The sequence below is a fragment of the Cydia strobilella genome, chromosome 1 (genome assembly GCF_947568885.1).
Source record: "Cydia strobilella chromosome 1, ilCydStro3.1, whole genome shotgun sequence".
Classification (NCBI taxonomy): domain Eukaryota; kingdom Metazoa; phylum Arthropoda; class Insecta; order Lepidoptera; family Tortricidae; genus Cydia; species Cydia strobilella.
Window position 1 is genome coordinate 32150805 of NC_086041.1, and position 144028 is coordinate 32294832.

Sequence of the window (144028 nt, forward strand, 5' to 3'; positions counted from 1 at the left end):
AAATTCACTGCCATCTATCAACATACTTTAAAACTAAAAATGAAGATTTATAAAAATACGTTGAAATGTATTTAAATATGCATGTTTTTTTTATTTGCATTAATTATTTTTATATGATTTTGACCCATGTTCTTTCACTGATATGCGTTAAAATTATAAATAACAAAAGAAACCGTCAGCGCCCTCTATACGAGAGTAGGCCAAAACTAGTGGCGCCATCTGATCGAGAATCAAATTTTCGTGATTTTCGAGGTACGTTTTTTCCTTAGACCGTATCCATCTATTACGGAGTTATATCTATCTTTGATCATAGGTAGGAGGCGATGGCGAAATACCGAAATTTATAAGAGTGAAAGAGAAAAAATCCTATGCTGCCCAAATTTTATATGAATATTCTTTCTCTTACTCCCGGTCGCTCGGTGGCGCGTCTATAACTACTTGTATATACTATGTCTATGGATTGGTCGAGTAGATTTGTAGCCCACCATAAACCATAACTAAATTTACGGTGGGGAATAAAAAAAAGTGAGACTGTGACAAGGGCAAACAATAACAGCGCTTTCTCTGCTAGTCCTACTGAAAGATACATAAGACTATCCCGTTCGGTTATTTCCCCCCACCCCTCATGCCCGATCCAGTTATACTAGATTCATGAGTGCACCGCTGCTACTTAAATGTGGTGTAGTGTAATGTAGGTAAAGTAACTGCTGTAATTAAGGGTCAAATTCAAATTTCTTTTGCTCTCGTTATACGCGGCTCGACTCGATGTTGTTAGAATCGTCCATAATGATGCATGGATTAGAATCCGGCCTCGCCCATGCCGTACGGCGGCTCGCCCTTCGTGATGAAGAAGTAGTTGCCCGGAACGCTGTAACACGTAGGTAACATTAAGATTACTTAGCTGATTTGTCACTCTATTTTTTTTAAATTAAGTACAGCCACATTCATGTGTATTACATATGTTGCATTACAAATAATTACAATAGTGTCAAAGTACTTCATCTGATACAATACGACAATTATGGAGTACATTAGCGTTGACTAAGTATAATACTCTGGGAACGAAATCTTAAACTATACATAAAAAAAAATATTTTTTTTAAAACAACTAACGTTTATTGACCGAAGCGTTAGCGAAAGTCTCCGTTTTAACTCGGGCAAAATGCTTTCACCGTATGTCCGGATGTTCTCAAAGAAACTTCTTTTGTCAAAGCGTCGAAAACGTTACGGCACGTTACACTGGGGGGTCAAAAATCTTCGTAAATTGCGTTACGTAATATTTGAACTCCCCTCACATGAACATCTAAAAAATAAGCGCTTTATATACTTTTTTTTATGATAGTGATAACAAAATCATGAAACTTTGCATGTAACATTCTATCAGGCGTTTCAATACGTTTATTGAAACGCCTAACGTTTATTGATTACGCATACTTTGCGGACGGAAAGTCGAAACAGCATTCTGAAGGTGATTGCTAACAGATTTAGCTGCCCCATAATGTGGCACTGGATGGAGCAGGTTAGGTCTACTAAGTGACCTAGGTGTATATAAAAAAAAAAGTAATTAAAAATAATTAGTGTAGGTAACTAACATAGCTTTTAAGTTAATGTAACTAACCATATATGGACTTGTGGGTCTGAAATAAAGATATATTTAATTTAATTTAATTTATAAGTGGTAAGGAGCGTATTTTTTACATGTTCATGTGCTGATGGTCTTTCCACCGCGATACAACCGGCTGACTTTTTTTATTTTATTTAATATAGCATCTAAACTATCATCTGACAAAGTGTCACCACCTTCGAATTACTTACATTGCCTTCCCGTAGGCGTCCAGATCTAGCGTAGAGGCGTTTCTCTGGTTTGTGGAATAATAGTTCCACTCTCTATAGTTCCTCGCACGACTGCCGATGATTGTGCCGGGCCTTGCCACCGCCTCCGCAAATAACTGCCAGCTGCGGTTGTGGCTGCATAAGTCTGCACAAAATGTTCTCTTTTGTTGACGTCTCTGCTCGTCAGTACTTCACAGAATACAGTATACTAACACTACCCTGTGTACTTATTCAGCAAATAGCGACATTCACCCACGCCAACACGAACAAATTTACTGTGAAACAGGTTAATCTAAATCATCATCTGCGTAGTAACAAGAACGCGGGCTGCCTCGCATCTGTGCCACATAAGTTAGCGAAAAGTGGACGATCAGCCTATGTACTTGGCCCACGTATATACAACCACCTATCTAAAAGTATCAGGGATGCACCTTCCTTCCATAATTTTAAAAGTAGATTAAAACACTGGTTACTAAAATCACCATTTTATGACATAGATGAATATTTTTCCAGTGAAATTATTGATGTACCTAAATAAAATTAACTATAAGAATAAAAATGTACTTATAATTGTAACATTGTGACATACAAATTGAATGTGTAATATACTCATAGGTATATGTATACTGTATTTATTGATACTATACGAATTTCAAATCTTATACAACCCTGACCTGTAACCTAATGTTATTAATAAATTTTCATTTTTCATGTTTCATTTTTTTTTCATATGACCATGCGGCAAGGGCAAGAGCAATGGAAAAATGGAAGGGAGGCCTTTGTTTAACAGGACACAAAAATAGGCTAATAAAAACGCAACCAAACACTTTAATAATTAAAAAAACCGACCAAGTGCGAGTCGGACTCGCCCACCGAGGGTCCGTACTTTTTAGTATTTGTTGTTCATCATCTGTGAAAATTTCACCTGTCTAGCTATCACGGTTCATGTGTTACAGCCTGCTGACAGAGAGACGAACAGCGGAGTAATAGGGTCCCGTTTTTACCCTTTGGGTACGGAACCCTAAAAAGGAGATATGGAGTTTTATTCAACTTCACATAGATAACAACTGGTTTTTCATGGTGAGCTATACCACAATAACCTTACATATTTTTCAATGATATCCGGCATGGCACGGTGGTCGTATCCCCGTTCCCCACAGTTACTAAAATACAAGCATGAGTTTCAAGTTTAAAGACGTTTATGTTGTTAGAATCGTCCATAATGATGCATGGATTAGAATCCGGCCTCGCCCATTTACCTTCAAGTGAGAATCTCTGTCCCGTCTTCTCAGGGCAGCCGGGCTGACGCACAGTCCCGGGCCGGTAATTCGGCCAGAAGTCTACCGTTCCCAAGGCACGCCGGTATCCATACTTGTGAGGGTCGGAGTGCACCGCAACAACCACTGCTGCTGAGCCGGGGTTTAGCCGCCCCGCTTCAGGTTTGCCCTTGAACCCCACACCTGCAGGGTCCAAGGCTGTTATCCTGTACAATAACAACAATAGATAGGTAGTGGCTAAAAGACAAAATTGTCCCGGCCTCTGTAAAAATAAAAATTGGTACGAATGCAGGATGATTGGATAGTATTTAGAGAGTCGTTGCCGGTAATGCCGGCCAGGCCCAGCACGTGCGCCCCAGCTATAGCAGTTACCACGGCAACAGCACTCCCTGCTGGCGCAGCGCGTTGCCGGCCAGGCCGAGCACGCGTACGCGCCTTTCGAGTGCCCCACCAGCTGCGTGCGCTCCGGCCCTAACCCTGTTACCAAGTCAGTAGCAGATAACAGTTACCAAGGCAGTAGCATCCCTTCCTGGCGTAGCGCGTTGCCAGCCAGGCCCAACACGTGCGCGCCCAGCGAGTGCCCCACCAGCTGCGTGCGCTCCAGCTTCAGACCCGCTACTGACAGCCGTGCCAGTGTGTCCGCGAGACGTCGGCCCAACTGAAAAAGAACACTTTTATTTTGGAAGGGGGCAATATTTTTATTCAGAATATCTCATCAAGGTCAGTGTTCAAACGTGGCCAGGGTTTGAAACTGCCTTGTTCAAAATGTATGAAATCTATACATGTTGCGAAAAAAGCATAAAATCATAGGTGTGTGTGTGTGCCATTAATCCTTAATGACTCAGTGTAGGTATTTTGGTAACATCTGCTTCTTCAATCAGATTAATATGGCCTAAATAGATATGTAACTAAATAGTAAAAAAAAAAAAATAGTTATAAAAAATTATGAAGGCGATGAACAGCAGGCAGTCCCCTTGCAACAGAAACAGTCAGCAATGACCAAACCAACCCCCCTCTACCAGCTACTAGCCTCTGTCAGTTCAAAAGTAGTAACAATTAATTTTGCTGTCTCCACACTGAAGGAACCACTAACTTACCTTTCGAGTACTCGAATAAGAGTCAGAGAAGTTCGGTGACATGGCGGCCGCCATTCCCAAAGCACCATATTGCTTTCTCCACTCCACAGGAATAACTTAACACTCAGCCCATTTGAGGTTAGAATCGGCTGATTCTCGGCGCTAATTCAGAAACGCTACATTGCTGTCCGTCTGGACATGGGGGTGGACCCATGGAACCACTAGCCTGGAAATACTTTCCGAGCATTAGGTGCAGCCTATTTCAAGTAGGAGTCGGCAAGGTTCAGCACCACGGCGGCTGCCAGCCCCTGCCAGTTCAGTAACGAAACATTGCTGTCCCCACACCTATGAACCACTACCCTACCTTCCGAGCATTAGGCGTAGCCCATTTGAGATAGGAGTCGGCGAGGTTCGGCGCCACGGCGGCTGCCAGCCCCTGCCAGTTCAGTAACGATACAGTGCTGTCCCCACACCTATGAACCACTACCCTACCTTCCGAGCATTAGGCGCAGCCCATTTGAGATAGGAGTCGGCGAGGTTCGGCGCCATGGCGGCTGCCAGCCCCTGCCAGTTCAGTAACGATACATTGCTGTCCCCACACCTATGAACCACTACCCTACCTTCCGAGCATTAGGCGCAGCCCATTTGAGATAGGAGTCGGCGAGGTTCGGCGCCATGGCGGCTGCCAGCCCCTGCCAGTTCAGTAACGATACATTGCTGTCCCCACACCTATAAACCACTACCCTATCTTCCGAGCATTAGGCGCAGCCCATTTGAGATAGGCGTCGGCGAGGTTCGGCGCCACGGCGGCTGCCAGCCCCTGCCAGTTCAGTAACGATACATTGCTGTCCCCACACCTATGAACCACTACCCTACCTTCCGAGCATTAGGCGCAGCCCATTTGAGATAGGAGTCGGCGAGGTTCGGCGCCACGGCGGCTGCCAGCCCCTGCCAGTTCAGTAGAGCTACATTGCTGTCTTTGCGCTCCAGGAACGCTTCCATTAGCGCTGTCACCGCCGGACCCGTTGGCTTCCCTACACACACAACACATTCTGTAGTTTGTACCTATACATACTCATACAAACATACGTCAACCTGTCTTTCTTTTCCTTCATCATCTTCATCAGAATCAATCATCATGTGCGTTTGAAAATTGCAAAATATAAAAACTTTTATAAAAAAAAGAAAAACCGACTTCAAAAAGGATGAAATAAAATATTATCCTTTTTAGGGTTCCGTGTTTAAGTATATGCGTTACCAACTGATATGTTTGAAGTCGGTGCCAAGCCAAATTTTAAACCATATATTCATAGTAATTTTGCAGTGCAATTCGATAAAGATACATAGATATAGAAGTGTCCTCCGTGGGCGATTTCGTTGCGAACTCGAACGCCTTGGGCCGGCCGCGCCGTGCCGCGTCGCTTCGCTTCGCATTCGCGAGTGTTCGCCTATGTAAGACGCAGCGTACACGACGACAATAAACGAACTTTCTGTATACCTCAGAACAGAACACACGGTTGAACCTTCTTGGCGCAGTTTGTACCATGCTTGTCGGCACGTTAGTGTAAACTAATACGTTTTGTCGTCGTATTTTTTTAAAGAGCATTTCTTACTCATTCTTGAACAGTCATAGCAAGCAAGTGTGGGATTGGGACTGAGTTATTTTCTGTCGCTTATCCAGAGGACTACATTTCAAAATATAAAACAATTCAAGGAACCTTCATGCAAAATTTCAGCTAAAGTGGTTCAGTAGTTTAGCCATGAAAAGGTAACAAAGAGGCAGACATAATTGCTTTCACGTTTATAATATTTGTACAGTTGTAATGGGATTTATAGACATAAAGCTGATTATTTTTGACTGGTATTGTTACTACTTGGAGTACATGGCTTGGCACCGACTTCAAACATATCAGTTGGTAACGCATATACTTAAACACGGAACCCTAAAAAGGATAATATTTTATTTCATCCTTTTTGAAGTCGGTTTTTCTTTTTTTTATAAAAGTTTTTATTTTTCCATTTTTAGTTTTAAGACATTGTTAAGAGCGTGACGCATGAATAAAAAACATAATTATGTTTAACTGTAAATTCGTAAACTTTATTAAATAATCAGAATTTTCCTCGAGTCAGTCTGGGAAATCATTCCTGTCACTAAATCCATTCTCCGCCCCGCCACTGACCCAATCCCTCGAACCCCCCGATAACTCAACCTCAAAGCACATCAACCCCTGATCACTGAAACCCTCGACCCTAAACCACCATTCCCCGACCCCTAACCCCAGACCCCTTAACTCCTAACCCTAACCCCCAATCCCTTAACTCCCAACCCCTCAGTCCCCGACCCATCAACTCACCTCCCCTCAACCCCCAACCTCAAACCCCCCAAACACTAATACCCTCTACCTTCACCTCTCAGTCTCTTTGGTTGTTTCCAACACTACCTACATCAAAAATCATAATACACATACGAGGGAAGTTATCAGTAGCCTTACCACGAGTTTGATATTGATATATTCGCTATCGTTTGCGTAACTTACTGTTTATGCATCTCGCTCGTACTGGCATATTAGTGTACAAAGTAAGTTATGAAGAATATTTAGTGTCAAACTCCTGGTTAGGCTACAGTTGCACTACATCAAATTGGTGGTTTTGGGGAGGAAATGCTTGAGTTACTTTAGAAAACACCGAAATTACCATACACGTGCCTTTAAAAATTGAGGAGTTCCCTCAATTCCTCACGGATTCCATCATCAGATCAAAACCAAAAATATTACGAAAACACCTTGGAGAGGTAACTTCTTTCAAACAGAAAAAGAATGACTCAAATCGGATCATGGGTGCCGGAGTAATCGCTGAAATCATTATCATCAAAACAATCATCATCATCAGCTCCACTTCATCAAATTGGTGGTTTTCGAAAAAAAATGCTCAAGTTGCTTAAGAAAACGACCAAATCACCATACATGTGCCTTTAAAAATTGAGGAGTTCCCTCAATTCCTCATGGATCCCATCATCAGAACACCACCAGATTAATGTGGGACCACCTTGGAGGTAGTTCCTCTTAAACAAAAAAAGAATTTTTCAAGTCGGACCACGGGTCTCGGAGTAATCGATGAACATCCTACATTAAAAAAATCATCATCACTATCTTCAAAACAATCATCATCATCAGGTCCACTTCATCAAATTGGTCGTTTTCGAGAGAAAATGCTCAAGTCGCTTATGAAACCACCCAAATCACCATACATGTGCCTTTAAATATTGAGGAGTTCCCTCATTCCTCAGGGATCCCATCATCAGATCAGAACCAGATTAATATGGGACCAACTTGGAAGTAGCTCCTTTCGAACAAAAAAAGAATTACGCAAATCGGACCACGGGTCTCGGAATAATCGGTGAACATACATAAAAAAAAAAAAATAGCCACAACCGAATACAGAACCTCCTCCTTCTATGAAATTGAAGTCGGTTAAAAAGCAATTGTGGAGGTGGAAATATGACTAACGCACAATGTCATGTTAGATAATTCGGACATTCGGACGGTATAAATAGCATGCATAGCCTGTAAATAAAATTTAAATGTAATTTAGTAATAAGCTAGATATAAGACAATTTGTGTGCCCTGACAGGGTGTCATGGAAGCTTCCTGTATAACTTTAATAACATCTCATGTACATGACGTTTACAAATAAACATCTTATCTTATCTTATCTAAATAAAAACCATAAGTTATAAGTGTTATAATAGGCTCTGTGTAAGGTAGGTAATTATTTTGGAAGTTACTTACGTTTACTACTGGTAAGTCATATTCAAGATCCTCGACACATTTTTACCTTACTGCTACAAGATAAGGTTTAGGTACTTAACCAATTTTTAAATGTGTTTGCTGTTGGTACACAGACCACTTAAACATGTTAACAAGGCATATAATGCGGAGAATATACAATACCTATTTACCTACCTATTATATAATCCTTGTGTGCTGTGTGCACATAAGGATATCTAAAATTGGCTGACATATATACCTACTACCTACTCCCGGCAACGGTAGCAATGGCAGCATATATAGATTCATTATCAAATATTGTCTCTAGACTCCGACCACGCTGAGTGTGTCCAAGTCAGTAGTCAGTAGACTTGGACGGACGTGAAAATGCATTATAGATACATATCTCATAGGAGCGCAATACTTTACGTAGCACTTGGCATCAAAACTTAACATGGTTGCACTTTATGTAGACCTGGCCTGTCGTACATACCAAATCGGTTCGGTATAAATAAAGTACACACCCTTGAAGCCATGAACGAAGATTACATTGGTGCGCGAGGCATTATGCCAAGGTGTCGACAGTATGCGCTCCGCCGTCTCCAGCTGCAGCTCCACGTAGTGCTCCAAGGTGCTGCGAAAAACACGATAGTAATGAATAAAATAAAGACTCCTCTTTAATACCTACCCCTTTTACAAGCCCAATAATCAAGACTAACCACCGTGCCAACCATATGGGGACCTTGCACGTCAACGCGGGACAACGCGAGGAAGAAGAAGAATTAGGAAAAGTGATTTCTTCGCGTTGTCCCGACTTTTTTTTGCCATGGCCCATGGGAGCCTTGGGTACGCTTGACAACTAATCCCGAGAATTGGCGTAATAAGCACTAGTTTTTACGAAAGCGACTGCCATCTGACCTTCCAACCCACAGAGGGTAAACTAGGCCTTATTGGGATTAGTCCGGTTTCCTCACGATGTTTTCCTTCACCGAAAAGCGACAAGTACTTAAATATCAAATGATATTTCGTACATATGTTCCGAAAAACTCATTGGTACGAGCCGGGGTGTGAACCCGCAACCTCCGGAAAGTCGCACGCTCTTACCGCTACGCCACCAGCGTTTTTTCACTTTTCCTACTGTAGGTAGGTAAAAACGACTTGATGATGATGATTGATGATGCTGGAAAGCGGTACATGTACATTCGTTGCGGCGTTACCTACAGTGCATGGCTACAGTAGGTATTTTTAAATAAATAAAGCGCTCTAAAAAAAAGCGTCGGTCAAAAATCGGGTCATTAGCGCTGTTCGCGCATTTCGGGGTGCCCATTAGGCTGTGGAGCTGCATAACATCAGGCAAGCGTGTTTGCCACCGTCGTGGTAAAAAAAATCTACTAACCTGTAATAAAATCTAAGTTTCGGGATGAGATCTTCCTGAACTGCAAAAAAAAGGAAATCTTTTTAGCAATAAGTTCAAAAGGTCAAGGTTTGCCGCTCATGGTTTGTGAAATAGTAGTCGCAATTCTTAGTGTTTCATGATCGTACCTATTACATCAGAGTCTAGTAACTCCATATGTCGGACATCTAAAAACTGTTGAACAATTCACTTCGTAGATTGTTTTCGCGTTGTATGCTGTCGCTTACGTTGGTGGTATAAAGAAACGAAATAAATAGGTACACAACATATCGTAACGCAAAACCACGTAGTGTATTATTATTGTTGACATTAAGTTTCATTCTCATGCGGTCGCCCATTCGCAAACGGCGTAAATAACACATTATTACAACACAACGCAAATCAGAGATAGGCAGGGGTTCCCAAACTGTTTACCGCGGCGCCCTGGGGCGCAGTGAGACAATCCTCCTCACCAATGTTACCTATCTATTTCGAATAGCCTAGCTAGGTTGGGGCGCAGCCGCCGAAATCTTAAACTTGCAAGTGTGACGCGAAATGAAAAAGATTGGGAACCCCTGGATAAGGCTTGATAGCTATAATTGATAGCAGTCAAACCGGCAATTATAATTGTAATAAACAAAACGGCGTCCACTTTTGTAACTATGCCAAGGAAAGTTCATAATGTTCATATCAAGGAGTTCGCAGAACTGGCCGCGTGAGTAGTCAGCTGCAGAAGTAGGTAGCGAAACGGGGTTTTCAAAATTATCTTCCCATGCTCTTATTCTCTATTTTGAACAACTCGCCCGCTTAACAACTTCGGCTGCTGACTGTATCACTCTTGCATATTCGAGCGATAGAGGCATATATATTTAATACCTCGACCTTGGTGCGGTGCGGTAGTGTGTTACGGTTTAACACAGGACGCGGTCACGAAAAAGTCGTACACTCCAGGGAGTGAACAAAAATATCACGTCACGATAGTACTTACGTTTTGACCGTTGATGATGTACGTATTTATGTTCTTACTTGCGCACTTACCTCACAAATGCATCATGTGCATTTTGGCAATACCTACGTCGTCGCCAGCGGAGTTTTCAGCCGGCGCGTTCGTATACTTAAGAGACAATCGTGACTCACCGTCCACACCGGCGCCGGCGCCGGCAGCACCCGACCCCAACACCAGCACACACACAAACGCGGCGGCGATCATTTCGAGACTGCCGGATTATTGCGATACATATGATATTTTCCTTGTACTCATTTATACCGGGCCCGATATCAGCACCTTGACACACTGATTTCACAGAAATAATTATTTTGATTTTTGATCAGAAATATATCATTGTCACTTGCATGGCGTGAAAAAACGAGAAAAATATTTTTATTCAGACAGGCTTCGTTTCCATTGTTCAATTGTTAATATTTTAAACATTGTGGGAGTTCGAGGCTCCGCGCGAATATCTGTGCTTCTCTATCACATCACATAGCGAGCGATGCGATATGCGAATTCGCCGCGACACCGTCCCCACTATACATATGCTGCACATGTAACTATCATAAAAGTAGTAGCTGCATAAAAGGGGCATTCTCAAAAAATATGCCTGCGCTCTAATTGCCGCGCCGCCACCCATACAAAATGCATAAAAGGGGTCGTGGCAATGGCAATTGGCAAGACGCAACCGCAGACATATTCTCAGAGAATGACCTAAAAGTAGCAGCTAGTTTGTATGCCAGGATTAGGTCTCGTTACTGCAGCTAATTTTGATGATGATTTAGGTAGTTGCACGTTGCAATAAACCACAATTGACAGACTTATTTATCTATGGCAATCAGCAGTGAAATATGAAATTTCCCATACAATTAAATATAGCGAAGGTTTTAACAGTGAAAGACGGTTTTGTGCAACCAACCCTACACGTCAATGTGTCCAATTTGCCAAATATGCGTACACGCTGCGTAACCGCGCCGAGCACGTCGTGATGACGCTCAGTAGTTCCGCTCGCAAATCGCTAGTGTGATAACGCCCTAAGTAGGAACATGACATACATACCTTTAGCCTTGATACATATTTACAAAAAACTGTATTTGTCCAGGCACATACTACATATAGGTAGGTACGTGTATTTAACCGCGTGGACGCAGTCGTCCTTGCTTTGTGCGTGTAAAATGCAGCGATATTAATGAGATAATTCGTGTTATATTACTTTTCCCATAAAATGAAGATACCTACTGGATTAATATAATATAACGCGTGATAATAGTAATAGAGTTGAAGCATCGTGTGAAAATAATACAAGCGAAATTCACGAACAAACTTCGTTTAAAAAAAACGCTTGTTGGACAGGTTCCAGGAGTTAATAAAACTGCCCCCAGTCATAAATAAATATTGGACAATACCTTCACAAATTGACTAAGCCTCAAAGTAAGCTCAAGAAGATGTGTTATGGATACTCAGACAACGATATATACAACAATATATAAATATTTAATAGAAAAATTAATATTAAAGAAAACACCCATGACTCAGAAACAAATATGAGCTCATCACACAAATAAATTCCCTTTCGATTTCGAAAAGGGATTTCGACCCCAGGGCCATCGACTTCATAGGCAGGGTCACTATACCCATAAGGTCAGACCGGTCATTCATATCTCCAGTCAGGAAAATGGCGACATACCAAGTTTTTTTCAATTAATAAGTGCAAACTTCGTATAAATACTCGCCCGCATGTTTGATGACGGTATCAAAATGTTTCTGGCGACTTTGACTTCAATTATTATCAATGTAAACATAGACCTTGAATTTGTACGTACAGTCACCATCAGATATATCAGAGCGGCCGAGGTGCTCACAAGTATCCGAACACGCCTCTACTGTCAAGGCGTTAGAGTGCGTGAAGATATTTTTCTACTCGTCTAAAGGGCCCTCCACACTCGTGCGCGAATCGAAGCCGCGAACACGAGTGTGGAGTCTAGTTTGCTAATAAGCGAAATCGGCTCCAAACTCGCGTTCGCGGATTCGCGGCGCGTAGTCTGGATGGTTGAATTAAGATTTCGTATACCAAACTGTAATTGGGCACTTTTCATGTATGGGCGTTTTATTATTTCGCGATAAAACTGTAAAATTTTATCTATGTAATTGCCTATTTTGTAAAATATGCCATACGACTAAATAAATGTTTGGGCTCCTAACTCAACTATAATATTCATTTCGAAACGGTTTAGTCAACTATAATGAAATAAAACTATGAAAACGGGTTATATCGCGTATGAAGAAGACAATACAACTATAATGAAATTAACCAATCACAGCTCGCCGCGGTGAAGAGGACGAAACAAAACGATAGCTCAAATTAATTATTTATTTTAGGTTGTATAGTAGAAACAATTGCTTCACAAGTCAGAAACGTGCATGTGACACCCTTAATATAGCAACATCCAAAGACTACGAAAACCGCTTAGCGTTGCTTGTTAGTGTCCATAGGCTACGGTCGCCAAAATCGAGAAAAAACTGTCTTTGGTTTGTTTACCTATATGATTCTACTAAGTTTGTTTAAAGTATTATTTTTGTTGACTCGTAAAAAAAGTAATATACCTATATGTATGTATACAATAAAATAGTGATATAATCAAGCTTTTCAATCTCGTACCCAATAAGGCCACTCAGCAAGCGTCGTGGCCCTAACACGGTACTCGACTGAAAAGCTCTCCATTATATCACGATTGTATAAAATACTAGTTTGAGCAAATGACCGGAAGAGTATTGTTCCGTGATGGGGAGACATAAGCGGTGGTAGCATGGTCACCATGCCTGTCACGTTCATACAAGTGCGTAAGAGACGCATGACACAACAGGCGATAGAACGCGACCATGCTACCGCCACAGGATTTCTAAAATAAGTGGATCTAATAATAGAGCACTACATTTTGCGAATTAGCGTAAAATTGTCCTATAATATTTATTTAATTAGATACTTTACTACTTCCATATGCAGATAACTAGTGGAATTAGTTGAAATAATACTTGAAATCATTTTACAGAAACGATGGTTTTAATCGTGATTTGATCAATCAAACCATTTGTTATAACAATAAAATAGCTGTATTAAGCTTATTTACAAACAAGATATTTCTTATCTCATGCATATTTTGACCATAAAATTAATTTTATTATGTAGGGAATAATCACACAACCGCAACAATAAATATAAATAATGTAAATACTATATAAATAAAACAGAAACCGTCATTGGCTAAGGTTCAGCTTCACCGCTAAGTCACTTTCATTCTCGATTTTTATTTCTTTGCTGAACGCTTTCTTGAGTAACATGTCGATAGCTGCTTCTTCTGAAAAAATAACATCATGTTAATAAATTTCTTCTTTTACACTACAATCAAGGAGAATATATAGGATAGAGGGGTACTGTCATAGTAAATTTTGTAGTCACAGTAAATTTACTGCAATCTATCGACACACGATTAAAACTAAAAATAAAAATATAAAAAAATGTATGAATGATGAATTGATGATATTATATGATTATTATATGATTTGACCCATGTTACTGACTGGTATGTGTGAAAATTGTTAAAAAACAAACGAAACCGTCAACGCCATCTAAACGAGAATAGGCCAAAGGTTGGTATTGGTGGTAGCGCCATCTGTGCGAAAATCACATTTTCTTGATTTTCGAGGCACGTTTTTTCCTAAGACTAATCATCTTATACGGAGTCTTTGCTACAATGTTGCGAAACTCACAGGCCAATCGAAGTTTTACTTATTTGATCTGTTTCCGATATCATACTACTGATCCGTCAGTGTCAAATGTGATTGAATAGGTAACTAAAAACTAAAACGACATATCTAAATTGTGCAAAAAAAACTATTTGTGTGCCATCGAAATCAGGGATGTTGCGGATGCCGATTTTTTAACATCCGCGGATGCGGGTTTTTAAAGGCTCGAGATTAGGCACATAAAAAGCGTCAAATTTTACACTTTAGTAATTTTTATTTAAAAAAAAACGAAACAGTATTTGAAGTCGTTAAAATGCACTTATTAAAAACTAACGACACAAGCTATGTATACTAAGAATCATATTTATGATGATATAGGATATATGATAAGATATAGGATATAATATTGTTTTTCCTTATGTTATTCTCGAACTCCCCATCGGCACACAAACCTCCATAAGGTTTTGCCTACGATGGGTCTTGTAATGATCTAAAAAACTGTAATTTGCTTCCTTATTCAATAAAAAAAAAAAAACAAGAATATAGGTGCCCCACAATCGCATTACTATACTAAAGCCCAAGTAAAACAAACTTTTCACTTTTTGTCGCTGTCCGTCATAGCCGTCATAGGCTAAAGTGATCGTCGACGAATCACAAAAACGAAACGAGATTCCTATTGACTAATGACGAAATTACCTAGCACTTACGCCGCCGCTAAGGCCAGGATTACACTTGTAAGTTTTACTTACGTAAGTAGGGACAAAGCTATTTGCTAGAATGAGATAACGATATTCATATCTCATTCTGTAGTATAGCTGTGTCCCTACTTACGTAAGTAAAACTTACAAGTGTAATCCTGGCCTAAGACGTTCCTTTACCACATCCGCATCCGCATTAAGTTTCGCATTGATATTATGCGGATGCGGATGTTGAAAATAATGCGGAAGTTCCGCGGTTGCAGATGCGGATGCGAATATTCGATCGAAATCTGTTCAATTTTTTTTGCATTATGGAGGAACAAATATTCAAACGTACACATACACACACACACACACAAACACACACGTTCACATTTAAAATATTAACAGGATATTAGTGGACAGGAACGGTAATTGATAAATTGTAATGGTGTTACCGGTGACTTGTATGGCCAGCAGCTGGTGCACGATGTGGCGCGCCGTGACCTTGAACAGGTCCCGGTTGTCGATCTTCTTCTTCTTGTAGTACGGCATCAGCAGCTTTACCACCAGCCCCGCCACGTCCACCTTCTCAGATTTCTTCTCCTCCTTCACTATCTTCTCACTTCTATGTTTTTTCTCCTTATGCCTATCTTTATGTTCCTTATGCTCTTTAGATTTACGCCTTAAACTTAACTTACTTCTATCTTTAGAGTGATGATCACTTTTATGCTTATGTGATGTTTTTGTTATAGTGGGAGAGATCGGCTCTTTAGCTGGCTTCTCCTTTTCTACAGGCTTTTCTATAACTACTGGTTCTGGTGGATTTTCTGAGAACATTTTCAGCGCTTGTAATACTTTGTCGGCTTCTTTGCTGAGCTGGTGAGCTTTGTCTAACTTTGCGTCTTCCTCGCTCACTTCCACTGGATTAGAACTGGCTGCTGATAAATTATGAGACTGCTCGGATGAAGTATTTTCAATACCTTCTTCTGTTTTGTTCTCGTTGTTAGATTCAATTTGATCATCTATAACTAGCTCTTTTTCAGACTCACTCCCTGAATTATTGTCTTCCGCGATGGATATAGGTTCCGGTTTTACTTGTTCTTTTGGAGCAACCGTTTCTGTGGATTTCTGTTCATGGGAATGGTCAGTCTTTTTGTGATGTTTCTTGTCTTCGTGCTTTTTGCTATCCTTTCGTTTTTTATCTTCAGTTTTAACTTTCTTAACTTCTGATTTTTCTTCATCACTTCCAGACGATTCTCCAAACAAATCTTTAAGTTTTCTTTTAGCTTGTTTCGGTGATTTACTAGGTGATTTATTTTCATTAGATTTGTTATGTTTATGCTCCTTATGTTTTCTATCAGACTTGTGTCTTTCAGACTCTTTTTTGTGGTTAGGTGATTTACTAGGTGATTTATTTTCATTAGATTTGTTATGTTTATGCTCTTTATGTTTTCTATCAGACTTGTGTCTTTCAGACTCTTTCTTGTCGTTATCACTCTTTGAATGCTTCGATTCTTTGTTGCTTTTGCTGCTATGCTTATCCTTATTAGGCACACCTTGCAACGTAATATTGATCACGAAAGTCTTCGTTTCAGAATCTTCTTTAGAGTCATTTTTAGAATCATCAGTTGTTTCAGTATTATCTTCAGGTTCGGAGTTAGTTTCTATCTTTAAGGTGGTGTCGTTGTGAATATCTTTTGCGTGTTTAGAGGCAACATCGTTAGTGTCTTCCAGTTTGAGTGTGTCTTCACACGGGCTCTTGTTGTCGTCTATGAAAAGTGCGTCGTCCTCACTTTCATCGGGAGTATTCTCTGGAGATATATGAGAGGCTTTTTTAAAGAAGCTCTGCAACTTTGTTTGCTGAAATGGGTCTCTTTTGAAAGAGTTCGCTTTTCTTTGTGCCTCTTTGTCCGCTTTAGAGAGAACTCTTTCTTCATTTTTCGATTCTACGACGAATAAATAAAATATATTATTATACAAATACAAAAATTTATTGATGTATGTATACCTAGATATAAATTTAACATACCCATTTCTAGTTCGGCTGCTGTGATAAAGCCCATGTTTGTTTTTCCCTGCTTCGATTGTTCAAACTCCTTCACAAACTCTCTGAGAGTATTACGTTTCTTCGGTTCGTAGCTCTTGAGCGCCGGATAGAGACTGTCATCGTGAGATTTTATAGAAGATATCTGAAATAAAAGTAGTGTTGATGATGTATCTAATAACGTAACCATAGGATATTAATTATATAGGATACGATTCGAGGTAGTTTTGTTTCATTTGAAAGAAATGTCATTCGGGTTAGTAAAAGCGTCTCAAACACTGTCTTTATTTAAATATAGACGTTGCGTTTTACTTGAATGTTCGGGTGAACTCGTACTCGGTATGGCGATTTAGACTTAAGAATTTTTTTTAACAATCCCATGAGCCATCTATGATCTGTTCGTAATTTGTTTCTTTTTCACCTAGGATTTGCGAACTCCCCTCAAATCCCTATAGAACTCTGATATGTATATTTAAGTCGTTATTACACACCGTTTTGAGGACAGCGCGGCGGTAAAGGCTGATGACGGTGCTGGCGCAGAATGCTTCATACTCCAAGTCTGCGGCGCACTGCTCGACGTCGGTGCGAGTGAGAGGGTGCACCGGTTCCTCCATCCCTTTCATAACCGCCATGTTGTTGTTTAACGCGTCTTTCACGAGGGACAGGTAGCTCTCGCGGGTTGCCACTGTTAGCCCGTTTACCTGAAATTAAAAACGTGTTTCGTCTCGATATATTTAAACAGACAGAGGATCAAATTAATACTACATTTAAAGTTAAAAATTAATTTCTTGGAGCCTATCAATTTTCCTTCAGGTTCAAAACGATAGAAATTTAACAGTGATAACGTTAAAAAAACTGATATGAAAACACAATCGCTAAACCTAACCTTTACCTAGTTAGTAGAATTTACTAGTTATTTCTGTAAACATACCTTTGTTCCCGTACTTTCCGCGGCCCTGCACTTTGAGTATTTAGCAGCCTGCTCGTCGCCATCTTTGTCCTTCCTTCTATCTTTTTCCGTACTCTTCTTTCTCTTGGCAAACTCTTCGAGTATGAGCGAGCGCGTCTCCTGCGCGACGCGACGGCGGCTCTCAGAGCTGTCCGAGCCGCTGTCGTCGGCGCCGTAAGCATCCGTCTCCCTGTGAACAAATCGTTTTATTTTTATTTTATTGCACAATAAAAATAAATATAGTTTGTCAAAGGACTGTCTCATTTCAAACAAAGACAGAGACAATGATACTATCTTTGTCTTACACTAGTACTAGCACCCAAAAGAAAAGGATGAGTATAGTTTTCTTTATACCTATTTACTGCCAATTTGGTTTAACCAACTATACAAATGGCGGAATTGATTCCTTTATAAATTTTTCGTTTTGAACGCTTTAATAGCCACTAGCGACCCGCCCCGGTATCGCACGGGTTACAGTTACACAAAACATTAACAAATTATACACCTAAACCTTCCTCAAGAATCACTCTAGGGTGACTGCTATAGTTATTGGCCTCTAACAAATCAGAAAGAAACAAGCCAATTGAAGCCTTATTGTTAATAGTGGCCAATTACTATGTAGTGGACCAATTATTTTACATGCAGATACGTCTGCGAGTAATTTTTTCCATTTTTTCCTTTAATATAAAATTTTTACTATGTAGTGGCCATTACTATAGCAGTCACCCTTTGCTTCTGTGTAAGATTGTCCGCAAATATTTTTTTATTTATTTTATTTATTGATAGGCACTGAAAGCGGGCGATCCGGGGAATTTATGTTTGAAGTGTGGGTGGCGAGATACACCAACTGCGACTGTGGAGCACCTGTACAGTCCATTTACCACATTGGGTTAAAAATCTAACTATTAATTTGTAAAGCGACCATGAATTGTAATATGCCATACGACTAAATAAATTGATAGGCGAAAACCGCGTGAAAATCTGTTTCGAGTTTATCGCGAACATACATACTCACAGACAGACGCGGCGGGTAACTTTGTTTTATAAGGCGTAGTGATGACCATATCACTCCGCTGGTGCTCAATAAGCCTTGAGTTATATCATAGAGTAACTTATACTAGAGCGGTACTGTCTTAGTAAATTTTGTAACCCCAGTAAATTCACTGCCATCTGTCGACACACTTTAAAACTAAAAATGAAGATTTATAAAAATACGATAAAATGTATTTAAATATGGATAAATGATTTTTTTTATTTGCATTAATTATTTTTATGATTTTGACCCATGTTCTTTCACTGATATGCGATGAAATTGTTAAATAACAAACGAAACCGTCAACGCCATCTATACGACAGAAGGCCAAAGCTAGTAGCGCCCTCTGAACGAGAATCAAATTTTCTTGATTTTCGAGGCACGTTTTTTCCTTAGACTGTACCCATCTATTACGGAGTTATATCTATCTTTGGTTATATGCTTGTTGATGTGATAACGCAATGTGCCCAATTTCTTCTCTGATTCTTGCATCCTTCTCTAACACGTGTCTCCATAGCACTCACCTCTTCTGCCCGTACCGGCCCTCTCCATACAGCTGCGCGGGGTCCACATTAGACACCAGCCCCCCCTGGAGGCGCGCCGACATGGCCCTCCGCTGATGTTGGTCTAGCGCTCGCCGGACCGCCCTCTCGTCGGCGCAAACGTCGCAGCGGTCCACGCATTTCGGCGCCTCCTCGCCGAAGAAATCCGCGAACGTTTTGTGTCGACATCTGTGGATTAAAAAATACACTTATTACAGAAAGCAATATTACGTGTTCCGTTCTACGTGCGAGATGTTATATGAGAAAGCAAAGAGGAGAGGAGTACTTTTTGTAGCCACAGTAAATTCACTGCCATCTATCGACACACGATTAAAACTAAAAATGATGATGGTTAAAAATACCATAAAATGTATTTATATATGGATAAATGATTTAATTTATTCTTTTTATATGATTTTGACCCATGTTCTTTTACTGATATGCGTTAAAATTGTCAAACAACAATCGAAACCGGCAACGCCATCTAGCCGAGAATAGGCCAAAGGTGGTAAAACGTGGTGGCGCCATCTGCTCGAGAATCAAATTTTCTTGATTTCCGAGGCACGTTTTTTCCTATGTATCCATCTTATACGGAGTCATATAAATCTTTGGAGAAAGCAACGTCAGTTGACCGCCCGATAGATGCCGCTAGCGTCTATGTAGTCGCTCCGCTTCTCACCGTGACGTAGTTTCCTCCCCCACTCCCTGTCAACAAAGCAGCGTTGTGTCGCGTCGGTGGACGTCGAAGGCATTTAAAGCCTGACCAGGAATACATGATCACGCGCCACGTTGCGGAATTTCATTGGAACAAAATTTTTCATACTAAACTGATCTGTGACCACATACTTGAGAATAACAGCGCCCTCTTGCAATGATCATATATTTCTGGTCGAGCTTTAGTGGGCTCTTGGTTGCTCTACTTTGGTTACTTCCATAGTATAATTACTTACGGCCTTATATCGTGGGGAAAGCTGATGATTTATATGTAATATTCATTTTGCAAAAAAAAACTCTGCCATCCGAATACGGGTACGTAAATAAACCTAACCTGATTTGCTCTCAGTAGTTGACCATGATCTCGAAGCTCTTGTAGGCGTTCTTGCAGCGTTGCTTGTGCTCAGGCGTCTTGGCGCGCCCCAGCTCGGTCTTCAGCAAGAAGTCTACGGCGTTTTGCTTGGATCGACAACAGTACACGCGACTGAATTCTACCTTGGTTGATGGTTGCTCTACTTTGCTTACTTACATAGTATAATTGCTTACGGTATTATTTTGTGGGGTAAAGCTGCTGATTGGATGATGCCTGAAATGGATATGTTATCTCCGTCGTCGCTAAATAAAAATGTTTGTTTGACAAAACCCTGCCTACCTGATTTGTTCACAGTATTTGACCATGATCTCGAAGCTCTTGTAGGCGTTCTTGCAGCGTTGCTTTTGCTCGGGCGTCTTGGCGCGTCCCAGCTCCGTTTTAAGCAGGAAGTCCACGGCGTTGCGCTCCGAGCGGCAGTAGTACACGCGGCAGAACGCCGGCTTGCCGTCGCGCCCGGCGCGACCTGATTCCTGTGATGATTTATTGATTTTGGGCGATTTATGTATGTAAACAAACACTTTATGTAGACAGGTGGAAATTAGAATATAAGTAAACAAAATATATGCAAAGGTAAACTTATGCCTGTGTTAAGGGATATCTTCCAGTTACCATTTAAACTTAATTTACTTTTACTTAGGTTTTTTTTTAAGTTTTAGTGGATTTAAATTTAGGTTATAAATTATTTTGTACAGTCGCCATCATATATACCGGAGCGAGCGAGGTGTTTAAAAATATCTGAACACGCACTGTAGCGCCTTGACAATAGAGGCGTGTTCAGATATTTGTGATCACCTTGGCCGCTAGAACTATGTCGGTGTCGACGGTGTCATAACCTGTTTAGATTCATTTAACGAAAAAGATACGCGAATCACAATTTCATTGATTGATTACGTAACAATAGTGTAATGAACAGCCCTTCTTCAACGTACCTGGTAATAGGCCGCGACGTTTTGAGCCAACCCCCAGTGCGCCACAGCTCTCACTGTCGCCTACACATAAATTTAGTTAAATATATCAATAATATATTCATGCAATTTACACAAAACTTTAACATTACCCTCATTTCAAAATTAGACCTACTTGGTAGTAGCGATACAATCGGTCAACCGCGGCGTTATCTTTCTATTTCCGACCTTCCAGTAACACATTTTTTACAATCTTCGGGAAGCTGTTTGTTATGTTAGCATAGGTACTTAAAATAATTAATGGAATCGCCGGTTTTTTACAAAAAAAAATACTGAAGAACAAAATATCAACTCAAAATAAATCACGTATCTAAGTATGCGTTTAATACTGCCACGAGATTTATTAGAGTAGGGACTGATTTGCTACCTTATCGCAAAAACGGCGTAGATTTAAAACAAATCAAGCATTGAAAATTAAGCGACTCCACGCACGCCTTGCGAGGAAATTGCTGCGCGACGATGCCTCGGACAAACGACCCTTCAAAAACCGAACTGATCCCGCAGGAATTCCCCGCAAAACGGCTCGTTCTGTATGGATGGACCATCGACTATCTGTTGAGAACACCTGCATTTCCGCCCTCTATAGATCAATGATTGGCTAGATGCTAGACTGTAGTAGTATGATCTGACCTTATCCACGCCCATGCCGAAGGAGACGGTGGCGCACACGCACGGCACCTCGCCGCGCGACCAGCGCTCCTGCACAGACACGCGCTCCGCGGATTTCATACCTGCAATTAGAGTTTTACACTGAGTCGTGACACTGCGAGCGTAGTATGTTTGGACACGAGTGTGAACGCGACCAGACTAACGAGTGTGAATGCGACCGATGGTAACGTTGAAAGCGAACGCAGCCGACGCGCAAGAATGAGGGTAGGCCGAGCGCGGTCTACACAACTTCGACACCCACCCGTCTTCAGTCACCCGTGAACATGATGCATGTAACTGCGTCGAAATATCGGGAGCACATAAATAATACAAAAGGTAATTACGGTCTATATCCCGGTCAATATAAATCTAGTTCATACCTGCAGTTTCATGACAGGCCCTGATGGACGAAAAACTACTACTGGGAAAAAATCAGCAGGCCTTTTTCATCTTGAGTATATTGACTTCCCACTGAAGAGATATCGAGATTGTAAAGAGAATCGAAATTGAATTCTGAATTAAAAATTTAAGGTCGTTTTTTGGCTAGCAAACTTAAGACCCTTGGGAGTATGGAGGTGTACATACTTTACGAGAAGGACAATAAAATTGTCTCTAAATAAGAACGCCCTTTGCATCCCCATTTGTGGAATTAGTTTGCAAGCTTTTCGGCCAACTGCCAAATGTTTTGTCGGTAAAAATAATATTGTATCAAAATTAGTCATATGAGAAGCTTTCAACAGAAATCACCGACGGCACCACAGCCCTGCATCCACCTGTACGGTGATACGCGAAAGTCGATACGTTATTATTTGTATTCACGAGGTGCATTAATCAAGCACTCCTGTATAAAGGATAGCCGTATCATTTAAGTAACTACTTAGGTAAAATTTGTTTATTTGGCAGCAGGCTGTGTTTCGAGTTTTACGTCAAACAATATAAGCCTGATCAAACAATAGCCGCATTATTTAAACAGCCTCTTTCCAAATAGATACCTAACATGAAATTTTCCATACATACCTCCATGATATGCCAATGATGGTAGACCTCTTTTGTTCAGCATATTTGATATTTCCTCAGTTTGATCGCGAGTTCTACAGTAAACAATAACCGCATTTTTGTCTTTCTGAAATAGAACGAAAATTTTATTAGAAAACTAGCTTTTGCCCGCGACTTCTGTGGTTATTTTTTTTATTTTATTTATTCAGGTAAATACAAAATATACAACTTAATTACAAAAGTACCGTTAAACCAGTAAGGTTTGTCTCGGTACACCATCCACAGTAGATTTGATACAATAATAAAATATAACAACAACATGAGAAAGTTCATAACATGCTCAATTTAAGTAATCTATTATTTAAATTACAACAATTCGACACCGTTGCACTGAGCGCCGTTAGTAATTTGAGTAGCTTATTTTTTTTCCCAGTCTGCTTTTTATCGATTACCCATACAAACTTCCTTTAAGGGGGCGAAAAGGGGGAGGCCCCTTTTCGCCCCCTTAAAGGATGACCTTTGGGATATAAACTACCCTATGTCCTTTCCCGGGACTCAAACTATCTCTATACCAAATTTCAAGTAAATTGGTTCAGTGGTTAAAGTGTGAAGAGGTAACAGACAGACACACTTTCGCATTTATAATGTTAATATGGATTACATAATGGCAACAAAAAAGTAAATTTACAATATCTATGAAACTCACTGGCTTAACATTTTCATCCTCCTTTAAACTCTTCTTTAAAAATTCCGTTAAATGTCCAATTTCATCGTCTATACAATTTTGATAAACAACATCATAAAACAAATTCTTCCTAAAACTAGGTGTCTTGAACTGAGCTACCGGGGTCAGAAGCTTGAGATTTTCCATTATGTCTTTGGTGACTTCCGAACTCGCTGTTGCAGTTAGAGCGACCCATGTAACAGATTTATATTTCTCTCTCAGGTCACCTAACTTTAAATAATCTGGTCGAAAGTCATGACCCCATTGACTGACACAATGAGCTTCATCAACAACTACGTATGAGATCTTCTTATACTTAATGAGATGCTCCATCAATGATTTAAAAGTCTCTGTTGCAGCCTGTTCAGGCGTTATGTAAAGAAATCTTGTGTTGGGCTTCATACTTCTCAAATCATTTAGCACTCTTTCTCTGTCTTTTCCAGTCATTTTAGAGTTAATTGATTCTGCAGTGATTTTGATCTTGGTGAGGTGGTCTATCTGGTCCTTGATCAGGGCCAGCAATGGTGAGAACACAATAGCCACTTTGTTATCTTGCAGCATGGCAGGCAGCTGGAAGCACAGGGACTTGCCCGAGCCCGTGGGCATGGACACATACACATCGTGAACCCCTGTAAGTGTACATTATAAATCTATCAGGTTCTGAGCGAGTTTAATAAAGTCAAAATATATAGGTAGTTTAGGGAAATAATCTTTGTAGTAATATTCCCTGATAAAATATGTAACAGAGTTACAAGTACTACTAGTCTTTATTTTTTTATAATTGTAACTACATAATTAATTGAGATAATTTGCAAGATTTATTACCAATATAATAAAAATTTAAATGATTATGAAAAGTTTGAAATAATATATTGTTGTTTTTGTTTGATATTGGGATAAAGATAACAGAAAAGAAAGTGCGATATTATCATACCTAGATCGCTTCTAATTTGGCAGCACTGATGCCACTGATATAATACGACTATTTTGAAGCGTGATTCTTCTCGTGCAATACAAGACCTTTGTGTTCTTACCAAATATAGCAGCATAAAAATTATTGCGTGTAAGATTTGGTGTTTATTTATAAATCTTTACTGAAGTCGTATACACATTTGTCTGTTTCTAACGCTTACCTCTAGCTACCGCCCTTACAGCACGTTCTTGAAGTTCACTTTTAAACTTTCGGTGTCCAAAATACTGCGACAGTTTCTGTGTTATATTATCCATATCGAAGACTTTCTTTTTGTCGCACAGTCGTAACAGGTATTTCACTTAATTTTAAACACACAACACAGTGAACTGTGTTATCATCATAACACATTATTTATTTAAATATATGCAAGTATTTTCAACAAAAATAACAATTATCAAAACAACCTCAAAATCAATCTGACATTTGCGAAATACCACAGAAATTCCGCCAACCGCTAACTTCTATTCAGACCAGGCTGTCCAACTGCAGAACCAGAAACCCGCTAAAATTTAAACATTGTTAGACATTTGCTTTGGATATTTAAATTTGTAATATTTTTTCGTATCATAAAAATATTCAATTTTTTGCCACAGATTTTTTATTACAATGAGTAAACGTAAAAATCCTTCGGGAACGGACAACTTAAATGGGGACTTCTGCGACTTCTTGATGGAATTAGCAGAATTTGAAAAAAATGTTAGTCGTAACATACACAAGTACAATGCCTACAGGAAAGCAGCAAGTGTTCTAGCATCTCACAGTAAGAGAATAGAATCCGGAGATGAGGCCAAAAAATTAAACGGAATTGGTGAAAAAATTTCAAAGAAAATCGATGAATTTCTACAAACCGGAAAACTGCAGAAGCTTGAAAATATCCATCATGATAAGGAAGCTCAATCCATCAGTTTACTTACGCGAGTTTCAGGAATAGGTCCCGTGAAAGCAGCTGACTTAGTAAAGAGCGGAATTAAAACTATAGAAGATCTTAGAAGTAACCAGAACAAATTAAACCATCATCAACTAATTGGTCTAAAGTAAGTACACACAAAGACATTATACCACGTCCGTGGCAAATTTATTAATCAAACGGTCCGCCTTGTAGCCAAGTTAAATGCGCGTTGCTGACTCTATACAAACCTGTACACTCCTTTTAGAAGAACTTCATACATAATAGTATACCTACCTACTGTAGTCCCTCGAGGAAACAAAAATTATTGAATTGTTTGCAAACAGTTAATTGTGATATTTTCTATAAAAAGGAACCTTATCGTCGATGGCGCTTACGCCATTATTAACGATGCTCCGATATAAATACAATGCTGTGCGGCGTAAGCGCCATCGACAATAAGGTCCCTTTTCATAGAAAATGCCCCGATTTTACTTACACATTCCTTATCAAAAGGTAAAGGTAATGTTAATTTTCAGACATTTTGAAGATTTTGAAAAGAAGTTACCAAGATCGGAAATACAAGAAATTGAAAGAAAATTAAGAGCCAACATTTTGCAACTAGATCCTCAATTCACTGTGACAATTTGTGGCAGTTACAGGTCAGTTTACAATAGGAAATATTACGCGAAACACTGCGTAGGGGGCGCCACTACAACAATCTGAGGGTCTATGACGAAACAAGAAAATCGAAATTTCGTTATCTAACATCTCTTTCACTCTTGCTTATTCGAGCGATAAAGAGGCAGATAGCAAAATTTCGGATTCGCGTTTCCCGGTAGGTCCTCTGTAAACAAACTGCCTTGATGCATGAATGTTATATTTTATTCTCTTTTACTCCTTTTGTAGGTCCATACCTATATCCATACTAATATTATAAATGCGAAAGTCTGTCTGTCTGTCTGTGTGTTACCGCTTCACGCTTAGACCGCTGAACCGATTTAGTTGAAATTTAGCATAGAGATAATTTGAGTTCCGGGGAAGGACTGGAAGGACATAGTATAGTTTTATCCCGAAAATCATTCCTTAAGAGGGTGAAAAGCGGAGTGGAATCATGGTTGAATTGAGACAATTAATGAGTTGCCCGATAATTTGTGTGCATATTATGCTCATATTGAATGATTGCTATAAGACTTTCTCCAGGCGCTAAACTTACTCTAGCTGCTGTTACTGATTCCACGCAGACGAAGTCGCGGGCAAAATCTAGTACTTTTATAAATATTAGGTTGGTTTACGATGATTTCCTTGTTGAAATCTCATTATGGCTATTTGTTGCTACACAGAAACAATGGTCCCCCTGCATAGAAGTTTATATTCGCATATCTGCAGTTGACTAAGAGAATACCTTTATATCTTTCTCTAAATAAACGCAGGCGCGGCAAGCAGGAAAGCGGTGATATAGACGCGCTCGTGACCCACCCTTCTGTGGTAGCAGACAGTAAGAAGAAGCACACTGAGCAACTGCTCAGGAACATAGTGGATGCCTTGAACGGATTGGTTACTGACACTATTTCTATGGGAGACACTAAATTCATGGTATGTGGACTAAACCTTGTAATAGATAACGCGATTATAACACCACGCACGCATGTATAAAGCGACGTCTGGTTCACACACCGGAGCGGCGTGCGAATCCGCATCCGATGTGAAACCGCTTAAATGTAACTTGGAACTAACACAAGACCAAGTTACTATATTGTAACAAAGGATGCGCGGTTTTGCTTGTTACGCTGAAAGCAGAGCATGGGTACCTATAAGAAAGAAAGGATAGTTGTCGCTGTGAAAGAATAGCATTGCGAGAACTAAAACATTTTTCACGAGTAAAGCCAAAAAGTTTACTCTGCTCATTTCCATTCTCTAATGTCATACGGCATACTCATCTGGAGTAAGTTCAACATAGATATGCGAAAAAAAAGTGTATGAGAAGTGTTATAACGAATGTAATGCTAGGGCTTAAGTATTTAGTATGATCTCGTAATGAACATTGCAATAATGAATAAGCTAAAACTGACATCCCGTTTTTACACTAGGGCGTATGTCGACTACCAGAACTACCGGCACGCCGCCTCGACATCAGACTAGTCCCACCCGCGCAGTACCACTGCGCCGTGCTGTACTTCACGGGCAGCGACGTGTTCAACAAGCAGATGCGTGCTCACGCGCTCGAGAAGGGGTTCACGCTCAACGAGTACTCGCTGAGACCGGTCGGAGTCACAGGTAGATACAAACTTTTGTCTCTGTACTGAGTCTGTAGTGCAGGAGAGTAGTGTCGGGTCTACAGGGACCTTTACTTTGGGTTCATCTATTTATTAGGTACGTCACACGAATTTCGAGGTTTTTGACCCCTCCCCCCTCCTTGTCACACTTGGTCACATTTGGCAAACTTCCCCCCTGGTGTGACGTCACATTTTTTCAATGAAATCATCAAAATATTTGTGACAAAAGAAATATTAGTCATTTTGTATGGCTTATTAAATAAATAAGATTTAAAAAAAAAACTAGTAATTTTATAACCCAAAACTGATTAGGAAAGAAAATTAACACATTCACTGCCCCCAACGCACAGGTGCGTTCACCGTCATACAAGTTTGTTCCTAGGCCATATATAATCTGTGGCCACGCCCCCTGGCAGTGAATGCGTTAACCGATTAAAAACGATTATCGTTCTAAAAACTTGTTATTTACCTGTACAGCGAATAAAATAATTTAAATAAGTTAGTGACGTTACAGTTTGTGACTCCCCCCCCCCTTGTCACAACATGTCACATTGTCTTCACCCCCCACCCTACTGTGTGATGTAATTAATTGATGACCCCTTTTGACCCGCTAAAAAGAAGTGTCTCTCGCTTCTCTCTTCGCCAAAGGCAGGCCATACAGTCGTGGCAAGTACGTCGTAAAAGTGCGCCGCTTCTTCTGTGTCTCCTCTAAAAGGCGGCTTTGAAAAGGTGGTATAATAGCAATACAATTTTGTGACACTACATATTTAATAGCGAGGCAACGATCATGTCTGGCTAGTTTTATGACTCAGGCGTGCTAATGGTATTCGTTCGATAATCAAGGATTGTGTGGCCATAATGCAATAACTATTACTGCTCCCCAGGTATGCCCGGTGAACCAGTGCCGGTATCCTCAGAAGAAGACATATTCGAGTACATTGACTACCCTTATAAGAAACCCGAGGATCGCAACATGTAGGCGGTCATCACACCGTCGCCGCATCCGAAAACCGCTTCAGTGTGATAGCCACCCTAGAGGAGTTATTTGTTCGGCAAAGGGACGGTAATAACCCTTTATGGTGGCGCCAAAATAAAAGTTTTGTGTATTGCATATAAAAATATAATATCACAAGGGAAACTAGGACAAGATAACATAATTCAATTAACAAAGTAATTATCTTACAACTAGTTTCGTATTACATTTATTATATAAGGAAGTCATGAGGTCGAATTTAGTTTAATTGACTAAGGTTTTAACTAATTATTGGATTTTTTGATAATTTCAGTCAGTTCAGTGCTTTGTTTACAATTTAATAAAGTCAAGAACAATATTACCAATTAGTATTATTTTAGTTTTATACTTTTATCTGAAAATAATAATCTCTTATATCTGCCAATTAATTTGTCATGTGATTGTTAAATTTTTATTTTTATTTATTTATTTATTTATAAATACGACACTTAAGTTATAATGGAGCAACATGATTCTTGAATACTTACACTAAAACTAAAATTGTATAACATCATAAGTACAGTATGCAAGTAAACTTTGGTAATCACATAACTGTTCTATTATAAATACTTGAATTCATAAGTAAATAATTAACCTAAAAGTACAAATATTCATTCAACATACTCGTAATAATATTATATCACACCATATCTAAGTAATATTTTGCAGACTAGTAATATTTTAGCCTATGCTTGACTTCAAATAGTACTGTTTTCATTTAAATACAAGTTTTTATAATACTTAACGTAAAAGGAATGCCATAATTTGGCCGGTTTTTATTTTTGTATTTTGCCTCTGTGTTTTTACGCGCGCGGCGTCGATTATTTGCATATTGACTTTATTATAACATTTTCGGCGATTAAAGTTAATCTCCGATTTCACTGGTCATGAGCGTGCACCAACTGTGACGTAGGATCCGCCAGTAGTTCAGTAGGCGTGTCAAACTCGAGCAACCTCCCGCTCCCATCACGAGCACTCGAGCACGCCGACCACTCCGTTGACAATCAGGCAAGTAAACCTTGTTTTTGTATTTTGTTTCTGTATTTTTACGCGCGCGTCATAAAAGGCGCGTCATAAAGGAAAAAATCTCAGTATTGAACGTTAATAAGTAATAAGAATAGTAAAACCTTTTTAGTATTCAGTTTATATACAATTTAATTGTTAACACCCTGATACTCTTGCATCTTTTTTTTTTTTTTCATTATTGTTGTTATTGTTTTTGTTCTTGTTTGCACAAATAGCTCTGTTTTACTCTGTAGAAACTTTATTAAACATGTGGTTAAAATATTTTCATTAAGGAAACTGTAAGTCTAGCTTTAAGAAAATTTCCAGTGTTATGTATAACTATAGAAGACTGTTTGTTTCTTAAATAAATAAATAAATAAATAAACTATAGTTCGAAAAGAAATTGTAGAAAATTATTGAGGGCGCCACTTCCTACGTAACTGTCACATTTTTGACGTAAAATACTTAAACATGGCAACAATTTAGTATGGATTTTTTTTCGTTCCTGTTTACTTAATTTCTACTATTTTATGTCGCACTATACCTTCGACTTCGTAATAACATTTGCAACGTTACGGTTAAAGAGATCGATCACTGGTCGTGAGCATGCACCAACGCGTACAACTGCGACGTAGGATCCGCGAGCAACTCGGTTGGCGTGTCAAACTCGAGCAACTTCCCCCCTCCCATGACGAGCACTCTCGAGCACTCGAGCACGCCGAGCACGCGGTGCGCGACGAGGAGCACGGTGGAGCCGCCGAACGCGCTGCGGATCGTGTCGAGGATTAGCCGCTCGGTTTCTTGGTCGAGGTTCGCTGTAGCTTCGTCTATTAGGACGATCTGAAATTAAATTGGAAAGTAGTTATTTTTAAATCCAAAATGGAGTGATGACTAACGCTGGGCAATACCTCACAAGGCAAAGCCTATGTCTAATAGTTAATGTCTTTCAGCTGATGTTTTTTTTTTTTTTTTTTAATTTATTTAGGAAACAAACAGTCACATACAGATAAGTTTAAACTTGCAGATATACAATAAGACCTATAGTTCCATTAATTATAACATACTGATATTGATAACAAGTAGAAACAGGGCTTGTTCGGCACTGCCTATAAATAGGAAGATACACAGAATATGATGTAAAATTATGATTATATTTTTTTATCTTTCGATATAAACAGTCCTCTGCTAGCCAGGTAGGTATTCGAATTTGAATTGCTATCTAACGCGCCAGTATGGTATCTTCAGCCCCACATCTTGCTATATCATGTTATATCTTCGCGTCACGACTATAGAAGTATAAATAACCTTAGCTCTTTGCAGGAGCGCCCTCGCAATGCTCAGTAGTTGTGCTAAATCCTCGCCCGCACGGTGTCCTCGGCATCGCATCGTTCTAGAGCTCGCCATAAGTATTTCCGCATTAATAGTATAGGTTTACAACCAACCTTAGCTCTCTGTAGCAGCGCCCTCGCAAGGCACAGCAACTGTGCCAGGCCCCTCGACAACGGCGCGGCGGGGGCAGCCAAGCCTCCGCGCGCACGCAGCGCGTCCTCGGCGCCGCACCGCTCCAGAGCGCGCCACACCTCAGCGTCCGAGTGCTGCCGGAGCGGGTCCACGTTCTCGCGGACGCTGCCCGTGAAGATGAAGGGTTCTTGCGGGATCATGCCTATCCGGGACCTGAGAGACGAATGGAATATTATGTAATCTCTATTAAATCCCTTCTAGTGATAGGCGATTTTGATATTGTTCATTTCGAATTAAATAAACATAAATTCTCATTCCAAGAGAATCCAAAATGAAATATTCTATGTGGGATAAGCCGGAGCAAGTGTTACGAAAATGGGTACCGCATCTATGTATTTAAACAAGTTCCTTCTATAACACTGATATTCACGCTTTTTGTCTTAAATACCGACTTGGCCTGGCCGTATTTTTGCGCGAAGCGGAAGTGAAAGGACTCTTGTCACTCTTGTGACATACTGATGTACTCTTTACTGCACACTTCAATACAAGAAATAATACAGCTCCTGTACCTGAGCGCGTGCAGCTGCAGCGTGTGCACGGGCACGCCGTCCACCACCACCCTGCCGGCCGCGGTGGGCGCCAGCTGCAGGACGGCGTGCAGCAGCGAGCTCTGCCGGTGCACCACCCTCCCTGTACCTGAGCGCGTGCAGCTGCAGCGTGTGCACAGGCACGCCGTCCACCACCACCCTGCCGGCCGCGGTGGGCGCCAGCTGCAGGACGGCGTGCAGCAGCGAGCTCTGCCGGTGCACCACCCTCCCTGTACCTGAGCGCGTGCAGCTGCAGCGTGTGCACGGGCACGCCGTCCACCACCACCCTGCCGGCCGCGGTGGGCGCCAGCTGCAGGACGGCGTGCAGCAGCGAGCTCTTGCCGGCGCCGGTGCGGCCGACGACGCCGAGCTTCTCGCCCGGGTAGCTGGAGAACGTGACGCCGCGCAACGCCGCGCCGCGACCGTCGCGACTGGAATATCACAAATCACTCAATTACAAGACATATTTCTTCACTTGACGACCCCAGCTGCGGACTGCCCCGCGCCCCCCGCGCCCGCCCCATCAGCGCGCGCGCAACGAGCGACGAGGCGGGCGGCGCGGGCAGTGCACGAAGTACAGCCGCCGCGGACACTCGTGCCTGAGGAAGGATTCCCGACTAATCCGAAACATGTCGCCTAAAGCGACTAAAAATAATAGTGACTGAAACCGTACTGATCTACATATTTTAACATATACACGATGAAATTTAATCGTTGATCAGGAACCAATTTTTCTAATAGATATCAATACCTTCGAACATAGAGTAACTTATACTAGAGCGGTACTGTCATAGTAAATTTTGTAACCCCAGTAAATTCACTGCCATCTGTCGACACACTTTAAAACTAAAAATAAATATTTATAAAAATACGATAAAATGTATTTAAATATGGATAAATGATTTTTTTTATTTGCATTAATTATTTTTATGAATTTGACCCATGTTCTTTCACTGATATGCGTTAAATTGTTAAATAACAAACGAAACCGTCAACGCCATCTATACGACAGTAGGCCAAAGCTAGTGGCGCCCTCTGAACGAGGATAAAATTTTCTTGATTTTCGAGGCACGTTTTTTCCTTAGACTGTATCCATCTATTACGGAGTTATATCTATCTTTGCCTTCGAATGAAGTACCTATCCCACTAGAGTTTACTAGACCTTAGCCGATTTGCTAAAAAGACGCTTATTAATTGAACTTTTTAACTATAAATACGCTTAAACAAATAGAGGCACCCAACCGACTGTGCCAATTAACAGTATGGTAAAGTTTTGTCAAAAAAATACCTAAGTAAAAAATGATTTAAATTGATTACCTACCTGTAATTAAGATGGACATCCTCGAAGCTGACGACGCCCTGCGAGGGCCAACCGTAAGGCGGCGGCTCGCCGTCAGTTTTCTCACTCTCCACCTAAAACAACCGACTATATTGTTAGGTACCGCCTATACGATTGCACTGCAATTCAATTCAATTAAAGAGTCCCTAAAGTACGGCATGCTGAATCTGATGCTCAAGTCCTTACTTTTGACCCGCGTAAAGGAAAGCCAAAGGCCATGTAATATTATCCCGCCCGCGAGGAAGCCGTAGGGCAAACGTAGCCTTCGGGTCGAAAAGTCTACAAATCGCTGATTTAATTGAATAATGTCGCTTTTATACTCCTACAATATTTTTATGGTGTAATTTTCATTCAAGATAAACTTTCAGCTTAATTCTACCTGCGTAATGTACTCGCCGACGCGCTCGACGGCGATCATCTCTCGCTCGGTCTCAGTGAAGGAGTTGAGCACGTTTGCGAGTATGGATGTCATGGACAGCGCGTAGGAGATCGCCAGACCCACGAGACCTAGACGGAAAATTAAAAATAAAGCCAGTCAAGTAGGAATTATAAATTTCAAAAATTTCGTTTAACTTTTTTTTACAACGTTATTGAAAAGACACTCCTAAAACCTGGACAGGGAGCTTTCTTTTCGGCTGTATCTTGATCTAAGTCGCACGAAACATCGCTTTTCGTCACACTAGATTAATTAAATTAGACAGATGCAAGTTAATTCTTGTCGCGTAGGAAGATAATACATGCTTTAGTTCTGGGGGTGCGTAGCGTGCTGTATATAGATCAAACGGTTAAAGTTAGAAGCCCAGCCCCTGCCTCCCCTGACAACTCAATACATCGTCACTAGGTAAGACATACCCGGGTCTAAAGCGTGAGTGGTACGCTGCACAGCAGCCAGCAAAGCAACAGCGGCCATACAGGCGCCACCACAAGCTTGAAGCCTGTTACTAAGAAGGTTAAAGATAAAGACATACCTGGGTCTAAAGCGTGAGTGGCGCGCTGCATAGCAGCCAGCAACGCAGCAGCGGCCACACAGGCGCCAGCACAAGCTTGCAGCCTCAGGCCGAGCCACTGAGCGGCGGCGGCGCCACAGAGCGCGGCGCGCTGCCACGCCTCGACCAGCTCCTCGCCGCGGTCGGCCCAGCGCGGCCCGGTGCTATACCTGCTGTCACGAGGAAGGCTAAAGATAAAGACATACCTGGGTCTAAAGCGTGAGTGGCGCGCTGCATAGCAGCCAGCAACGCAGCAGCGGCCACACAGGCGCCAGCACAAGCTTGCAGCCTCAGGCCGAGCCACTGAGCGGCGGCGGCGCCACAGAGCGCGGCGCGCTGCCACGCCTCGACCAGCTCCTCGCCGCGGTCGGCCCAGCGCGGCCCGGTGCTATACCTGCTGTCACGAGGAAGGCTAAAGATAAAGACATACCTGGGTCTAAAGCGTGAGTGGCGCGCTGCATAGCAGCCAGCAACGCAGCAGCGGCCACACAGGCGCCAGCACAAGCTTGCAGCCTCAGGCCGAGCCACTGAGCGGCGGCGGCGCCACAGAGCGCGGCGCGCTGCCACGCCTCGACCAGCTCCTCGCCGCGGTCGGCCCAGCGCGGCCCGGTGCTATACCTGCTGTCACGAGGAAGGCTAAAGATAAAGACATACCTGGGTCTAAAGCGTGAGTGGCGCGCTGCATAGCAGCCAGCAACGCAGCAGCGGCCACACAGGCGCCAGCACAAGCTTGCAGCCTCAGGCCGAGCCACTGAGCGGCGGCGGCGCCACAGAGCGCGGCGCGCTGCCACGCCTCGACCAGCTCCTCGCCGCGGTCGGCCCAGCGCGGCCCGGTGCTATACCTGCTGTCACGAGGAAGGCTAAAGATAAAGACATACCTGGGTCTAAAGCGTGAGTGGCGCGCTGCATAGCAGCCAGCAACGCAGCAGCGGCCACACAGGCGCCAGCACAAGCTTGCAGCCTCAGGCCGAGCCACTGAGCGGCGGCGGCGCCACAGAGCGCGGCGCGCTGCCACGCCTCGACCAGCTCCTCGCCGCGGTCGGCCCAGCGCGGCCCGGTGCTATACCTGCTGTCACGAGGAAGGCTAAAGATAAAGACATACCTGGGTCTAAAGCGTGAGTGGCGCGCTGCATAGCAGCCAGCAACGCAGCAGCGGCCACACAGGCGCCAGCACAAGCTTGCAGCCTCAGGCCGAGCCACTGAGCGGCGGCGGCGCCACAGAGCGCGGCGCGCTGCCACGCCTCGACCAGCTCCTCGCCGCGGTCGGCCCAGCGCGGCCCGGTGCTATACCTGCTGTCACGAGGAAGGCTAAAGATAAAGACATACCTGGGTCTAAAGCGTGAGTGGCGCGCTGCATAGCAGCCAGCAACGCAGCAGCGGCCACACAGGCGCCAGCACAAGCTTGCAGCCTCAGGCCGAGCCACTGAGCGGCGGCGGCGCCACAGAGCGCGGCGCGCTGCCACGCCTCGACCAGCTCCTCGCCGCGGTCGGCCCAGCGCGGCCCGGTGCTATACCTGCTGTCACGAGGAAGGCTAAAGATAAAGACATACCTGGGTCTAAAGCGTGAGTGGCGCGCTGCATAGCAGCCAGCAACGCAGCAGCGGCCACACAGGCGCCAGCACAAGCTTGCAGCCTCAGGCCGAGCCACTGAGCGGCGGCGGCGCCACAGAGCGCGGCGCGCTGCCACGCCTCGACCAGCTCCTCGCCGCGGTCGGCCCAGCGCGGCCCGGTGCTATACCTGCTGTCACGAGGAAGGCTAAAGATAAAGACATACCTGGGTCTAAAGCGTGAGTGGCGCGCTGCATAGCAGCCAGCAACGCAGCAGCGGCCACACAGGCGCCAGCACAAGCTTGCAGCCTCAGGCCGAGCCACTGAGCGGCGGCGGCGCCACAGAGCGCGGCGCGCTGCCACGCCTCGACCAGCTCCTCGCCGCGGTCGGCCCAGCGCGGCCCGGTGCTATACCTGCTGTCACGAGGAAGGCTAAAGATAAAGACATACCTGGGTCTAAAGCGTGAGTGGCGCGCTGCATAGCAGCCAGCAACGCAGCAGCGGCCACACAGGCGCCAGCACAAGCTTGCAGCCTCAGGCCGAGCCACTGAGCGGCGGCGGCGCCACAGAGCGCGGCGCGCTGCCACGCCTCGACCAGCTCCTCGCCGCGGTCGGCCCAGCGCGGCCCGGTGCTATACCTGCTGTCACGAGGAAGGCTAAAGATAAAGACATACCTGGGTCTAAAGCGTGAGTGGCGCGCTGCATAGCAGCCAGCAACGCAGCAGCGGCCACACAGGCGCCAGCACAAGCTTGCAGCCTCAGGCCGAGCCACTGAGCGGCGGCGGCGCCACAGAGCGCGGCGCGCTGCCACGCCTCGACCAGCTCCTCGCCGCGGTCGGCCCAGCGCGGCCCGGTGCTATACCTGCTGTCACGAGGAAGGCTAAAGATAAAGACATACCTGGGTCTAAAGCGTGAGTGGCGCGCTGCATAGCAGCCAGCAACGCAGCAGCGGCCACACAGGCGCCAGCACAAGCTTGCAGCCTCAGGCCGAGCCACTGAGCGGCGGCGGCGCCACAGAGCGCGGCGCGCTGCCACGCCTCGACCAGCTCCTCGCCGCGGTCGGCCCAGCGCGGCCCGGTGCTATACCTGCTGTCACGAGGAAGGCTAAAGATAAAGACATACCTGGGTCTAAAGCGTGAGTGGCGCGCTGCATAGCAGCCAGCAACGCAGCAGCGGCCACACAGGCGCCAGCACAAGCTTGCAGCCTCAGGCCGAGCCACTGAGCGGCGGCGGCGCCACAGAGCGCGGCGCGCTGCCACGCCTCGACCAGCTCCTCGCCGCGGTCGGCCCAGCGCGGCCCGGTGCTATACCTGCTGTCACGAGGAAGGCTAAAGATAAAGACATACCTGGGTCTAAAGCGTGAGTGGCGCGCTGCATAGCAGCCAGCAACGCAGCAGCGGCCACACAGGCGCCAGCACAAGCTTGCAGCCTCAGGCCGAGCCACTGAGCGGCGGCGGCGCCACAGAGCGCGGCGCGCTGCCACGCCTCGACCAGCTCCTCGCCGCGGTCGGCCCAGCGCGGCCCGGTGCTATACCTGCTGTCACGAGGAAGGCTAAAGATAAAGACATACCTGGGTCTAAAGCGTGAGTGGCGCGCTGCATAGCAGCCAGCAACGCAGCAGCGGCCACACAGGCGCCAGCACAAGCTTGCAGCCTCAGGCCGAGCCACTGAGCGGCGGCGGCGCCACAGAGCGCGGCGCGCTGCCACGCCTCGACCAGCTCCTCGCCGCGGTCGGCCCAGCGCGGCCCGGTGCTATACCTGCTGTCACGAGGAAGGCTAAAGATAAAGACATACCTGGGTCTAAAGCGTGAGTGGCGCGCTGCATAGCAGCCAGCAACGCAGCAGCGGCCACACAGGCGCCAGCACAAGCTTGCAGCCTCAGGCCGAGCCACTGAGCGGCGGCGGCGCCACAGAGCGCGGCGCGCTGCCACGCCTCGACCAGCTCCTCGCCGCGGTCGGCCCAGCGCGGCCCGGTGCTATACCTGCTGTCACGAGGAAGGCTAAAGATAAAGACATACCTGGGTCTAAAGCGTGAGTGGCGCGCTGCATAGCAGCCAGCAACGCAGCAGCGGCCACACAGGCGCCAGCACAAGCTTGCAGCCTCAGGCCGAGCCACTGAGCGGCGGCGGCGCCACAGAGCGCGGCGCGCTGCCACGCCTCGACCAGCTCCTCGCCGCGGTCGGCCCAGCGCGGCCCGGTGCTATACCTGCTGTCACGAGGAAGGCTAAAGATAAAGACATACCTGGGTCTAAAGCGTGAGTGGCGCGCTGCATAGCAGCCAGCAACGCAGCAGCGGCCACACAGGCGCCAGCACAAGCTTGCAGCCTCAGGCCGAGCCACTGAGCGGCGGCGGCGCCACAGAGCGCGGCGCGCTGCCACGCCTCGACCAGCTCCTCGCCGCGGTCGGCCCAGCGCGGCCCGGTGCTATACCTGCTGTCACGAGGAAGGCTAAAGATAAAGACATACCTGGGTCTAAAGCGTGAGTGGCGCGCTGCATAGCAGCCAGCAACGCAGCAGCGGCCACACAGGCGCCAGCACAAGCTTGCAGCCTCAGGCCGAGCCACTGAGCGGCGGCGGCGCCACAGAGCGCGGCGCGCTGCCACGCCTCGACCAGCTCCTCGCCGCGGTCGGCCCAGCGCGGCCCGGTGCTATACCTGCTGTCACGAGGAAGGCTAAAGATAAAGACATACCTGGGTCTAAAGCGTGAGTGGCGCGCTGCATAGCAGCCAGCAACGCAGCAGCGGCCACACAGGCGCCAGCACAAGCTTGCAGCCTCAGGCCGAGCCACTGAGCGGCGGCGGCGCCACAGAGCGCGGCGCGCTGCCACGCCTCGACCAGCTCCTCGCCGCGGTCGGCCCAGCGCGGCCCGGTGCTATACCTGCTGTCACGAGGAAGGCTAAAGATAAAGACATACCTGGGTCTAAAGCGTGAGTGGCGCGCTGCATAGCAGCCAGCAACGCAGCAGCGGCCACACAGGCGCCAGCACAAGCTTGCAGCCTCAGGCCGAGCCACTGAGCGGCGGCGGCGCCACAGAGCGCGGCGCGCTGCCACGCCTCGACCAGCTCCTCGCCGCGGTCGGCCCAGCGCGGCCCGGTGCTATACCTGCTGTCACGAGGAAGGCTAAAGATAAAGACATACCTGGGTCTAAAGCGTGAGTGGCGCGCTGCATAGCAGCCAGCAACGCAGCAGCGGCCACACAGGCGCCAGCACAAGCTTGCAGCCTCAGGCCGAGCCACTGAGCGGCGGCGGCGCCACAGAGCGCGGCGCGCTGCCACGCCTCGACCAGCTCCTCGCCGCGGTCGGCCCAGCGCGGCCCGGTGCTATACCTGCTGTCACGAGGAAGGCTAAAGATAAAGACATACCTGGGTCTAAAGCGTGAGTGGCGCGCTGCATAGCAGCCAGCAACGCAGCAGCGGCCACACAGGCGCCAGCACAAGCTTGCAGCCTCAGGCCGAGCCACTGAGCGGCGGCGGCGCCACAGAGCGCGGCGCGCTGCCACGCCTCGACCAGCTCCTCGCCGCGGTCGGCCCAGCGCGGCCCGGTGCTATACCTGCTGTCACGAGGAAGGCTAAAGATAAAGACATACCTGGGTCTAAAGCGTGAGTGGCGCGCTGCATAGCAGCCAGCAACGCAGCAGCGGCCACACAGGCGCCAGCACAAGCTTGCAGCCTCAGGCCGAGCCACTGAGCGGCGGCGGCGCCACAGAGCGCGGCGCGCTGCCACGCCTCGACCAGCTCCTCGCCGCGGTCGGCCCAGCGCGGCCCGGTGCTATACCTGCTGTCACGAGGAAGGCTAAAGATAAAGACATACCTGGGTCTAAAGCGTGAGTGGCGCGCTGCATAGCAGCCAGCAACGCAGCAGCGGCCACACAGGCGCCAGCACAAGCTTGCAGCCTCAGGCCGAGCCACTGAGCGGCGGCGGCGCCACAGAGCGCGGCGCGCTGCCACGCCTCGACCAGCTCCTCGCCGCGGTCGGCCCAGCGCGGCCCGGTGCTATACCTGCTGTCACGAGGAAGGCTAAAGATAAAGACATACCTGGGTCTAAAGCGTGAGTGGCGCGCTGCATAGCAGCCAGCAACGCAGCAGCGGCCACACAGGCGCCAGCACAAGCTTGCAGCCTCAGGCCGAGCCACTGAGCGGCGGCGGCGCCACAGAGCGCGGCGCGCTGCCACGCCTCGACCAGCTCCTCGCCGCGGTCGGCCCAGCGCGGCCCGGCGCCGAGCGCGCGGATTGTCGATAAACCTGGACGGACCATTTACTTTAGAAGGAAACATCGATAGGTTCAATATCGGAGATCCAGTAGGTATACATGATGGATTTTCTTATTGGGTCAGTGGGGGCAGCTACCAGATCCCGTGCTGCTACGCGAAAACGGTCTTAGAAGACCTTCCCTCGATTTCAAATTAATAAAGATTGGCGTTTATACTTTTTGGAAAAAACATACAGGGTGCGAGAAAAAGGTCATTTTTGACAAACTTTTTTTTTATGCCAATCGATCCCATTACTATCCAGGATCGAAAGCTTGTATGACACCAAAAAAAAATTACGTCTACAAAAGCCACAAATCGAGGAAAAATAGCATGTGAAAAATTAAAAGTTTTCATTTCATTACAAATTGTATCATATGAAAATGAAAATTAAAATGAAAATTTATTAATAACATTAGGTTACAGGTCAGGGTTGTATAAGATTTGAAATTCGTACAGTATCAATAAATACAGTATACATATACCTATGAGTATATTACACAATCAATTTGTATGTCACAATGTTACAATTATAAGTACATTTTATTCTTATAGTTAATTTTATTTAGGTACATCAATAATTTCACTGGAAAAATATTCATCTATGTCATACAATGGGGGCATTTCACGTCAAGCGGGCAGCAAAAAAATTGACAGGTTCTGGATTTTGTTCATAGTTGGATTAATTGGACCTATATGTGAATTAAAAAATTTGGCATCATTACTTTTTTAATATATTGCTTCGTTAAAAATTTATACGCATTTGAAAAAACTACAAAATTTGAGGAACGGATTTTTTAAAAATTATTATTGCAATTCTTTCAGTGGATTTAATTATAACTAAATAGTGATTATTTGAGAATATTAGTTGATTTCTTTGAAAATTTATAAAAAAAGTTTTTTTTATCTTTTTTTCATATAACAAACCGGAAGTTAGTATTAAATATCTTTTTTTTTCCAACTTCGCATTTTTTTATATTTTTTATTTTTACACAATAATGTAGCTTATGGTGTACTTATGTCCTATATTTTTTTTTATAATGGCATCTCGATTGGTTTTAAAGATTCATGAAGTAATTCTAAAGTACTGCGCGACGCTCCGTACTGAGAGGTAGTTCTATGTGGCAGTCTTTAATGGCCAATTACGGGTTTTTTTACTTTTGCGTAACGGAATTAAAGCAATAAACAATATTTCATCGGTTAAGATGTAGAAAAGCTAATGATGTATTATTCAATCGTGCCTTGTAGCGCTATCACTGACCATACCACTGACCATATCTTGGAACTGAAAACAAAACGTTTATGTTTTAACAAAACGCTAGAGGTAACTTAATAACTATAGCTAGGTTTAGGCGGGGTATGTCACATGCTTAAGAGGTCACTTTCGAGTTAGGTCACGTTCTGAGGACGTCACTTTCTGTACGTCACATTCTGAGTTCGTCACATTCTGAGTACGTCACTTTCTGAGGCCCTCGCTTTCTGAGTTCGTCACTTTCTGAGTACGTCACTTTTATAGCAAAGTAATATTTAAGCGTATACCTGCATTAACAATGGATACCAGCAATCATATTAGCTGTACGGCATAAAAACGGCCGTATGCCGTACAGCTGTTATGATTGCTGGTATCCATTGTTCATGCAGGTATACGCTTTAATCTTACTATGCTATAAAAGTGACGTACTCAGAAAGCGAGGGCTTCAGAAAGTGGCGTTCACAGAAAGTGACGTCCTCAGAAAGTGCCGTTCTCAGAAAGTAACGTACTCAGAATGTGACGAGCTCGGAATGTGACAAACTCAGAATGTGACGTACAGAAAGTGACGTCCTCAGAACGTGACCTAACTCGAAAGTGACCTCTTAAGCATGTGACATACCCCGCCTAAACCTAGCTATAGTTATTAAGTTACCTCTAGCGTTTTGTTAAAACATAAACGTTTTGTTTTCAGTTCCAAGATATGGTCAGTGGTATGGTCAGTGATAGCGCTACAAGGCACGATTGAATAATACATCATTAGCTTTTCTACATCTTAACCGATGAAATATTGTTTATTGCTTTAATTCCGTTACGCAAAAGTAAAAAAACCCGTAATTGGCCATTAAAGACTGCCACATAGAACTACCTCTCAGTACGGAGCGTCGCGCAGTACTTTAGAATTACTTCATGAATCTTTAAAACCAATCGAGATGCCATTATAAAAAAAAATATAGGACATAAGTACACCATAAGCTACATTATTGTGTAAAAATAAAAAATATAAAAAAATGCGAAGTTGGAAAAAAAAAGATATTTAATACTAACTTCCGGTTTGTTATATGAAAAAAAGATAAAAAAAACTTTTTTTATAAATTTTCAAAGAAATCAACTAATATTCTCAAATAATCACTATTTAGTTATAATTAAATCCACTGAAAGAATTGCAATAATAATTTTTAAAAAATCCGTTCCTCAAATTTTGTAGTTTTTTCAAATGCGTATAAATTTTTAACGAAGCAATATATTAAAAAAGTAATGATGCCAAATTTTTTAATTCACATATAGGTCCAATTAATCCAACTATGAACAAAATCCAGAACCTGACAATTTTTTTGCTGCCCGCTTGACGTGAAATGCCCCAATGGTGATTTTAGTAACCAGTGCTTTAATCTACTTTTAAAATTATGGAAGGAAGGTGCATCCCTGATACTTTTAGGTAGGTGGTTGTATATACGTGGGCCAAGTACATAGGCTGATCGTCCACTTTTCGCTAACTTATGTGGCACAGATGCGAGGCAGCCCGCGTTCTTGTTACTACGCAGATGACGATTTAGATTAACCTGTTTCACAGTAAATTTGTTCGTGTTGGCGTGGGTGAATGTCGCTATTTGCTGAATAAGTACACAGGGTAGTGTTAGTATACTGTATTCTGTGAAATACTGACGAGCAGAGACGTCATCAGAGACACACGCTATTGCGCGTACGGCTCGTTTCTGTAATGAGAACACTCGACGCCAGTCAGCGGCTCCACCCCACAGCTCGGTGCCGTACGAAATGAGCGAGTGCACAGTTGCAAAATAGCATGGAAAAAGTTTTCCTCGATTTGTGGCTTTTCTAGCAGTAATTAGTAATTAGGCCCATACAAGCTTTTAATCCTGGATAGATAGATAGATAGATAGATAAGATAGATAAAACGTTTATTTGGATGCTGCAAAACACACAATTTTAGTGTAAAGTATAAGTAGGTACATTGCAGTCAGAACAAAACTTAACTACTAAATTAAATTAACAAAAATTTTTTTACTTAAACACGAAATATTAGTTTTTAGTGGTTAGCTGCACGCTGTGTGCATTGCAGCAACAACAAAAGGGTTCCGACTCAGCTATACGCTCCACTCTATTGAGCGGAGCACTGATATTCTGCCGGAACCCAGATCACGTTACAGTTAGGTAAATATGACGGTGATAAGTATACGGTACTGTAAAAAGTGTGTAGTTGAGTGGTGTTAGAAAGTTCTGAAATAAAATACATAAATAAAACAGAAAATAAGCATAAACATAGAAATAAAAATAGTAGTGGCCATAAAATAAGAGTGAGAAAGCGCGAAAGGTTCGGTACAAGATCTCATAGCAATACCGATTAGATCCTGAAATCAGCAACCAAAAAGCCGTATGGTATCCCTGTTTTTTGTTTTTCAAGCAGTATCTTTTTAAACTGGTGTTTAAAAGTTTGCTTATTTTTGAGCCGTCTTACAGGTGGAGGGATATTATTCCAGCATTTGGTCGCGAGATACCGGAAACAACCGGTAAATGCAATCGTTCTATGAGGGTACATTTCTAAGAGACAACGCCGAGTTGACCTAGTGTCATAGGATAGTAATGGAATCGATTGGCATCCAAAAAACAAGCAATCTGGTAGCTGCCCTTACTGACCCAATAAGAAAATCTGTAGTTTTTTAATATCCAGCAGTGCCATCTACAGTGTTTGTTTAAATATGGAACTGTGATGTTCCAAATATGTTTTTGATATGAATCGCTGTCATGTCATTCTGTCACACAATAAATAGTCTTCGGTTAACATGCACGTATTTCAATTATAGGTTATGGGCTTTTTAAATTGATAAATACGGGGGGTTTAGTCAAGTATTAGATTGCTAGTTTATAGTGTATCGTGTGTGATATATTGTGAGTGCGATCTGTGACAGAAATCCGAAGATGTCGTCACCAAACTATGTGGCGAATGTGCCCAAGTTACGTGGCCGAGAGAACTATTGTGAATGGGTTTTCGCGGCAGAGAATTTTCTTATCCTAGACGGCACGCAGAAGTTTATTACGCGTAAGCCAGAAACTACGGGTACAGAAGTTGCCGATGACGAAAAAGCCCGTGCGAAATTGATTTTGACAATCGATCCTTCCTTGTATGTCCATGTAAAAGGCGTCACAACTACGGTTGAATTGTGGACTAAACTCAAAAGCTTATTTGACGACTCCGGTTTCGAGAGAAAAATTACGTTGTTACGAAATTTGATTTCCATAAGACTCGAAAATTCGACTTCGATGTCAGAATACGTAACGAAAATGGTTGCAAATGGTCAAAAATTAAGTGGTACGGGTTTTGCAATAAGTGATGAATGGATCGGCTCGCTATTGTTAGCAGGTTTGCCTGAGAAATATTCCCCGATGATCATGGCAATAGAGCATTCCGGCATTTCTATCACGACAGACGCCATCAAAACAAAGCTTTTAGACATGGAAGAGAAAAATTCAAATTTGACAAGGAATGGGAACGAGACTGAGAATGCGTTCGCGAGTACGTCAAGTTACCAACATAACAAGAAGAATAAAACAAAGATTGTCTGTGGTAAACAGAATGGCGGCGAAATGACAAAAGTCAGAAATGTCAATGTCAAATGTTTTCGATGCAAGGAATTCGGACATTATCGAAACCAGTGCCCAAATATCGAAAAAAATAGTACACGAAAACAGTCGAATGCATTCAGTGCTGTGTTTTTAAGTGCCGATTTCAAGAAAAATGATTATTACATCGATAGCGGCGCTAGTACCCATTTTACGGCGAATGAAAGTTGGGTTATGAATGCATCGTACGAGCCGGCTACTAGCGAGATAGTTGTAGCAAATAAGGCATGTTTGCCAGTGTTGTGCTCCGGAAACGTACAGATTGTGACTGTGACTCCCGACAGTGAATTCGACATAACCGTTGAAGATGTTTTATGTGTACCGAGTTTAACTACGAACCTGTTATCGGTAAGCCAACTGATAAAGAAAGGTAATAAAGTAGACTTCACTAAAACAGGTTGTAAGATTTACAACAGAAGTGGACAGCTTGTTGCTACGGCTGCTTTAACAAACGGCGTTTACAAATTGAATGTGCCAGAAAATACGTCCAACGTTGCTATGGCAGTGTCTGCCGAGACCTGGCATCGTCGTCTCGCACATGTTAATGGCTCATACATGGCGAAAATGAAGGATGCAGTGGAAGGTTTCAGTATTGGCGACAAGATTGACATCAGTAAATGCAAGGTATGTTGTGAAGGCAAACAATGCAGACTGCCATTTCCTAACAATTGCAATAGAAGTGATGATTTACTGAATGTTATTCATATGGATATAGCTGGTCCAATGGAAGTGACATCTCTTGGAGGATCACGTTATTATTTGCTATTTGTGGATGACTATAGTCGTATGGCATTTATATATTTTTTGAAAGAGAAAAGTCAAGCTCTGGATTGTTTCATAGAATTTAAAGCCAAAGTTGAAAATGAACTTGACAAAAAGATCAAGATTATAAGGAGTGATAATGGTCTTGAATTTTGCAGCAAGAAGTTCAGCGAGTTCCTGAAGGTAAATGGGATACTGCATCAACGGACAAACCCTTATTCGCCTGAACAAAACGGGTTGTGCGAACGCCAGAATCGTGTTGTGTGTGAGAAGGCTAGATGCTTATTGTTTGATGCTGAGCTTCCCACAAAATTCTGGGCAGAAGCATGTAGTTGTGCAGTTTACCTAAGGAACAGGACAATCGCTTCGGGATTGAACAACAAAACTCCTTTTGAAATGTGGACAGGGACCAAGCCAGACCTAAGTCACCTAAGAATCTTCGGCAGTACTGTCATGGTCCACATTCCCAAAGAGAAAAGGTTGAAATGGCAGAAAAAGTCTAAGGAAGCTATCCTAATGGGTTACCCAGAAGGGGTCAAAGGATACAGACTATTCGATCCTGAAAAGAAAACTTTTTTCACAGCAAGAGATGTAAAGATTATTGAAAAATCAGAGAAATATTGTCAAATTGAAGTTCAAGAACAGAATATACAGAAAGCTGATATAGGCTGTCAAAGTTCAGTGGGGGATGAGAGTCCAGATACATGCAGAACTTTGACCGATAGTGAGTATGAGAATCCAGATACCACAACTGAGAATGTTTCAGCTCCTGAGAATGTTCCTGCTCCTGAGAGGATCGGACCAATTCTAAGAACAGCTGAACAAAGAAAACCGCCTGAAAGGTATGGCATTTCAAATCTATGTTCAGATGCTAGTAAGATGGATGATGCCAGTGGTCTTTCACTATCAGAGGCTTTGCGCGGACCAGAGAAAGAGCAATGGAGACATGCTATGGCAGAAGAGTTAAAAAGTTTTGAAGAAAACCAGGCCTGGGAGCTTGTCAGCGTTCCAAAAGACTCTAGTGTCGTAAAGTGCAAGTGGGTACTTAAGAAGAAGTACGATAGTGAGGGCAATGTGCGGTTCCGAGCCAGGTTAGTAGCCAAGGGCTATACTCAGAAGTACGGAGTGGACTATGAGGAAACCTTCGCGCCAGTGGTAAGGCATACAACTCTCAGACTTTTATTTGCTTTATCTGTGCAATTAAATTTAGATATTTCTCATTTAGATGTGACTACTGCTTTCCTGAACGGCTATCTTGAGGAGGATATTTATATGGAGAAGCCAGAAGGCTTTCCTTCATCTGAAGGTAAAGGGCAGGTGCTTAAGTTGAAGCGAGCCATATATGGTCTTAAACAATCCTCAAGGGCGTGGTACAGGAGGGTAGATGATTGCTTAACCGAGTATGGTTATACTAGGTCTAAACTTGAACCTTGCTTATATGTGAAAAATGATAATGGTTTGACTGTAGTAGCTCTATATGTTGACGATTTCTTTGTGTTTTCTAATAATGAAGAGGAAACCAAAAGTTTGAAACAGGTACTGTCTTCACATTTTAAATTAAAAGATCTTGGTCAGGTCAAACAGTGTTTAGGTATGAATGTGTGTGTTGATAAAGAAAATAATGTAATAACTTTAGATCAGGAGGATTATGTTGACAAGTTGTTGCATAAGTTCAATATGACAGACTGTAACACTGCTCAAACTCCTATGGAGGAAAGATTGAACTTAGATAAAGGTGAGAGCTGTGATACTGAATTACCTTATCAACAACTCATTGGTAGTCTCATGTATCTAGCGGTTTTGACGCGGCCTGACATTGCGTTTAGTGTAGGGTATCTGAGCCAGTTTAATAACTGTCATGGTAGAGAACACTGGGCTCATGCCAAACGTGTTTTGCGTTATCTCAAGAAAACAAAACACTATTGCCTCAGGTATAGTAGTGAGTCTGATTCAAAGCTTACCGGGTTTGTTGATGCTGACTGGGGCAGTAATGTTCTTGATAGGAGGTCCTATTCAGGATTTTGTTTCACTTTGTCTGGTAGTGTAGTTTCATGGTGCAGTAAGAAACAGAATAGCGTGTCCTTGAGCAGTTGTGAATCAGAATATATTAGTATTTCTGAATGTATTAAAGAAGCTATGTACTTAAGGTCATTGTACCATGAAATTACAAATAAGATGTCATTAATTACAGATTATAGTTGTTAATTAATATTTGTTGATATGAATCGCTGTCATATCATTCTGTCACACAATAAATAGTCTTCGGTTAACATGCACGTATTTCAATTATAAAATCCAACCTGTATAGTGTACTTTACAAGTAGGAAAAACGGTAGAATGCAAGTCGGATATCGCCAATTTTGCTTTGTATTACAGAACTTTTTGTGTAATTCTATACTGTCACTAAGTTTTTGTAAGTTGTCAATGTCCAAATTTCCAATGTGTTGCTAACAAAATAATAGGGTTATAAATCTAAAAACTGACGGGGAAATTGTATACCTTCTAGCGTATCGTTGAAATGTGCGTACACGGGCGATAGAGTAACGCTCTGCAGCCGCTTGAGTTGTCGAGATGTGACGCGGTATAAACGCTGCAAGCTGTAGTAGATGAATGCCACGGGAACCACGCCCGCTAGTAACCAGGGAAGCCCGTATACCGTCACTGCGACCGCCCCTGAGTAGAGAAACATTAAGAAAAAAAAAGCTAGTAGAGTTTACTTTATAATACAAGATCTATTGAAAAAAACAAATGTTAATAAACCGTCGAATTTATTCTGTCGTGAGTAATAATAACATTAAACTAATTATACGGTTTAACTCACATATTTTTGTTCACTTGCGCAACCCAACCCCAACGACCACGCTGCGCAGCCAATATGCTTGAATGATGCTTGAATTGCTTTCCGAAATATGTCGCGCAAGATCGTAAAGACAAAAAATACATGAATTAAACCACAGAATAAATAATAGTAATAGTAGAAGGTTCACTCCCTAACAAAACGCGTTTACTACGCGCAAGGTGGCGCAAGCACGAGCACGCGTCCGTTCCATAGCGGTGCGCGGCAATTACTATGGCTAGACACCAAAATTGGTGTGGGCCGCGTGTACTTGTAGCAACGCGACGAAATCGCGGAGTGAGTTACGCATGGTTAACCAGTAAAATGAGCTTAATTAATGGTAATAAACCGATTTTGACTTACCTACTAAACCGAATACTTGAGCTAAAAATATGTTCATAATAAATGGCAGCGAGTCGTCAACTGTATACGTGTCAGATGAGAAGCGATTGAGAATCCGCCCCGTCGGGGTCACGTCAAAGAATTTTATTTTTGCCTAAAACAACGGGATAAAAATGATAAATGTATTAATTTAAATTTATGCATTCAAAGTATGAGAAAAAGCCTCCATTGTTAATGTATTATGGTGTTATTCATAAACGCGTTACTGGCCTGAATTAGCTATTCATCGTTTATCTTTATCTGTAATTTTGATTTATGTATTTGTAAGAAAGGGATAAAACATAATTTAAATAACTCAGGTCCTAAAGTTTTATGAATAAGGGAGTTATAGTTTTACTCAGTAAAATGGTCTCGTGTCTAAAAACAAACCATCAAGCAATTCGTAAAAATGATCGTAAATTATTATTTACTAGTAGGTTGCTCACCTTTGTCACGACTCTAAGAAGGATCTTATGTATCCTAGCGGCCGCTTGCACGCCGCCGTAAGCGAACAGGAACGCTCGCATCACCGTAAACAACAAATTTAATCCCGCTAGTCCAAAATACACTCCCAAATAGAAGTCATCGTCATAACTCGGCGTCACATTCGCTGGCGCTTGAAGTCCTATAGTTGGCGTAACGTTACGATCCAAGTGGCTGATAAACTGTTGTGACATGTTCATTATCGTGTCAATAACAGTATCTATAGCGTTAAATCCGTGGTCTAAAGTGGTTGTGTTCTCGTGGGCGGTGGTCTCGGTGATGTTGCGCGATTTGTTGCGCACCCAGAAGGTGAGCCACACGAAGGTGAAGTTCTGGGAGAGTTGCATGAGGATGAGGGAGAGAATTATGGCGATGGAGAGGAAGAAACCGACGGAGCGGAGGTACAGGCCTAGCACCCACCAGCCGACTGTGCCTTCCGACATCGCTTCCTAGAATAAACAAATGATATGTAAAAGCCTGCCTTAATCCTTGCCACGGCGCCAATATGTAAATTATTTGTCATATTTTTTTAAAAATTTCCTAAGGAAAATAACTATAATGATTTGCAAAATTAATATATAAAAGCATGCCCCATAACAACTAACCAGATTAAACGCATGCGTTAACGGAATGTATGAAAAATGACAATGCGCTTACGCTTACCGCGTAAAACAATATAGTGTCATTAGATTATCTAAATTTTAAATTTTTCCTACATTCCGTTGATCGCCTGCGTTTGTCGCATAAAACAACCGCGCGCTTTAAAACTAGATACAATAACAATCCTGGTCACGGCACCAAAATGTAAATTATTTGTATGCTTCTATTTTATTTTCAAAGGAATATAACTAATTAGGTCAACTGGAAGAGATCCCTCAAAGGGATAAGTTCGCCTTTGTACTTCTCTTTTCCTAATTGTATGTAATTTTTTTGGCAGTTTAGGCATCGAAGCCACAATTGAAAATTGTGTAAAAATATTTGAAATTTGAAAATATTTGGCTTTTAAATTAATCAAATTAAATATTTTAAAGCATAAACAAAAAAAAATATAAACGTCAGTATTTTCAAAGTAAAACTCATTTATACTTGGTTCGTATGAATTAGTGACATAATAATAAAAAAATCAGAATCCATAACTCCCGCGGTAACAATATAGACCTTTATCCTTTAGTACACCTACATGGCTGCATGAAATAAGATCATTTTCGAGCAAGTGTGATGAAAAGGTATTTATTGGTTGCGTGAGTTGCGTCTTAGTATTAGTAAAGCTCAGGTTCAAAAGATTGGTGCAGCCTTTTTGCGAAAGTTTTTGTGAAAACGACTGTCATCTGAACTTATATTTTAGCGGAGGATAGAAGACTATTGAGAGATTCGGTTTCCTTATGACGCTGCATCAACGATACAAAAACGTACTGCGTTCTAATATCCATAAGCAGAGGCCGGAATATTTGCGCAAACCAAAAGACTGTCGCAATCTTGCCAGAGTTAGAAACATTTTTTTATCGATATCGATAGTTGTGTAATAGAAGAAAAAGACGGTCAACCAAATAAATAAATAAATGTGAGGTTAGTATACAAAGTTTAATAGTATACATAAATGGCTTTATAGTGATAAACGAAACTAGACCCGGGTATGTCCTTAAACTGCGTCCGGACCCGGATATGTCCTTAAACTACGTCCAAAAGAGAGGTATGGGCACTGTGAATGACATCTCGCTTTGTGTGGTAGGGCACAGGACAGCGGATGTCATTCCAGATCTAGAGCAGAGCCCAACTGGGGAAGTACCTCCACCTTACAGAAAACCGCAGCCAAATAACACTAGACCCTACTCATAGTGTTGTGTTCCTGCCGGTAAGTAAGGTTGCCAGAGCTCAACGAGGGAGAGGAGTGTTAGGGTCGGCAACGCGCGTGTAATATCTCCGGTGTTGCAGGCGTCCATAGGCTACGGTAACTGCTTACCATAAGGCGGGCCGTATGCTTGATTGGCACCGACGTGGTATAAAAACAATAAAAAACTGTTTACTCCCAGAGAATAATAATGATTATCTACTCCTATCACTGTCACAAACTAAATATAATGTCATGTATGTACTGACGTAGATTTCGAAGAAGAAATTGCATCTGTTTCTATATAATTTTATAAAAACCTTACGTAAATTTTCTTATTAAATATTTTTTTTATTTAGTGGTCCGTTCTTTTCTTCCATTACCCAACTATCGATATCGATAAAAAAATGTTTCTAACTCTAGCAAGATTGCGAAAGCCTTTTGTTATGCCGCGAAAATTCTGAGCTCTGTCCATCAGGTAATGAATAGAAGTAATAGAACTTACATCCTCGTCTAAGCTGTTTCGACTGACACTGTCTTGATTGTCCGGTGCGGGCGCGACGGTCTTGGGAGGTTCCTCTTCGAACGCGTCCGAGTCGCTAGGGAGGTACTCCTCGATCTCACTTAGCACCGCTTCTGGAGGTCCTGATAAAAAAAAAAACAATAATATCCCGATATCATGTAGTGACATTAAATAACGATAGTGCAGCGCAGATGGCGCCGCTGAGGCCGTGTTCCATAGACAGTACAGATAATAAAAGGTAAAGTGTGATTTAATTTTAAAAGAAATGGAAGCGCAAAGATGCGCAAATTGTCCTACCTTCATTATGGCGAATCGTTAAAAAGATATAGTGCGACATAAAATAGTAGAAATGAAATAAAATGAAACTAAAAAAATTCCATACTAAATTGTTGCCATTTTTAAGCATTTTACGTCAAAAATGTGACAGTTACGTAGGAAGTGGCGCCCTAAATAATTTTCTACAATTTCTTGTCAGATTATACTAAGAAATGCTGGTGTCACCATTGCCGCGCTTATTCGCTGCTGGGCCTGCTGAAGCGAACAACACGAATGCTGGTGTCAGTATTCGTGTTGTTCGCTTCAGCGATCCAGCACGCAGCGCTTCATTATGTTGAGTTACGCGGTTGTCCACGCCGGCGTATATGTCGTCTCGTAGGTCCACTGTAACATTTATACATGGCGACCCTGCCACAATAACGTACTCACCCAACGCTTGTATCCGGCCGTCATGTATAAGCACCGTTCGTGAACAGCGGGCCAGTATGCGCGGCGATGGTGACACCAGTATTCGTGTTGTTCGCTTTAGCAGGCCCAGCACGCAGCGCTGCATGTTGAGTTACGCGGTTGTCCACGCCGGCGTATATGTCGTCTCGCAGGTCCACTGTAACATTTATACAAGGCGACCCTGCCACAATAACGTACTCACCCAACGCTTGTATCCGGCCGTCATGTATAAGCACCGTTCGTGAACAGCGGGCCAGTATGCGCGGCGATGGTGACACCAGTATTCGTGTTGTTCGCTTCAGCAGGCCCAGCACGCAGCGCTGCTGCCCCCCCGGGTATATGTAGTCTCGCAGGTCCACTGTAACATTTATACATGGCGACCCTGCCACAATAACGTACTCACCCAACGCTTGTATTCGGCCGTCATGTATAAGCACCGTTCGTGAACAGCGGGCCAGTATGCGCGGTGATGGTGACACCAGTATTCGTGTTGTTCGTTTCAGCAGGCCCAGCACGCAGCGCTGCATTATGTGTTGAGCGACGCGCGTGTCCACGCCGGAGAATATGTCGTCTAGTAGATACACTGCAACAAACAGAAAGGGATATATTAGAAAAGATTTATGATTATGACGCCGCCTGGTATATGACAATTGAAAGATGTCCTACATTTTTTTCATGATTGACATCACTTTTGATTATTCGCGATATTTACATATAAGAGTAAATTCATTATAGTTCAAATTGTTGTTTTATTTTTTATTACACACCAGAATTCGCATAAATCAAGTAGAAATATTGCACGTAATTATTAACGTTATGATAGGAAATGACCTCAAAGATCCATCTTCACTCTTGGTTTAGAAAAGCCAAATGACGCGCATATAGTTGGTCAAGCAAATCTTGTCAGTAGAAAAAGGCGCGAAATTCAAATTTTCTATGGGACGATATCCTTTCGCGCCAAATTTTTTTAATTTGCCGCCCTTTTCTACTGAAAAGATTTGCTTGACCAGCTATAGTTTCTAGTTACCTTGCTTGTCCTGATAAACTGCTCGTGCTAGAGCGATGCGCGCGCGCTGGCCGCCGCTGAGCGTGCAGCCGCCCTCGCCCACGTGCGCGCCCCAGCCCACCACGTTCAGGTCCTCTGCGAACACACGCCATGTAACATCTACCTATAAACTGTCCTTAAACTACGTCCAAAAGAGAGGTTTCGATCCCCGTTCAGGCTCCTACTTAAGGGGCCCACTGACTATCAGTCTGCCGGACGATATCGGCCTGTTAGTTGTCAGAACTGTCAAGTTTTTGTTCTAACTGACAGGCCGATATCGTCCTACGGACTGATAGTCAGTGGGCCCCTTTAGTCCAACAACAGTTTGGACAGGGGTCGGAATGGGGTTTATAGTATAGATAATGTGGGTAATTAATTTCTAGTTAGTTTAAGTGTTTTTGTTTAGATTTATATGTACGTGTTTGTTTTAGATTTTAATATTTGATAATGTTTCTTGTATGATGACTGTGTGTTTTTTTATTAAATAAATTTTAATTCATTAAAGAGAGGTGTGGGCGCTGTAAATGTCATCTGGCTTTGTGTGGTAAGGCACAGCACAGCGGATGTCATTCCAAATCGAGAGCAGAGCTCGTTCCCACTATGTCGGATGTCGGAACGATTTTTAATCGGGTGTCGTAGCGGCAGAACATTTTATATGAAGCTGTTCACACACGAACGATAACGATTTTGTGTCAGATACGACATAAAATATCGTGTGTTTTGTCAGCCCTCCGTCCGGAAAAAAATCGTGTCGGCGGCGCTGTTCACATGATGTCGGATGTCGAACCGACCCCGCCCGCGCCGCACCCCCTGCGCCTCCCGCGCGTCAAATGAGAACCTCAAATGGCACCAGCTGCGGTCATGGCCGACAGCCGACTAGTGTGAACAGAGGCACCGACACCCGATTAAAAATCGTCCCGACAGCCGACTAGTGTGAACAGAGGCGCCAACACCCGATTAAAAGTCGGCCCGACATCCGACATAGTGGAAACGAGCTCTAACTGGGGAAGTACCTCCACCTTACAGAAAACCGCAGCCAAATATCACTAAACCCTACTCACTTGACGACCGGTCTGGCCTAGTGGGTAGTGACCCTGCCTGTGAAGCCGATGGTCCTGGGTTCGAATCCCGGTAAGGGCATTTATTTGTGTGATGAGCACAGATATTTGTTCCTGAGTCTTGGGTGTTTTCTATGTATTTATGTATTTGTATATTATATATATCGTTGTCTAAGTACCCACAACACAAGCCTTCTTGAGCTTACTGTGGGACTTAGTCAATCTGTGTGAGAATGTCCTATATTTATTTATTTATTTATTTATTTATTTATTTTTATTTATAGTGTTGTGTTCCTGCCGGTGCGAACTGCGAAAGGTTGCCAGAGCTCAACGAGGGAGCTCTGGAGTTGCAGGCGTAAATATTTATGAGTTTTATGACGTTCCATTCCTAAATCTCCATAAGGATCCTTTTGTCATGGAACGCCACATTTGTAATTTACGTGTAAGCAAGACTTAAGATTGTTTTGTAATGTATCTATGTAATAAATATTTATTTACCAACAATTCCTTTTAAATGGTTAAGGTATTATTTCTAATTATAAACTTTATATAATACGCAGTTGTGTACATAAAGTTTAATATGAATATTAAAAAAAGGGTTCCAAACGTTAGAACGAACAAATAGCTTTTATTACTTACCAGTAAGAGCACAAGCTTCAATAACTGTCTGGAATTTAGTCTCATCGTATGGCTTGCCGAATAAAATGTTATCCCGGATTGTTCCCCGTATCAACCACGGTTTCTGAGACACGTAGCCAAAACCTAAAAAGTTACATAACAATTACTATAATTAGCCAAATTAGTCCTTATTTAAAAGAACTTTTTTTTTATCTCAGCACAAACAGTTCCGAAACATATCGTTACCGCTATAATACGATGGTTTGTATAAGTGGCAGCAGGAGAGCTGAAGTGAATGATTACTTATACACACAGCTACATAGAGTACTAATTGCAAAAAAAGTGAATGAACGAAACTTTTTAGACAATCTTGCAGTTGGCTGCTGAACTTGCTTTCGATACAAAAAACACACTAATTTACAATTGCACCACCACGAATACTCACTGTTAAGCGAGGTTTAGACTTGCAAGAACTTGCATGCAATTTTCATTACATTGCGGTATCTGAAACATTTTGAATGCAGTTTACCTTAGTAGTCAGCAATGTAACGTAAATTGCATGCAAGTTCTTGCTAGTCTAAACCTCGCTTTAAGATAAAAGTAGAGGACTCGTGCGAAATCGACTTTTACATACAAACATAGTCCTCATTTTCCTATATAGATAGATATTAACATGATTGAAAATATTTTGACACAATTTCTTGTATACTACCCACAGCTACCCACATGCCCCTACGTTTGATTTTTTTCGAATTTTTAATTATGATAAGTTAGGAGCATTTAAATATTTGTATGAAATCTGTTTTTTACTCCTAATTTTTACAATAGGTAATTAAAAAAAAAAAGTCAAACGTAGGGGCATAGCTATGGTTAATATACATCAAATTGTGTAAAAATATTTTCCATAATGTCAATATCCAGAGAGGAAAATGGGGACTACGTTTGTATGGAGAAGTGGCCGTCCCCTTTCCTCTTAAGGCTCTCTGCGATCTGTATATCCCCACTCTTCCTATACATGTCTCCCATAATGGCATGTAGGAGTGGTCTTTCAACTGCCAACGCTCCCAGTGATGCCTATTAGGTTCTCGCTCGTACTCTAGCGATATATCAAGGATACTCACTGCTAAGACTCTCAGGAATCTGTATATCCCCACTCTTCCTAACCATGTCCCCCATAATGGCGTGTAGGAGGGACGTTTTCCCACTACCAACGCTCCCAGTGATGCCTATTAGCTTCTCGCTCGTACTCTAGCGATATATCAAGGATACTCACTGCTAAGACTCTCAGGGATCTGTATATCCCCACTCTTCCTAACCATGTCCCCCAAAATGGCATGTAGGAGGGACGTTTTCCCACTGCCAACGCTCCCAGTGATGCCTATTAGCTTCTCGCTCGTACTCTAGCGATATATCAAGGATACTCACTGCTAAGACTCTCAGGGATCTGTATATCCCCACTCTTCCTAACCATGTCCCCCAAAATGGCGTGTAGGAGAAACGTTTTCCCACTGCCAACGCTCCCAGTGATGCCTATTAGCTTCTCGCTCGTACTCTAGCGATATATCAAGGATACTCACTGCTAAGACTCTCAGGGATCTGTATATCCCCACTCTTCCTAACCATGTCCCCCAAAATGGCGTGTAGGAGGGACGTTTTCCCACTGCCAACGCTCCCAGTGATGCCTATTAGCTTCTCGCTCGTACTCTAGCGATATATCAAGGATACTCACTGCTAAGACTCTCAGGGATCTGTATATCCCCACTCTTCCTAACCATGTCCCCCATAATGGCGTGTAGGAGGGACGTTTTCCCACTGCCAACGCTCCCAGTGATGCCTATTAGCTTCTCGCTCGTACTCTAGCGATATATCAAGGATACTCACTGCTAAGACTCTCAGGAATCTGTATATCCCCACTCTTCCTAACCATGTCCCCCATAATGGCGTGTAGGAGGGACGTTTTCCCACTGCCAACGCTCCCAGTGATGCCTATTAGCTCCCCTCGCTCGATTTCTAGGGAAATGTCGCGCAGCATGAATGGTTCGCTGTGTTCCACCACTTCGTTTGTCGTATCGCTGGCCTGAAGAAAATAATACAATTATCATCAGTCTTTTATTGGACTCTTTTAATTAAATATCGTTTTTCTACTTCTTTGGGTCTAACTATTCGCTGATTTCAGCTACGAAGATATTTTTAGGGTTCCGTACCCAAAGGACGGGACCCTATTATTAGAATTTGTACGGAACCCTCGGTGGGCGAGTTCGACTCGCACTTGTCCGAATCTTTTGATCATAATGCTGGGCATCTAGGGCAAAAATGAATAAAGTATACACATAAAAATTCGATTGAAACTAAGAAAAAATGAGGTTAGTTTGGTTGTTGTATGTTCCTCTTACACTGTTTCTTCTTTGACTTGTCCTTGCCCCTTCTACCGGGTTGGGGTATCCTACGCTCGGGTGGCTTGGCCCAGGCGAAGGTGGCGTTGTTTATCATGGACATGTTGTCTTCGTTGTTTATGAATTATAAGATTACCTGTATGTTCCCCTTAGACTGTTTCTTCTTTGACTTGCCCTTGCCTCTTCTACTGGGTTGGGGTATCCTACGCTCGGGTGGCTTGGCCCAGGCGAAGGTGGCGTTGTTTATCATGGACATGTTGTCTTCGTTGTTTATGAATTTTAAGATTACCTGTATGTTCCCCTTAGACTGTTTCTTCTTTGACTTGCCCTTGCCTCTTCTACCGGGTTGGGGTATCCTACGCTCGGGTGGCTTGGCCCAGGCGAAGGTGGCGTTGTTTATCATGGACATGTTGTCTTCGTTGTTTATGAATTTTAAGATTACCTGTATGATCCCCTTAGACTGTTTCTTCTTGGACTTGCCCTTGCCTCTTCTACTGGGTTGGGGTATCCTACGCTCGGGTGGCTTGGCCCAGGCGAAGGTGGCGTTGTTTATCATGAACATGTTCTCTTCGTTGCGATTTGTGTTCAGTTTGTCGTAGTAACGCTCCGGGTCCATGTCTGGGAGCTAAAACAGATATTTTAAGTGACATGTATGTACATATTGGGCTAAGGGTGATACTCCATCTGTCCAATATCTTGGTCCAATGTGTATTTTCGTCTCACATTTTGCTTATTGGGCAAATATATTGGACAGATGGATATCACCCTAACCAAACCAGCTAATAAAAAACCGGCCAAGTGCGAGTCGGACTCGCGCACCGAGGGTTCCGTACATTACATAATTTTAACAATGTATTTTTTATGTGAAACGTGAGTGAAAGGTAAATTGCGGTTTACGATTTATGACGTATTAAAAAAAACTACTCACTAGATCTCGTTCAAACCAATTTTCGGTGGAAGTTTGCATGGTAATGTACATCATATATTTTTTTCAGTTTTATCATTCTCTTATTTTAGAAGTTACAGGGGGGGTGACACACATTTTACCACTTTGGAAGTGTCTCTCGCGCAAACTATTCAGTTTAGAAAAAAAATATATTAGAAACCTCAATATCATTTTTGAAGACCTATCCATACGTATGGGTTTGATGGAAAATATTTTTTTGATTTTCAGTTCCAAGTATGGGGAACCCCCAAAATTTATTGTTTTTTTTTCTATTTTTGTGTGAAAATGTTAATGCGGTTCACAGAATACATATACTTACCAAGTTTCAACAGTATAGTTCTTATAGTTTCGGAAAAAAGTGGCTGTGACATACGGACGGACAGACGGACGGACAGACAGACAGACATGACGAATCTATAAGGGTTCCGTTTTTTGCCATTTGGCTACGGAACCCTAAAAAGGCGCTAAATTTAAAAAATCTAATGACGCTCAATCTTTTGCGCTCACTTTTTTCAACTTGCCGCTTTTCGCTTTAACTATAAATATGAAATAATAAACTTTACACACGTCTAAGAGTTTCTGTATCCGCTTGATAGACACCCAGGCCTCAGTAAGCCCGTTCAGCACCCACGGGAACGCGTTCAGCGGCGCGATCAACATGTTGATTAGAGCCACTGTTGTAAACACCTGGAAAATGTTTTAAATTTAGTCCTTATACTTATTAGGACAGGAAACAATCATCATCATCATATTTGTAGCGCGTGCACGCCCAGCGTGAGCGCGCACACTAGCACGGGCGTGGTGGCCCACAGTACTACGCGGAGTGTATCTCGTACTGCGTGTGATACATGTTGTACGTACGGTGGGCGCTAGGAGCGGCTGGCCGCGGAGCGCGTGCACGCACACTAGCACGGGCGTGGTGTCCCACAGTACTACGCGGAGTCTATCTCGTACTGCGTGTGATACATGTTGTACGTACGGTGGGCGCTAGGAGCGGCTGGCCGCGGAGCGCGTGCACGCCCAGCGTGAGCGCGCACACTAGCACGGGCGAGGTGGCCCACAGTACTACGCGGAGTGTATCTCGTACTGCGTGTGATACATGTTGTACGTACGGTGGGCGCTAGGAGCGGCTGGCCGCGGAGCGCGTGCACGCCCAGCGTGAGCGCGCACACTAGCACGGGCGAGGTGGCCCACAGTACTACGCGGAGTGTATCTCGTACTGCGTGTGATACATGTTGTACGTACGGTGGGCGCTAGGAGCGGCTGGCCGCGGAGCGCGTGCACGCCCAGCGTGAGCGCGCACACTAGCACGGGCGTGGTGGCCCACAGTACTACGCGGAGTGTATCTCGTACTGCGTGTGATACATGTTGTACGTACGGTGGGCGCTAGGAGCGGCTGGCCGCGGAGCGCGTGCACGCCCAGCGTGAGCGCGCACACTAGCACGGGCGAGGTGGCCCACAGTACTACGCGGAGTGTATCTCGTACTGCGTGTGATACATGTTGTACGTACGGTGGGCGCTAGGAGCGGCTGGCCGCGGAGCGCGTGCACGCCCAGCGTGAGCGCGCACACTAGCACGGGCGAGGTGGCCCACAGTACTACGCGGAGTGTATCTCGTACTGCGTGTGATACTGTTGTAAATGTCAAAATATGCACAACTCTATAACTCCTAGCGCCATCTGTGCTCAAGTTGTAAGTAACCGATCTTAGTTAATAAAGCAGTCACTTCATATCATTCGAACGAAACTCGTCGTTTTATTTTAGGTTATGTGCTCAGCTACTTATAATTACTATTTTACAAGTTAATAGTCAGAATTATCAGCAAAGTTTTGTGTGATGGACTAAGGGACTTGTGTATTTTACGGTTGGACTAAAAAGTGAAGTAAAACTCATAAAACTGTGCGAAAATAGTAATTGGTGAAAACCGTTATCCAAAATCATGGCTGCTAGCTCAAGTTATTTAGTGAATGTACCGAAACTAAAAGGTCGCGAAAACTATAGTGAGTGGTGTTTTGCAGTCGAGAACTTTCTGGTGCTGGAAGGCATGGAAAAGTGCATTAAAAAACCAGATGAAACAACGTCGGCGTCGGCGGCGACACCGACACAAGACAGCAAAACGAAAGCTAAATTGATTTTGACAATAGATCCGTCTATTTATATTCATATAAAAAGCGTCACGACATCGTATGAGTTATGGACAAAATTGAAGCAACTATTTGATGATTCGGGCTTTACAAGAAAGATTAGCTTGTTGAGGAATCTTATGTCAATTCGACTTGAAAACTGTACATCAATGGCGTCTTATGTGACTCAAATTGTCGAGACGGGTCAAAAATTGTCGGGAACGGGTTTCAACATAAGTGACGAGTGGATCGGTTCTATCATGCTAGCGGGATTGAGTGAAAAATATATGCCGATGATAATGGCGATAGAACATGCCGGCATAGATATCACAACGGACGCCATTAAAGCTAAGTTGATGGACATGGAACCGGAAAATAGTGATGTGACCAACGCACTAGCATGTTTCCGCAGCCAACATAAGAAAAATAACAAGTCTGTGGTTCGCAAGGATGGCGCGACTGCACAGACGTCACCTGTCAATGTCAAGGAGAAACGAAACGTCAAATGTTACAACTGCAAACGGCATGGACATTATCGTAATCAATGCGACAAAGCCGACAAATCTGAACGTGAAAATAAAACAAGTCATGCTTTTAGTGCTGTATTCTATACAGGAGACTTTCAGAAAAGTGATTTCTACGTTGATAGCGGTGCGAGTACTCACATTACTTGCAATGAACATTGGGTGATTGATGCTTGTTATTCAGGCTCTTTTGAAAAAGAAATTATGGTCGCTAACAAGACTAGAGTGCCTGTGATATGTAGCGGAAACATGAATATCACGACTTCAACTAAAGAGTGTGATTACGACATAGTGGTCGAGAATGTACTGTGTGTTCCTAACCTGACTACAAATCTTTTGTCAGTTAGTCAACTGATAAAACAAGGGAATAAGGTGCAGTTTACGGTAAATGGATGTAAAATCTTTAATAAGAAGAGAACATTGATAGCTACAGCAACACTTATAAATGGTGTTTACAAACTGGATACAGTGACCTGTTTTGTGGCTTCTGTAGTGGAATCACCGTCCCTTTGGCACCGCCGTCTTGGACACGTTTGTAGTCATAGCATGAATAAAATGCAGAATGCTGTAGAAGGCATCAGATTGGAAGAGAAGGCAGATATTAGCAAGTCAAATTGTGTTGTGTGCTGCGAGGGAAAGCAGAGTCGGTTGCCTTTTGCTAATGAAGGTAACAGAAGTACAGAGCTGCTGAATGTAGTGCATTGTGACGTTGCAGGCCCCATGGAAAGTCCGTCTCTTGGAGGCTCCAGGTACTTTCTTCTCTTTATCGATGATTACAGCCGCATGACTCATGTGTTTTTCTTAAAGAATAAAAGTGAAGCTCTACAGTGTTTTATGGAATATAAAGCAAAGGTAGAGAATTTCACATCTAAGAAAATAAGGAACCTTCGCAGTGATAATGGTGGAGAATTTTGTAGTTTAGATTTCGATAATTATTTAAAGCAAGCAGGAATAATTCATCAGAAGTCAAATCCATACACGCCCGAACAGAACGGCCTAAGTGAGAGGACAATACGTACGGTCACAGAGAAGGCCAGATGCCTTTTATTTGAAGCAAGTCTCGGCAAAGAGTTTTGGGCAGAAGCCGTTAATTGTGCTGTTTATTTACAGAACCGCATTGTGAAAAATGGACTGAATAATCGTACACCGTATGAGCTGTGGACAGGGAAGAAGCCAAATCTGGCTCACATCAGAGTATTTGGCAGCACAGTCATGAAGCATATACCAAAAGAAAAGAGACTCAAGTGGGACAAGAAATCAGAAAAATGCATACTTATTGGTTATCCTGAGGATGTCAAGGGGTACAGAGTATACAACCCTACAACTAGAAGTATTACAACTAGTCGTGATGTCATCATTATGGAAGATAAGTATACTCACCAAGAAACTCATGTTCCAGTGGAAGATATGCTAGAAGAGTCTGCGCAGAACCCAGGTCCACAATGCCCAGAACCAGTGGAGGACACAGACAAGGTCAGTGAGCTAGAGGACTCATTTGATTCCACAGGTAGCATAAATTTAAATGATGAAACTTATGTGCCCTCAGAAGAGTCGACAGTCTGTGATGAAACCTTAATTACAGAAAATAGAAGGGTTTTTCCAGTGAGAGAAAAGAAAAAACCTGAAATGTATGGTTTTATGTGCATGAACGGCGACCAATCTGATAATGAGCTCACACTGAAAGAAGCACTAGAAGGACCAGAGAAGGAGTTTTGGGAGCAAGCTGTGCAGGACGAGCTACAGAGTTTCCAGGACAACAAAGCGTGGGAAATTGTCGATGCTCCTAGTGGTGGTACAATAGTGAAGTGTAAGTGGGTTCTTAAAAAGAAGTGTGACTCGGACAATAATGTGCGGTATCGGGCAAGGCTTGTGGCTAAAGGGTGTACTCAAAAGTATGGTGTAGATTATGAAGAGACATTTTCTCCAGTAGTTAGACATACTACGTTAAGGCTTTTGTTTGCACTGTCAGTTCAGTTAAACTTAGATGTAATTCATCTTGATGTCAAGACAGCGTTTTTGAACGGAGACCTAGATGAGACCCTATACATGCAGAAACCAGAAGGTTTTGCCTGTACTGATGACAAAAAGGTTCTTAAATTAAATAAAGCTATATATGGTCTCAAACAGGCATCCCGTGCTTGGCATAAAAAAGTGGACAGTTGTATGTTAGCCGATGGTTATAATAAATCTAAAATAGAACCATGTTTATATACTAAAATTGTTGGTAATTATAAAACCATGGTAACATTATATGTAGACGATTTTTTGATCTTTTCAAATGACCCACAAGAATTAAACCATCTAAAAGAAATGTTAAGTAGTAATTTTAAAATTAAAGACTTGGGTCGAGTCAAAGAATGTCTTGGTATGTCAGTTAAATTTGATACAAAAAATAATATTGTTACTCTAAGTCAAGAAAAATATATTGATCAGATATTAAAGAAGTTCAATATGTCAGAATGTAAGACAGCAAATACTCCGATGGAGGCAAATTTGAAGAGTAAGAAGGAAAATGTTATAACCTGTCAAAATCCCTACCAACAGCTTATAGGAAGCTTAATGTATCTAGCGGTCTTAACACGACCTGACATAGCTTATTCTGTGTCATATCTTAGTCAATTTAATAACTGTAATAATGAAGAACAGTGGATTTATGCAAAAAGAGTTCTAAGATATTTAAAGAAAACTAAAAATGTAGGATTAAGATATTGTAAAAATGAGAATGTCAATATTCAGGGCTTTGTAGATTCAGATTGGTGTAGTGATATTAATGATAGAAAATCATACACAGGGTTTTGTTTTACAATGTCCGGATCGGTCATATCTTGGAGCTGTAGTAAACAAAAATGTATATCGCTTTCAAGTACCGAAGCTGAATATGTTAGTATTTCAGAGGCCTGTAAGGAGGCGGTATATTTAAGAAACTTACAATATGAAATCACAAAGAAAATGTATAAAATTACTTTGCATAATGACAATCAAAGTGCACACAAATTGTTAGTTAATCCTGTATTTCATAACAGAACCAAACACATTGATGTAAGATTTCATTATTGTAGAGACCTGATAACAAAAGATATTGTTATAGTTAAGTATTTATGCACAGCTGATATGCCAGCTGATTTACTTACAAAAAGTTTAAGCACTATTAAGCATTACAAATTTATGAATGCCTTGGGCATTGTAAGAGTGTAGCGGCAACCTTTATATTATTTTGCTGTTTATTTAGTTATTGTAAGATATATTTTGAGTGGGGGTGTTGTAAATGTCAAAATATGCACAACTCTATAACTCCTAGCGCCATCTGTGCTCAAGTTGTAAGTAACCGATCTTAGTTAATAAAGCAGTCACTTCATATCATTCGAACGAAACTCGTCGTTTTATTTTAGATACATGTTGTACGTACGGTGGGCGCTAGGAGCGGCTGGCCGCGGAGCGCGTGCACGCCCAGCGTGAGCGCGCACACTAGCACGGGCGAGGTGGCCCACAGTACTACGCGGAGTGTATCTCGTACTGCGTGTGATACATGTTGTACGTACGGTGGGCGCTAGGAGCGGCTGGCCGCGGAGCGCGTGCACGCCCAGCGTGAGCGCGCACACTAGCACGGGCGTGGTGGCCCACAGTACTACGCGGAGTGTATCTCGTACTGCGTGTGATACATGTTGTACGTACGGTGGGCGCTAGGAGCGGCTGGCCGCGGAGCGCGTGCACGCCCAGCGTGAGCGCGCACACTAGCACGGGCGTGGTGTCCCACAGTACTACGCGGAGTGTATCTCGTACTGCGTGTGATACATGTTGTACGTACGGTGGGCGCTAGGAGCGGCTGGCCGCGGAGCGCGTGCACGCCCAGCGTGAGCGCGCACACTAGCACGGGCGAGGTGGCCCACAGTACTACGCGGAGTGTATCTCGTACTGCGTGTGATACATGTTGTACGTACGGTGGGCGCTAGGAGCGGCTGGCCGCGGAGCGCGTGCACGCCCAGCGTGAGCGCGCACACTAGCACGGGCGAGGTGGCCCACAGTACTACGCGGAGTGTATCTCGTACTGCGTGTGATACATGTTGTACGTACGGTGGGCGCTAGGAGCGGCTGGCCGCGGAGCGCGTGCACGCCCAGCGTGAGCGCGCACACTAGCACGGGCGTGGTGGCCCACAGTACTACGCGGAGTGTATCTCGTACTGCGTGTGATACATGTTGTACGTACGGTGGGCGCTAGGAGCGGCTGGCCGCGGAGCGCGTGCACGCCCAGCGTGAGCGCGCACACTAGCACGGGCGAGGTGGCCCACAGTACTACGCGGAGTGTATCTCGTACTGCGTGTGATACATGTTGTACGTACGGTGGGCGCTAGGAGCGGCTGGCCGCGGAGCGCGTGCACGCCCAGCGTGAGCGCGCACACTAGCACGGGCGTGGTGGCCCACAGTACTACGCGGAGTGTATCTCGTACTGCGTGTGATACATGTTGTACGTACGGTGGGCGCTAGGAGCGGCTGGCCGCGGAGCGCGTGCACGCCCAGCGTGAGCGCGCACACTAGCACGGGCGAGGTGGCCCACAGTACTACGCGGAGTGTATCTCGTACTGCGTGTGATACATGTTGTACGTACGGTGGGCGCTAGGAGCGGCTGGCCGCGGAGCGCGTGCACGCCCAGCGTGAGCGCGCACACTAGCACGGGCGAGGTGGCCCACAGTACTACGCGGAGTGTATCTCGTACTGCGTGTGATACATGTTGTACGTACGGTGGGCGCTAGGAGCGGCTGGCCGCGGAGCGCGTGCACGCACACTAGCACGGGCGTGGTGTCCCACAGTACTACGCGGAGTCTATCTCGTACTGCGTGTGATACATGTTGTACGTACGGTGGGCGCTAGGAGCGGCTGGCCGCGGAGCGCGTGCACGCCCAGCGTGAGCGCGCACACTAGCACGGGCGAGGTGGCCCACAGTACTACGCGGAGTGTATCTCGTACTGCGTGTGATACATGTTGTACGTACGGTGGGCGCTAGGAGCGGCTGGCCGCGGAGCGCGTGCACGCCCAGCGTGAGCGCGCACACTAGCACGGGCGTGGTGGCCCACAGTACTACGCAGATCGCGTCCAGATACTTGCGCCAGCGCAGGTACTTCAGCTCCAATGTTCGGGACTCTGTCAACAATAGTATATACAATGATTTTTTTCAAGTGGTACTGGAGAAAACCAAAACTATCTTTACTAATATTATAAAAACGATAGTAACTCTGTCTGTCCGTATGTTACCTCTTCACGCTTAAACCGCTGAACCAATTTAGATAAACTTTGGTATGGAGATAGTTTGAGACCCGGAAAAGGACATAGGATAGTTTGATCCTGGAAATCATCTCTAAGTGAAGTTGAATATGGAAATACTTATGTATTCTACGCCGACAAGGGCGCGGGTTTTTTTTTATCGGCCCTTAATAGTAAAACAACAGTTTAAAAAATACCTGTTACTCTGTTTATGAAGTAGTCCTCCCAAAGACGCACTTTCACGGTTCTAATGCCTCGGAGTAAGTCACTGATCAGAGTAACACGAGAGTCCTTATGTTTCATCAGCTCTTAAAATTGCCCGATTTTGTTGTAGAGAAGGAAATATGCAAGTTAATATTTATAAGTTACCTGTTACTCTGTTTATAAAGTAGTCCTCCCAAACGTGCACTTTCACGGTCCTAATGCCCCGGAGTAAATCACTGATCAGAGTAACACGGGAGTCCTTGTGTTTCATCAGCTCCGTGCTGAGCTGGCCGATCTTGTTGGCGATGAACTTGTTTATGGGGATGAGGAGGACAGAGAAAGCTACACCGGCCAGGAAGGAGATACCCACTTGTTGGTAGAGGAGGAATAGGGTAATGAAGAGCTGGAACAATAATTAATTTACATTAAAATGATTTAACGATTAATACTGGTAAGTGTGGGTGGCCTTTACATTGAAGTTTTATTGTTAAGTACTAATATAGTCTTGTAGACAAAAATATGGACACCTGGTGTCTGAAATAAATATTTTCATTTTCATTTTTTTCATTTTTTGCTCTAGTTTCGGCCGATATCAAATCTCAGGTCGAAACATGATTTTTATGTCGAAACCGAAACTTCAGTTGGACACTACCGAAAATCCAATTTTGGCGCGACTGAAATCGCTTTCGGCAATTTTTTAGCCGAAAGCGAACCTTCGACCGAAACAGGATTTTTATGCCTAAACGTGCCGAAACCAAGACCGAAATTTCGATCGGACACTACAATTACTGCAAATACGATGGCATTAGATATTTTTGAGCGTTTAAGTACGTACAATATTTGAAGTTTTGGTGTGTCAGTTGGCGATCAGTAAAATACAGAAAACTTTTAATCTAAAAACATAATTTCGCTAATTCACATTCACAATTATATCCCTGGACATAAAGTTAGTAATCTCGCCAGCAGAGAACGACTTATTTAGCTCAGTAGACGTCACGCTCAGGGTCTTTCGAAGTATTGGGTGTGATATTTTTTTTACATAGGTACACGCAAAGGCAACCTGTATGAGATGACCCAGGACCGAGAAGCCTGGCGAAATATAACTAGGAGAGCCGATCCCAAATAATGGGAAAAGGACAAGGAGAAGAAGAAGACGACACGCAAAGGCAACGAAAACGTGTAACTTTGTAAGTAAAAAAGTGTTGTTGAAGAAGCGTGAAATATATCTATTAGTGCTTTCGGTTTCACGTCAGCATGAAAACAAAGAAAGATGTTATTCTACAAAATATATCTTAAATACATACCTGCAAGGGAATACTCCACAAAGCATGAAAACTGGGACAAGAATTCACAATTCTATCCGTATCCGTGGACATAAAATTCGTTATCTCTCCAACCGAGAACGACTTATTCAGCTCAGTGGATGTCACGCTCAGGGTCTTGCGAAGTATGGTTGAGACGATGGCGCCGCGCATCTTGAGGCCGATGAGAGACATCAGCCAGTTGAAGTGCACGTTGAATATGGTGGATATTAGGGTGGACGCCATGAGACCTGCTGCATAAATGTAGCTGGAAAAAAAAATAACGGTAGTGATTTATGAGTAATGACTATAGAATTTACCCACAGGGAGTGAAGCTAACGGCCCGGCCACGACATCGCGCGGCGGCGGCAGCGGCGAGCGGCGGCCATAGGTGGGAACGGAAGGTCCGATCGCTGTGTCTCGCTCCAACCTATGGCCGCCGCTCGCCGCTGCCGCCGCCGCGCAATGTCGTGGCCGGGCCGTAAGAGTTCTAAATTAAAAATGGCGCTGAGAAGGCGAGCGACTTTAAAACCGACGGTCGCAGGTACAAACCCCAACTTGTACTAACTAGTGAGTTTCTTAATTGGAACTTATATCTGGGATATCATTAGATAGATACTTAGCAGTCACTTTTAGGTGATGAAAAACATTGTGAGGAACTGATTTCAGTTTCCCTTCTTGGTTAAAAGGCCATGGCAGTCACTCTCATAAAGCCAGTTTCTTGTGCCAGCGCTTTGGGTTAGGAAGTCAAAGCGGCCCTCGGGCATTTATGTTTCAACAACAAAAGCGCAAAAATGCCGAGTTACAAGTCATCTTGGCAGAACAAAATCTTACCCATAATGCTGATCGATACTCTCATCCTCAACGAACGCGACCAGCCTATTGAGTAGCATAGGGCCAGCGAAGCCCGCCATGTCCGACACCAACTTCAACACGCCGATGCTATAGAATTGGTACGCGAAACACGAGTGCAGTGCGCGAAGAAGAGTCACGTTTCGGCGACGGCGCAGCGGTACACGCGAGGTCGGCGTCACCGGCGTTGACGACTGCGGTGCCGACTCGCCCAGCGCGCCGTAGCCTGCCAATTCATGTTCAATGTCAGGTCATGTCTGCATAGACCCGCAAAAAATTTTACTGACTAACCAATTAAAGAATATTTTGTAATTTTTACTTACATAAATGCATCGATAGTTTAGTGAGTCACAATACAGACCGTAAGTAGTTTTACTGAGGTAGGTTCATAAAAATACCTAAACATTTATGTCATACTTCGTATATTCTGCTTTTGTTTACTTCAATGTTATTTAAGGAAAAAGTCTACATTATCTGAAACTGTTGTTGGTGCACTGTCAGTGAACACTTTCTAAAATAGACTAGATACACATTTTAGAACTTTGAAAAGTGCAAAATAAAATACAAGTACTCGATAGAGTGTATCAAATAAATAATAAATAAATATCTATCTATATACCAAAAAAGCCCAAAGTGCCAATGAGTTTAAGAATAAATTAGATAAGCACAAAGCAAATTCTACTCAACACTGACAACTTGGTTTATGACTCTGGATACGGGCATTATCAGTTGTTTAAACTGCCTGCCTGCATTACAAATAATAATAATAATAATAATAATATCCTGGAAGACCTTGATTTGTTTAACAGCTAGTTAAATCTATAGGGATTATTTTAGAATTGAATCGGGAAAAGACTACGATGAGAGTATAAATCCAATTTTTGATATGCTTCGTTTTATATGGTTAAACGTAAATGTTTTCGATGCACATTACTTGCTTGAAGATATTTGTTAGTATTTAGTTTTATATTTTTCTTGTCTCTCACCTGAACTGATAAAAGGTTCATGTGGTATCTCGGCATACTGCTGGTAGTTATCTACATTGCCAATCAGTGCTCTGTCCATTTTAGCCCCAACATAAGCACACCGGTACTTTGCCGGGATGTCAAATAGTTCCTCTGGGTCCTGCAGTTTCTTGTCAAAACCTAGAATTCATTTCCAAATAAGTTTCTAGGAAGTTAAACCAGGATGCTATATTCTTATCACGGTTCATGAGATACAGCCTGGTGACAGATGGACCGGCAGACAGACACAGACGGACGGACAGCGGAGTCTTAGTAATAGGGTCCCGTTTTTACCCTTTGGGTACGGAACCCTAAAAAGTGATCTCTTTCTGAAAATGTATACTTTGTGCATTCAACACAAAGGAATCAACAAATGAGTATGGTGAAGCTAGCCAAATAAATACATATTTTTCTACACAACAAATGTTTTTAGCTGGCTGATTTAATTTATGTAAACCTATAAGTGTAATTAGTGATACTTTTACCTTTCTTTAGCAGTGGATTCACCCATAAAAACAGTAATTGTGATATGCAGCCATTGCCTTGCATAGCTGTGCCTAAGATACCTTCGTCCATATGTGGCATCAATGGTGTATACTCATTCTGTAACATCAAATTATAATTAAAAAAAAAATATATATATATATATTCCACATAATATTATCTTGTTTGTATCCTATGAATACGAGTCAATATACCCCTGATATGCATTTAAAACTGTTTATTTAGGAAAAACATGCATTAAGATTTAACTAACATACATAAAGTTAAAAAACACTTACATGAGCATGTTGTGATCCAACCAGGCAGGCTGAGTAGTAAGTAGGCCTGGATTCACTTGATGGTATTAGAGTAACAAAGTACATTACATGGCAACACAGCGTGGCAACATAGAAGGCAACAGGGCCTCCGAGAATAACACAGCTACGGAGAGATATCACATTGAGCACCACCGTCAGCCCCCAGAGGAACAACTGCACTGACGGCCCGCGGGAACTCGAGCCTAGCCGGTGCTTCAGAGATAACACATATCCAAAATGCACCAGCCAAGACAAGCATGATGCCCCAGCCACAAAATAATCTACAGGCAGCAACACAAAGTCCACTTTCGTAATAAAAATATACAGTTCTACTATCGGGATAAAAACTAAAGTCAGTACAACAAAGCTACGGAGAACTATTGTACGCTCCTGTAACTTCTCTCTTATCACCCAATCCCTCCTGTAGCCGATATAGTACCCCGACACGACAGCAATGATGAAGTACAGAGGTATTTGCAGAAACAACTGCTGGAAGCACAGCCCCATGTCCTTTGACGAGTGATCCCAGGGCTGCAGCCCGGTCGGTCCACACATATCTTCCCATCTCCATGGTGTGTCCCAAAACATTCCAGCCAAGATAAACAGTTTCAACACCAACACACCAAGTCATTACCCAACTATACAATAACTTGTTACAATTTATGCCTAAATATTAGGCTAAGGTTGATCTAATTATGAGTAATATGCATCTGGATTTCTAGTTTCCAGTCGATTAGTGAATCCCCGAATCCCGAATCAATGCAAAATATTTATTTGTTAAGTCAACCCATACACATTGTCAGTCTGACACAATAAAATTATGACAGTTCTGAAATTTATAGTAATATTTAAACGATTATTTTGGTATCTCAAACAAATTTCTCTTAATATCGCGTACGTTCAGCAACAACTAATCGACACTCTTTTCATGCTCTTTTTGTAACACAATAATATTATCAGGTTTATGATATCATGTAACCGTGTTAAAGTACAAATGAAAAATTTATATTACATTAAATATTAATTAATTAACCCGTATTATTTATTAATTATGTTGTTACAAGATCCAGATAGTGATTCAAGGTTTCTGAACATTTTCTGAATTAAAAAAAATTACAAATGTCATTGAGCTGTCAAAACTCTAATCAATTGTCAAAAAAAAACAAGTGAGCAGGGCAAACTCGTAGTGAAATTATTTGAAAAATTTAAATAAATAAATAACATCACAAAATACAACACATCATTGAAATTTGAAGATAGGTCCTGATTTTTCGTTTATCTTTGGTAAAAGAATAATAATTTACTATGTCGGTTAATGGAAACTGTTATGCTGAAGACGATATCGAAGATTTAGATCCTATCACAGATATTATAGATTATTTAGTGAGATGCGCAAAAATTTCTATAAAAACTGCTCACGTTAATGAAACAGAAATACGGACACGCGACAAAATAAAGTTGGCCTGTGATCTCTTCAGAAGAGCGCCGACTGATTTTTTACTACAATTTGGAAAATACTTAGCACCACATCATATAGAATACTTTGATAACTATCGGCCTGACAGTGGTGATAGCAAATATCGGGAATGTATAAAGGAATTAAAACAATATCACTCTGATGACACAAGGCATAAAAGAGTGAGAAACAGAAGGTACAATGCATTGAAGAAGCTGCAAGATGAATCTGATTATTTTAGTGAGAAGCAAATGATGTATAGAAGCCCTCTGCTGTATGATCAACTAGTGGGGCAGTATTTGTCAGAAGCAGAAATAAAGGAGCGGGACGGGGTGGACACTGAAAACCTTACATTTCTAAACTTAATATTGGAAACCGTTGATAGAAATCAAATGAGACAAACAAAAGACCAACAAAGGCTCGAGGAAGATATAGAGTCTATGGATATTAATGGACCAAAAGAAGTGGACTATGATGAAGATAAACCGTTTAAGAAAAAGCAATGGGGTGAGTTTGATGACGGTGAAAAACCTGAGTCTTCTAAGCCCGAAGTGAGAACCCAGAACACAATAAGCGCTCCAGAAAGAAGGCTTCTTAGAGAGGAATTCTTGCAGGAGATGTACTCCAGCTTCTTGGAAGGCAGAGATGATATAGACTACACTACCATAGACAACAACGAGCAATATGATGACCTGAAACAAGTTTCACAAGACGCTGAGGACAAGTACTTTGATTCCGAGCCAAATGACTCGGAGAACCTGGAGGAGCACATGCAACTGGTCACGGAGTATGGAAGGAAAAACTCCACTGACAGTGGCGAAGACCCCTTAGATTTATTTATGGAACATCTTAATAAAAGGCATGTTGAGAGTTGAAACAGATTATTTTACTTTCTCCTCATGTAGTTAAGTGCTTTCCCAATTGTTGTCTCTTCTTCCTCGCTTATAATTTTAACGCATCAGTGAAAGAACATGGGTCAAAATCATATAAAAATAATTAATGCAAATAAAAAAATCATTTATCCATATTTAAATACATTTTAATGTATTTTTATAAATCCTCATTTTTAGTTTTAAAGTATGTCGATAGATGGCAGTGAATTTACAGCGGTTACAAAATTTACTATGACAGTACCGCTCTATCTTATTATAATATAATATTATCCTCTTTGGTAGTGCTAACAATAAAAAATAAAAAGAAGAAAAACAGCTTACTTTGGACATATCTATAGAAATAGTACATACCATATTGAGAAGAATAATAGAAGGTAAAAGAGGTACAGGAAGACCTAGAACAACATGGAGTAACAATATTTGGGATTGGGTCGGTACCAAGGACGACGCCACTCTTTCTAGAACGGCAAAGAGTAGAGAAGACTTCCGCATGATGATCACCGACTTTCGATAAGATATGGCACGATAAGAAGAAGAAGACTGCCATCTGACCTTCCAACCCAGACGGGAAACTAGGCCTTATTGGGATTAGTCCGGTTTCCTCACGATGTTTTCCTTCACAGAAAAGCGACTGGTACCTAAATTAAATATCAAATGATATTTCGTACATAAGTTCCGAAAAACTCATTGGTGCGAGCCGGGGTTTGAACCCGCAACCTCCGGATTGAAAGTCGCACGCTCTTACCGCTAAGCCACTAGCGCTGTCCCAATTAGCTCCATGCATGATTTTTAGGGTTCCGTACCTAAGGGTAAAACACTAAAAACGGGACTGTATTTACTAAGACTCCACTGTCCGTCTGTCTGTCACCAGGCTGTATCTCGTGAACCGTGATAGCTAGACAGTTGAAATTTTCACAGATGATGTATTTCTGTTGCCGCTATAACAAAAAATACTAAAAACAGAATAAAATACATATTTAAGTGGGGCTTCCATACAACAAACGTGCATTATTTGCCGTTTTTTGCGTAATGGTACGGAACCCTTCGTGCTCGAGTGCGACTCGCACTTGGCCGGTTTTTTAATTTTTGTAATCAAAATTTATATGGTTGGAACACCGGTAAAAATACTTTTGTAAACCTTCACATTATTTTATTAAAAAATATTTAATATTGAAAAATTTTGAGCCGTTGAAACGCTCATAATTTTTGGCGCGAATTCGACAGAGCGTGATGAGTTGATGACGTCAAACGTTGGACGGTCTAACTGACGTTTATTCGCGATTAGTTTAATCGCGACTAATGTTAATCGAAACAAAACTCCGACTAAAACTAATTAATCGTCGCTCGCGATTATATCGGTTAATTTTATTCGTTAGTCGATTACATTTTGCCCAACTCTCTTACAATCACATTGTACATCCTACCTAGTGTACCGGTCTTTAATTTACTGCACTACAAAAGTAATTTTGTAATGCATACACTTTGTAAAGTAGACAAACTTAATATTTGGCGTGCAAAAATAACTTTGTAATGCATACACTTTGTATAGTTGACAAACTTAATGTTGCGTGCAAAATTAACTTTGTAGTGCATACAATTTGTATAGTAGACAAACTTAATTTTGCCTGCGAATAATTGCCATACTTTCTTTCTTGATAACGACAAAATGTTCTGGCTTATTTTTTTATGACTGTTTTAGATACTTAACTTTAACCCAGGGACCGGCCCGCTATCCCTTATCGGGGTTTTATAAGGGTATTGCATAAGGCTTAACTCACCATACCCTTTGCCAGACGAAACCCTTTGTTTCTGTTTTAAAAACCCTTATATAAAGCTACCACATTTGAGTAATCGGTAGCCCAAATACCCTTACAAAACCCTTATCATCCGCTCACCAACACCTTGCATATTGCTTATAAGGGTTAGCCTTATAAAGGGCTTCCCTTTTAGCATATAAGCGTGCTAATTTAAGTCGTCTACCTTGTTCATAAAGCACACATTACTTCAAATCCGAGCGATCGTCGGCGGCGACGGCGGCGTTCTTTGACTAGGCACGTATTTTCTTTCCTTTTCATACACTACCGTAGATATATACTAATCCTGTCTCTTTCACGCAAAGGGAAACCTTTATAAAAAGCGCTTAAAGATAAGGGTAACCCTTATTAAGAGCTAGCCTTATTTTTGGTTAGCTTTTCGGTAAGGGTTAGTCAAAGGTAAGGGTATGAATGGGCTTGCAGTTCAAAAGGGAAAGTCTTTCAATGTGTTAGCCGTGTTTAAGTGTCGCCCATTGAAAGGGTTTTATCGCGGAAAGGGTTGTCCGGTCCCTGCTTTAACCTGTAAAAAATACAAGTTGCCTCAAGAACCTTTTTAAAATTTTGTGTAAAATTATTTTCTATCATCTTTGACAATGTTATTTATCATTTTGTGGTAAAAGTAGAGATACACTAAAAGAGGGCGAACCAAAGAATGTCGAATTAAACATGTCCTTCTGGTCTGCAGGAAAACAAGAAGATTTGAGGAGAATAGTGTGGGAATGCCGCCGGGACAGTAACCTGCAGCTCCAACTCCAGGGAATTGGGCAGATTGAACGCCACAAGCGATCACCAGCCCTCCTGTCTCCGGCCGGGTGTCCCTGCACTACATCTACCTTATAATTGATATTGACTGTACATAACAGTGCTAAACACATATTAGACCTAGCATTACATAGATCAGCTATACGCGTGCGCCCGTGAGAGACAAAACATACGCAATGCGACAATATGATTGGTCGAGTAGATTTGTAGCCCACCATAAACCATACTAAATTTACGGTGGGGAATAAAAAAAAAGTGAGACTGTGACAAGGACCAACAATAACAGCGCTTTCTCTGCTACTCCTACTGAAAGATCCATAAGACTATCCCGTTCGGTCATTTCCCCCCGCCCCTCATGACCGATCCAGTTATACTAGATTCATGGCTAAACACGAAATCGATATTAAACTAATTTTACCGTCAGCCTCACATAAATTTATGTCACTAGGGCCGTAAAATCAATTTAATGTTATTATTACGACTCACGACTGGCGGAAAATTATAATTACCTGTGTATCCGATATCCGATACCTATGGAAATAAACATACCTAATATACCTATTAATGATTTTTGCTAGACTTCGGTGGAATCGCATATCCATACTAATAAACGAGCTATTCTTGTATATATCTACCTATATATATTTCGGGGATCTCAGAAACGGCTCTAACGAATTTGACGAAATTGGGGCGAAAAATCGATCTAGCTAGGTCTTATGTCTGGGAAAACGCGCATTTTTGAGTTTTTATATGTTTTCCGAGCAAAGCTCGGCCTCCCAGATATTCCATACTTACTAATATTATAAAAGTTTAAATCGCTATTTCTGTCTGATACATAGTTACATACTCAAAGTTGAATTACTGCATCGAATTTAATTACATTTCATAAGTAGACAGACAGCTTAGTAACCCTTGACATGTCCGACCTCAACTTTTTTATGCTAATAAAAAAAATAGCCCATGAGCTACTTTATTTTGAGAAATCCACACCATGAAGAGGGACTGGAAAAATGACTCAAAGAACCGCGGAAATATTCACGCGGATGAAGTCACGTGCGTATAAGCTGAGTAGTTTCTACTCATGTTATAATGCGAAAATAACTCTGTCCGCTTGTCCTGTTTGTCTGTTACCTCTTCACGCTTTACCCGCTGAGCCGATTTAGATGAAATTTGGTGTCAGTATATTATATTTTGAGGCCCGGGAAAGGATAGGTAGATAGTTTTATCAGACATAATCATTTCACGCAAACGTAGTCGCGGGCTGAAGCTAGTAGTCCATAATTTTTTAACGTGACAGTCATGTGCACGAGGATGTCGAGGATACTTAAATAAATAGGTACGTTATTATTATTAGTCACGTCTGGCATATTAATTTTAAGATTATTGCGAATGTGTGATAGAAAAAACAATTTTAAAGGTTATAAAGTAACTTAACATGATAAAAATCATATATAAAAAGACAAAGAAGAAAATCGATCACTATACTACAATCACTAGCTTGCCAGCAAAATGGCGACAACCAAGTTGATACTTTGTATACTTATTCTTAGTGTACTGTGTGTGTCCGTGAACTCCGTGTTGGGAAAATTTAAAATTCACGACAAATTCGTTAAAAAGTTCGGTTTCGACGAATATGACAAGGATAAAAACATTAAAAAGTTTGATTTCGACAAATATGACAAGGATGAATACATTAAAAAGTCTGATTTCGACAAATATGACAAGGATGAATACTTTAAAAAGTTTTGTTCCGACGTATACGATAAAAAGTTTGATTTCGACAAATACGATAAGGATGATTACGAGAAAAAGTTTAACGTAAAATTCGATGACAAGTTTGGTTTCGACAAATTCTTTAAAAAGTTTAACGTAAACTTCGATATTCGATCAATGTTCGATTTCGATAAGGAAGGAAGGAGGAGGAAAAAGGATAACGACAAATTCGATAAGGATGATCACTTCAAATATGTTAAAAAGTATTGTTCCGACAATTACGATCAAAAATACGATAATAATGATGGTGACGACAAATACGATAAAAAGGATGATGATGACAAATACGATAAAAAGGATGATGATGAAAAATACGATAAAAAGGATGATGATGACGAATACGATAAAAAGGAGGATGATGACAAATACGATAAAAAGGATGATGATGACAAATCCGATAAAAAGGATGGTGATTACAAATCAGACAAAAAGGATGATGATGACAAATCTGATAAAAAGGGCGACGATGACAAGTCTGATAATAAGGATGATGATGGCAATTGCCAAGAATTTCAAGATAATTGCAAGTTAAATACTTAAATTGACATTTATTTCAGGCTCTATTCCCATAAATATGTATGTTATTATATATTATATTACACTTATATCTTATAAAACTATTGTTAGTCAAACAATAGTACATTGTGCAACGTAGGGGGTAAGTCAAATACTGTACAAGAGTTTTTCACGACAGCCGCAGGCTGGAGTGAATTAAAGCCTCGAGTAACAATATTCTTACCCCAGGAGTTACACACAATGTTTTTCATCACACTTGCGAAGAAAAAAAATATTTTTAGCGAAATCATTCTTAAATACGGTGACTATCGGTGACATTTCAATCATTCGTCGGCCATTTTGAAATTTGTCGGCAGTTTAGCCACAGTATTACAATTATTCTTAGGCATCGAAGGCACAGACGTCCACATCAGCATTCAGCCACAATTGAAAATAGTGTAAAAATATTTTAAACGGCTATTAAATTATGTGTCAGTCACCCGTTGACCACGAACGCTGTAAAGAGTTCGAAACGTCGGGATGTATTATAAATTCAATATACGCGATATAATCCGTTTTCATAGTTTTATTTCATGAGTAACTATCGCGGTAACCGTTGGCTATTAAATTAATCAAATTAAATATTTGAAAACATAAACAAAAAAAACAAAAAAAAAAACGTCAGTATTTTCAAAGTAAAACTCATTTATACCTACTTAATGTTTCGTATGAATTAGTGACATACATAATTTAAAAAAAACAGCTAAATATAACTCACTCGAGAATCCATAACTTCCGCGGGAACAATATAGGCCTTTGACCTTCAGTAGTATACCTGCATGAAATAAGATCTTTTTCGAGCAAGTGTGATGTAAAGTTATATTAACATTTAAGAACTAAATTAATATTATATGCATTATAGGTACTAATATATAGGATTTTACCGTCAAAATTTACAAAATAAACTTTTGAGTGTGAATGCAAGTTTTTCTTATCTTTCCCGCTAACTGCGAATACCTTATTGGCCAAACACAAGGCGCGACGCAGCGCCGCGTCCGCGCCGCGTGATGCCTGTTCAAACAGGTCGCGCGCGGATCGCGTCGTCTTCGCGCTCTCAACACGCCCTCATCTAGACGTGTGCGCCGATTAAAAAATGATCGGCGGCGGCGTTTGCCAGAAAATTGGCGGCGGCGGCGTATTTTCGGCGTGAAATCGGCGTAACCTTGACTTTCAGGTTTCTTAAGAAAAATCATTAATTTGTTGTTTTTCTTGAAAATTTGATCAATCCAGGTTGCTGGCCAGTGATTCCAGTAAACTAAGTATAGTTTTAAATAGGATTTGTAAATTAATAATATAGGATAGGTATAATAACTTGATTTCCCTAGTAACTTCGATTAAGGGGTTACCTGGTCCCAATGACCTACGATCCGATCCATACTCTCCATTTTCTCATGATTTCCATGGTTTATCGTATTAAAAATGACGGACTTTAACAAAACAGAACTCCAAAATGCTTGAAATTTGCTAGGCATAGTGGACTGCCATGGCTTCCTTTTAACGGTTTTCTTGTCAAGTGTAATTTGTCTCCATTTCGCGCGGTCATAAACCGTGTGGACTGCACGGTGCAGACTGCCGCAAGGCGACCTCTTCATTGCGTTCTACCTTCTCACACATGCTCCAACTCGAGCACGTTTGCTATCGGCCTAAATATCGGTGTGTCAAACAGTTTGTGCAACTGGCTCTTCTGTTTTATTTAATTAATAATTGACGTATATCTGACAAAAAAAAATCATATTGTAATTCAAATACCAACTTGGAATAGCTAATTAACAACACTCAAGGTCACGCCGATTTCGTGGCAAAAAAGCCCGGCGCCGGCGTACACGTCTACTCCAGAGATGTAAAAAAAGTGGTATTTTGCCCAATCCCATTATAGGAGCTGTAAAACTACATACCTCCTATGATGGGACAATTTACATAATGATGCTTCCCACCATGCCGTCATTTCATGTTTAAACAATACAGAAGTAAAATGTAAGTAGTTATGAAATTTGTCAGGAGGTACCTATGCTCGGACTTCGGATAAAATTAATATCGTTTTTACAAACTTTTATTTAACATTTTACTTGCCCAACAGGGCAAATTTGTATGTTAGTTATAGACCGCGAGCCAAGCGCAATTTTCGTCAGTCATCGCCTCCCAGGCGAAAACTTGTAGGTATAGTGGTTAACGGCTATGTATGACCCTCGTGGACGTCAGCTATCGCTTCGTTGGTGGGTTGAGGAATGGCAGCCACAAAAACACGTAAAAAAAATTATTCATCGCCTCCCGCTTGATACTTTGTCAGATGATAGTTTAGATGCAGAAAGAGAACATAGTTTTTCAACACACTTGCTCAAAACGACGTTTTTATTCCACCGATTTTTGGCTCATAATCCTAGATATTAAACACGCGTGCTCTTTCAGTGTATTATTCCACTCGTGCTTTTTCATTATATTATCCGACTGAGTTAAGAAGTTAACTGATTGCTAATAATATGCATGGAAAGGGAGCCTTCTTTAATTGGTCGGACTGGCGGGCACGGGCGCGCTCCTCGCGCCTGCGCAGTGCGCGGCGCGCGGCCCGGCCGGCCCGCCCGCCGCGCCGCCCGCGGCCGGGGCGAGCGAGGGCCGGCCGGCAGTACGAGTATGACAGATGAAACACACAATACTAACTTGTATATGGATTCCGAATTGTCCGAAATAAATGAATTTTATTTATTATTATTTATTTAACTGTTTTAACTATTAAAATTTGATTAATATGAAAGTTTCTTTTTTTCTCTCGCAAGTGTGTTGAAAAACGTCGTATGAAACGCGTGTGCATTGGTCATTACACACATCGGCTTTCTTATTGCGCGCTCGCTTACAGCTCGCGCGCACAATATCGCCTCGTGTGTAATGACCAACTTAGCACACTTGTATCATAATGTACTATTAATTATGTGGAAACTAATTGCGGTATCTTTGATACAACACTCCTGAAACATGAAAGACGGATAGGACATTCACAAGTATCCTTTTTTCGTCCCCAGGTTCGGTAGTAATGAGTATAAGTAAAGAGGCAACAAGCGAAGCTACATTCACATTTTATTTTCCCCTCACTAGCTCGGAAAGTTGTCTTTTATCCTTTAAAACAAGCGGGGAAAAACGCATTTTATCCACTAGTGGGGAAAGTAATTTGACCTTGGATGGAGCGTGTTTAAGTAGCTTGACAGATAACAAAACGTAAAACGCTCATAATAATGATTCGTTTGATATTAATTATCATTAAACAAATGGTTTGAGAATCTAATAAAAAATACCAAATTTAGCTTTATTTAATGATTTTATGTCATAAACCTTAATGTTCCATAAGAAACGTTTGTTTTTTAATAATAAGTTGAGTCGATGCAATTTCAAAACGCATCATTGACATTTCATACGTCAGAAATGTCAACATTGTCAACAAAATTTTTACTTAAAAACTTCTCACGTAAAATACAGAATTTCCAGAGTTTTTTGTTATAATATCGTAAAAAATGAGTGATTTCAGTGATGAAGATGATCTAACGCCTGTGGATGTTGCACTTTCCTCGCTATAGTGAGGTGAAAAGTTTTGTATTACACACGGGTGCAAATGTATTTTACTTCTCGTGTGTTGAAACACTTGCTACGCTCAGGATTCTATTTTAGACTACTATAGAATCCTTTCGCTTGCTCGTGTTTCAATTCCACACTCGCGGGTAAAATACAACTTTGCACCCTTGTATAACAAATAACTATACCTCTATTATTATAGACGTTTACTGCCGATGTTATTTGAACTAAGTATCAGGACTTTTATCACTATTAAACAAACGATAATCAACAATGGCAATGATAGCATGCAATTAAAGATATTACATCGTTGGCTTGTTGATATAACACAAGTAACACTTCCTTGTCTTAAAGATAGAGATGTTGCACAACATTATGTTGTCTATTCGGTCGTTTGGACCCTGGCGGCGTTTCACTATCATGTAGGCTGGCTGTTTCTCTAAATGGTTTTGGCGGGCGTGGCATGCATACGAATTAAAAGAGAATTTCACATTTCTGACGCTTGACTTTATTTAGTTTATTTCCCTGGTGAATCCTTGATATAACTGCGCGTATTTTATACTACTACGGCCCGGCAAGCGAACACCGCTAAGGGAGCTTGCATCTCCAGAGGACGCGTTGTCTACCCGTTACTTACAAGGATTCATGAAGTGGTTCAAGGATTCATCAAAATTAAAACTACGTAGCCTAACCTAACCTAATTTTACCCAGCACATGAAGAGGCTCATCCTCATTGATCAAGCCAAAAGTCTCAAACACTTCAAACTAATGTGCTTGAGCTCCTATTAGGCGAACTTTTTACTCCACCAGCCACCAGCCCAAGCCGAAAAGTTTACCTGATATTAGCTTTACTATAATACCTACCCGTATTAACTAGGCGATGCCAATCTCATCATGCAAATCTTAAATAATGCAAAAATCGCTAAAAATAGCAATCTGCGAACATAGCTAATAGTTCTAACATATTTAATACGACTGTTTGTGTTCATCATCTTCCTCGCGTTGTCCCGGCGTTTTTGCCACGGGTCAGGGGAGCCTGGGGTCCGCTTGGCAACTAATCCCGAGAACTGGCGTAGTTGGGTGATTATCTCAACAATTTTTTTTTGCGGCGGAGCTGATAATGACAGTGTGGACTAATTTTTTGAGAATGGGATTTTTTTTTCTGAAAACATTTCACGAATTATTATCTTAAACCAAATCGCAAAATGTTATAAAAGTTATTGATATTTAATAAAAAAATTTTTTTCACCGCAATTATAATTTTGGTGTAGTGTCCGGAATCCAATTCTCTTCAATAATTTCTATGGTAGAACCATAACATACATTGATTTAACTAAAACTTCACAAACTTTTACTCGTTATTAGTCAACGTATATTATAAGAAAATAAAAGTAAAGATTAGTACATGAATCGATACTCTAAAGTCTAAACTAAGCATTAATAGTTGTCCGGGTAAAATAGTAAATTTTGGTGGTAAATATTCAAAAGGATTTTATGGTCGAACGAAACGCAATAAGGCTAACAAAGGTGTAGTGTAGTAACCTCAGTGTTGCGAGATCGTACCTTTTAGTACGATTTTACGTACTTTTTGAACAGCGTGCGTACTTAAAACATACCCCGCCCAAAACCGTACTAAAATCGTACTTTTTGGCTAAACCGTACATTTTAGTACGATTTTACGTACTTTTCGTATGAGTGGTTCAAAAATATGCCAAAATGGCGTAGAAATAATAGTGACAGACCAAAAAAAGTACCATTTTATTCCGTAAAAATTTGTGACTTGTTTGTTTTGGTATTTTTATACCTTACTATTTTGCGTACTTATGTAGTTTTCGTGGATTATCAGTTAAAAAAAATCACCCGTTTCTAAAACACTTCTTCTGTTTATACTGTTTCTTTGAACAAAAAAATGAAATTGTACTTCTTTTGGTAAAATCGCACCTTTTTTAAATCGGGGTCGTATTTTAGTTTTCAGTGCTCTGTCATCACTGAGTAACCTGTTAATTTAGTACCGCTCCGGCTAGCGATGGGACGAGTCCACTTTTTTCCAATTCGAATGATTCGAATTGATTCGTCTGCTGATTCGAATTGAAACTCGAGTTGATTCGACTCGACGAAAATGTTTGGCCGTAGGATAGAAGGATCGTAATTCGCGTCTTTAGCGACACGGCAACCGGGTCCAACGTGCACGGATAAGGCCCGCAAATTCGAGTTGTAACGGCGAGTCAAGTGGTACAGAGATATCAGATTAAGTAAAAGGAACCTTTGATATATTGACTTAAGGTTTAATTTTGGATAGCCGGGCATGGGCAATGAGCAAACTCGAATCGAGACGGCGAGTCATATGGTACAGTAGAAAGTAGTTTAAAAAAACTCCCACATTACACTTTTTCTATTACCGGGTGGCATTTTCATCATCATCATCATCATCATGTCAGCCGATAGACGTCCACTGCTGGACATAGGCCTCCCCCAAGGCTCGCCACTCCGACCGATCCTGTGCCGCTCGCAACCACCGAATTCCCGCGACCTTCACCAGGTCGTCGCTCCATCTTGTTGGAGGCCTACCGGCAGTTCGTCTTCCGGTACGCGGACATTGGCATTGGCGGGTGGCATTTTAACGGATACAAAACTCAAAATGAAACTGATAAAACTTGATATACAGCACTGAATAGTTGAAAACGCAATGAGAAAGCGCGCGAAACTCAACTAGTGTCAAAGAAAAACCATAGATAACTTAGAGAGATCCCAGTGATTCCATTCCCCATTCGCCGGTCACCAAGAGTTTGTTTATAAACAATATTTTTTCGTCTAATTCAAGGACATCGCCAGACCTAACAAGGTCAAGGACATAGTCTAAGAAACGATAACTAATTTTTACGTACCTTCACCTCTTAATTGATTCAATCTAAGACTACGTATGTTATGTGTAGTAAGTATGTTAGATAATGTGTGGATTGAGAAATTGTAGCTCCATGTCGTTAATATATAGATAAAGATCCTTATATGAGTCTCAAAAAGTATATATTGAAATTGAAATATGTGTGCAATGGTGATCAGCAGAGAAAAGTTTACAGGTCATTTTTGTTCATTTTGATGAATTTTTCATTATTTTTCCAATCAAAATAGAAACGATATAAAGGAAATTCCCCATTTTGGGCCGTATTTTATTTCGTTTTTAAAATGTTTCTTGTTATTGATGCATTTCTTATTCCTAGAAAATATTTTTTTGTTTATGCCATAGTAAAGACTAAAGCGACTAAAAATAATAGTGAGTAAAAACCGTACTGATCTAAATATTTTAAAATATGTCTCACAAGTTAAGTGCGATTAGTAAAGAAAGTGTCCAAACAAACAAAATCTTTTCACCAATGTAAACCATTGCAGTGATATTTAAATGTTTTTTTTTTCGATGTAATCATTTATTTGCTTAAAAACGTATAATAATGCATAACGGATGAGATGAGAGAATCGCCTTACTCGGACTCTCCGACTATAGTCAAGTATTTTCAAAATTCGTGTACCTATCCTATCGCCATCACTATCACTCCCATTAGTAGGAACGAGAGCGACGGGGCGACGGCGACAGATAGTACGCTATTAATTCACCAAAAATTTATCTCGTCTGTGAGCAAGTAGCCAGTGTTGTTTGACACCTCGTTTCATAATATGTATATGTTCAGAGGAGTTACTTAACGCTGGCCAGTTGTAAGTGTAAGGCAAGTAGGTAAGTTTTCATTTGTGAATTGGTTCGATCCGAATCGCATCTAGCCCGGCTCGGCGAGTTGGCGATTCGAATGGCATCACCGACTCACCGGATCGGATAACAAATGTTCGTTGTTCGCGCGTGGAAATCGCTACGTCGAGTTGATTCGAATTGCACGGAGACTTCATTCGAGTTGACTCGCCTGTAATGTGATTCGAATCATTCGAATCAGACAACTCGACTCGCCCATCGCTAGCTCCGGCACTGAGCGATGACGCATGTGTCGTACGTAGCATCTGTCCAGCAAACGCGGAAGTATCTAATTTTGGTGTATTAAAATACTTTTTAATACAATTTTGGGGGTGTATCTAACGGGGGTGTACTTTTCGGTCACTATAAGTAGTAGTTTCTGTGATTCTGTGTGAACTGTATTTAAAGCATGTTTATAGTTTCGTTTTTAAACTATAAACTTGAAACTGAAGTGAATGATACGGTTTACTTTTAAATATACTTTTATGCAATGGTTCTAATTTTGTTGCATCAATTTTGGTGGTTTTGGTGGTAATTTAAATTGCTTAATGCCACCAAAATTGATATATCTAATTTTGATGTGGATATACAATTTAGGTGGCAAAATCAATCAATTTCGGTGGGTAGACGCAGTTTTAGTGGCCACCAAAGAATTAAAATCATAATTTATCTAAAACACTAAACATTCTTTTCATTTTCAGTTGATAACTAGTTAAATTTACTTTTAATTTGCAAAAATATCTAATTTTGGTGTGGATATACAATTTTGGTGGCCAGTAAATCTAATTTTGGTGGCAACCAAATTATTAAAATCATAATATCTCTAAAACTACTATGTATAATTAAAGGCCATTGCTACACAATATCGATTGTGACTTGTTACGTATTATCGATACATAACTTATACATAAACTACAAAAATAAAAAATCCCACCAAAATTAGGTAAATTTTGAACCTTCCAACCCAGAGGGTAAACTAGACCTTATTGGGATTAGTCCGGTTTCCTCACGATGTTTTCCTTCGCCGAAAAGCGGCCAGTAAATATCGAATGATATTTCGTAAAGTTCCGAAAAACTCATTGGTAAGAGCCGGGGTTCGAACCGGCGACCTCCGGAAAGTCGCACCTTCTTACCGCTAGGCCACCAGCGCTTCTAATACGACTGTTTGTGTTGTCACATTAAATTTCTCTTGTTACGTAAGGTTACCGTAATCGGCTAGCCTCGCACGCCGTTATCATTAAGTAACAATTATCACTAATCGAGTGTCAGATTGATGCGAAATCGGCGAATAAAATATTAGCAAGCTTTACGGACATCAAATGTTTACCGTGTTTGCTTTCGAAGAAGCTTTACAAAGTTGGTTGGTTGCACCGTCGGTTTTATTATTGTTAAGGGCCTTCCACACTCATGCGCGAATCGCGGCGCGAAGCCGCGAACGTGAGTGTGGAGTCTAGTTCGCTAATCAGCGAAATCGACTCCACACTCGCGTTCTGGAGCGTAGTAGTCTGGAGCGCGCTTTAGGGCTCGTATTGGATATGGATTCAAGTTGTAAAAATGTTGTAGATATATTTGCTAAAACAAGTTCGAATAATATTCATCAATATTATATTTATAGTATGTATGTATGTGTCTATTATTTATAGTGTGTAATGTGTATGTATGTTTGTATTTATGTAATATATGTAGTTTATGAGTTGTATAGTTGCCTTTCTTCTGGTTCATTGTTTTTTTTTTCTTTCTCTCCTTGCACCAATTGTAAGTGTCTCTCTTTGGCCCTATGGTTGACTGGTATAGAATGCCATTTGGCATTAAGTCCGCCATTTGTAGATTGTTGTATATATTTTGTGCAAAAAAGTTTAAATAAATATATTAATTTTACATGGCTTAGAGCTGCGACTGTTCCATAAGACCAGGTGACCCACCCGTTGGCTACGAAATAATCTGGAACAGTTTAATGAGTTAGACACGATAATTAAATAAAAAATAACCAGACAGGAACACAATTGATTTCAGATTGTATAAAGTCTTAAACAAGTAAGAAGCTCGATGGACATACACCGTATGATATAATTAGTAGGCGCACCGCGGCGCGCGCGGCGCTTTCTCACGCAGGCGCGGGTCAGCTCGGGCGCTTGCTGCATTCTCATTGCTTACTGAAAGCAAGCGAGTTGAACCCAAAGGAAACCATAAAATAAGTTTTTGACAAAAATTTCATTTTTGTTACAAGCTTTTATCGCTGACTGTACTTTTCATTCCACAGGTAACTATATAGTCATCGAGACAAATATAAAAACCCCAAACACAATTTTATCACAGAGTTCCTATGGCCACCTCCTGTCTCCATCATCAGATCAGCTCGATGGTGATAATACTATTACTTATTCTGTGTCGATGGTACCGACCCGACTTACATTGTACCTATGCAAATTTTCAGCTTCATTGGAAGTCGGGAAGTGGGTCAAATTTAACTTGCAAGATTTGACCCGTACATACACACATAGTTACGTACATAGGTAGGTATGTATATTTTGTACATTGCAAGTTAATAATAAAAACCGGTCAAGTGCGAGTCGGACTCGCGCACCGAGGGTTCCGTACTTTTTAGTATTTGTTGTTATAGCGGCAACAGAAATACATCATCTGTGAAAGTTTTAACTGTCTAGTTATCACGGTTCATGAGATACAGCCTGGTGACAGACAGACAGATGGACAACGGAGTCTTAGTAATAGGGTCCCGTTTTTACCCTTTGGGTACGGAACCCTAAAAAGCTTGTATTAAAAGTTATCGATGGTATAGAAAGGATCGCAATCTCTTATGGCAGAATTGTTGTAAAAGTGACCGCGTTAAGCTTTAAATAATAGTTCCTAATCTCTCCGGTGGCGCTAGTTAGGCTCTGGGACATGAGTATAACATGAACCATATAAGGCAACAAATAACCCGACCAAATTACGTAGGTTGTTTTTGGTAGTATTTCGGTGTATGGTGGCGCCGCCTAATTACCTTTTTTTTTTATGGACACTTCATACATAGAGATTTGGCTCCTTTATACAGTCTCCATGTTAAAAGTCATATTTTCATAGAATGTTTATGATGACATTGCCACACTTTGACATTGCAAATGCCACTTAACTTGGTCCGACTCTACGTTATTAGAGACAATAGAGACTCTCTATTCTTGTCAATAGATCCCGCAGCGCAGCAATAACCATGTATACCAACCACCACCACCACCACCACCACCACCACCGGGTAGTCGTGGTAACGTCTTCAACGCTGCTCTCCTCCACACAGGGGCCGCAGGGTCCACAGGGCCTACCGGAAAAATCAAAAATGGAAATTTCGTTATAGTTTGTCAAAGGACTGTGTCTCATTTCGAACATAGACAGAGAGAATCATACTATCTTTGTCTAACACTAGAAGAAAAGGATGAGTATAGATTTTTTGTTCTTATTTACTGATAATTTGGTTTGACCAACTATATATGCTTTTTTATCGCTGTTGCATATTCGAGCGATAGAGAGGCAAATAGACGAACGAACGAACGAAATGGCCCTCTGAATCTAAACTAAGAGCCTACCACAAAAATCGAAAATCAAAATACCGTTGTCTGCCTCTCTATCACTCTTGCTTATTCGAACAATAGAGGCAGATAACGAAATTTAAATTTTCGGTTTTCGCGGTAGACCTTCAGTTACAAGTTAAAATGCGATAAAATAATCTTGAATTAAATAGGTTATGTCACATATTTCTGTTTATTTCCCTCCTTGAGTATAAATAATCATGAATTTTATCCTCGATTTTATTGATTCAAAAAATTACACAGCATTACAGCGAACTAATACACTGTGAAATTTAAAACAAACAGTATCATACAGACTAGGTACATAATACGGAGAGGATAAACAGTAGGTACAAATGCAAAAATGAGAAACTAATACAAAACAAAAGATTCACGTTTATCCATCCTCTCACAGAACTTCATACACTTTTCACAGAGATCCATCCAACTACTTGCAAATACATCACATTCCGGTGCTTATATCAGCTCTAGCGTAGTGATTCGACCTCGTGGTCCCAGTACCACTGGCTAGCTTGAGCCCTCGACTCGTTTGCGCTTAAGAGCATCAAAGAACATGCGTAGGTACTTGTCACAGAATAATGACTAATATGGAGTCCCCTCAGACCCGGCATTACCATACAATACCCAGCGGCTCGGGGATTATGAATGACCCAAACTACACTGGTTACCAAAAGCAAAAGTTTGCTTATAGCATCTTATGACAATTTTTCTACTCGTCGACTGTAATGGGTAAATTAAGATTTCGTATACCATACTATAATTGCGTACTTTTCATGTATGGACTCCCAACTCAACTATAATATTCATTTCGATACGCTGTAGCCAACTATAAAATAATTTGACCAATCACGTCCCGCCGCGCTCCCATAGAAAAGACATAAACGCGCGACTATTTTTGTCTACTGAGATTTCAATTTTCATTAATTATTTAGATTTTATAGTAAAAAACGTATTTATTATTTTAGATGACTCGTAGAAAAAGTATTTTCATTCTCGTACCTTACTTAGGCAACTCAGCCAGCTTCGTTGCGTAAACACGGTACTCGACTGAAAAGCTCTCTATTATATTACGATTGTATAAAATACTTACTACATCTTCGGACAACAGAGTTGTTTTTACACGCTTTTAATTAGTTTCACCCTGAATAATATAGGCTTCTAGGTATTTTGTCTGATCATGTGGATCATACAAACATCGACGTAACTCACCGAAATGAATGAAAAGTAGAAAACGACTAAAAGTCAGATCAGTCTCAGAGTATAGTCAGATATAATAAAATCACCCTGAATTCCGTACCTAGCTATAGATATTTATCTGATCTACAACACAGATTAATAATATGTACATCCCGGTGTCTGATTGTGTTGCAATTTGACAAAATTTCGTAATTTGAATTTTAATAGTAAAGGAAAAAATGGAAAAATTTACGCTTCCGGCAGGACTTGAACCAAAAAAAATAGTAAGTAGATTGTTAACCAAGGGATGAAAGGCACTCATTTCTGCTGAGGTATTTTGGCGCTCGAACCCGAGTTAATCACTCTACTTTTCATTTCGAATACGAGGAAAGTAAAATGCATGTTTTTTTAATAACATGACTAAGTATACATTTTACAGTATTTCTTGAGGGTCTTAATCGCGTAAAATAGTTTCAAATTTACCTCCGACGTTTCGAGGACGGCGTTGTCCCCGTGGTCTCGGAGAAGACTGGCTAAAGTTGACATCAACATCTTCTAGGCGCGCGAGTTTTTCGAACTACCCGCACTTGGTCTTGGTCTTGGTAATAATGAGTAAAAATCGTGAAAGTTTAAATCAGTGTTTCTTGAGGGTGCTTTCAATTAACAATTTAGGCAAAAGTATCGTTATTTATGGAACGGGGAGTCAAATATCAGAATGGAAATTGTATGACAAATCCATTTAAACTCAAAATTTAATTGCTTATCGTAAATTAAAAAATATCATACTTCGAACGTAAAATACTCTACATCAAATTATTTTACGGTTTAGACTCACTTGTTTTAGTCACTCGCGCGACATGTTTCGGAGAGCCTAGGTAGACATAGACACGTATCATTTTCTGCACACCTTTTAGAACAACAATGACCCTCTTTCAGAGCATGAGAAATGGAAAAATATTGTAGTATCGCTCGCTGCTTGTTAAAAAAATGGTTTCGTAATTTGTTCCGTAACACGTTACAACTCAAGCTGAGCAAAAGGCTAGATCCAGGAACCGCCACCGACGTCACCTTCTCCCGTTCCTTCTCGTCTGGAGTCTCTGGAGACTGATTTACAGCATATCTTGAATTGTTCTCGATGTCATCTTTCTTAACAGCGCACTCTATGACGCCTTAGCGGCACTATTAGGAAGGTCTTGTTTTAAAAGATATACCTATAGAGTAACCACGAGTTGATCGAATATCGTATAGTTATGTAAATTAAATTGACGACTCTTTCGATCTCGTTAGACGCTTCCTGCCTTCTAGTTAATGGTTGGGGAGCCCAAGAGGGGATTTTTGGAGTGAGTGAATGAAATTTTGTTAGAAACAACTGTCTACACGGTCCGGGTCCGTCCAGACCAAGGCCACGCGGTCCGAGGGGCTTGTCGGCGACGACTTGCTAGACGCAAGGGCTTAACTTTTTATTTTATTTTATGTGATAGCAAACGAGCAGACGAGCCGCCTGATGGGGAGCAGTCATCGTCGTTCGTCGCCCATGGACATAAGCAACATCACAGGAGCCAAACAGTACTTAACTGTTGGGAAGGGGCAATATTTGTTTTTATTTCTGTAGTGTGTAGGTATATACTGTGTATGACCCTTGAAATAGATGTTAGAGGCAACTCAACCAGCAGGTTCGGTGGCATCGTAAACACGTCACCGGCGGGCGCGTGCGCTATGGCGTGGCGACCTGCGCAGACGCGCCGCAGACGTCGCGAAGCGCGCGCACCCCATGCCCGTGCCCTGTTCCCACCGTAGTGAAGTGATAAATGAATCATGACGTGTTCGGTGAGTTCGGTTCATTCGTTTTATATATCTGTTTAATTTAATTTTTTTTTATTGTGGTGAAGTGCTTTTGCGTGTATAAAAGACATAAACGCGTGCGGGTAACTTTCCCGGCTATTACCTATATGTTATTATACCTTTTTATTTGTGATTAATGTAAAATGTCTATTTATTTGTAAAGTTTTTTCATTAATGACAATTTATAACTTGGCTTTCCCGCGTAAACTGGAAGAAAAGTAAATTTAAAAGTGGAAAAATTACTGCCTTGCCTTTATTTATTTCTGCTTGTTAAAAATTAATTTGGAAGAAAAGTATTTTGGCCTTCGGAATACTTAGTAACAATTAGCAGAGAACTCGATCAGTTTACCAAAACCTAACAATACCTACATAAGTAGGTACTTACAGACAAAATTACTTAAGCATTTACCTATACCTATGTATTAGTTTCAAATACAAAACATTGTTTTCAACTTTCGCTTTAATACTATATTTAATTGAAATATAAATTTATACCTAGTATTTATATTAGTAAAAAGCAACAGACTTTAATCTTTATAACGCTTACACGTATGACATCCGGACCAAATTTTTATTTCATTAATTAACATTATAAATTATAAGATAATCAGAAAAAATCCACATAAATTTAATTTGACACAAAACGCTCATCTACCGACCACCGGAAGTTATCTCCGCGACAAATGACGAACAACATCCGGAAGTTAGTACACTTACCATACCTTTAGGTAGGTACCAAAACGGAAAAATGTGGCCACCATTTTCAGTTTAGTTGATAGGTACTAGCGACCCGCCCCGGCTTTGCACGGGTAGTTTAACTAATTTACACAAAACCTTTACAAATTATACATATAAACCTTCCTCTTGAACAACTCTATCTATTTAAAAAAAACCGCATCAAAATCCGTTGCGTAGTTCTAAATCTAAGCAGACATAGGGACAGACGGACAGACAGAGGAAAGCGACTTTATTGTTTTATACTATGTAGTGATAGTGATAGCGCAAAATAAGCAAAATAAAACTATGTGACTAAAACCAAAAGTTGGGGAATCAGTAGGAAAACAATATTAATGTACTGATTTATACATAAATAAATTGATTTATTAGATAACACAATTCCCCTAATTAGGGCGCCACTGGACGGTCGACGCAGTCTTAAGGGGCCCACTGACTATCAGTATATCGGCCTGTCAGTTAGAACAAAAATTTGACAGTTCCGAACAACTGACAGGCCGATATCGTCCGGCGGACTGATAGTCAGTAAACAACCACTTCGCTCCCTTTTATAACAAATACGAGCCTGTGAGCGTTAGGTGAGATATAAACAAACCCCGGTATCAATGTTGCAAATCATTGAAAATCAGGGTTAGCATAAATCTACCGTAGGGAACCCTAACTTCGCCATTGGTGCCCAACTTCGGAAAAATAAAATATTAAAATAATAATTTTACCAAGAAACGGATGTGCATTGAATTCACAATAAACTTAAACTTATTTCAAAGTCGCCCTAATAAAGTCGCTTCGGCAATTTTTGTCTTGCCCCTAATGAAAAACCCGTTCAATCTTACCCCAACGCACCCACCAGTACAGTACAGTCAGTAACATGAGAGGAACATTGAGGCAAATTCGAACGCACATTTATATATGTAAATTATGTCATTTCGTTAAAACTCGCGCGTGCATTTCGCTCTTACTTGTTCGTACAGTTGACGTCAAAAAATGTTAACACCTTCCTCTCTTGTAATGAAGGGGTCATCCATGAATTACATCACATGAATTTCATGATTTATTGACCTCCTCCCCTCCTCTTTGTCACACCTGGTCACATTTGGCAACCCCCTCCCCCCTGGTGCGACGCAATCATGTTGGCAATCATATTGGCAATAAAGACGATCGATATATCATTGCAAACACTATAGTTAGTTCTTTGTACTTACAGGTGAAGTTAAAGTGACGTCACAAAGTTTGTGACCCCCCTCTCCCTTGTCACAACATGTCACATTTTATTGACCCTCTCCCACCCCTCAACGTGTGATGTAAATAATGGATGTAAACGTAACTTTGACGTCGTCGAATGTACATGTATTGGCGCAAGAGAGACACACGGGCGAATTATAGCAAAATGACATCATTTAAATAAACTCTGACCACGCTAACTTTGCACAAACTTGGCAGTAAGAATGCATATTATATATATGCCTCCTTATTTATTTATTTTATGACCATAAGAGTTGACACTTACATAGTCCCAAATGTCATGTTAACCCTGAGTGTTAACCGGCGAAGGTGCAGTGACATTCAATTACATACTACTAAAGGCAACTCAAATGAAAATGGCAACCGACTTTCACTGTCGACCTGATCCGAGCTAATTCTGAAAATCGCTTCTGAAATGGCCATCTTTAATTTGATTAAGTAACGACTTACAAATGTGTGTAAACCTTAATGCACTTTTATACTGATTTAAACTAACACAATTTTCACTCATAATTTAAAACTAACACGGGACTTAATCGCGTACAAACTTACGTTTATTTATGGCCTGACGTTTCGAACGTGACGTTACGTTCGTGGTCACAGGCAGCAGATATTCACGCTATGTTAAGTAGAATATCTTTAAAAACCTCTTCGGGCAAGTATGTTATTACTTGTGAGAAAATTCGTATTTAAAATATATATGGAACGGTATTATCTAATAGCTTAGAAATAAATTAAAAGTGGAAAAATTCACTGTCTTGGGTGGGACTTGAACCCACGACCACTGGATCACTAGTACAGTGCTCTACCATGAGCCACTATAAGCTTATATAGCATTCTATAGCATCTTTCGCAGACATTTCTGCTTGATACAAATTAATTTATTATCAAATAGTTTATTAGCCATGTAGACACTGTTCCCCATTTTAAACAAACTTTGAATAAATACCTATAGTTTGCCTACCTATACTCATGAAGAAATTGTAATTGCTTAGGGGTCATCCATAAATTACGTCACACGAATTTCATGATTTTTTTTACCCCTCCCCCTCTCCTTGTTACACCTGGTCAGCTGGTCACATTTAGCAACACCCACCCCCCTAATGTGAAGTCAATTTGGCAATTTTTTTGCCGAAATCAGCAATTCAACTAGCTAGCTAGCTAGCTAGGTAATGTAGGTATTATGTTAGTAACTAAAAATATTTTTGATATAAGCAATATTAGACATTTTATAACAATAAACCGATTAGGAATCAAATGAAAATAAGTTATCATTGCAATAACTAGTTATTAAACTGTACAGCCAATATATTAAAAGAAACGGTTACAGATGAAGTTAAAGTGACGTCACAAAGTTTGTAACTCCCCGCTCCCCCTAATCACAACATGTCATATTTTTTTGACTCCCTCCCAGACTCTAATCGCGTGACGAAATTAATGGATTACCCCTTAGGTACCAATTAGGTACTTACCTACATTACACGCTACATGTTAAACGACCGGCGATACAGTCGCATTCAGCAATAAGCAATTAAATAATTCAATGTAATTATCAGTGCGTCGCGGTTAAGCAATTTAGCATATTTTGCACCTAATATACCAATTCTATCAACACGATATCGACACCGTCATTAAAAAGCTTTTAGAACAGATTTATCACTTTTATAGCCATTTAATTCACTCCGATAAAGTGAGGTTGTTGAACGGTGTCAAAATATTAGATTGCATGAAACTCGCCGCCGCCGCCGTCGCCGGACTCGCCGGAGTCGCCGGGCACTTGCCAAAGGGGGGATGTCCAAAGATTTCAGATGGCTGGGCTGTTTTCTGTTTCACAAAATATCAGAAGGAACATCTATATAATAATATTTGAAATATAAAAAATACTTTGTCTCTAATTGCCAAAAATATTTAATATTTTTTTATACTTAAACTCAAACTGGAAATGTCAATTGTGAAGTTTTTATTTTTAGGTATATTGGTAACGGTGACTTGAAATTCCGTGGAATGGAAAACTGCTGTTAGGATGCTAACTAGGGGTAGCAGTAGCACCCGTTGACCGGTGCCCGGCGACCGTATAGATAGATGTAATAAGCGCTAAAGTGCCTCTTACTTCAGACAACAGTAGATTCTCATGCCTACCACCTACCACGTGCTCAAGTTACAATACAAATCACGGATTTGTCTGCCTGCTATTCCTGACATTCCTGTAGCTCACCCAGCGCTTAAAGATAAACCGATATATTATGATCTCTAGATTTGCGATTAGTATTTGTAACCAAAGTTTACTCCCACACTGGTTCCCTTGAGACAAACACTCGGCAACCGATGACAATGCAGCAACTGTCCCCTAGTACCTAGTTAGAAAGTTTTAAACTTCACATTTACTAATGTTAGGTAAATTTATAAATCCTTCTAAACTGTGACATGAGTAATAGCGCGTGGGTGGCGGTCATCGGCACAGCACTAAAGAAAGTGTTATTTATTCCTTGTGTTGTGAGCCCACACGTCTAGGACGAGGGAACACCAAACTGAATTGTATTCATTTATGCTTCTCCACTTTCTGTGCGGTTTCGTCCGACGCCAAATTTGGCGTGATGAGCTTTGGCATTATGTCTCTTCAGTTCATTAAGAACTGGTTTGTTTCACCATTAACCTTAATTTGAGGAAAAAAGAAATACCATACGAGCTTTGATTCATTTCAGTAATGGAAAAAATTCTGATTGAAAAGTTTAATAGACTATCTTCCTTGTATTAAATTCAGGGTCGGACTGATCTTTGAAGAAGGCTTTCTATGCTTTGTACCAGTGCATATTACAACATTTCCAGGATAAAGTAAATTTCGGCATACCTTCCATCCAACGTACAGCGAGCTGCATAATTGCATGGACACATTATGAATGAATTCATTGCGATGTTTAATTGCTGTTTTATATCCTGAAATGAATCTAGTTCGTCAATGAAAGAAGCGTCAGAAACATGCAATCTTCGACTGAGTAGACCCGATCCGCTGTCGCATTTCTGTCGTACTCATAAGTGCTATCGGATTTACATAACTACCTAATTCTTAAACTTTTTCGACTTGTGTCTCTAGCCGGTGTTAGGTATCTCCGTTGACAGCGCTGATAGTGGTGACAGGTCGAATATGGTAGGACGGCGCACTTGTGCAGTGACAGATGTGTCGGGCGCATGTCGGACGAGATTAATGGCCTGCATGCGCCCGCGGCGGTGCGGCGGCGACAGCTACAGAAGCTCCGTTCTGTATTTATTTACTGCACTTTTTTATTTGTGTGGCTTTTGAACCTGGCATTTTTATACGGGGTATTGCAGATACATTCCGCTCCATAATTTGGTCCGAAACTGAGGGCCTACTGCAAACATTGATAAATCGAAAATCGTTTTCTGCATCTCTATCGCTTTTGTTTATTTGAGCGATAGAGAGGCAGATAACGTTCACTGATTTTTCAGTGTTGGCGGTAGGCCCTCTGCCAGTTTTATATATCCTGTTCCGTTGTCGCTGTCCTTTTTTCCACCATGGAAGTTCCATGTATCATTACAGATGTTACGAAGAATGGTAATCTAAACGCTGCCAAACTTTTGAATGCTTCTGCTCAGATAGTAGTCGGTATTGGTGCCTTATATTATTTCAGTTTTCGAATTGCCTCTTCGATCTCCGTTCGGAGTAGTTATAGCAGGTTCCAGATCACTGGCTCTGTCATCCCGTTAAGTTAATTGAGACAGCTGAACCGGATGATAAACTTCATTTTTAATATTCCCTGCATCAGCATCATTAATTAGGTTACCTTTATCATCAATTTTCGGACAGGATTGATGGACTTACATATTATTTGCTTTGAGGCCAGTAGATTGGTGCTTTACTGCTTCATGATCTCTCTTTTGCACTGTAATAGGATTATTTGGATAGTCTTTCCCCATAGTTTTAACTTTTATGCCAATGCCCCCAAAATTTTGTCATAGTCCTCTGACCTCGACTTATTACATATGACGACTGCCTTCTTCGTTTCTAAAATAAGACTCATAGCAGCATCTTTGGCCGGAAAGCAGCTTCAGGCAGTTCTATGCGGGCCTTCTGTAGGCTCGCTGGGTTGTGTCAGCGTGGGCGCGAACCGCCCGTGGCGCCACTCGGTCTGCGCGTGCGTTCCCACGCCTCCCCGCACCACGGTTGCCCCGCCCGCCGTATCTTCTCGTGTATCAACCAATATGACGTTTTATAAATAAATGCTCAAAACTTTCACCGCCAAATAAAATACGGGTTTTGCTGAAGTGCGTGAATAATTATTTAACCGTGTAAAAAACCTGTTTAATTCAGACGCTTAGAGACAAACGTCGCCGTCGTGTCGCATTGTCTTCTCTGGCCACTATCGCTTCTCGTCATAGACCGTCATAAATCTTACTCAGCTACTCTTTTCCAAACTCAAAAAAATCTAAATTAATTTTAAATTATTGCGTTGATTTATAACAGTGTTGTTCCAAAGTTATTGACCCAGGCAAAGACCATATTGCATCAAGATAATTTCCTAGGTATACATATATAAATATTAACACAGTAGATTAGCCCATCTTTTTAGGGTTCCGTAGTCAACAAGGAACCCCTCTTACAGTTTCGCCATATAGAAATTCGTGTGACGTAATTAATGGATGGACCCCTACACGTAGTGAGTGTAATTTTTTTTTCGCTTCAACCCTACAGTGTGAGGTATCGTTAGATATTTAGGTCTTTCAAAAGTCTTCAACAATCATTTTTTGACAGAGTGAATATTTTCGGAAATAATCGCTCCGAAAAAAAAAATTGTGTCCCTTCTCCCCCCCTCTAACTTTTGAACCGTATGTCCAAAAATTACGAAAAAACCGTAGAAATAGAGCTTTAGAAAGACATTAAACGAAAAGTATAGCGAACATGATCAGTTTAGCCGTTTTTGAGTTATCGCAAAAAGTCTCCCCTTCATAGTAAAATGACGTAAAGCCACAGTTAAACATTAAAAGTTATTTGGCATTATTTATGTAAATAAAGTAAAATGTTAGATAAAAATTGCTAATTTTACTCATTCAATTGGTATTCAATTTCTCTAAAACAGTTTCATTGGCCGAATGAGTAATGCCGTTGCCTATTGGCAGTTTAAGGACGAAAAAGTAAAAAAATAAAAAACGAGGCGATCCCGCTGATTTTCATACTTTATTTAAGGCCGTTCCATCGGTTTGCCGCTGTCTTTGTCACATTTCGCAAGAAAGAACGGGAAAGAACATACGCGCCAAGTGTCAATTTTGATCGAATTTTGTCGGTTTTTATTTATTTTGAAAACGTTACCTTACAATATCGAAATTCTAAAGCTATGAAATTACTATTTATGTTAAGACTGTTTTTTCTTCTTTTTTTGTTTATAGTATCACATAATAAATTACCGAGTAAAGTAGGATTAAAAGTCCGAGTTAGAGGTTACTTTGGGAATTAATTGTATCGAGCGAAGTGTCATAATTCGTGTATCGGAAGCTATGTTGTTAAAGATAATATAGTCAAGAACTACATATATTTTTTCCACGTCTACGAATATCAACGCCTCTTAGAAAAACATGATCATATAAGGAGATTTTTCGCCTTCTGGCTCAGTGAACCGCCTTAACAAATCATTTTAAAATTACTGCAGTTTCCTAAAATATGTGTTTTTTTTCATAAATATTGCAAATTAATGTTTTTCGCTATGGATTAACTATTATTGAGTATATGAGATATGAGACATGCAGTATCCGATTGAGAGTAAGTTCTAAGGAAAAAATCATGGCCATACGTCTATTACCTTAATTTTAATTACTGACTATGCAGCCTTGTGTTTTTAGTTTCCTCGTATTCGATGTAAAAAGTAGATTGTTTAACTCGGGTGAAAGGCACCAAGCATCATTTCATCCCTTTGTTAACAATCTTCTATACTAATAGCTCCAGTTTAGCCTATTGTGACGGAAGGGTAACTACGGAACCCTACACTTAGCATGGCCCTTAGGGCCCGACATGCTCTTGACCGGTTTTTTAAAAGTTTATTATGTATTATGGTACTTACACTACACTCCATACTCGCAGGTAAACTTTACCAACTCGTAAAACTAATCCCAACGTTGATAGCTAGGTGCTGCATGTAAGTGTTTGCGATTAGCGATTTTTCGTGACATTCTTCGATAATTTCTTTCTTAAATAATTAAGTTTAAAATTCGAATGTTGCTATTGACCGTGCAACCGCGAACCACGAGTCTTTCTTTCAGCTTGTATTGGGCAAAATGCTTTCGTATGGCCGGCAGCCCGGCTTTTCTTCTCTACAGGTCGTATTTCTGAGCCGATTTTCGTGAAATTTTGTGACCAGGTCCGATAGATAGATAGAATACTCTTTATTGGCATACCCACGGCATACCTCAGTAAAAGATACAACTTATGGAAAAAACAATTGAATAAAGAGTTAAAGACAGAGGCAGACAAACAGGCTGCCTTATCGCTAAAGAGCGATAATTAGGTGTAGTCTGTCAAACAACTTTGTCAATAGGAAAAGGCGCGAAATTCAAATATTCTATGGGACGATAATCCTTCGCGCCTACATTTTTTTTAAATTTGCCGCTTTTTCCTACTGACTAAAATGGCTTGACAGACAGACAATTAAGCTATGGGAGTTGTGGAGGTCTACAGCCTCACAGCCACTAAAGCAGCTAGATAGATATCCGCGGTAGCAAAGGCAGTTTATTTTTAGGTAGATGTTTATTATGACTGCAGTAGGTCGCATACAAGCGTAGCGAAGTATTACTTCCAAGTTTCTTGAATTCTAACGGAATCTTTGTTGAGGACAGGTTCAGGGGCCGGCGCCAAAGTGCAACTTTGTCTAGTTAAAATTACATGCAAACAAACATACCTAACATTATGTAAATCTGCTCGTCGCCCTGCATTTAGATTCGAGATGTCGCCTCGACTGCCACATACCTACTGCAGACATCTTATTCTACCTATTTTAATCATTTGGGGGCGTCCATTAATTATTTTACGTGTTCAGGGGAGAGGGTCACGCCGAATCACGCAATTAATGGACGCCCCCTTTGTAAATCAGCCGTCTGACCTTCCAACGTTCCAACCTACGGGGGAAAAAAGTTCGGACATTCATAATTCACGCAGACGAAGTCGCGGGCAAATGCTAGTTTATTATAAGCCCATTGGGGGTTGGGGGTCATCCATTATTATGTCACACGAATGTCTAGGTTTTTTTTACCCCTCTCCGCCTCCTTGTCATTCTTGGTCCCTTCCCCCCCCCCGTGGTGTGTCGTAACATTTTTGGTAATTTTACAAATCAATATTAGTAATTTTATAACACTAAATCGATCCCCTCCCTCGCATCACAACATGTCACATTTTCTTGAACCCCTCCCTCCCCCTAAACGTGTGATGTAATTAATGGATGATCCCTTGTGCCGCGCACACTCTTTATTATTCCTATTGAATATTGAAGACGATCCGACATTGTTGCATGACTTGCATGTCGTAAATCCAGAGAGACCGAGAGCGGACTCGGGCATAATCTAAAATGTTAATGGCGGTTAATATCGCCCGTTCGCCAAATTACGCCTCATAAAAATTATAATATTATCGCAACTTACCTAGAAATACACCCATTAACATGTTTGATCATGTTTGATCCATTTTCAGCCGGTTCGATTATTGAGCATGTGTCCTATAATTAAACGATTTTAGTCCAAAAGAAAAGCTGTTTCAATAAAAATTAAGTCATTGAATTGATCCAACTATTATATAGTTAGGTAGATTAATAGATACTTCATAGTCACAGCAAATTATCTGACAATCTTATTTTTAGAGCCATAAGGCGCCATTCATTTATTAAGTACCTACGTAAGAAGATTTAGGGACGGAGGGGGGGGGTCGACCATGTCTTATTTTTTCTTACAAGGGGGTGGGAGGGATACTTCATAATAGTTCTTACGGAAGATCCATAGATGTGCAAAGTTAAGAGTATACTTTGAAAAACGTTCCTAGGTAATTGTGGTAATTTCTATAAAAACGGACCTTATTGTCGATGGCGCTTACGCCATTATTAACGATGCTCCGATATAAATACAATGCCGCGCTACGCTGTGCGGCGTAAACGCCATCGACAATAAGGTCCCTTTTCATAGAAAATGCCCCAATTTTGTTGGCTTTAAATTCTTACGTACCTAATAAATAACTAACAATAATCGTCTTACGTAATAAATGAATGGCGCCTAAGAGCGTGTGATCATTTCTGAAAAATCTCATTCCCCTGGCCATTACTTATTCGCAAATTCCCAGGAGATCCCGCTTTACTGCATCAATAAATTGCTATGATATTTAGATTAAGGTAATATTTAAAACTTGACAATTTAAAAGTGTTTGTTGCTAGGCCTATTTGAATAAAGAATATATTGACTATTGACAATTAGCATCTCATTTTTGGTGACTGTGTTACTCGTGCCAAGTTCCATCTACAACCAAAACTGCTAAGCGGAATCTCCTGGCGAATATGTATAGCCAGGGGAATGAGATTGTTGAGGAATGACCCATCTACGCGCTACTTACCTGCCTTGGTGATGTAGGTATCCAGATCGATACACTTGGATCTAATCGTAACTAATGAAGCCAAATAATGACAGTCCATCGAGTTTATTTTACAGTTCTCATGACGGCCATGCCATTAGGATTTTTTAAAGACAAAATCGTAACGCAGTGACAGACGATAACCGCTGGAGTACAAAACAGGGGCCCAATTCGACTCAAGGCATTTGTTTCCTTGAGAGGCGACCCGAAAAATTTGGAAGTCGACAAACCAAGCGATGTCGAATGGCAGCCATATGTATGTACTCAGGCGACATATCACCTACTATCACTTTCTCGAATCATATTGTTCAGCAAAATTTTGCTATTTAAGTATAAGAAAATCGAAGTTCACTTTTCTCATATCGGCCCGCAAATAGCACGTAACATAATACCAACCACTAGCCTCGGGTAACTTGCAGCTCTCATACGTGGATTTCACTAGCACGTGGTGACGTGGTCGGTGGTCGTGTGGATTTCATCCGGTCGGTCCGAGTAAAACTGGAGGATTACTACAATAGTTTATGAATTAGAAATGGAAAGTCGCGTCCGGACAAATGTTTGCCGAACGTGCTGATTGCGCGGATATCTGATGATGCTAATTATGCGTGGAGCGTAGATGTCGACGAATACCACCCAAAACGTACAGTAGAACGTACTTTAGGTCTAGGTGCAGTCAGCAAAATTATTAGCTTTGCACCCCTGCATAAAAATATGTATGCAGGTGTGCTAAGTGATAGTTTTGCTGACGGTATGACACACTGGAGCTGATTTAAATGATTTAAAATGTAGCTTTATTATATCACCACTAAATCCACCCCGGGCATTCCGGTAGACAGTTTAAAACCTACATCATCATCTTCCTCGCATAGTCCTAGCATTTTGCCACGGCTCATGGGAGCCTGGGGTCCGCTTGGCAACTAATCCCAAGAATTGGCGTAGGCACTAGTTTTTACGAAAGCGACTGCCATCTGACCTTCCAACCCAGAGGGGAAACTAGGCCTTGTTGGGATTAGTCCGGTTTCCTCACGATGTTTTCCTTCACCGAAAAGCGACTGGTAAATATCAAATGATACCAGTTTAAAACTGAACCTGAAAAAACCTACATGTGTCCAGTTTATTTTATTATCAGAGTAATAGCAACATTTAAATAATACTTAATGTTATGATGGGAAAATATCTAAATGCTCTGATATGTAAGTACCTCCAATCTCCATCGTCTTTCTGGTTCGCCCTTAATCAAGTTTTCACACAGCACATATATTATTCATTCGCAATAAATTCACGTTTGCTATTCTTTACAGTGTGCACACCTATCAAGTTATAATAAATCAAGAAATGGTCTTTCGTGTTCCAAATTACTTTCAAGATATCTATCAAGTAAATGTTAGATGGTATATATGCGGCAGCGTGATGCAGCTGACTGACTGATTCTACTCTTTTTGAGAATGTGTAATATAGGTTTAGGATAACAAATACTTATGAGCATATTTAATGAAATCAAACTTGGAAGAATCGTCGCCAAATCAAAAGTGTAGGTAAGATAAAACCGTATACCGACAAAATACTAAAACATAGAAAGTAAAACGACAAACCGGGACGAAAACACACCATGACAAAGAGAGTGAAAGGGCGAAGAATAGAATAATAGATGTAAAACACCTTAGCGGGATTCCCGTCAGGTGCGCTCCCGCTCGCGATGCTGCGCACGCGCGGCTTTCACTGCGCATCCTGGTTAGCGGCTCCTGCTAGTCCTGAGACAATGATTGACAGACAATAAATTGGCAGTGCAAGATTAGCCAATAAGCAAAATAGTTTTACTTAGTCAAGTATGGAGCTTATATACCTGTGTATGCGTTCTTACTGCCAAATTTATGCAAAGTTAGCGTGGTCAGAATCTAAGCCGTTTCTTAGGACACCACGTCAATGCGTTTGACCCCGAAAGGAAGGGGTCTAGACATTTTATGCTTAGGGCGTCAAAAATAATCAAAATGTTTTAAACTTACTGACGACTTGATATGGATATTGTGTTAGTCATTAGGTATTGTGGAAAGTGACGACATCACCGGGAAATTGTCGAATTTTGCTACTTATCCCAATACTACTTTGAATATCTATACCAACCCATGACTTTCAGCCCTTTAATTCCTATTACAAAGCGACTAAGCAAAGCCACCGAACGATAGGGATAGACACAGAGAGACATGTAAAATGTCAAAATAATAAGTATCTAGGGTACCTAAAACTAAGCTACTTCAGGAAAAGTTTAAGTACCTTAAATATCTACCTACCATAATTAAACCTTTCTTTGGTAATGTGTAATGTGTCTCACGAGATACACGCTTGCACCCTATTTGTGGCAAGCCTGCAACCGAGGCTTAAAAACACCACTTATATAAATGGTTCTGAAATCCGATCGGTAGTAATAGTAACCATAGCCTTGGTAACTATATTGTTCGCAATTAGCCCGCATACTCGTATATGAATCTGAAAGTAGGTACATAATTAAATTAAAACTATTGTTCATACGTCGAATCGATAATGGAACACGAACCGGTCGAATCCAAGTTTTTTGAGGCAGAGAAAGAAATCCATAATAAGGTATCGGGGTCAGGCTGTATGGGAACAGGGGATGGCTGGTTAATGCGTTCTTTGCCGGCGCGGCATTTTAACGAGCCGCGGCCAAAAAACCCGCGGCAACCAACTGCTCTAATTGCACAAAAATCGCGAGGCGGGTATTCTGTACCATTCACAATGGTCCGGAGCGCATCGCCTCTGGCGATCCTGTAGGAGCGATCCTTGATAACGCTTGAAGTTACGGGTAAGTACTGTCAACCGGGGTGAATAGGAACAAAACTTAAAATGTCATTTACCTAACAATTTCTTAAAAAATACTTATATAAATTATATCATATAAAATCTATTATGTATTATTTTAAATCGAATGATGCAATTTGTGCGTATTTTTTATTTCATACAATATTTTTTAAGTGGTCATTACACGAAGTATCGAAAAGTGCCAAAAAAATACTGCACAAATGCGTTTTTGGGGAATAGACTAGACTTGTCTTGACAACTGACGTAAGGTAGGGTTTTAAAGATGTGTGCACTACCCTTTATATTATGACAAATAAAAGTACGGGAGTAGATAAAAGTTTTTAAACTTTTTAACTGTCCCAATATCACTTATTATCGACTTGCAATTTAAATAGCATAGCTACGTAACTTCGGTGGCATTGCAATAATGTAGGTATTATTAAGTTGGCCGGATGGTGGACAGACTGGATAGCTGAACTCGGCAGATCGTCGAGTTTGAGCGCTCATTGAAATCGTGTTGATTAAGATTATTATTCATGTTATTTATCGTATCCACAGAACCACGCCCGTACGATGGTGCTGTTCGGGCTGCTGGCGGCGGCGGCGGCAGAGTTCAGCGCGGCTGACAGCTCCTCGCTCAAGCACATAGCCAACGTGTCATGTGAGTTTACCCAACGATATTCCAGTTCGTTCCATAATAGAAATTATAATTATTTTCTGAGACAATTTATGATAATTATACTAAAATGTCACAATTCATTATCAATTGACACTGTGTACATTTTTATAAAGTAATTTTATTTGAATTTCAGTCGCCTCAGAGGACCCGATGGCAAGTGGATCCGCGTCGATGTTCTCCCCGCGGATGGACTTCGAGCAATGGCGGCCGCTAACGGGGCGCGGCGACCCGCTGCGGAACGACCCCACCTACGACTACGAGCCGCCCGTGCTCGAGCGCGTGCACTACTGGGCCGAAGACACCCGCCTCGAGAGAGAACACTACCCCGAAAGGAAATCAGAAGTACTCATGCTCGGAGTCTCCTCTCGCAAACCCAGTTTGGGGACCCGACAACCCCTTCCTTCCCGACGGCCCCACCGACCCCCGCCGCCCAAATACGAAGACTTCCAATACAAACTCAATGACCACTACCCTATGACTATCCTAGTTCCACCGCCACCTCCGCCTCCGGGCCACAAGGCTCCACTCTTCGTCCTCGATGATAAATTACCTCACCAAACCCCACACCCCAAACCAGAACCACAAACAAAAGAACCCACAACTAACACCCCGGAGCACCTTACGTCACTGTACGCCCTACAGGAATCGAATTTGATCTACCAGTCGTCGTCAACGAATCAAAATTGGGTACTTAACACCAATCAAACAAAATCTAACTACAGTTTGGTGAGCAGCGACTACGCCGGCTGGGGACCAACGACGCCGCTCGACGAGAGCGACGTCAACGACACGCTCAACTTCATCCTCAACGACCACTTCGACTTGTCCAAACAACCGTACGCGTTCTACAAACCAGTGTTGTCGGAAGCGCCCCCTCCGCCCCAGAAGACTCTTAATCCGATATTGCTGTCAATGTTTGTTCCTACGGCTCTTCCGCCCACCGAGACACCCGCCGCACCTGCTGCATCAACCACAAGTGTCACTGATGTTTCAAGCGCTTGGACAGTGTATGAATCCACGACGGAAACCTCAGAATACTATGAAGATACGACAACCGATAAGCAAACTTCATATTTCCAGCCCACTCCTGTCCCCACGCCGGCGCCTGCTCCTAGACCGGCCCCTGAGAAGACCTCTTTATTCGATATGTTAGGCTCCATGATGAGCATGCCGCTGGTCAATGGTCCGGAAAGACCCGAGGACAACCTGTACGCGCACGCGTCCAACAACATCCACGTGTTCAAGGAGACCGAAGACCCGACCAAACTAGAAACCATGCAAACTTTGCAACCGCCGCCAGTTATAAATACAAAAACCACAGAAGGCTCGTCATCACCTGCCAAACAAGCTCAGAATCTGAATCCCTTCATTCCAAGTGGCTTCACTCCGAGACCCCCGCCGACTAACGTTCCATATTTGCACTTGCGACAGACCACACCGGTGACTTTAACTGCCGATGTTTCAGAACGAAAGCCGACAACGGAGGTACCTTCAGTACCGTACTTGATCATACAAGGACATTCAAAAGTCAAAACATACGGATCGAAACCTAAACCAATTCACAATGATGCAATTAGTAATGAAATTCCAAAACAGAATGAAACTAACGAAGTAAAACATTTACACACCAAAGAAAAGGTTAGACATGACAAACCTTCAGCGTATAGAACAAGCCGAACACAGAATTTGCAAGCGTTAGTAGAGAAAGGGTTAGGTTCTATAGAAATGCAGGAAGCTAACGTAGGCATAAAGTATGACGTCAGTGATGGGGGCGATGTTCCCGTGGAAATATACAGGAAGGGGATTGTGGACAGCGACCTCGACATAAATAATTACAAGAAGAAAGGCAAGAAAGAGCCGCGAAGGAAAAGACAGGTAGATTTGGATGATTTGATACCTTTTGACGAAGATACTATAGAAGAATTCGTGTTTGACTTTCTGAAGAGCCGTAAGAATGACACGGGCGTGACGGGGCTGATCGCGCAGGCGGTCACGAGCAACGCGGCCAGCGAGATCGTCGACGACCTCGACGACGACGATGAAAACGATGACGGCGATGATTATGACGACGACGATAGATGAGCTTTGTGAAAAAATGTTTAGGTAAATTATTAAAATGTAGTTATTGTTGTTATCGACTGACCATATTAAGTTATTTCCGTTATTAATAAAGTTAGATAAATAATGCAATCCATTTATTTTATTTCTCAAACCAAACCCTGAAGATTAAGATAAGAATCGTTTTTTTTTTAAGTTGAGTTTCTATTACGTTTATTATATTTTTCAAAAAAACTCCTAGGTACCATCAACCGCAAAGGTGCATGGCGACTTTATCAATTTCGCAGCTCACTGTACGGAGAGTACCTTTTTCTTACAAGGTAGTTTTGTTTAGAAACCCAAGATCGTTTTCTCACAGATCTCAGGTTTCTTGTGTTTATTGCACTCAGACACGTGAGACTGATCCTGAATCCTGAAAATTTCCTGGAAAGAACTACAAAAAGTTAAATTCTGTGAAAACTTGGTTTCAGAGATTTTTTTATCACTTAGGTGCTAATTTGGTTGTACAATGAACCCTAGGAAATGTCCCATCAAAAAGGACTCCCTTAATTGCCTCTCGGTCCTCAGATGGCACAGGAAAGAATGTATGAACTTAAATATATTTTATTTTTATAAAAAAATCTTTTACTTGTTAAGCATCTTCACCCGGTAAAGGGTGGCGAACTCCGGTCGGAGCATAATATATGGCACTGGCATATAATATAAAATTTTGAATCCCCTAGAGGGGAGCTGATGCTATTTAAACTATATGAAGAAGTTGAAGAATATTATGAAGGCACCACGAAAGCAATAACCATTTTAATAGTTTAAATTAGTAGGTATTACTTAAATTGTTTGGCTACGAAAGCTACGATGCCACAGTTAGGTATTAGAGGTAAGATTTATTCGGGTTATTCCGAAAACAGACTCAAATATGAAGGAATTATGGGTTATTTTTGAAATTACCTATCTGACATTCATGAGTGCGTTGGGTAAGATTGATTGCGGGGTAAAGTGAAAAGTCGCACGTAATGCTTCGGCATACGGACGATTTTCTGTCTTAATACCCCTCATGAAAAACCTGTTTAATCTTATCCCAACGCACCTTATTAGGAATTACCTGAATACACCTTACAGAGGTATACGTTGGTATATTATCTACACACGTTTAACTTTTAATCCCGGTGTATGATGAATTCCTTTATCCTCAACTTTGAAGTCGGTTAAAAGTTAAAAGAACAGTAAAAGAAACCACGAACAAACAGATATATACCTGCACGTATGCTACGTGCTTTTAACAGTTTTATAAACTTATACTAAGGAGGAGGAGTATAAGTTATACTCATCTTTTTGCGTCAGGGGCAGTGGGGGGACACTCCTCCTTTCGGGCAAACTCGGCACCATTCGGCTCAGCATTGCTCCGAGCAATTATTAGGGTTGGCACAACTTACTTGAATTTTGACATTTTTAACAACCCTAAAATAAATAGCCGAAAGGGATAGTGCCATATATTAGAAAGGGACAGCATGATTCGTCCCTGAATCGCTGTCAAACTTCGGGTTTGTAGGAAGTGTCCTCTTTCTGTACGGTAGTACTATTACTTATTCTGTGTCGGGGGTTAACAAACTTAGATGTGTGAGACCAGTGAGACAGTCTTAGTGTTAGTTCAGAGATTTCCAAACTCCATAAATAAAACGACACCGCCGGCACCTGTCTCCACCGTGAACGTAAACACATTAATGCGAGCTAAGTAGCCCAATATCTATTGATGGCAATGAGAAAATTATTTTCTTCTTAATTATGTAGGTTCTGACACGGCGTACAAAAACCGAGCACGCAGGGACGTTTTCACAACTTGCCATTGTAACTACAGCAAAGCCAGTTTAGAGAGATCTCCGATTACATGCAGTTGTTGTGGGTGTTGAGGTCAAGTTATGAAAGGGTAGGAATGGGCAGTCGAGACGAGTTTAATAGGTAGTGAATATCTCACAGGTTCTCGCGGCCATGTTGGGCGCTCCCGAAGCGGCGGACGCGGCACACTGACACACACTTACTTACCATCCTTTTCGTGGAAATAGACCTCAGATAAAGTGAAAGCGGCAATAGATAATCCAGCATTTGTTGAAACTCGAGGCGCAGTGTACGAAAGTTTTCTTCGTCATATGACAGTTACTTCCTGTCCATTTTTTAACCCATATGTAATCATATAGGTATAAGTTGTAACGTAAGAAGGTACCAGCTATAACGTGTGACGTCGTGTGTTTGGTGTTTGTGACATCAGCATCTGAATTGTAATAGCACAGGAGATTTTTTTACTTAGGTACTTAGTACTTACCTATTTAATGAGGATTTAGCCTTGGTTTCAGTTCTAATCCGATTATGACAAGAAAGGGAAAGGTAAGTAATGAATTTCGAGTGTACGTACGTTATGCTATATGTCTATTTGAGCGCTCTGCAGCCCAATCGGATGACATTATTTGGTTAATTATCAAATTCACAAGCGGTATTGAACCTTTAAGTCTAAGGAGAGACTTCGCCTCCTTGTGTGTGTTCTACCGCTTATACAATGGGCTGTGCTCTGAAGAATTGTTTGACATGATGCCAACGGCCGCTTTCTATCACCGCACCTCTCGCCGTCGGCAGGGTGTTCATCCTCACACCCTAGAACCTAAATGGTCGCGTACTGTGCGGTTTAAGAGGAATTTCCTCCCGCGGACGCTTCGGCTGTAGAATGAGCTCCCTGCCGAGGTTTTCCCGAGGGGCTACAGTATGGGGTTCTTCAAAAAAGGAGTGTACTTACAGGTTTTTAAAGGGTCGGCAACGCGCATGTAATATCTCTGGTGTTGCAGGCGTCCATAGGAAACGGTAACGCATAAGTTGCGTTCTCGCGCGCGACTCCATACATCTAGCGTGACTTCAAGTATGGACTCGCGCGCGAGAACGCAACTTATGCTAGACAGCCAGGCGGGCCGTATGCTTGATTGCTACCGACGTGGTATACAAAAAAATAGTTTACGTAGTTAGCAATACACTGTAAGAGTAGTTTGAAAGAATGGTAATAAAAAAAACTAGGCGCCTGCTAACAACTGACACGCAATCGACATCATAGGTATCTAAAAGTTGATTAATAAGAGCTGGCGCGAGATTTGTATGAATATTAAAATTAATATATCAATACTAAGTAACTATAGAGAAGTAAATATGTATTTACCTATAAATATTTTATCCTGTTAGAAGTTGTCAGTTCTTATGGGTCGCGTTCTGGGTGCGTTAAGTACATATATATACACCTACCTAACGGCTTCGTTATCAGACTTCAGCAGTTACTAAGAATAGAATAGAATAAAATTATTTAAGGTCAATGCGGAGAAGACCGTCTATCAGGCAAGTCCGTCTAAAATAGGTCCGTCAGGTAATATTTTGGACTAGAAATTTTAACTGATAGTCTACTACTCGGCAAGTTCAAAACGGTGAAAAATAGAGATACTACTACTCCTAAATAAAATACGTGTAATTCGGAATAATGTATGGATAAATGTTTTCGAAGCGTTCAAAAAAAGCGTGCAAAATTTTTTTGAAGTTATAGACAAAAAAAGGCACAAAAAGGGAGATATTTCGCCAATATCTCTAAAAGTATTAATATTTAAGAAATCTAAATAAAATATTATTAGAGGAGGAAATTTCCAGTAAGAAAGTCCCTACTTGTAGTACTATATCTCCACTATTTATATTTTTTATTCAACTCTGAACACATCCCTCCGCGCCTCATTTTCGGGATACGCGCGCGGCGTGAATATCATCATAGGCCTTTCAGTCTATTGCAGACTATACAGACAGTGGCAGGTAGGGTGACAACGTTTCACATGGCTGTGTAAGCCAATACGGGAGCGGCAATCACGACCGCAAGACAGGCAGGTGAAGTGTGCCCGTGGCGAACAGTTGTCGCGCTGATGACGCTAGACTCGCTTACTTGCGAGTGTCGTAAACCAAGCGTCATCGTGGATTTTACTACCGTCGGACACCAGTTTGCGCCACTTATCTCTGTCCTCGACAAGCTTCTCCCATTGATGAACCGGGATGTTGAAGGATTGCATGTCTCGCTTGGCGCAGTCCTTATGCCGTAGTGAATATACCTCTCTTAGATTATGCCATACCCGACTATTAGGATAACAAAATACACATCTCATCTTAATCTGTATTAATTTAATGATTATGGCAGATATAAGCAGCGTAACACATTCGCTAACCCGACCAAGGTGGTCACATGGAGTGGCAGGTCCCACTTCGCAGAGTTGCACCAGTCCGCTTGGCAGAGGCAAACATTGTATTCGGCGTCTTTGTACCTGAAAAATAGACGTATGACAATTTACCTACCATTTTTAATAATTTATCTTTATTGTCTTTATTAATTGGGCGTTGCAGGGTGATAACGATTGTAGAGTTAGACCATGGATTGCTAAAGACGCCGGTTCGAATCCGGCCTTCACCACTGGAGGGCTTCGTGACTTTGTCTTTAATATATTGACATCTATTTCAGTTTATGAGTTAGATCAAGCTAAGTTGGCAGCGATTTTGATAGCCCGGACGGTGCAAATGTTATTTAAACGCCATCAATGACTGCTTACCATCAGGCGGGCCATGTGCTTGTTTGCCACCGACGTAGTGTTTAAAAAAAAAGAGAATTTTAGGACCAGGAGCGAACGAAATCAAAACAAATTCTTTCCCTTACATTACAAGGCCCAGTTGGGGCTGCGCACGGTGCGCGGCAGCGGGTCGTCGGGGCTGGGGCTGGACTTGTAGGAGCCGCATTGCACCAGCCGCTCGTGTTTAGCGAGCACGGGCCAGGAGCGAACGAAACCAAGCTAGGTATATACCTCTCTCGTTTACACGACATGGCCCTGGTGGGGCTGCGCACAATGCGCGGCAGCGGGTCGTCGGGGCTGGACTTGTAGCAGCCGCGCTGCACCAGCCACGCGTGTTTAGCGCGCGCCGACCAGGAGCGCACGAAGCACATGGCATTTTCTGCAAGCATACGTAGAGGTGTAAGCGTTGGTAGTTTCTATGGCGAAGGACATCGTGAGGAAACAGGAATACCTATGGGAGCACCATAAGGCCTATAGAAGTTTGCTCTGTGTCAGTGCTTGGGATTGGAATGCAAAAAGCAGAGGTACCTCGGGCCCCGGGCTGCTGGGAGGGAGAGCATCGATAGATCTAAAGCAGGCCTCCTTCACTCGCTAAAGGCCACGCGCTATATGCCTACCGCTCGGCGTATCGTCGACGATTCAACCGACAGAGGGCCGCCGAACGCCCGCCTGAGCGCTCGCACCGCGCGTTTCCCGCGCCTACGCTTCGAAATGCCGAAACCACGAAATTATTGTGCAGTAGATGGGTGTAAAAGTCAAAAACAAAGGAAAATTTGTCGTATTTACCGAGTAGTATTTTAAATCTATCTTTATGAATTTTGTCACCATTTATTTCTTTGAACATAAGTAGGTAAATCGTAAATGAAGGAGTTTTTTGAGTCAGGTAATATAATTGTTGTTTTTAAATATTTGATTGACTAATAAAAAATATGGTTTATTCGCAACATTTGTTTTATTACAATAATAACATAAGTAACAGTACAACCCTAGCGCATTCTTACGATGACGCTTTGGCACGTGACTCGCACGGCGAGCAAGGCAGTCTCGACTCTTTGTTCGCGTACTTATGGTACATTTCTTCTCGTCCTGAGCAGCAGGTATTATTATTAAGAATTTGTAGGCTATTATAGCGTAGGTATTTTCGCTTTTGTATGGGAATGATGTATCTGTTACGTAGTAACTATTTATTAATCTGTGTCTAAAGTCAAACAATAATTTCACGAATATCTTTTAAGGGTGCCGAAAGCCTTTAGTAGATTGCATATACTCGAGAAAATTCGACCCATACCGCCGTAACGTGACGTGGGTGGCCGAGTGGTTGAGGCATCTGCCGCAAATGCAGAAGAAGCTGCTTTGATCCCAGCCCTGGGCACTTTTTCTTTCATGTATTTCGGTTTCAAACAATAATTTGATCATAATTCGCAGGAAATCGTATTGAAAGAGGGCGGCCCCACGTCCGGTCGTTGTCATTATCTTTTGCCTACTGGTGGACGCCTTTCGGCTGTTAATATTAAATTTTTAATAATTAACTTTTATTGCTTCCAAATTCACTTTTCATAATTTTTGATTGCGGGCAAAGTGGAGAAGATTGAGTAGGAAAGCGGACCCTGGCGCTAGGCCGGGAGAACGCTAGGTCGAAGAAGAAAACTTTTATTGCTTCCTCCCGATCGAACATAAATACCTACAAACAGTAGCTTTCATAGCCTATGATATAATGTTTGAGTGTAGGTAGGTAAGGTATGGTGTGGCGTCAGCCAAGGAAAGACCAAAATCCGCCACCACCAGTAGGTAAAGACCACAACATCTACACAAATACTCTTGGAAATGCTAAGTTTACAGTAGCACTCAGATTCATATCATCGCTGCAAAATAATCCTAAATATCATGATGTATTCGCTTTTATCTCCAGGTTGAGCCATTTATGTTTAAAAGATCAAGTAAGAGATCAGACACCTCCTGTGCAGGTAGCCAGTCGCAGCCTGGAAGAATTGAACCAGATGGCACCCGTGCCGAAGCCGCCGCCGCACTGGTTGGTCTCGTACTGCGTCTCCGAGCAGTTGAAGCAGTAGAGGCCCGCCGCCGCGCCCGCCACGGTCAGCAGCACGAAGCACTGTGTGCTCCACATTGCGACAAATGTGATAAAAATTTTACCCGAAATTTTTGCATAGCTCACTTGACATTTGTCTGTCTACTTAGGTGGTTACTATACAGGTTGTATGTGAATTGTATTCTAAATCTTTTGCAAGAAAAAATGTTGTATATGTATAAAGCAAATAGTATAAATAGGTATATAGTAGTATAGGAGAGTATAAAAGACTGAGTAGGTAATTAGGTATCGAGGTAGAAAATAATTTTCAATAAACTTATCATTAAATACAATATCAAACCGGGTCACTCACGTTTATAAAGTCGATGATTGCTCGACATGTTTATGAAAATATATGTAGGTATATGTCTATGAAAATGCTTGTTATGGAGTTCGCTCCATATCGAGCAAGACGAGCAATCATCGACTTTATAAACGTGAGTGACCCGGTTTTATATATTTAATATGTCAATGTCTCACGGAAGTTTTGTTATTAAAACTTATCATGTTTTAAATCTACTTACTCAGCAAGTAAGGCCGATATTTAAACAGACTTGTTAAACCTGATGCTTTTTAAATTCAATTTTTAAGTTACCTACCTTACACGTTGGACCTTAATTGATACGCATTTTAAAGGTCTCGATCTCCTAGTGAGTATCAGGTATATTATTTGGCCTCAATTCCTTTCATATAGGTATATAAACGCGACCAAAACTAGGGTAATGCAATCATTAAATCCCTGCAGTCCCCTTGATTATCACTTAGCGTGGCTAAAGTGGGTAGGACTTTTGTCTAAGGTCACAAGGTAGCTGTCAAGCTACAAGTTACCTTCACACCGTATCGTCATAGCGCACCGCAGCCGCACGAGTCCCACGCCCCCGCCGACCAGGGACTCCGCGCTCAGGGGGTCGTCCCCGAACCGCGAGGACGTGAGCGTGCCGTTGTAGCAGAGCAGCCCCGAGCCCGAACTCGCCAGCAGCAATACTAATGTGAACACTTTAGTACGTTGACGTACGACACTCATGGCCGACTAGAATACGTCTGATGGACAACGTCCAAATACACCATGATAGTGTACAACTCGTTGTAGATGTAGGAACGATACTAATCGTTGGGACTTCCTTTTGACCGCCACAGACGGCTGTGGACGTCATCGGAAAGTCTTGCCAAGGGCGCCTACAGCCGTCAGCTTTACCAATACAATAGGGACTTACGTGGGACTACGTAAAGTGCAATTTCGCTTAAATAATCGCGATCGCCTGGCGTTCGGGGCACGGCATTTTCCTTCGCCGTCTGGCGTTCATAGGGTTAAAGCTTATTCTAAAGCAGCTATGGTGACTTTTCAGTGCTTGTCATTAGGAAGTTTAACCCTACCTCTGAGATGGATACCTACATAAGATTTCAAGGGTAGGTTATATTTCTTGAACTGAAACAATTCCTTCTACAGACTCGAAGGCCCTACTCAGCTTATCGGTTATAAACTCTGATACATGTAGGAAGAAGTAAAAGATGATTTAATCGTTTCGAATAATGTATTTCGTATTTTTCATAAATTTAATCTATCCACTATCGGTGAGGTAACAACTCGTACAAACATCCGCGAGCAGTTCTAATTTCACGATCTACCTAACTGGTAAAATAAAGGGGTGCATCCAAAACATCTGCCGTCATTTTATTTGTGATTATATATAGGATGATAGGCAAAACATGATGTGTTTATTGCAAGCGACGCCTTGGCTGCACCCGCGCGGCCCGCAGGCCGCCGCTAGCGATCACTCGCCATCTCCGCGGCACTTACAGAACCTGTGATGTATCATTTACCAAAACAAAACAATGGCAGTTGAAACGAGCACGGTTATGTTCAAAACATCTAGAATTGTTACTACTGCACTGCACAACTATACATTAATAATTTAAATGACATTTCAAAATATTCGTAGCTACGTTATTTCTAGTACCTACGTTTATTTAATTAAAATATCAGGAAATTGGTATCGAGCAGTAGTGCCGAAGTAGGTAAATAACTTGAGACGACTAGAACAATTCAGTGTTACGAGTGCCGCGTGAAATGAAGTGATCACTCATCGACATCATTTGTGTACAACATAATTATATACTCTGAAAATGATGGATATAAGATATTTGTATAATACGTCTTTAGCGGGGTATGTTGCTAGTGAAGCCGCTTTACAATTAAAGTGTTAGTTAAAGTTGTGAATTCAAACAGCTTTTGATATTCATTATTTATAATAATCAACTATTGAAACTGCAAAAACATACACAATTGGTTTCAATAATTTTCTCGAATAGCCAGTGAACAGGAGTCAATTTACGACAATACAAAACAATTGTATCACAAATATATATGTATCTGTATAACACAAGAATATATTTGCAGCATACCTAATAAAAAATATACATAGATATGTACAAAAGCCATGAGAAGATGAGATAAATCATCCTTTATTACCTTGTAATGTCTGGTGTCCGAGATATTTATCACATCCATTCAAGGTAGCCATTCATTCTAGGTTTGTCTTAAATATATACATACAGCATTTTGTTAGTTCCCTATAAACGCAAAATATATTGTTATATTTTAAATGCAAGAGCTATCACTACATAATTTAAAAATAGGTAGATACATTTCATTTTTAAATAAATTCAAGGACAACTTCAATATGAAGTGTAATAAAACAGAGGGGGAAACACGTACGCCGCACTAGCTAGCTACAATTGTACTCTGTTCTGCTTCTTATGAAGCTTACCTAATTATTGAACTACACAGCAAAGTGTAGTGCGGCTCCCTGTACTTCCCATAAACAAATTTATGCAAGATTGTAATTACACATTGAAGCACCTAATATGGGCCTAATACGAGGTCATTTAAAGAATTGAAATCCAAGTTAAATTACATTTCCAAAAATATCTTACCTACTCCTAACTTCATCATTCATCAAACAGACATTCTTGTCCATAACAATTTGTGATACGAAGTTCGATATATATCAAAGTGCACCTAACATTTACGAGCTAATGGCAAATGAGGAAAGCGGCTTAGAGTAGAGCATAGTCACACCGTACTAGACGTAAGCAGGCGGCGGGGGCGCGGCGGGCCGCTGAATCCGAGACATGGCCGTAAATTAAAAAGGTCTTATACTGAAGTAAATTTTCTAAAACAAGCTTGCAAACTTTAAGTACTGTTTTCACAAAAAAATGGCAGATTTTAAATAAAATTCTCGTCTAAAACAAAGTATGTAAGGCCAATCTCACTTGGCAAATGCCTTGTAGTGTGTAATGCGGGGTGCCTAGCTAACGGTCCAGTCGAGTCCCCAGCGCTCGGACACCTTGAGCTGCGCGGCGGCGGCGTCCTTCAGCGAGAACAGGTGTGTCATCTCCAGCTCCGTCTTGGCCAGCGCGATCGCCTTCTCAAACAACTCCAGTGATCGTTTTAGGTTACCCCTGGAAAGCAAAAAAATTATGTAAGATTATTGTGTGAAACATGAGAGCTTAAGGGCCAGCACTGCGATTTCTAGCGGCAATTACGTAATGATCTTTAACTAGTTGGTAGACAATAATTACAAATCCATTTGAAGATCCATAAAACATTAGTAAAACAGTAAATAAAACATGATTGTTTCACTCAAGTAGTGTTCAAGTTTCAACACTATAGTGCGAGTCGGACTCGCCCATCCAGGGTTCCGTACTTTTTAGTATTTGTTGTTATAGCAGCAACAGAAATACATCATCTGTGAAAATTTCAACTGTCTAGCTATCACGGTCCATGGGATACAGCCTGGTGACAGACAGACAGATGGACAGAGGAGTCTTAGTAACAGGATCCCGTTTTTAACCTTTGGGTACAGAACCCTAAAAATGAACTTCATCTCATTGAGTTTTTAATGGCAGTGCAGTATACATGTTTTTCCTCATAGTTACTTAACTATTTCATCCTTACAACAAATCTATGTATTTACCTAACACCAAAGAGGATATATTTTGTAACCGCTGTAAATTCACTGCCATCTATCGACATACTTTAAAACTAAAAATGAAGATTTATAAAAATACGTTAAAATGTATTTAAATATGGATAAATGATTTTTTTATTTGCATTTATTATTTTTATATGATTTTGGCCCATGTTCTTTCACTGATATGCGTTAAAATTATAAATAACAAACGAAACCGTCAACGCCCCCTATACGAGAGTAGGCCAAAACTAGTGGCGCCCTCTGATCGACAATCAAATTTTCGTGATTTTCGAGGCACGTTTTTCCTTAGACTGTATCCATCTATTACGGAGCTATATCTATCTTTGCTAACACTTATTTATTATGTGTTCAAACCAAATACTTGAGATAAAACCCGTTCATTCCCCTTTAGGTGTTGATGCAGAGAAATAATAATCTGTTACTATCTTTAACACCTCAAGGACACATACTGATAGTGACTAATCTAAACTAACAATGGATATAGTTATGTCATAAAATCGTTTCAAAACATATAGTTAGCCAAGACAATAGATTAATAGGAACACAATGCAGATTCAGACAGAGGTGGCCTAAATTATATTGGCGGAGCGCCACAATTCACTGATAATGACACTGCAAGTGATTACAAACTACTGAGCTGACCTCTGACCCTGAACAATGTGTTAAGATATGTTTACATCCAGTCAACATAAGAAATAAGACAAAGCATTTGTTGTTTGTCATTTGCAGGGCTGTTATTAGATTGGGGAAGAGAATTTGGTAAGTTGACTAAACTCGCCTAAATGAAAACAAATGAACCCACTGCAATTTTTTTATAAGATTGTGGTTTAAATAAGATCTGGTAACCAAGAAATTTTGCTGAATTAAAAAAAAAGTGAAATTTCTATTAATATGAAAATAATGCTTGGCAAATTTAGATCTACTGTTTTATTTATTTACTATCTATAAACACATGAAAACAGAGAACCTTACCTCTGTACTTCAATGGTACCCAGTGTTTCATAAGCAAAATCGCATTTATCATCCATCTCAATAGCTTTGTTAATAAGTTTGACAGCCTTGTCAAAGTCTGTGCTCTTCTGCAACTGCACCAGCCCCTTGTGCACATACAGTGTGGCATTGTGGGGGTCCACAGTCAGCGCCGAGTCAAACAAGGACTCCGCTCGACCCCACTCTTGCTGGTCTGATAAGACTTGAGCAAATAGGATGTATGCTTCAGCACATTTCGGGAACCTCTCCAGTGCACGTTCAAAGTCTGCCCGGACCTGTGTCAGAGCACCCACATTCTTGCTCAACTGGGCATGTCTGTAGTCAGCGTAGCATTTCTGAATATAAGCAATAGAGAAGTCAGGGTTTAGTTGGACGGCTTTAGCAAACTCTGCGGTGGCCTCATCCATGCGCTCCAGCAGCAGGTACACTTGGCCTCGGTGGTGGTAGATGTCCGAGTTGTTGGGATCCAGCTGGGCAGCCTTCGCAAAGTCTTCCAAGCAGCGTTCCGTGTTTTCCAGCTGAGTGTACAGAGAGGCCCTCTTGATCAGAGCATTCACTTTCACCTTGGTTGAAGCATCACTGTCAATCACCCTGCCAAGATCAGCCTGAGCCTCCTCGTGGCGGCCCAGCAACAAATAGAAGGTAGCTCGCAGAAGCTGCGCCTCATTTTTGTACTTTCCATCTGCCTGCAACTCTGCAGTGCAAGCATCTACAATTGAATCATAATCCTGGGCATCAAGAGCTTGTTTTGCTTTTGCGAAGCCACCGGTTGCCTTGTCGTCCAATTGGATCTTGGCAATAGGGTCCTCAGAGAAGGCAGAGAAGTATGTTTTGATAAAATGCTTGGACGGCATGACGGGGTGCCGCCGTGCCAGCGCCTCGCGTGCGTGCTGGCGGCCTAGCGCCTTAAGGATGCGGTCGGCGTTGACTAAGGAGCTTTGCACTTGGAACCTTTCCAGGATACAGGCGGAAGTTACGTCCTCTAGGGCCAGGACGAGGTCCCCGCTCTTCTCGGCCGCGCGGGAGCGCCGCAGGAACGCCTTGACGTACTTCTCATTAAGCTTGAGCGCGAAGGTGCAGTCCTCCTTCACCTGCTCCCACATCTCGCGCTTTTCGTAGCACGCGGAGCGGTTCTGATAGAATGTGGCGAGGTCCACCGGCCGGTCGGGTGGACACGACTCGATGGCTTCGTTGTACAGCGAGATCGCCTTGTCGTATTCGCCTGCGTGGAAAGCTCGGTTTCCTGCACCTTTCAGCTTCATGGCGCGGTCGATAGCGCTTTCGGCGGCTTTCACATTGTTCTCCTCATTGTCTAGTGAAATTGTAGTCTTGGCTTTTAGCTCCGCGACTTTTTTCTTTTCTGGATCCTCTAATCTATTTCTTAGATAAAGGTAACCTAAGCCGATTGCCAAAGGTGCGCCGAGAAGGATGGCCAGTTGCCATTTAGGAAAGGGTGTGCTGCCGGTTGACGCCATGTCCTACAAGGATTTCTTCAAGAAGTTTTAAGATTACACCATTTATTTTGTCTTTACACAATTACAAGAAAACCTACAAAAACTATAACTATTACACCGCTCTTTCCATTTCGATACCAAGGCAAGTTCCAAGCGAGGAGCATACATAGACAAAATTTTGACAGCTAAGTTTTTTCTATAATTGATTAATCATGTGGACACATCCTGCCAGTAGGCATGGCATAACCATTTGATAAATATAGTTGGCAAACCAAATTGGCAGTAAATAAGAACCAAAAAAACTATACTCATCCTTTTCTTTTGGGTGCTAGTACTAGTATAAGACAAAGATAGTATGATTCTCTCTGTCTATGTTTGAAATGAGACAGTCCTCTGACAAACTATATATTTTAAGCGAAGCTGGGTTTGCGGTAGTCTGTTACGGAATTTAAACACAAATGTTGGCACTACTGCGCTAGAGGCGTTTTCTATTTCCATTTTTTTAATGATACTAACTAATGCCTTAATAAGTTAAAAATGTACATGTGACTTTGTGAAGTAATTTTAGTGTGTGTCTTGAAATTGAATAGGATTTATAAAAACAGTCAAACCAAATTGTCAGTAAATAGGAACAAAAAAACTATACTCATCCCTTTCTTTTGGGTGCTAGTGCTAGTGTAAGACAAAGATAGTATGATTCTCTCTGTCTATGATTGAAATGAGACAGTCCTTTGACAAACTATAACTGTCAAATCAATTGGCTTAACGAACTCGCATCCAAGCCATAATTGTTGAAAAAAAAAAGTCTAATTAATGAAATGAAATGTCAATGTCATTTAAGTTTAGAGTTTAGGGACTTCAGGGTTTGGTTTATTTAGATTAATTTTTGGTTCTAGAATTAATAACGACGAGATATCTTGTGTACACAATTTGCTAATTGCATTCACAGCAATGTTTAGTTCAAAAATTAGTATGCTTGTAAGTCAGTCAACAATTTTGATATTTCTAACATTCTTTAGGTTATGTATATCCTTACTGAAATTACTATTTATTCAAATATTTACAGGCAAGATACTCCCAATTGCTTAAATCCAACAGCAGGCCTAGCCTAGGAGGCTCAGTATGCCATCAGAAACGAACAAAGACCGATCTATATGAACCTGATTATCTAATTGTAAGTACAATAAAATAAATACAAATGAAATTAATCATCAAGATATTTGAGAATCAATTATGTGTATACAAGCTTGAAATTTGCAGAGTATGGAGCCGGACGAGCCGGTGTACGACTGCCTTAACCTACAGCTGAAGGGCTACGACTTTGCCGTGCTAGAGGCCTGCCAGAAGCAGATCCACAGATATGCTGAAATTATGGGCATACAGGTTGATGACAGGTATGGCTGACAGAAGTTAAGCACATAAGAGTTAATTAAATGCCTACAGTTTTTATATATTGTTATTACTTTGAATTATTTTTTTATTAATTAAGTACACATCTTGTATTTAACAATGCTACGCAAAGTTGAACACAGTATATGTATGTATCTCATAGTCACCACATTTTTCTTTTGATTGACAGAACAAGACACAAGCTTTTTTCAAAGTAGTAATGATAATATCAAAACTATATTTTCATGGTGATCTGAAGTAGTTTGAGTAACGTAAGTCAGGTGCTTCTAAGTAACTTCTAGGCTCAGAAAAGTTAATTTGTGTTTTTTTCTCAGTATGACCAATATACTAATTTTATTAGTCATTCAAAAATAATGTTAACCCTGTATATAACAGAACTGTTCTGTAAAAAATACATAAAATCTACTTAAGGTTATGTATCTCTTTCTTTATCAATATCTTTTGTATTATTTTGTAACCATATTAAACTAGTCTTTGGTGGCAAACAGAAATTTGAAATTTAAATACCAAAAACATGGAACATAATTTAAAAATATATCGGCTAAAATTAATATATTTATTAGAATTTAAAAGTAAAAAAAAGAGGTAAAAGTAGTTTTAAAAGTACGGTTTTTTTTTTTTAAAGTAGGGGTCGTGTTGTATCAAAAAGTCAAAGAGCTGGCGCAGGATAGGGAAAGCTGGAAGATACACCACCGACAAGAGAATAACTCTTTAAATTAAAGACCTTTCTAAAATGATTACTAAAACTATTACTTAATTTAATATTGCATTTAATAAACCTATCAAACGTAATGTTGTTTACAAAAGTGATGGTTGTGCGCAGTTGGGCCACACCAGCTCAGAAGCTGAAGGTGCAGCGGTTCAAGCCGGGAGGCACCATCGTTGATACAGAATACAACCTCAGTGTCTATGAACGCAATGTACAGGTAAATTAAAACTTTCATAATCCTTTTGTCTTTAGATCCTTAACCATTCAATATTAAACCTTGAGATTTATGAAATGGATTTCAATTCTTGAAGAATTTTAATACCACCCGGCACCCACTTCTAATTACAGTTTTGCCGTTCTTGAGAAATTTCTCCCTTTTGTATAGGAAATGTTCTTGCTCGAGAATATTTCCTACAGTAAATTAAGAATGTTCTTGAGAGCGGCACAACTAATACAACTATACTCCCAATCTGTCATTTGTTTCTTTTGTAGTAATTTATGTGGCAAATGTATATAATTATAAGTTTTTATAAATTATAAGCAAATCAATTTAGCTGTGTAAACAGAAATAGAAGTCAAAATAAATGCGAAATATCATTGTCCTTAAGAAATTTCGATTTTCGCGGTAGGCCTTCTGAAGACAGGAAGAAAGCGACATCTGCAAAGTAAAAGAATTCAGCGTGCTGTATACGGTTAGAACAAGAAAGCTTACTTGTTCGAAAGCGGTTCCGCAACCGCAAAAAATGTAACGTACGGCATGCTTTATAAGCGCACGCACTTAAAAAACTGAAACCGCAAGAAAAAAACCGCAGTGCGTTCTAAGCCTTATTTATATTACTTATATTTCGACACACTCTTATCTATTGTGCAACTGTCTATAACTACAACAATACACACAACAATAACAACAACACAACAACAACAAACAATACACAACAACAATAACAATATAAGTACAATAGGTTTTAAGTCACTATGTACCTAACCCCAATGGATTCTAGTTATCTGAATAAAGAAGTTAAATATTATTATTATTATAACGTTCTTCACATTCTTGTCAGGTAGTGGACGTGCCTGCGTGGGCGCTGGGCACGCTCCTGCGGTGCGCGCGCGCCGCGCTCCCGCAGGGCTGCGAGCTGCACGTGCACGAGCACGCCGTCGAGCACGAGGAGATCCGCTACGTGCCCGACAACCAGCTGCTCGAGCTCAAGCAACAACTTGAGGATATGGGCGGCAGCCGCGCTGAGAAAAAGAAGAGGAAGTAGACTTGTCTGACTTGTAGGTTTATGTAAATAGTAGGTCTAGTAGGTTAATAAAGTTTTGTTGTTATATTGTTGTTTTATTCCTTACGAAGAAGTCATGGTTAATTGCTTAATTGACCGAGCGTTAGCGAAGGTCTCCGTTTCAGCTTGGGCAAAAATGTTTTCGTGTGTCCGGATGTTCTCCTCTACAGGTCGCAATACTCGCAACATTTCTCGTTCTATCTTGCTTCGATATTTTCAATTTAACCGGTTATTTTCGTTCCACAAAAACGAATGACGAACGAATTTGGCATAAACCGGTATCAGAGTTTTGAATGATTCACGGTTAGTAGTGACTTATATTGACCGGGATATAGACCTTTTGTATTATTTGTGAGCTCCCGATAAACAATACAAAAGGTAATCACGGTCTATATCCCGGTCAATATAAGTCTAGATAAACCGGTATCTCCATAGAACAGTTCTTTAACCGGTAACCGCAAACGAAATCCCTTTCGTTCCCGGGTGAATAAACGAAAACGGTTTGAAAAATAAAACGGTTTCCGAGCCCCGGCCGATAGTAATGTTTCAAGCAATAACAGTGCTGAGCATCAATAGGGATGTTGACATGAATCGCGAATATATAACATGTATGTTTATACCATATAAGGGAATATTAGAATGCTGAAAATCATATTTTGTAAGTGTAAATATGCGTAACAAATTAATTGAAAATTATCAAAAATATTTAAAATATTGCCCAGTATCACACGTGACAGCTTGGAGCGTTTAGGCGCGAAATTTAAACACTAAACCATACTAATCAAACTCTATTTTTTATTTAAAGTTAATGAATAAAAAAACTAAATATTTTTTTTTGTAATAATTAAGTCTATCAACAATGTCCACTTAAAAATGACGCGTTGTTTTGGATTGTCCGAGACTTAGCTATAGTTAGTTGTTTTGATGCAAACTGCTAATATACGGACGTATAGTTTCGGGTTTATTCTATATTTATTTGCAATTTTGACAACGGAACCCTAAAAATATCGGCCTGTCTTATTCATATTTAATCTAGCCAGCCTCTGAGAACTAATTTTACCTTTGTTCATACATAACAATAAACGCCGCACAAAACAGTAAAGTAACAACGTACGTAATCGTTTTAGCGGATCACTTATCTGTATTCGTCTAATAATGGCTCAACAAAGCTATGATTTCGTGGGACGCGTACGGCCTTGGCTGTCCATTTTTATTATTTACGCAGCGTAATACGTAGGCGAACAACACGCGAACGCGAAGCGAAGCAATGCGGCGCGGGGTGAATCAATCCTTTGATACGGGTTCCCCTCATCTGGCAGAATATTATTTGTCAGAAATACACTTCGCATAACACGTATCGCAGAAAACTTTTAGTGCAATGATACTTTCGCATAAATTGAACTTGTCATAATAGTCATTTCGCATAATATTCATTTGGCAGAATTTTCTAAGTGGGGTTAGGTTAGGGTTTTCTGCCAAATAATATTATGCGAAAAGAAATTTTGCAAAATAATATTATGCGAAAAACATCAGTATGCGAAAGGTAGTTCTGTCAAACGAAATTTCTGCCAAGTAACATTATGCAATACAAAAATATGTCAAAAAATTTTCTGCAACACAAAAGGGGAACCCTTTGATACCTATAGAAGTGTCCTACGTGGCCGTGGGCGATCGCTGTGGGCCCGCCCCGCGCCGCGCCGCTTCGCTTCGCTTCGCGTTCTCGAGTTGTTCGCTTACGTAAGACGCGGCGTTATCTTATTACGCGCGACAAGTCATAAAATAAAGACAGCAAAGTTGAAAGTTTTGCTTTCTTCGTTATAAGTGTAATTTTAAGGTCGAGCCCCTTTTTTAATCAAATTCAAATAATAAAAATCACATGTATACATGATATAGAGAATTTAAAAATTAATAGACTGCAAATAGAAATGAAATGAAACCTAGTTTTGTTTTGTTTTGTGTCCTATGTAATAACTAACCATAATTTAATTACCTCTGTTACCTACATGTAAATATTAATTGTACCTATACTAACACACTGGACCACGGTCTGCAATAAATATTTCAATTTCAATTTCAATTTTCTATTTCACATTTTATTTAAGGTGTATTCGGGAAATTCCGAAAAGTTCAGAATATCGGGAATTCCAAAAATGGACTCTTAATCTCCCTAATATGATGAAATTATGGGCGATTTTCGGAATCACAATCAGCCGTCATTCCATAGAGTAACTTATACTAGAGCGGTACTGTCATAGTAAATTTTGTAACCCCAGTAAATTCACTGCCATCTGTTGACACACTTTAAAACTAAAAATGAAGATTTATAAAAATACGATAAAATGTATTTAAATATGGATAAATGATTTTTTTATTTGCATTAATTATTTTTATGATTTTGACCTATGTTCTTTCACTGATATGCGTTAAAATTGTTAAATAACAAACGAAACCGTCAACGCCATCTATACGACTGTAGGCCAAAACTAGTAGCGCCCTCTGAACAAGAATCAAATTTTCTTGATTTTCGAGGCACGTTTTTTCCTTAGACTGTATCCATCTATTACGGAGTTATATCTATCTTTGGTCATTCTGAATGGTTAATTCATTAGATTGCACGTGTTTTCTTACTTGTTATACGACTGAAGTCCTTTATATTCGCGCTTCACGACATATCACTGACAGAAACAGTCAGCATTCAAGGCGCAGTCTCGTAAAACTAAGTAGAGCATTTCGACTTTCGACTCGTAGAACAAACTTTTGTTTGACAGATTGACAGTCTATATGATAAACTTGTCTCTGTCATGACTTTCGTTGTTTCGAACCAGTGGTGATGTTATCTTGTCCGGTGGAAACCGCGGACATCAAACACATTGCCAGCGCATCTTAACCTTAAAAGAATCCCCGGCAAGTTCGGTTCTCCATACAAACGTAGTTACGCTCTCATTTTAAAACGACTAGCTAGATTGCCCTGAAACTTTGTACTTATAATACTTAAGGTATATCTAGATCTGAAATTAGTTTATGTAGCTTCAGATACAATAGTAAAAAAAATACGCCACATTTAAGTTCTTCATACAAAACTTGTTTTTGCTCTATTTCGGTTGTTTTATACAGGCTTACCTTAGCCATTGGACAAACCCTGAAATCCCACGTAGGGTTACTTCTCAGGAATGCTCTAACGTTAATATATTTTTAATTAGAACGAAAGATAAAAAAATAAATTATTAAACAAAAGTTATTTTTAATAATCGACAACAAAAAGAAACATACTGTATTAATCATTGGCAGTGCTTTTGACAATTTGTTCGAAAATGTGCGGCAATGATGACATTTGTCAAGTCAGAATCGTATTAGTGTCATAAATAAAAAAAGGTAATCAAAAAGGTCGAAGAAGGTTTCATACTATACCTAGCTATTAACACACATACAGGCTGCTCCAAAGTAAAAAATCGTAATTTGTTAATTTCTTCGTAACCACTACACCGGTTGTTATGATACTTTGTATACTGGTTCTAAATACCCTAATGCATATTATTATGTACATTTCGGCTGTGCCCAATGGCTAGGGACACCCTGTATACTAGAGCTATAAACTAATTTCAGACCTAGATATACCTCATATACCTCGTATGTGGACAGTTTTTATTACAATCCAACCCGTAGTTTTAAAATGAGAACGGAACTCCGTTTGTATGGGAAGGTGAAATTCGGCCGAGCTTCCTTTAGGGCGCTTACGCTTGCACACTTACCTAACAACTTCACTCACGGCGTGTTCGCCGCGGTTGCAAAGCGTAGTTTTATTTCCAACTAGCGTCTGTCCGCGACTTCGTCTGCGTAAAATGATGATGATGATTGATAAAAAAAATATGTCCATCCGGGGCGTAGCCAAGATACATACGCTCCGTATCGATTCGCCTCAAACTCTTGGGCTCTCCATACCAAATTTCATCATAATCGGTTCAGCGGTTTAGGTATGTGTGTTTAGAATATTTTAGTAGGGATTGTACAGAAAGCATTTTGTCTCAGAACCTAATTTTTTTGATGTTCTCAGTCAGGATTGTTAGCAATTCGATCCTAATGTGTTCGCTCGCAAACCGCCAGTGTACACTGTGATATAGCCCTTAGCTATGATGGACCTTTTATCTTCGGTGCCATAAAAATGCCATTTTGGCGTGACTTGCGTAAGTACATCACTACATAGTATAAAACAAAGTCGCTTTCCGCTGTCTGTCCGTCTGTCCCTATAAATGTATGCTTAGATCTTTAAAACTACTTGCGCAACGGATTTTGATGCGGTTTTTAGGGTTCCGTACCAAAAAGGTACAAAAGGAACCCTTTTTTTAATAGATAGAGTGACTCAAGAGGAAGGTTTATATGTATAATTTGTAAAAGTTTTGTGTAATGCGAGGCCGGGGCGCGTCGCTCGCTAGTACTTATATAAACATAACATATAATAGAGGTATGTATGTATATATGTAGGTATATACTTCGCAATTCGTAATTTTAACATTTTTAATGAGATTCAGATTCTGTTATCATAGCTTGCCCCTTTTTCTATGAGATTTGCCTTAAAGGGCTAGCATCCAGGGCATAAAATTCAATTAAAAAACAAAAATCTGACACAGTGGCGTAACTAGGGGGGTAGGGGGGGGGGGAAGAGGCGGCGCCATAATGGGCAAAAGGCAGCAGCAGGGAAACTTTTGCCAGTCGTCAGGGGGCGCAAATTTGGTGACTGCCCCGGGCGCCATATTTTCTAGCTACGCCCCTGATCTGACACAATTCTACGGATTGACAGGGCAAGCTATGCTGACGCCATCTGCTAAATACTTCGACCGGCCAACCCTATTGTACATCACTAACAGAGGAGTAAGCTGATAAAGATTAACTTACTTTGAATGCGGTCTGTCTCGAGTCCGTGTGTGCAAGATGGACGTTGCATCAAGTTGCGTAAGGTCAATTACAATTCGTGCAAATCCTAACAACGGGTGCGTTTTCGCAACTGCTAGACACAATGATAATTGCTAAGTTATCCACGTCTCCAGATGCGATAAAGGTCTAGTCTAAGGCGGTCTTCATATTGGATACAACTCCGCACGCCGCTCCGGTATGCGAGCGAGACATCGCTGTAGTGTAGGTACAGCGCTATCGCCCTGAAGGGCTACCGCGAAAACCGAAATTCGCAAATTGCGGGGATCATTCTCTTTTACTCCAATGAAGGCGTAATTAGAGTGACGGAGACAGATGCCCGCAATTTGCGAACTTCGATTTTCGCGGTTATAGCCCTAATACCGGAGCGGCCTGCGGATCCGCATCAGTCATAACCGCATAAAGCCGAGATCGGCGGCGCGGCAAGCGGGGCGGCGGGCGGCGACTACTTAAAACGCATCTATTAGATGATTGAATCTAAAGGGCCTATTACCGCGAACACCTAACCTAAGTTCGCAAATTTCGGGCATCTTTCTATGTCACTCTAACTACGCCTTAATTGGAGTTAAAAAGAAAGATTTACTGTTTTGGACGACAGCGGAGGCGGTCGCCGCCCGCCGTCCTCTTGCCGCGCCGCCGGTCGCGTGGTGCATCCATGGCCTCTACATTCTAATAAGTATGTATAAACGTTTGGAAAACTATGAGTTAGACTTCGATTTTGTTTTGAAAAACTCCCTCCTCTACGCTTTTTGAAAGTGAGTTAAAAATAAGCATGTCATCCGGGCCGTAATGAAGAATCGTTTGAAACGCATTCATCAAAATTGGCCGAGGTAACCCTGATGTTTATTTTGCGTAAACACAGACCACACTTTGTAGTGGTTAGTCTTTATTTGTGATTTGTGAGTAGGAATAGGCATTAAACGCATGAGCGCTTAAACCTATGCGTTCAGATGATGTAAAGTGGATACTTATCATAATGTGACACGCGTGCTTGTTTTATCAAGTAATATTTGTCAATATCCTAATAAAAAGTTAAGTCACTAATACCGAACATTCTCTTCACGCGTGAAAGTCAAAAAACCGACATTGGCAAATTCACCCTGTGCAAAATTGCGGGGAGTAAAAGCCAGATGAGAAAAAAAAAAAAGTCACTAATGACTAGATAAAGAAAAAGCTTAGAAGATTAATTCTGTTTGGGGATTTTTAGAAAAAATGGTACCATTTACTTTTTTTGGGTTCCGTACCTCAAAAGGAAAAACGGAACCCTTATAGGATCACTCGTGCGTCTGTCTGTCCGTCTGTCACAGCGTATTTTCTCCGAAACTACTAGACGAATTAAGTTGAAAATTGGTATACATATGTAAGTTTGTGACCCAAAGACGAACATGAAACGTAAACAAATGAATTTTAAATATCCCCATATTTGAGGGCTAAATGAGAAAATTAAAAAATTAAGTTTTTTAAAGTACTTATGTGTTACATATCAAATGAAAGAGCTCATTGTGAGAATCTCAAATACAATTTTTTCTGTAATTTTGTAAAATGATCATTCCCCCCCCAAAATGATATTTTTGGGAATTTTTTTTTCTTTTTAAATCGGTAGTCCTCGTGATTCTGAGTTCTGAGTAGAAATAACCCAAAAGTTGATGGATTGTCGAAAAAAAGTAAATGGTACACTTTTAAGTGAGAATGCCCGTTTACGAAATTGACTTGTCTATTAGGTTTTAGGTCTCTAAAGGCTAAGTGGTCGTTTCTGTACCTACAAGCTAATGCCCTGCCCTTCCCTATTCGCCCTACAAACACTCACTAAAACTCTTGCAACAAAACTTTTACAGCAAAGCTTTATGCAATCTAATAAACGGATCTAAGCATCAGACTCGATCAATCAGCGGGTGGAGTGATCCATTATATGCACTGTGAATGACCGTTGGTCGTTGCGAAATTGCCACTCCTAGCTACTAAGCAATGACGTGTAAGGTTCCTGCAACATACTTCTTCGCAGCTTAAATCGGACAAAGTAAATGTTTAAGAGTCAAACGAACCTCGGCGCTTCCATACAATCGAAGTTACGCTCTGAAATAACCCTATTTTTCATTCCTCAAGGGTCATTGTTGTTCTAAAAGGTGTACAGAAAATGATGAATCTGCACTAGAGCATTTTACGTTCGAAATACGATTTTTTTATGATAGGGAATTAAAATTTAGGTTTAAATGGATTAGTTATACAATTTCCATTCTGTTATTATACTCCCCATTCCATAAATAACGATACTTTTGCGTCAATTGTTTATTGAAAGTACCCTCAACAACATACTATAAAAACCGGCCAAGTGCGAGTCGGACTCACGCACCGAGGGTTCCGTACTTTTTAGTATTTGTTGTTATAGCGGCAACAGAAATACATCATCTGTGAAAATTTTAACTGTCTAGCTATCACGGTTCATGAGATACAGCCTGGTGACAGACAGACGGACAGACGGACAGCGGAGTCTTAGTAATAGGGTCCCGTTTTTACCCTTTGGGTACGGAACCCTAAAAATTTATACTTAGTCATGTTTAAAAAAAACACATGCATTTTACTTTCCTCGTATTCGAAATGAAAAGTAGAGTGTTTAAATCGGGTGAAAGGCATCATACCATCCCTTGGTTAACAATCTACAAAAAATTTCGACTGGCGTTTTATATCAACAATTTTCATTTTGACTATGCCCCCTGATAGGTACCTATTATATCTACCCCGCACCCCGCAGTTACAATTTGTGCGAGTTACAATTACAATGCACGGCGCGGTGTGTTAAGCCAAAAAAACCCCTCACTACATCATTTATCTCGCCACCCGCATAAATACATATATGTCAATCCTTTTGGTTCAAGTTATACTAGTTTGGGTCAGAGATGAGCTGTCCTGTGAATAAATGGCTATAGTATTGAGGACGAGTGGGCGAGGTACCGATGGGCGCTCCCTTCGTCCTTCAAGACGGTATATCTACAGGGGGCATTATCATGCTGACACAGATTTAGGAAGGTACTTGTAGTTAATTAACAGATTAGAGACGCATAGACTTTACCTATTTGATGGGGTAGGAACCGTCGACAGTGCGGTGCTACATCTCGTTTCTCTTTGACGGTCACGTTGACAGGTTCATGATAATGAAAAATACTTAATTGCTTTTGTGATAATTATAAGTTTGCGATTCTAAATGCAACAAATTTCAAATGCATTTAGTCATCAAAGAGGAAATGCTGTTTCACAAGATCCTTTAGCTCACAATGTTTTTTAGTTTGCTTTGATATCTTGATGGCCGCGAATTCAGAATTGGTGCCAATGCCAATGTAAAGGCATAGAAGTAGCTAGGTATATGCCCTACATTTTTACCTCGCGGAGATCCCCTGTCCATGGGGGTGTAGAAAATATCGTAGATCGGTGAATCAACTGTCACTCGTTGGCATGGTTAAGATTGCCAGGGTTTTAAATCCTGATTTTATAGTATGTATTTAAAATAATCAAATATTCTACTTTTGTCACCTGGCTGACGGGGCAGAATATTAAAAAAACCGGCCAAGTGCGAGTTGGACTCGCGCACCGAGGGTTCCGTATTTTTTTAGTATTTGTTGTTATAGCGGCAACAGAAATACATCATCTGTGAAAATTTCAACTGTCTAGCTATCACGGTTCATGAGATACAGCCTGGTGACAGACGCACAGACGGACAGCGGTGTTAATAGGGTCCCGTTTTTACCCTTTGGGTACGGAACCCTAAAAACTTGATACAACTGATGTGATGTACGGTACTAATTTTCATTCAAATCACATCTTACGTGTAAAATCGGCCAACAAAATCTGAGTAGCCATTTTGTAATCTATATGCAAATTAGCGCACTAATGTTATCTACTTAGCTTAATCTAAGACAAATGGTTATTTAGTGTTGTAATTACCTAGGTGTAATAAAAAGATATTTTTTTTTTGTAAATGTACACCCTACCTAAAATAAACAGCTAATTTGGGCCTAGATCATCAGTTGTATGTATGAAAATCCATTGCTGGCGTATATCATCATGTATACGAGGTAACGACAATGATATATAAATTACTCTATGATGATAATTAAGGATGACGACTCGCGCTAGAACCGTCAGGGCCCGGGCCGGGGCGCCCGACACTTCTTTATCTATGACAGGTGATCGGTGATTATACTTTCTATAGAAAACTGAGGTGTCGGGCGCTCCGGCCCGGGCCCGGACAACAACGGTCCGGCTACAACGGTAGCGTGAGTCATCCTTTAGTCGCATGTTTGAGAAAAAACTATTTTCATCACGCTCAGTAAATGTAGAATTTGTTTTCCCTAAGGGAGTTATGAAGTTTCTAGTATTATAATTAACAGTTTTTTGTCTTTATACTTCATTTTTGTATCGCAAGTGTGATCAAAATCTTAACTTACGCCTCATGTTGCACAATGTACTATTTCAGCTCAGCTAAACCTTAGTCGATAAATACTCACATGATATTTATTTTCTAAATTATTGTTATATATTTTATAAACGAGCTTACTTCGTTAGATCAACCACCCAATGTATCAAATATTTGAGATTTTAGTTAGTAAATACATAGTAAACGTTTACCTATTTAAATATTCTAACTTGGACTTTGGCTTTTGAAACAGTGTTATTAAATTAATTGTTATTCTATGCAACCTTACGACATACCCAGACAAGTAGTCGTACAACGTAAGGTGCTCATATTTGGAATAGTACTTAAACATTCATTTGCTTTGAAACACTATTAGGTAAATAAGTACAAGGCATGTATACAATATCACCGTCTATACCGTAAAGGTAATTTACACTAATTATACTTACGAGTTACGAGCTTTATGCATTAGTTATGATTTTACTTGTTAAATCTACTTACTGCTTTAAATAAGTATCAGTCGAGTCACAATTGCTGACAAATTAGCTTATGATTATTGGTAAGGTTCATTAAATATGTAGATATGAGCGTTTAAACATAATAAAATATAGAATTTTAGAAATATGTAGGTAAAATTTGGTTGCTGACACATAGAGTTAGGTATTTATACACTTAACGCACCATGACAATGACAATATTATTATAAAATTAACATATAATTAACGTACATATGCATATAATTATAATTTACGTTTATTTTGTAAAATAAGAGATAATAAGGACGGTTTACATTATACGAGATTATACTTACTCAGGATGTAACGGAAAACAATTCAATTAACTATTTATTCATTTTTTTTAGTCATTTATTCAATATTGCATTGTCATGTACATTATTAATTAGTATTAATTAATATTGTCTTCGGATTATATACGCGATATAATCCGTTTTCATAGTTTTATTTCATAGTATTAATTAATTAACCGGGTATTAATTAATTAGGTGTTACATTTCGTTTACGTCATCAAACATTTCAAGTTTGTGTAAACGGAAGTTACTGCTAATGGTGAGAGGTATATATTGATTATAAGATTCCGTACCTTCCACTTAAATAAATATTAACAGAGCTTAAACATGTACTCTTGGAACTACCGGTGCTTGAAAGTTGAAATAATGATCCGTAATTCTTGGCTAAATAAAACTGAGTCTTCTATCTTTGTTTATAAGACTCCAATTGCATCGAGAATTTTGCTAGGTATTATTTATCTCAAAGATCGCTACAGTTTCGATTAAGTATGCGCAATAATATTATCTTGCGGTCAAAATAAAATATTATGAGCTCTTACAAGATGGTCCATAAGTTCGAGATATAATAGTTGCCGTAATTTTTTCACCTTGGCTACATAATTAGTTTCATGAATCAAGGCTATGGCATACTACTATAATATGTTAATATGCTGAATACTAATACTGAAATATTTGTTATACGGCATGTATTTTTGATACGACCACATAGTACGGGTAATTAGTATAGGTTGGCTCAAATGAATTAACTTTCATATTTTTTTAATAAAAAAAAAACGATTTTAATTAACATAAAATAATTCAGCACACAATTAATCATTAGATCATTACTTAATACTTTGTTTTATTTAAAACGATTCAATTTGCGGTTGTATTAAAAATACACGTTGTTTACATTTAATTTACTACTGTAGGTAGGTTAGTAGGTACCAGTGTTGGCCGAAACGTTAATGCAATTAACCATTAACCAGTACAAATTGAACTGTAAACTGTAACCATCCGTTACGGTTTACGGTTCAATTTGTACTGGTTAATGGTTAATTGCAATTAACTTTCGGCCAACACTGGTAGGTACACTTATTCGCTGAATCGAACAAACGACATCAACGCGTGCTCACACTGTTTGCGCTTGTATTCTTATTTCTGTTAACTCTAAGAACAACGTAATTATTAAATACTTACATGTCTATGAAATATGCGAATTCGTTTACCTTTATGTGAGAAAACCGACTCATCCGACTGATTAATCGTGAGTATAGCGCTCTTGCCTATATATTTATTATCTACATATATTCATAAAAAAAAATCGCTGGTGGCCTACGGTAAGAGCGTGCCGCACGTGCGACTTGCAATCCAGAGGTCGCGGGTTCAAAGTGTTTGAACCCCGGCTCGTACCAATGAGATTTTCGGAACTAATGTACGAAATATCATTTGATATTTACCAGTCGCTTTTCGGTGAAGGAAAAAATCGTGAGGAAACCGGATTAATCCCAATAAGGCCCAGTTACCTTCTGGGTTGAAAGGTCAGATGGCAGTCGCTTTCGTAAAAACTAGTCCCTACGTCAATTGGGATTAGTTGCCAAGCGGACCCCAGGCTCCCATGAGCCGTGGCAAAAAAATGCCAGGAAAACGCAAGGAAGATAGATAGACATTCATAAAAAATATCGTATCATAAATAAAAGGCACTAGATGAAAGCAATAAACCACTCGTCTGGATTTTCTAGTTACATATTTAGTAATTAGTTACTTGGTCACGGTTCAGATTTGAAAACTGAGATCGGCCAAACTTGCACAACCCGCAATATAACTGAGTATCTGTAATAAAATACGGAGCGACAACGACATAGGATATCACTTATGTGCAATTTGTAATCTGGCCGTGAGATATTGCACTTGTACTAGCGGGCTGTGGAGTAACTCCCAGCGGTTGTAAGAGATTTGTAAAATAATGATTATTTGTTTAGCCATGTAATTAAATCGTTTTTGAAAACGCTTCCAGTCGGTGCGTAATTGTTTTTTTTTTCAATGTATCAGAATCATAGTACGGTTTCATTGTTTTTAATCGCTTTTGTCGACATGTATCGGATTCGTCGGGACGAATTCTTCCTCTGGCACGAGTGTCCGCGGCGGTTGTACTCCGTGCCAACCTCTGTGCCTCCGTGTTTCGGTTGTAATCCGAAACATGTCGCCAAAGGCGATTAAAAAGAGTGAAACCGTACTGATCTAAATATCAGAATCGAATAAATATTGATGATTGATGATCTTTCCGTAGTATTTTTCTACCTTTTTCATGACGTAGCCTCCGTGGCATGAAAAAAAAATTCACGTCCCTTTACCCTCAGCTACTTGTAACCTGTTTTTTTACATGGGATTTATGAGCCCTTGTATTTATGGGATTTATGAGTACAAATTTAGACGAATGGAAAAAAAAGGTTTAATTATTGGATTATGAGGTATTTTGGATAATTGAAACCACGAGAGTACGTTAACACAGCTGATGCTTTATTCCGACTGCTTTTTCGGGCTCGCTAGATTAGTCATCAACTCATAACACCGATCACCGACCACCGCAATTAACGTTGATAACTGCTTGTCGTCCGCCACGGAATTCGAGTCGCTCACAGTATAAGTCCCAACTGCCATTTTCGATGTCGAACTCGCGAATTTTACCGATAGACATTTTTTATTATTATTACGCACGCGTCTCACAGGCTATTATTGCGATAAATACCTAAATTAAAATTTTTGCGTTCCTCTAAATTTGTTTATGAGTGTGTAAGCGTCGCGATTTTCCAGGAGAGTATGACCCGCAGTTTAAAAAACACTGGATGCGCATTCCAGAAAAGTGTCTGGTACCAAAGATAGATATAGCTCCGTAATAGATGGATACAGTCTAAGGAAAAAACGTGCCTCGAAAATCAAGAAAATTTGATTCTCGTTCAGAGGGCGCTACTAGTTTTGGCCTACAGTCGTATAGATGGCGTTGACGGTTTCGTTTGTTATTTAACAATTTTAACGCATATCAGTGAAAGAACATGGGTCTAAATCATAAAAATAATTAATGCAAATAAAAATAATCATTTATCTATATTTAAATACATTCTATCGTATTTTTATAAATCTTCATTTTTAGTTTCAAAGTGTGTCGACAGATGGCAGTGAATTTACTGGGGTTACAAAATTTACTATGACAGTACCGCTCTAGTATAAGTTACTCTATGCTGGTACGAACGCTACTTTTTAACACTTCTGATAATGCTAAGCATATTTGGCATATTTATAACGTTTGATAATTTAGCTTCAAATTCAACGGTACATATATAATATAGATTTCTGCAAGTTATTAAAGTAGCTGCCATCCCGTCCCCGACAAAGTAAACCTTTTTGGGTAATGCCCCATAATTTCATCGATTTCCGCGCTTTGTTTGGCCGCAGCCTCTGGTGACAGTTCAAATGTTTAGTTAGCGTCTTCTGCCGTAATACCGTGACGTCACCGTCACCGAGGCGATGACTTCAGCGGAGTGCAAGATCAGCATGCTAATGTTAACCACTAGCTATGAGAAAGGTATCACCCTGAACGGGGATTTCGGGGCCTTGTATACCGTGATTCGGATTATAGTTTACAATTATACAAGCGGATCGACTTGAACTTTAGAATATTTAGATAATTAGTAGTAAACTTTAATTACGGTTATAAATGCACTTTAATCATAAAAATGCAAGTGTTTTTTTGTGGCTAAAACTGAAAGTGAGTTATCCGAGGTTAGCCCTTTTTATAAAAAAAAACTGATATTCAAGTCACGAAAATGGAGAGGAGAAAAAAAATCGCTTGACGACTTATCGTTATTTCTATTTCTTTTTTATTGTTTATATAGATAGCCCGGAATTGCAAGCGTCCAGGCACTGGCGGGCCGTATGCTTGTTTGCCACAGACGATCACGTCATGTCTATGTCTTGTTTCTATCAATAAAAAATGCTAGATTTAACCACAGTAGAAACTAAAAACACGATCCCGTACTAAAGTTTATTATTGTCAATCCTCAGGGCAAAGGCGAAGGCGATAATGTTCATTATAGAATCCGACAAAACATATTTCAGAAAAAATAATCTATAGTAAAATTATCTTAGGTATTTTTTAAGCTGAAGGAAAATCATTTATTTACATAATAGATATATACAGAGGTATGTATTACAGTAAATGTACAAATACTAAAGTAAATTAGTAACAGTGCTCAAATCTAAAATAGGTTCTTGAGGCATTGTACCAAGGATGCTGGCGGCATTTTCTCGTTATATCGCAATGCTGATACGTTATGCGAGGAAGCCGCCAGCTCTTCGATCACCAGCTACGTCAACCAGACGGTTCGCGATTTCTGCAAAAATCTTGTGCGCGCTGGGAACCCCATGGACCTGGAGTTTCAACTCCAAATGGTATAAAATGGTACACGCTCGATATGTCTATTTGGTGTGATATGTCATGCTTTTATTTCATTTCATATGTAGAAGAGCACGCTCAATATTCTCAGGCTATTCACCTATTACCTAAACTAGGACGCATTGTAATAAAGAACCGTCTACATCTAATGTCTAATACTAAATGAACAAACGGGTGATTTATGACCAAAACTAATCCATCGGCAGATCAGCACCTAGATGTCGATTCTAATTTAGCATTTTTAGGGTTCCGTATCCAAAGGGTAAAAACGGGACCCTAATACTAAGACTCCACTGTCCGTCTGTCTGTCACCAGGCTGTATCTCATGAACCGTGATAGTTAGACAGTTGAAATTTTCACAGATGATGTATTTCTGTTGCCGCTATAACAGCAAGTACTAAAAAGTCGGACTCGGTGGGAGAGTCGGACTGGGTTTGAACTGTTTTTGATAACGACTTTGATTCGTCTTGGTGATCGGCGCGCATCTCACGCACAACTTCCTCTTCATTTTGTATGCACCAATCAATCACACCAATCAGCATGAACGATCTCCAGGGTCGTATCAAAATAAGAACAAAATCGTAGCAAGTTGTTAAATCTGACTTGGGCTCCTAGTCATAGTCAGTCGACGTAAATACAGTAACGGCCGGCAAATTATCTATCATATTTTTTCAGATACATTTGCAATTTTGTTTTATTTAATTTCTCAAAAAAGGCTTTAGAGATTTTGATGAAATTTACAATATAAAGGCGTATGAAAACGACAATTCGATCAAACTACAGGTACAGTTCTAAAATGATTAGTTTGCCCAAGTTTTCGCGGTAGCCCGGTGGGTATAAAATTGTAAAGTAATGATGCAATATACATACATTAATTTTCAAACCAGAGGTTATCGAGGAAAAAAAATCCATCCATCTAGCTTTTATTGTTGGTAAGATTCGCTATTAAGTGTTTTCAAGTAAGAAAATCAATATTCATAACATATTAATTGGTGTCTGTGAAGTCCCCAATCCGCATTGTGCTAACGTCGCTGCCACGTTGCCACGTGCAGTGGGACGTAATGGTCGTGATGATGATACAATAATAGTTTTTATTATATAAAATCTTATTTCACGAATTTTCACTAATGAATACCCGGAAAAATTGCAGTATTAGGTATGATAGATTTTTTGCCGTTACTGTAATTGCTAATTAGCTTTTATAGACGCCATTAAAAAAATACGAGTGATCGGAAAGATTCGAATGCACTGTACGCAAAAGTTCAAGATATAATTTAGAGCGAAGGCCGCGAAGGCGGGTAAAGACTAATTATTAACGTGTGCTTCCAAATAATATTATGTGGCAACCAGTAAGGTCAGCTTTAGAATTGTTAATTTTACCAGCTACGGCCAACATTAAGTGAGTACATGAAAGTGCATGTTTTGATGTGTTTTATACATCAGTAATCGGAGCGAAGTGAGATTCATAATTAAAAACATTAAGGAAATTGACAGCAGGTTTAGAATAGAAATGAGCCATAAAATGTATAATATTGAATTAATGATAAAATCTCTTTATTTACATACAAGATATATACAGTGGTACTACGTAAACGAAATTAATAACTAGCTTAAATCTAAAATAGGCCCTTGAGGCATTGTACCAAGGATGCTGGCGGCATTTACTCGCTGTATCGCAATGCTGATACGTTGTGCGAGGAAGCCGCCAGCTCTTCGGTCACCAGTTACGTCAACCAGACGCTTCGCGATTTCTGCAAACAACTTGTGCGCGCTGAGACCCCATGGACCTAGAGTTTCAATTTATACATTATACAAATACATGCTTCGTAACATCAGTTAATAGTCCTTAATTCCGAATTACTGAGTAGGCGACATATTCAATTGCAAATTTTGACATAGGTATTTATCGCCACTTATCGTAAAATTTAGCGATATGGCAACCACGGCATTTTACGAAGCACATAGAGGCCCCATTTCCTTATAGGTATTATTTAAGTTTCGATGGGTGTTTTCTACAAACGACTGTCATCTTGGCTAAGCCCGCTGATGCCCGTTTATCAAAAGCTTGTAGCTTGTAATACAAGTGGAAGTCCCTTTCTAACAAAAGCTGTCAAAAAGAGACTTCCACTTGTATTACAAGCTACAAGCTTTTGATAAACGGGCCCGTATACATTTTCTGGCACCGAATTCTGTAAGTCATGGTAATCAGAGGACGACACAGAATGTGTCTGAACCTCAACAAAGCATTGTCATATTGTGAAACTTCGGCAGATTAAGCAGTCAATGTCGAAAATCTCTGCTCACGGTCCGGAACTGCATTATCAGTACATCTTACACAATTATATTAATGCATAAGTATATAATTTAACAAGTGCAAGTCGGACTCGCCCACCGAGGGTTCCGTACTTTTTAGTATTTGTTATAGCGGCAACGGAAATACATCATTGGTTGGTTGTACCCTTAACTTGCTGCTAGAAGAGCGGGGTCTCCTGTCACAAGTATTGCAATACTTACTAGGAGGTCCCAACCCATTTTCAAATTGTAACACAATGATTGTGACCAATAAACGATTTTCATTTTCATTTTTCATTTCATCTGTGAAATTTTCAACTGTCTAGCTATCACGGTTCATGAGCCTGGTGACAGACAGACGGACAGTGGAGTCTTAGTAATAGGGTCCCGTTTTTACCCTTTGGGTACGGAACCCTACAAATCAAAATTTTAAAATTTTTCACGCAATTTATATTTTTGAACTATTTTTTAGGGTTCCGTACCCAAAAGGTAAAAACGGGACCCTATTACTAAGACTCCGCTGTCCGTCTGTCTGTCACCAGGCTGTATCTCATGAACCGTGATAGCTAGACAGTTGAAATTTTCACAGATGACGTATTTCTGTTGCCGCTATATCAACAAATACTAAAAAGTACGGAACCCTCGATACGCGAGTCCGACTCGCACTTGGCCGGTTTTTTATGATCCTGATTCGCTACGACCTATGATCTAGTTGGATGCTGGGACACCTAAATAAGGTAGGTACTATACACGTAGAGTCAGACTAAGATTAAGAAGTGTTATTTTAAAATCAAACTTCTATGAAATTATGACGTTTAAATAACACTTGCACGTCTGTGCTATAAAAATTGCTGCAGAGTTATCTTAGTCTTACGTTATCTACGTCCTACTCGCACAAAATAGTAGATTGTTAACCAAGGGATGAAAGATGCCTTTCACCCGAGTTAAACACGACTCTACTTTTCATTTCGAATACGATGAAAGTAAAATGCACGTGTTTTTGAGAAAACATGACTAGATGCCAGTTGCAGCATCCACACTTGACAGACTGATCAACGTCACCCGATGCGCCGCGGCGGTTTACTATGAAACTTTCCATACGGTAAAATTTAACAGTTTGGTGCAACGGATCACCCTAAGTCAGGGGTCGGCAACAGGCGGCCCGCGGGCCGCATGCGGCCCGCGACCCTCCTTGGCTATTTTGTATATAATTTTGACAAACGACAATACCTGATAAAGTCATAAATATTAACAAAGTGCGGCCCGCGTCAATTTCGTTAACTACTATGTGGCCCTTGGCTGCTAAAAGGTTGCCGACCCCTGCCCTAAGTAATAAATTTTTATACTATTTATTAAGGGTGCTTTTGATTTACAGTTTATGTAAAGTACCATAAAATCAGGTAACTTTCGTCCACAACTTACAACTACGGTCAAAATTCAAGTTCCAGTAAAATATGTATAAGTATTTTTCAAATTATGTTAAATATATAATATAGACAGAGCATTAGTGTATCTATAAGCTCCAAAATAAATGTAACGAGTACAAATCATAAAGGCTCGTTAAGAATCAACGTTAAAAACTGGACCATAGTTGTACTTAAGGACTATAGTTACCATTTTACGGTATATAAAAACTAAAACCAAATTTCAATTGTTTATCTTAAATAATTGGACTTGAGATTTAGAGACTAGAGGATGCGTAAGATAAGTTACGCACGAAACATAACGTAACATGGTAACGTTTGATTTTTCTCCCCATAAATTTTCATACCCTGAATAAACTCCAAAAAATAAATCAGATTTTTAGTATTAGTTAGATTTTAATCTTACGGCAATTTATTTTGTTTTACGCGAGTGCATCTACGAATAGTTAATTGCCTACTACGAGTACATGACGTTTTTGTTTTGATGTTATACATGTTTACCGAAACACAAGGCTAAGATGAAAACGAACTCGCCGCCTTACCTATGACCTCAATGTTAAACATACAACTTAAGTACTTAATTTGTTAACTTAACTAGTAGTTCGCCCCGAACTGAGAACTCGTGGTTTGCCAAAAACTATATCTTAGAGCGATTGAATCTGTTGCACCTACTTAGTCTGCAATGAATCGAAAATCGCGTGCTGTGGAGCCCTTAACTGATAGATTTATTAAGTTACCATAAATTTAAAAAAAACCGGCCGTGCGAGTCGGACTCGCGCACGAAGGGTTCCGTACCATTACGCAAAAAACGGCAAAAAAATCACGTTTGTTGTATGGAAGCCCCACTTCAATATTTATATTATTCTGTTTTTAGTAAGTAAGTAAGTAAGTAAGTAAGTAAATATTCTTTATTGCACCAAAATTATACATTTTACATACATGTAAAACTACAAAGAAATATTTAAAGAAAAAATAGAACCAGGTAACAACAGGCGGTCTTATCGCTAAAAAGCGATCTCTTCCAGACAACCTTTGGGTAGCAGGAAATGTAGAACTCATACAAAAGTCAACAGGTAGTGCAAAGAGCTAAATATGGAGACTATTAAACACAAACACACATACTACAATTACTACTTATACATATAAGTATTAAAACGAAACCTAACACACAAATAAATATACAATACAATATATATATAGTATTTGTTGTTATAGCGGCAACAAATACATCTGTGAAAATTTCAACTGTCTAGCTATAACGGTTATAACCCTAATAAACTGTGTATCTG

General features: G+C 41.0%; 10 protein-coding genes and 1 long non-coding RNA gene across 12 annotated transcripts; 5 read left to right on the forward strand and 6 right to left on the reverse strand.

Annotated features, from left to right (window-relative positions):
* Nucleotides 1-726: 726 nt before the first annotated feature.
* On the reverse strand, nt 727-10556 carry LOC134741409 (lipase member H-like). The gene is made up of 8 exons (XM_063674214.1): nt 10484-10556; nt 9350-9389; nt 8478-8587; nt 5063-5220; nt 3620-3768; nt 3093-3316; nt 1816-1978; nt 727-868 (listed from the first exon to the last, which is right to left on the reverse strand). The coding sequence occupies exons 1-8, from the start codon at nt 10554-10556 to the stop codon at nt 799-801; spliced, it is 987 nt and encodes a 328-aa protein (XP_063530284.1). The 3' UTR covers nt 727-798.
* A 1968-nt stretch (nt 10557-12524) lies between these two features.
* On the reverse strand, nt 12525-12857 carry LOC134747574 (uncharacterized). The gene is made up of 2 exons (XR_010128345.1): nt 12650-12857; nt 12525-12591 (listed from the first exon to the last, which is right to left on the reverse strand). It is a non-coding gene; the product is annotated as an uncharacterized LOC134747574 (long non-coding RNA).
* A 522-nt stretch (nt 12858-13379) lies between these two features.
* Nucleotides 13380-25011, reverse strand: LOC134744420 (ATP-dependent DNA helicase Q5-like). Its single transcript, XM_063678236.1, has 12 exons — nt 24883-25011; nt 23732-24378; nt 23047-23152; nt 22012-22112; nt 21346-21405; nt 20696-20886; nt 19312-19518; nt 17737-17944; nt 17297-17506; nt 16791-16950; nt 15217-16707; nt 13380-13693 (listed from the first exon to the last, which is right to left on the reverse strand). The coding sequence occupies exons 1-12, from the start codon at nt 24974-24976 to the stop codon at nt 13593-13595; spliced, it is 3576 nt and encodes a 1191-aa protein (XP_063534306.1). The 5' UTR covers nt 24977-25011; the 3' UTR covers nt 13380-13592.
* On the forward strand, nt 24743-28976 carry LOC134744431 (DNA polymerase beta-like). 2 transcript variants are annotated; one of them, XM_063678253.1, is made up of 6 exons: nt 24743-24812; nt 25316-25756; nt 26148-26270; nt 27042-27204; nt 27699-27885; nt 28769-28976. In XM_063678253.1, the coding sequence occupies exons 2-6, from the start codon at nt 25329-25331 to the stop codon at nt 28861-28863; spliced, it is 996 nt and encodes a 331-aa protein (XP_063534323.1). In that variant the 5' UTR covers nt 24743-24812; nt 25316-25328; the 3' UTR covers nt 28864-28976. The 2 variants fall into 2 exon arrangements, with proteins under 2 accessions (XP_063534323.1, XP_063534315.1); XM_063678245.1 differs by lacking the exon at nt 24743-24812 and adding an exon at nt 24874-25012.
* Nucleotides 28977-28990: 14 nt separating this feature from the next.
* On the reverse strand, nt 28991-71385 carry LOC134744449 (ATP-binding cassette sub-family C member 10). The gene is made up of 23 exons (XM_063678264.1): nt 70598-71385; nt 70301-70418; nt 69798-69956; nt 68794-69037; nt 67963-68227; nt 66824-67061; nt 66186-66334; nt 59120-59239; nt 58049-58231; nt 57095-57290; nt 55235-55357; nt 53520-53633; nt 52896-53075; nt 51752-51891; nt 49382-49867; nt 48918-49050; nt 48218-48391; nt 39857-40063; nt 33668-33795; nt 33271-33362; nt 32186-32380; nt 31344-31575; nt 28991-30741 (listed from the first exon to the last, which is right to left on the reverse strand). Exons 1-23 carry the CDS (start codon nt 71201-71203, stop codon nt 30493-30495), a joined length of 4731 nt encoding a protein of 1576 aa, XP_063534334.1. The 5' UTR covers nt 71204-71385; the 3' UTR covers nt 28991-30492.
* A 391-nt stretch (nt 71386-71776) lies between these two features.
* LOC134744458 (coiled-coil domain-containing protein 97) lies at nt 71777-72952 on the forward strand. Its single transcript, XM_063678276.1, has one exon. The coding sequence runs from the start codon at nt 71921-71923 to the stop codon at nt 72944-72946; it is 1026 nt and encodes a 341-aa protein (XP_063534346.1). The 5' UTR covers nt 71777-71920; the 3' UTR covers nt 72947-72952.
* A 4097-nt stretch (nt 72953-77049) lies between these two features.
* Nucleotides 77050-77853, forward strand: LOC134741494 (prostatic spermine-binding protein-like). The gene has a single exon (XM_063674327.1). The coding sequence runs from the start codon at nt 77050-77052 to the stop codon at nt 77851-77853; it is 804 nt and encodes a 267-aa protein (XP_063530397.1).
* Nucleotides 77854-91572: 13719 nt separating this feature from the next.
* LOC134744468 (mucin-2) lies at nt 91573-108032 on the forward strand. The gene is made up of 3 exons (XM_063678288.1): nt 91573-91746; nt 105722-105824; nt 105976-108032. The coding sequence occupies exons 1-3, from the start codon at nt 91735-91737 to the stop codon at nt 107922-107924; spliced, it is 2064 nt and encodes a 687-aa protein (XP_063534358.1). The 5' UTR covers nt 91573-91734; the 3' UTR covers nt 107925-108032.
* Nucleotides 108033-112065: 4033 nt separating this feature from the next.
* On the reverse strand, nt 112066-115638 carry LOC134747580 (uncharacterized). Its single transcript, XM_063682173.1, has 3 exons — nt 115437-115638; nt 112754-112901; nt 112066-112222 (listed from the first exon to the last, which is right to left on the reverse strand). Exons 1-3 carry the CDS (start codon nt 115630-115632, stop codon nt 112090-112092), a joined length of 477 nt encoding a protein of 158 aa, XP_063538243.1. The 5' UTR covers nt 115633-115638; the 3' UTR covers nt 112066-112089.
* Nucleotides 115639-116121: 483 nt separating this feature from the next.
* On the reverse strand, nt 116122-121235 carry LOC134744477 (mitochondrial import receptor subunit TOM70). The gene is made up of 2 exons (XM_063678300.1): nt 119576-121235; nt 116122-118070 (listed from the first exon to the last, which is right to left on the reverse strand). The coding sequence occupies exons 1-2, from the start codon at nt 121066-121068 to the stop codon at nt 117917-117919; spliced, it is 1647 nt and encodes a 548-aa protein (XP_063534370.1). The 5' UTR covers nt 121069-121235; the 3' UTR covers nt 116122-117916.
* Nucleotides 121236-121884: 649 nt separating this feature from the next.
* On the forward strand, nt 121885-124495 carry LOC134747588 (uncharacterized). Its single transcript, XM_063682184.1, has 5 exons — nt 121885-122025; nt 122114-122221; nt 122308-122441; nt 123281-123383; nt 124228-124495. Exons 1-5 carry the CDS (start codon nt 121999-122001, stop codon nt 124429-124431), a joined length of 576 nt encoding a protein of 191 aa, XP_063538254.1. The 5' UTR covers nt 121885-121998; the 3' UTR covers nt 124432-124495.
* The last annotated feature ends 19533 nt before the right edge of the window (nt 124496-144028 follow it).

Bases quoted from the DNA above. Each gene is read 5' to 3' on its own strand.
- LOC134747580 (XM_063682173.1), bottom strand. From the start codon at position 115,632: ATGAGTGTCGTACGTCAACGTACTAAAGTGTTCACATTAGTATTGCTG. The intron at 112,902-115,436 runs GTAACTTGTAGC...GTATGCTTGCAG, and splicing joins TATGACGATACGGTGTGAAG to AAAATGCCATGTGCTTCGTG. The intron at 112,223-112,753 runs GTATATACCTAG...TCTATTTTTCAG, and splicing joins ATGTCGTGTAAACGAGAGAG to GTACAAAGACGCCGAATACA.
- LOC134741409 (XM_063674214.1), bottom strand. From the start codon at position 10,556: ATGATCGCCGCCGCGTTTGTGTGTGTGCTGGTGTTGGGGTCGGGTGCT. The intron at 8,588-9,349 runs GTTAGTAGATTT...TGTTTTTCGCAG, and splicing joins AAACTTAGATTTTATTACAG to CACCTTGGAGCACTACGTGG. The intron at 3,769-5,062 runs GTAGGGTAGTGG...GTTCTTTTTCAG, and splicing joins CTGCGCCTAATGCTCGGAAG to TTGGGCCGACGTCTCGCGGA.
- LOC134744458 (XM_063678276.1), top strand. From the start codon at position 71,921: ATGTCGGTTAATGGAAACTGTTATGCTGAAGACGATATCGAAGATTTA.
- LOC134744468 (XM_063678288.1), top strand. The intron at 105,825-105,975 runs GTGAGTTTACCC...TTTGAATTTCAG, and splicing joins GCACATAGCCAACGTGTCAT to TCGCCTCAGAGGACCCGATG.
- LOC134744431 (XM_063678253.1), top strand. From the start codon at position 25,329: ATGAGTAAACGTAAAAATCCTTCGGGAACGGACAACTTAAATGGGGAC. The intron at 26,271-27,041 runs GTCAGTTTACAA...AAATAAACGCAG, and splicing joins ACAATTTGTGGCAGTTACAG to GCGCGGCAAGCAGGAAAGCG. The intron at 27,886-28,768 runs GTAGATACAAAC...ACTGCTCCCCAG, and splicing joins GAGACCGGTCGGAGTCACAG to GTATGCCCGGTGAACCAGTG.
- LOC134744449 (XM_063678264.1), bottom strand. From the start codon at position 71,203: ATGTTTTGGGACACACCATGGAGATGGGAAGATATGTGTGGACCGACC. The intron at 69,038-69,797 runs GTGAGAGACAAG...ATGAATTGGCAG, and splicing joins TGAACCTTTTATCAGTTCAG to GCTACGGCGCGCTGGGCGAG. The intron at 33,363-33,667 runs GTAGAATTAAGC...CGGTTGTTTTAG, and splicing joins TCGGCGAGTACATTACGCAG to GTGGAGAGTGAGAAAACTGA.
- LOC134744420 (XM_063678236.1), bottom strand. From the start codon at position 24,976: ATGGATAATATAACACAGAAACTGTCGCAGTATTTTGGACACCGAAAG. The intron at 24,379-24,882 runs GTAAGCGTTAGA...GTACACTTACAG, and splicing joins TGTAAGGGCGGTAGCTAGAG to GGGTTCACGATGTGTATGTG. The intron at 17,945-19,311 runs GTGAGTGCTATG...ATTTGTTCACAG, and splicing joins GGCCGGTACGGGCAGAAGAG to GGAGACGGATGCTTACGGCG.
- LOC134747588 (XM_063682184.1), top strand. From the start codon at position 121,999: ATGTTTAGTTCAAAAATTAGTATGCTT. The intron at 122,026-122,113 runs GTAAGTCAGTCA...AAATATTTACAG, and splicing joins GTTCAAAAATTAGTATGCTT to GCAAGATACTCCCAATTGCT. The intron at 123,384-124,227 runs GTAAATTAAAAC...CATTCTTGTCAG, and splicing joins TCTATGAACGCAATGTACAG to GTAGTGGACGTGCCTGCGTG.
- LOC134744477 (XM_063678300.1), bottom strand. From the start codon at position 121,068: ATGGCGTCAACCGGCAGCACACCCTTTCCTAAATGGCAACTGGCCATC. The intron at 118,071-119,575 runs GTAAGGTTCTCT...TTTGCTTTCCAG, and splicing joins GGTACCATTGAAGTACAGAG to GGGTAACCTAAAACGATCAC.
- LOC134741494 (XM_063674327.1), top strand. From the start codon at position 77,050: ATGGCGACAACCAAGTTGATACTTTGTATACTTATTCTTAGTGTACTG.